Source organism: Castor canadensis, chromosome 12 (genome assembly GCF_047511655.1).
Source record: "Castor canadensis chromosome 12, mCasCan1.hap1v2, whole genome shotgun sequence".
NCBI classification, from domain to species: Eukaryota; Metazoa; Chordata; class Mammalia; order Rodentia; family Castoridae; genus Castor; species Castor canadensis.
Window position 1 is genome coordinate 41,491,325 of NC_133397.1, and position 128,015 is coordinate 41,619,339.

General features: G+C 37.6%; 1 protein-coding gene and 1 long non-coding RNA gene across 12 annotated transcripts; both read left to right on the forward strand.

Annotated features, from left to right (window-relative positions):
• The first annotated feature begins 7,326 nt into the window (after positions 1-7,326).
• On the forward strand, positions 7,327-11,995 carry LOC141414808 (uncharacterized). Its single transcript, XR_012439677.1, has 3 exons — positions 7,327-7,434; positions 10,245-10,520; positions 11,730-11,995. It is a non-coding gene; the product is annotated as an uncharacterized lncRNA (long non-coding RNA).
• A 2,225-nt stretch (positions 11,996-14,220) lies between these two features.
• Positions 14,221-78,546, forward strand: Foxn2 (forkhead box N2). 11 transcript variants are annotated; one of them, XM_020184820.2, is made up of 7 exons: positions 14,242-14,309; positions 50,684-50,773; positions 50,943-51,493; positions 62,621-62,715; positions 64,793-64,857; positions 72,698-72,766; positions 74,076-78,546. In XM_020184820.2, the coding sequence occupies exons 3-7, from the start codon at positions 50,957-50,959 to the stop codon at positions 74,576-74,578; spliced, it is 1,269 nt and encodes a 422-aa protein (XP_020040409.1). In that variant the 5' UTR covers positions 14,242-14,309; positions 50,684-50,773; positions 50,943-50,956; the 3' UTR covers positions 74,579-78,546. The 11 variants fall into 11 exon arrangements, with proteins under 11 accessions (XP_073905744.1, XP_020040409.1, XP_073905742.1 ...); XM_074049641.1 differs by having other exon boundaries at positions 14,297-14,316; XM_020184821.2 differs by lacking the exon at positions 14,242-14,309 and adding an exon at positions 14,444-14,630.
• The last annotated feature ends 49,469 nt before the right edge of the window (positions 78,547-128,015 follow it).

Genomic DNA, 128,015 nt, shown 5'->3' on the forward strand with positions numbered 1-128,015 from the left:
TCTATACATAAGCAGCATTTATATCATCTTTGCTAGATATCAAGAACATGCAAAAAAGAAATTACCACAACTTTAAATGGAATTTTACTGACAACTACTAAATTTTCTTCCCTGCTTATCAATTTTAAATCATATAATAAAGTGAATTTAATGATACAGCAAGTCTTATGGGTATGGGAAAAATTGCTTCCCTTTTGCTAAACCCATCAAATGTAATTGAAGATTAATAATATTCTGGGTTGTAAAAATTGCTTTATTTTCCCTAATGGAAGACATATCACCACTTTTGATGCTATAGTCTGTTACTTAGAAAGGAAAAAGAAGTAAAACGTCTACAGACAGAATGGGTACATAATTTGTAGGGTTCATTGAAAAATAAAAGTGTGGGTATCTTGTTTAAAAAGCAGGGAGGGGGAGGACCATTAAAAAGACTAAAATATGAAACATTTTTTCTTTAGATATCTCTTTCTCTCAACTGATCACTATAGCTTTTATTTGCTAGTTAGTGTCATGCTCCCTCCCACAGGAATCCTTGCAGATGAGCAAAGACTTTTGCAGGTGCTCTGCTCTGGAGCCTCATTCCAGGATTGACTGCACGCTCACTCTTCAACTGGCTGCCAGCAGCAGAACCAAGACACTGGCCCTGCAAGGAACAGGAAGTCAACTTCTCTGTCCCATGTCCCATGGCCTGCCTCCCAAGTGCATGAGAGACAATTACCCCTCATCCTCTCCTCAAGATTGCAACCTCCATGCTGGGCCTGGGATTGCAGATGGGTGAGAGGCTCAACTCTACCAAGACACCCATCAAATCCCCAGTGGCACTGTCAGCCCAGGGTAGGGATGGCCGCCATTATACCCTGACCCAAGATACTGAAAGATACATGTGCTGGACCTGGGCCTTCTCCACACCATACCCAGGTCCCTGCTAGAAGAGGAGGGGACAGGCAGAAATACCCACCATGATCCAATGGCCACTCTGGGCAGAAGTGGTCCCTGGGCAGGGTAAAAATGGAGAGGCCAGGCAGGGTTTGGAGTGCTAGGGCATGGAAGAGCCAGCAGCTGAGAATTAGTCCCAGAAAGCAGAGATGGCAAGTAGTAGAACCACGTGTGAGTCAAGGTTCCAAGTCTCCATCATATCTGCATTGTCCCATCAAACTTCACTTACAGAATAAGAATTCAAAGATAAAGCCACTTAAGTTACTAATGTTTTTAGGGTTCAATACAGACGTTGAACCCTAAAAGCATAACCTGTGAGCACAAGGCCCATGGAAGTGTACTGGTCACACCCAGAAAGCCAGCCCTACCTGTAAGTACATCCGGAGCACGCTAAAAATGATTTTGCTTGGCTGGGCCGCTAACCTTGATTCTCATACCTCCATCTCCTGAATAGCTGGGATTATAGGTAGGCACTACATGCTCCACAGAATGCAATTGCTTTATCACTTCATTTAGTAATACCCATATTCAATGCACAAATTCTACTTCTTCCTTAAAGCCTTCCCAACTATCCTGATATTATCCATAGTTTCCTTGTCTCTCTTTTTGCCATTGTTTATTGTTCATTATCTTCTAACAATGTGTTGTATTTCCAAACCAGAATTTACTTTCTTTAAGAATACTCAGACCCGCTAGGAGCCGGTGGTTCAAAGCCAGCCTGGGCAAATAGTTTGCAAGACCCTATCTCAAAAAAAATGTTCACAGAAAAGGGGTGGTGGAGTGGCTCACGGTGTAGGCCCTGAGTTCAAACCCTAGTACCGAAAAAAAAAAAAATGCACAAACCTTTAGTATTTTCTGTGCTCTTGTTTGTTTACCTCTCTACTTAGAACTTAACATTCTGACTTTTGTTTGTGTGTACACAATTACACTGAAGAAAAACAATAGGTCTCCAAATTATCTTTGTTGGACTGGGAATGTAGCTCAGTGGTAGAGTGCTTGCCTGGTATGCACAAGTCCCAGGGTTTGATTCCCAGCACCACAATAAATAAATAAGTAAACAAACAAATAACTGTCTTTGTTGTTAGAACTTGCATAAGCTGAGACATGGTGGCACAAGACTGTAATCCCGGCACTCAGGAGGCAGAGACAGGAGAATTATGAACTCAAAGCAACCTGGTGAGGACTAGGTGCATAGTTAGACTGTGTCTCAAAAAAAACCAAATGCTGGAGATCTAGCACAGTGGCAGAGCCGTTGCCTAGCATGCTCAAAGTCCTGAGTTGATCCCCAGCTCCACAAAAACAAACAAACAGCAACATGCTTGCTTAAATGAGAACAAAATCTCTACTGGAAATAAGAGGCAATGGGAAATGAGAGTATCTATGAATGTAAAAGCTTAGGCCAGAAATGATCTAAGGCAGAAAGTATGACGCAACTGAATAGACCATGATTCAACCTCTCACGCAGATCAGCACCTTCCACTATGTCCTCTGCCCATCACCCAGGGCACAAACGACTATGCTGATGCCTCTTCAACCCTGTTGGCAGCATATTCTGCCTCCAAATATTTCTCAAATTCTTTTCCACTCCTTGAATACTTTCCTTTTGCCTCCCCCCACATACTCACCTTTGCTTTTTTTCCTCAAGGCTTTGCTCATTGTTTATTAAAAGAAACGAATTAACCTCAAGAAGTGTGTTAGTAAGAGATGGAATGAATCCTGCCAATTTCTCCCTTCTTGGATATCATTTGCACATTTAAAAAAGATGTTTTGTGGAGTCTGATTCCTAACCCCAAAAGAGGACTCTGTGATCTTTTTGGTCACTTTTATGGTCCTGTTCTTCCTTTGTTTATTTGAATAGGTACTTATTAATTGTGCTAATCCTACATCTAAAACTTTCTTTCATAACCCTGCCATGGGAAACCTCCCTTTTTGCCCCATGCCAACCTTGATATAAGAATCAGAACATAGGCAAGTCCCTTCAAAAAAAAATCCAACCACCAACTGGACGCTGGTGGCTCAAGCCTATAATCCTAGCTACTCAGCAGGCAGAGATCAGGAAGATAGAGGTTCAGAGCCAGCCTGGGCAAATAGTTCACAAGACCCTATCTCGAAAAATAAACCCATCATCAAAAAGGGCTGGTGGAGTGACTCAAGGTGTAGGCCCTGAGTTCAAGCCCTAGTACTGCGAAAAAAAAAAAAGAAAGAAAAGAAAAAGAAAATCCACCCTTTAAATATTTACAAGCAATGTCAACTTTACTGAAGAGTTTGCACAGGAGCCAAGGGAAGATTTTATAAACTACACCCTCTAGTACATTTTATTAATGCTCCCTTCAGTGTTTCTTCTTTCCCAGTCCCAGCAGTGGGATGGGGGGGGGGCAGTGTCAACATTTTCCCAGAGAGGTAAACTATAGGAGTATCTGTGCAAGGATACTACTAGTCTTTCCTCTTTGCTGCACTACAGTTGTCCCAATTGAGGTTACTGGCCTAAGGATGAGTGCCTCTCCACCAATATAGCAGACCGGGCAGTCCTAAAAATAATACACATTTGGACATAAAAGTCTGGTTCTGTGTACATGCTGTCTGAGGATGGTGAAGGGAGGGGAATTGGTGTAAATATATGAGACATGCTGAACATGGACTCTTAGGTGAGGAAATGTGACATCAGCTTAAACCAGAGTTGTGTTTAGGACAGATGGGTGTTTTTTATTGCAGCATGAAGAAGAAATTGAAAACAAAGAGAAGCAGAAAGAAAATGGAAAACTCCCAACACATGCAATCATTTGTGTTGTTGAATGATTGTCAGTTTTTAGGCTTTGTTCAAAAAAGGTACTGGAACAAACACACACAAAACTGTAACCACAAAACTAATTAATTTCAGCAAATATTTGCTGAGTACGTATTATGTGTTAACAGTATTCTCAATGCTTAAAATACATGAATGAACAAAACAAAGACTGTGCCTCTCTGAGACTTTTATTTCAGTGGACGAGACAGACTTAACCAAAATGTAATAAATAAGCCATCTAGTGTATCTGAAGACAATTGCTATGGGAAAAATAAAGTATAACAAGGGAGGATTGGGATTCCTAGGATATGGTTGGGGTATTTGTTTGTTTGTTTGGTTTTGTTTGAGACAGAGACTCTTTATGAAGCCTAGGCTTGCCTAGAACTCTCCATCCTCTTGCCTCCACCTCCCAGGAGCTGGGATTACAGATATGTACTACCATACTCGGCTTGGTTAAGGGAATTTGCAGTTTTAATTAAGAAGTCCAAGGCTAGACTTGCTCAGACAAAGTAACATTTGAGCAAAAACTTAAAGGAGATGACAGCATTAGCTAAGCAGTTATCTGAAGGAAGGGCAGTCTAGGCAGAGAACAAAGGTTATTAGGCAGGGTGTGCCTGATATTGTTAAGAAAGAGTAATGAGGTCAATGTAGGGGGTGGCCGTGGTGAGAGTCTGTAAGACTTTGTGGCAATTGTAAGGACTTTGGCATTTTCCTGAGTAACATGGGGGAAGCCACTGAGCAATTTAAAGTGAGAAGTGGCATGAACTGACAAATTTTAAGAGGCTCTTTGTCTGCTATGCTAAGAAAATCCTGCCTACAGCAAGACTAGAAGCAGGGAGAGAAATTAATAAAGTCATTCGGTGAGAGATGACTGTGGCTTTGACCAGGGTGGTGACAGAAAAGGTAGAAAGAAAGGTCAAATTCTAGATATATTTTGAAGGTGTGAGAAAAAGAGGAGCCAAAGATGACTTCAAGTATAGGGCTTGCACAGCCAAGGAGACAGAGTGAAGCAAATGACATAATTACTAGAAATGCCTCACTTTAAACCCCATGTGACAAACACGACAGTGGAACAAATAGGGTGTACTAGTAATCATATATAATATAATTTGAAATCTCTTTACTACTGTCTTCCCTTAACATTTACTTCATTTATCAAAACCATTTTCACAACTGTAGGATTTAATTTTGAGTAAACTACTTAATAGCTGATTACTATAGATATGCTTTACTTTCTAACAATGGAAAACAGAACTGGGTATGGTTGATGCACATCTGTAATCCCAGCACTGGGGAGGCAGAAGCAGGAGTTTCGTGAGTTCAAGGACAGACTGGACTATATAGCAAGACTGTGTTTCAACCCCTCATAGATATGTGACCTACCTAATTTCTTTTCTTCTGTTTTTTAATCTTTTGAGGCAGGTTATCATCTCACTATGTAGTTCAGGGTGGCCTCAAACTTGAGATCCTCCTGCCAGAGCTTCCAGAATGCTGGGATTACAGGTGTGTACCACCACACCCATTCTGTATAGTTTTAAATTTGGGTGTGTTTTAGTGAAGTTTCACTGGTCACATTCTGAGCCCTACTTTCCCTATTTTTAAGTTAAGAGAAGAATTTCAATAGTGATTCCCAAGTTTTCAAAAATTTCAACATTTTCAAAACAGGACATATTCCATTGTTAACAGGAATTCATTGCAGTAAAAGTTCCCAGTGAGGTAGAAATGCCAAGAAGGCTTAGGAATCTGACAACCTGGACCTGAAGATTTTTTTTATCCATGCTGGAGATTGAACCCAGGGCCTCTGGAATGCTAAGCAAGTCCTCTACCCCCAGCTCTAAGACCTGAAGAGTGATATTTCTTTTGCTCCTTCTGTTACATCTGTGGTTTCCAAGCTTTGTTCCTAGAAGATCATTGGAGGGAAATGCCTGGGCTTTTCCACCCATTCCTGCCTCTCAGAATCCTCCTATCTTCATTTTATCACAGCAGCTCCACTTCCATCTGTTTTCTAGAGTTGGGAAGATTTCATTCAAAGAAAATGAAACAAAACAACAACTGTTCCACTCACAGTCTGAAAACAACTGTCCAATCCGGTGCTGCTCCTACTTCAGTGTTTCTGTGAGTTCACAAAGATGCTCTGTTTGATCAAACTCTTGTCAGGTTCCTAAACTTCTTCCTAGGTTCATTCATCTGTGAACTTTCTCATAAAATCAAGTTTTAGCCAAGAACCTTACTAGATCAGTTTAAGCAAGAACCCTCTACCCTCAATATCTGATCATCCTCGTATCTGATTAGCTTCCTTATTCCCCAACTCTACCCCCCCCCCCAATCACCACCACCAGGAGATGTCTGAGGCCTTGATTGGTCTTCAGGAAGAATCCTGTTGGGTCAGTATAGCCAGAATCCTCTCATCCCAGATGTTTCCTTCTAGTAATTTTCCATCCTTTGACCTCCGCCCTGCTCCTTTGCTACAAACTCCCACTTGCCAAAGCTGTGTTTGGAGTTGAGCCCAACCCTACTGCAAAATCCCATTGTAGTGGACCTTATACAGATTGTGATGGCTCCAAATAAAAGTCTGCTTCACTATGCTCTAACAAGTATCACTGATTTTTTTTTTCTTTAACAGAATTACTTGTGGGATATTTTTTAATGCAGGTTCTTATTGGGTAGATCTGGGGTGGCACCTGAGATTTTGCATTTCCAGTAAATCCTGAGTGGGGCCAATGCTACTGAGTGTGCTTGACCAACTTTGAGTTAGCAAGGAGGTATAGAATGACCACTAAGGTTTTAAAAACTCTAATACTTTTTCTATTCACCTAAAGAACCATGCTTATGAAAAATTTCCCCCAGCTAAAATGGTAGATTCTAGATTTCCTTGTGTTCCCTCCCCCCAAGGCTCAGCCTCTGTCTTTCCATCTATTCATCTCATTCTCTATCTCTCTTCTCTCTCTCTCTCTCATTCTCCTTTCCTCTCCATCTCTCTTCTTCCCTCCCTAAGTAATATTTAAACTTCTGAGCATTAAAAACTTTATGTACAATGAACATGGTGCCTCTGCCAATTAATCTCAGCAAGAGCTAACTATGGAGGGGTTGGGAAATTTGCCACAAGTAAGTTATTTAAAGTTGGTTAAGGTGACACTCTCCCCTAAATTTAGCATCTTAATGAACTTCTCCAGATTAAGGAGTTACTGTCTTGCATCCTTCCACCCTTTGTGTAAAAAAATGTAGCACATACTTAAGATTATTTTCTTTCCTGTGTTAGAACTTTGAAACAGTTCCTTTCTCAAAATACTTCCTCAGCCATTCTTTCCCCTAGTTTAGCCTTTTTTTCTGAAGAGAGGGGAAGGGGCTATCACCATCAGAGCTGTGGTCACAGATCTGACTTCCCCCTAAGTGTCTATAGAGGCTCACATCTTCGCATCCAATTGTCTAATGCAGACCTCAGCAAACTTTTTCTGTAGAGGGCTAGGTAAGTAAATATTTTCAGCTTTTTGGCCCATGTTTCTCTTGCAATTACTCAACTCTGTCCTTCTAAAGTGAAAGCAAACACAGACAACATATAAATAAATGTGGGTAGCTATGCTTATTAAAATTTTATTTTGCTGACCCTTCATCTATAAGCATGTGGAAGCTGCATCAGTTTGATTACAACTCCTGGGGATTTGAAATTGTGAACTTCAGACAGAGTCAAATAATGGCTGCAAGTTGCTAAGTGGGTGAGTTGGGCAAACTGAATGGGGGACAGAAGTGGAGCGCCAACACTGCTATTTGGGACAGTCATACTAGGCTCCATGTAAGCAGATAAGTGAGCAGAGGTACCAAGACTGGAGACCAGAGAAAAGAGGGAGAAGATTTCTTGTAATGTTCTGAACTTCCCACAGTTGGGTTTCACATAATCCCTGCCTATTTTTATCTTCAAGTCTCCCTGACATTAGCTAGTTGGCTTGCATTTCTATTTCTTGCCTAATGCAAGTGACTTTTTATATCCTGACTTCCCAAATGACTGGCAGTTCTCTGACGTAAACAGCCATGCGTCCACACCATCAGGCTTTGCTAGGTGTGGTTCCTCCCTGACCTCAGCTTTCTCACTTCTCCTCCATATTCTTGTTTCTTCAACCTTTGCTCAGGCATTATCTCCCATGGTTGAGTTAGAACTCCGTTCCTGTATTAGTCAAATTTTCATTACTATATTGAATACCTGAGGCAGGCTACTTCTCAAAGAAAAGAGGTTTACTTTGGCACACAGTTCTGGAGGTGCAAGTGTGAGGGGATGAATTTGGTGATGGCCGTCTTGTAGACAGGGCCTGAGGCAGCCCAGGGCAGCACATGGCAAGGAACAGAGAGCATGTCTGTCCATGAGCTGTTTGAGCTCTCTCCTTTTAAAGCTACCAGGATTGCATCATGGAGATTTCACCCTAATGGCCTTAGCTAACCCTATCACTTCTCAAAGGTTTCACCTCCAAACATCCTATGTGAGTACACAGCTCTTATCACTGCATTTATAATACCATGTATATTTTCCAATTTTCTTGTTTGTCTTTTTTTTTTTTTTTTTGGTTTGTGTTTTGGCAGTACTGGGATTTGAAATCAGGGCCTTATGCTTGATAGGCATGTGCTCTACCATTTGAACCTCTCTGCCAACCCTTTTTGCATTGGATATTTTATGCTCAGGCCACCCTGGACCTCTGTCTTCCTGATCTCAGCCTCCCTTGGAGTTGGGATGACAGATGTGAGCCACTGTGCCCAGCCATTGCCTGTAGTTTTTTTTTTTTTTTTAATTTTTGGGTGGTACTGGGGTTTGAACTCAGGGCTTGCTAAGCAGGTGCTCTAACACTTGAGCCACTCTGTCAGCCCTTGCCTGTAGTTTTAACTACAGCTTTCATCTCTGCACAGGGTCTGGAACATAGTAGAAACGTGGTATGTTTATTTAATGAACAAGGTAGACATACACAATGGTAGATGTATCTGCAAAATAAAGATGGGTTCTAACCAGCCTAAAGGCTCAGAACCCTCTGATGTTTTTTCCAGCTTCATGAGCCCAAACAGAAACAATGCTCACCTTTGTTGATAGTATTGTTCAGACCTATATTCCTACTGAATTTTTTGTCTACCTGTTTTATCAATAACTGAATATGCTAATATCTCCTAGTAAAAATGTGGATTTTTAAAATTCCTCCTTGTGGTTCTACAATTTTTGCTTTATATACTTTGAGGTTAGGTTCTTAGGGGAATACAAACTTAGAATTTTGCCTCATTGGGAAATTAAATCTTTATCATTGTGAAGAGTCTCCCTTTATCTCTCGCTTCTGGTGCTTTTTTATCTCAGAGTCTACTTGACCTGATCTCAACATTCCTTATTGATTATAGCTTATTACAGGGTTTTTTTGATGGTTTGCCTAAGTTGGGTTTTTTTTCAGTCTTTTAGTTTCAAACTTTCTGCATTTGTGTGTTCTAGTTATGAACAGCACATAGTTTTTTGAAATTTTGTGTCTTGCCTGATGATTCATGGTAGTTGGTTATGTCAACTTATGGACTCAGGCTTATCCCACCTCTTAGTATTTATGCCCTATGTATTTCCCTCCCCTTTACTCAGGGATGGGACTACAATGTATTCTCACTGATAAAACTGGAAAAGTGACAATGTGTTAGCTCCTCTTGAGAATCCCGAGCTTGTATGTACAAAACTGCCTGGCTCTCTATATGGATAGGCTATCTGGAAAGGAACTACTTGTACAAAAGTTAAAGAACCCAATCAAAACTGGGCCTGTAATTTTAGCTACTTAGGAGGCAGAGATCAGGAGGATCATGGTTGGAAGCCAGCCTGGGAAAGTAGTCTGCAAGACCCTATCTCAAAAAAAATCCATCACAAAAGAAACCTTGGAGTGGCTCAAGGTGTAGGCCCTGAGTTCAAGCCCCAGTATTGAAAAAAAAAAAAAGAACCCAATTAAAAGGGAGTATTAGGGATTGAACTCAGGGATTCTGGCTTTAAATTGGTAGTCTTTGAGTAAAGCAGATTATCTCCCACAAAGTGAGTGAGTCTTATTTAATCAGTTGAATGCCTTAATGGAACAGACTGACCTCCCATGAGCAAGAAGAAATTCTTCCAGAAGACTGTTTTGGACTTGAATTGCAACTCTCCCTTGGGTCTCCAGCATGCTGGTCTATCCTACAGACTTTGGGCTTACCAGATCTTCACTTCTGTTTCTCTGAAGAACTCTAACACATATTGTATTTTACAATTCCCTTAGTGATTATCCTAGAATAGTAGCCATTTGGATTCCTAGTCCAAAGCAAGAGGGCTTCAACAGAGTTCTCCTCCTCTTTCTTTAGCAAACCCTAAACTCTAATCTCCATCCCTTATCCTTGCTCATCCTCTCAGAGACTCTCAATGGCATGGACAAATAGACTTCCCTGGGCCTCCATCATCCTGGTAATTTCTCATTAACTTGTTAGCTTTCCCATGCTTTTAAGCTGATATTTTAAAACACTTTTTGTTGTGCTTTTCTCGTTTTCTGTTTCTCAATAGGAAGATTATTCAAATTACTGCCAATGCCAAGGTTTCAGACATGTAGATATTATGAGACATGTTTGCTTTAAAGAAGTGCATTGACACCCATGTTTATTGCGGCACTATTCACAATAGCCAAGTTATGGAAACAGCCAAGATGCCCCACCACTGACGAATGGATTAAGAAAATGTGGTATCTGTACACAATGGGATTTTATGCAGCCATGAAGAAGAACGAAATGTTATACATTCGCTGGTAAATGGATGGAATTGGAGAACATCATTCTGAGTGAGGTTAGCCTGGCCCAAAAGACCAAAAATCGTATGTTCTCCCTCATATGTGGACATTAGATCAAGGGCAAACACAACAAGGGGATTGGACTTTGAGCACATGATAAAAGCAAGAGCACACAAGGGAGGGGTGAGGATAGGTAAGACACCTAAAAAATTAGCTAGCATTTATTGCCCTTAACACAGAGAAACTAAAGCAGATACCTTAAAAGCAACTGAGGCCAATAGGAGAAGGGGACCAGGAACTAGAGAAAAGGTGAGATCAAAAAGAATTAACCTAGAAGGTAACACACACACACACACAGGAAATCAATGGGAGTCAACTCCCTGTATAGCTATCCTTATCTCAAGCAGCAAAAACCCTTGTTCCTTCCTATTATGGCTTATACTCTCTCTTCAAAAAAATTAGAGATAAGGGCAAAATAGTTTCTGCTGGTATTGAGGGGGTGGGGGGAGAGGAAGGGGGCAGAGTGGGTGTAAGGGAGGGGGTGGGGGCAGGGGGGAGAAATGACCCAAGCCTTGTATGCACATATGAATAATAAAATAAAAAAAATAAAGAAGTGCATTGAAAAAAATTCCTAATGGAAAAAATGAGACTTCCATTCATAATTGTAACTTCTTAGTCTAAGTGGCAGGTTAGTACTAAAGAATGTTGTATCTAGTCTTGGTATCACATAATTTGAGGGAAGTTTCTTCTTTTATTGACAAGTATATATCACCTCTGTACCAGAAGCAGTTTTAAAAAGTAGACTATAACTGGGTGCCAGTGGCTCATGCCTGTTATCCTAGTTACTTTGGAGGCTGTGATCTGAAAGATCACGATTTGAGGCCAGCCTGGGCAAATAGTTCTCAAGACCCCCATCTCCAAAATAGCCAGAGCAAAATGGACTGGAGGTGTGGCTCAAAGGGTAGACACCTACTTTGCAAGGATGAAGCCCTGAGTTCAAACCCCAGTATCACCAGAAAGAAAGAAAATTAGACTATAAAGATGAAAAAATACATGGTCCTTGTCCTTAAGGGCTCAAGATCCTTATTACTAACTAGTTATTTTTAGAGTCATCATTCATGATCACAAAGACTTGTTAAAAAAAATCTTTTGTTAAATATTATTGTAGCATTACACAATGATAAATGTACTTAAGAAATAAAACATAAATTTGAGTTCCTATGATTTTTCATTCTAAATGAATGCTTTTCTTTTTTTTTTTTTAGTGCTGAGGATCAAACCTTGGACCTCATGAATGTCAAGCAAGCATTCTACTACTGAACCACATATCCAGCCCAATATAAGTGTATGTAAAACAATATATTTTCAAACATATTGGTCTTCTAGAAAAGTTTATCACAAAGTATGCATTTTTAAAGTATTTTGAAGAAAGAAGAACAAAGCTCCACAAGAAATTTTGATCATGATCCTTTTTCCATTGTTTTTTTTTTTTTTTTTTGGCAGAGCTGGGGATTGAACCCAGGGCCTTGCACATGCTAGGTAAGTGCTCTACTACTGAACTATATCCCCAGCCCCCCCACCCCCAGGATCCTTTTTTCTTAGAGTTAAGTTCTGGTCTCTTAGCCTTTTTATTTTTATAAACTCCTGGGATAAGCTACTTACTCTGAATTGTCATTATTTTTAATCAGAGCTTATCAGTGGTAGATGTTCAAAGTCCTCTAAAACAGGTTCCAGGTATAAAGTATCCTTGGACTTTAAACTAAATGCAACAGAGTTGCTAAAACACATTAGCCTAACCCACAGAGATTATTTTTAATGTGCCCAGCCTCTCTGGACAGGATCAGTTAGTGGAGAGGACCAGCAAAGAGAAGTTAGTGAATGAGGGTGCAATAGACTCATTATTTGACCTTGGATAAGTTGTATAACTTTTTTGAATTCATTTTCTTATCCATGATAGATTGATCTCCTGGATGATATATCTCTGAAGTAACTTCCAACTTTCAAATTCTGTGATTCTTCTAGTCAAGAAAGACTATTTAGTCACTGAAGTTTAAAATAGATTAGTAAGAGTAATGAAGGAAAAAGAGAATTCAGTATATCAAGTATGATGTTCATACATGATGAAAACCTATGTGATAGCAGTGGCTACCATGGCAATAACAACAGAAAACAGACTGAGGTTCCAGGAGGCTTGGCTCTCTCAACTTTTCCTTCCTTCTTTGTTCCCTCTCTTCTACATTCTTCTTCCAGAAACTTCTTTCAATTTGTCCACATGAGGGGGCAACAGTGATGGCTCTGAAGAGAGAGCTGCAGCAATTCATTCTCCAATGGAAGCACACTGTGCATTTGCATTGCGTCCTCTTACTATGAATGCAGCTGTGAGGTTCTCCGGGACAGGCTAAGGAAAAACACACCAACTAGTAGACAACCTTGGACAAATCACCCCAGTATGATGTTTGCCTCTGTGGAATGAGGGGATCAAATACTCCCATTTTTGTTTTTACATACCTGGATGCCTATAATTCTTCTGGCTCTGTTGTCCCCATAGCTTGACCTGTTTTATTGTCAGCAGGCATCTGTTTCATATTTCGCTCACTTTATACGAAAAGCCTGGCAGAGTGAATGTTTAGTTAACATTCATTGTTCAGGAAGGAAACACGGACTTCTACTGGGCTTCACATACCTTATAATTTAGCCAACACCTTGTGAGAAGATATCACTAGCCTAGGTTTTGAGATGTCCACGTAGAAATTCAGAGATTTAACTATTAAGATCATAATGACTGATGCAAACTGGATTCTTAGTTCTGCCTCTTACCATGTATTTAATTATTTTCTAAGCCTTAGTTTCCTTATCTGTAAAACGGGAATTCACGAGTTATATAAGGCTAGCAGATTTAGGAAAAACAAACAAACCTCCCAAACATCCAGGAACTATATCCCAAATGGAACGTTTTTTATGTTTTTGGGTTCCCCCCCCCCCCCCCGTACTGGGGTTTGAACTCAAGGGCCTACACCTTGAGCCACTCCACCAGCCCTTTTTTGTGACTTTTTTTTTTTGAGATGGGGTCTTGAGAACTATTTGATTTGCCGGGCTGGTTGGGAACCGCGATCCTCCAGATCTCAGCTCCTGAGTAGCTAGGATTACAGGCGCCCACCTCGGAGTGTTCTTATATCAAAAATTAGTCCACGTTTGTCTGAGATTCAGATTTAACTGAGCATGTCAATGTTTTAGCTCGCAACGATGTTCCTATTAAGTTATGACCATGCATGAAAAGTCCTACTCACTGTCCTTAGCACATGGCGAGAACTCATTATTACTCTTACTAAATTTTGGATCCTCATTCCCAAATCCGTTGTTTTCCCCCCCCCAACAAAAACAAAAAAAGCTTAGTTTCCACAAAACTTCAGTCAAGTAAGGCAACGCTGTTTTAAGTTTCTACGGTCCCTACGAGCACTCTCAAAACCCAGTCAACAGCCGAAAGGTCTTGGGACCTAAGGGCACAAGCCCTGAAGTTCAGGATCAGCACATGCACCGCGGCGGCCCCGCCCCGGCCTCCACCGTGGCCCCGCCCCGCGCCAGCTCGTCCACTCAGCAGCCGCGCCGCGCCTCCGCCTCACTCCTATAGGTCCTTTTCCAGACAGGCGAGGCCTTTCCATTTTCCCGCCTTCCCCTGCCCCTGCCTGGCCCGAAACCTGCACTGGCCCACGGCGTCTCCGCCCTGCTGCCTTCCGTGGGAGCCCCGCCCTTCCGGACGCCGCATTTCACCCCCCACCCGCCCCACTCCCCGTTCCCAACCCGCTGTTCTGGGCAGCCCGCGCAGAGCCGAGCCGGCGGTTGCTTTGGTAGGAGGTGGGAGGGGCGGGCCGAGCCCCTCCAGGGGTCGCGGGAGGCGGGACGGGAAGGAGGGGCGGGGCTAATCTCGGCGCCGCGTTGCCATGGCAGCGGGGCAGGAGAGGAGGGGGAGGAAGCGAGCGGGTGTGGGGGGGGGGGAAATGTGGTGCTGCCGCGGCCGCCACCGCAGCTGCCGCTGCTTGCTCGTTACCGCGTCTTCCCGGAGGCGGCTACTGGTAGCCGCAGGGAGCAGCTGCGGTGCTCTGCCATATTGTATCTCCCCCCCACCCCGGCCCGCTTCTTGCATCCCTGCTGCGGTGGCCGAGCTGACGGTGAGTCCCGGGTCGAACGGCGCGGTTCCCGGGCGCGGAGGCTGCGGGCGCTGGGCGTGGGGCGCGGAGGCGGCTGTCCCGTGACGCGCCCGGACATTTTTGTCCCGTGAAGGATTGGCGCCGGCGCGGGGGTGGGGAGGTGTCCCCAGCGCGCGGCGCGGGCCGTGTGTGGGCTCCCGGGGGTGTCGAACTAAGGGGAGTGTGGCGCCGTGAGGAGTTAGGAGTTTTTCTTGAGGTAATGAGCGTCCGGGAGGGGTGTCGCGCGGCAGAAGCCGCGGGGACGAGGTTCGGCTCGCCGGGTAGGCTTGGGGCAGCCCCGAGGATGACCAGGGCTCGCTCCGGGGAGGGGAGACCTGCGCCCCAAGCCTCCGAGAGTCTTTGCACCGCCGTTGTTGCGGTTCCAAGTGGAGCGAGACGTGCCGGGCTTGGAAGTCCCCGTCCGGCCGGGACGGGCCCCGCTGGGCCCCGCGAAGTAGTGCCCGCACGCGGCCCGCCTCAACTTCGGGCGGCGGGGCGTGGGGGTGGGACGGGCGCGGGTCCCGGATGTGGAGGTGGCCTGTCCCGGCGCCCTGTCGGGGCGGGCAGGGACTTGGTGTTTCGGCATTGCAGTGTGCACACTTCCTGTTCGCCACCTCTGCCCTTCTGTCCTCTCTGTCCTGGCCGGGGAGAGGCCCCTCCGCTGCAGCCGGTCTGGAAGTCGGGCGGGCGGCGGGAGTTAGGGGGAAAGCCGCTCATGTGCGCGGAGCTTGGTCCCCCACTCCGCCTTGGCGCCGCCCCTTTCTTCACCCCCCACCCCGCATGTCACCCCTTTTCCCTCCCCCGGCGAACGCCGGTTCCCACCGCAGCTCATGCACTGGAAAGCCGCAGACGGGATCTTGCACTTCACTCCTGCTTTACAGCCCGTGTATTTCTTTTTTCGCCTGGGGGCGGGGGGAGTCTTAGCGTGCAAAGAAATGACACAGACTTTCTTCCCCCCCAACTCGGAGGGGAGGGGAGGGGAGGGGAGGGGAGGGGAGGGGAGGAGGGCGGGTATTTCTTTCCCGGTTCGTGGGTGCTGTTTCGCCTGTCTTCCTCGGAGTGTGACAGCCACGTGGCCGGCCCGTCAGCGGAGTGCGGTGAAGTGCGGTGGCGGCGCTGGAGGCTGAGGCTTTCCTGGTGGCCCGGGGCTTTGTAAGCGCGCTTGTAGCTTCGTTTACGATTTATCTTGGTGCATTCCCCCTAGGGGAAGTGGGAAAAGCTGAACTGTTCCTATGTATCCCTGTTTCATCCGAACCTTAAGACTTACCTCTTTTTCTTTAGCAGTCCTGATAAAGGTGTATATTGACATTTTTGCCATCCTCTACCGTTTTTGATGATTCATCTTTAAAACCCAGCAGTGTTAGCTATCAAAGAGTGATGGGGAATAAAACAGTGCTTTATGGAATTATCCAACTCTGGAAAAATGTCATTTGAATTTCAAAATCGCTAATGAGAGATTCTAATGTAATCAGAAATAATTACGTTCTGGTGTGTTTCTTTTTGACCGTTTTAGAAAAATCTTGTTTTTTCCCTTTAAAGAAAACGAGGACCTAAAATACATAAATTACTAGGAAGTATACTTTTTTAGGGTTAAGATAAATACGGTTTTTTTGGTATATGTACCCCTTTTAAGTTTTATTTGGGAAAACTTAGTAAATAAGATTCAACAGGAACATATCATAAAAGAATGAAATTTAATTTTTAGAATATATTAAGGCGAAAGGTCAAAGAAGTAAAAATAAAAATTTGGAGCGTTCAGAAATTTTTAGAATGTAAGTATGATAAGTATAATCCGTGGTTACTGTTGCTTCATGTTTCATTTTGTGAATGTTCTGGTGGATTTTAAATTTTTTTTCTATATCTTGTTTTTATTTTTACTTGAATGCTAGATCACAGGAAACATTCAAAATTCGTGAGAATTGTGTAGAGGAGTCATAGCCCTATTTAGTAGAATTTTAATTATTCTGTAACAGTTGTGCCCCGTGAAGCTACTAAAGATATTGAAGAGATACTGTGTCAAGTGCAGAAAAAAATACATTTGAAAACAGTGTGTGCTGACCACTGAGAGCAATGCTTACTTGAGAGAAAAGTAAATGAGGTGATGAAATACTTATATAAAGAAGGAAGCTCTGAAAACACGCTGAAAGATAACTAACTTGTATCATTAGCTATGGGACCTGATAGCAAAATGAAACTTTAAAAAGTACCACCCAAACAGGAAGTAATCTTATTCTTTATGGCAGCTGTTACTTAGAAACTCTTTGTATGTGTGTATTATTTTATGTCTTTTTTTTTGTTACTTTTAAGTTGTTGTCATTTAATAACTGTTATTATTCTATAAATACAAAAAAGTCCTTCAAAAATAGTTTTGAGAACCTAATGCTTCATTGATTTCTTAGGGAAGAAAAAGAGGTCTAGATTTGGTCATTATTCTTAGGTTGAAGGGGATAACACATGGCAAAAAGTTTATAATTGGGAGAATATAAGTAGGAGTTAAACTGAAGCAGGCTGTAGTCGTAAGAGTTAAAAGGAGAGGGAGACCTTAGAAGGTTTAGGTAAATTGGAGGCTTTTTGGAGAAATTAAGTCCTTAATTTTCTAAAGTGGAACCTTTATGTTACCTCCTTTAATGTTCCTGAAATTATATCACAACCTTTATATCAAGCATGAATATTAGATTTCATCTCAAGACCTTTCAAACTTTGGGTTCAGTCCTCCCATGTTAATCTTGTGCCAACCTATAGAAACTGTTTATTGTTCACTACCCCAAAGTGGTAGTTGATACCTATGTTAATAGTAACTGTTTTCTTTTTTATACCTATGTTGATAACTTTTTTCTGTTGGAAATACGTGTATTACTTCTCTTAACTACTGAAGATCTACTCAAGCCTGAGGCCTGGCCAAAATCTTGATTGTTCTGTGAATCTTAGAATCATAGAATTTTGAACTCACCTCCACCTCACCAACTGAAAATTCTTTTACCTCTTTAACAGCATATAATTCTTTTGGGCTGTAGCATTCTACACTGCCTTGTTTTCACTTAATAAATTTTTGAGTACTTATCATGTGCCAAGCCCTGTTACAGGAACTATGTTAAACAGTATTGAAAAAAGACATTTCCATATTCTTTATTAGTTATCTCTAGGTTTTATCACCCCAACTAGGTTAAAGTCTTAGAAGGGTCTTATTTTCTCAGACATACATGATATTGCTTGGTAAGAATTTGATTATTTTCTGAGTAAGGAAAAAGCAAGACTTGTGGTATGAAGATGAGCATTAGATGAAAGGATCTGTCTTTAAAAGTAAAGGGTAAATAAAAAAAAAAAAACCAAACTGATCAAGGATGGCCTTGCAAACATGACTTCTGAATGTAAATATGATTTAGTACCAGAATAAAAAGACATTAGCTGGGGAATGTATCATAATATCCTTATTTGAGGAAGGCTTTCTGACTGCAGTGTGGAAGAGTAGTTGTGTGAATGGAGAGGAATTGAAAAGAGCACTATTGAAGGAAAAATTAGTAACAGAGGGAGGCAAGAAGACAGCGAGTTTAGTTAGCTGAATGTAAGATGAGTGGAAGTTACAAGGTGAACATACTCTTTGATGACTATCCATAGAGATGTGAGAAAACACAAAAGTGGCAGCCAATCCTTATCTCAACCAGCAAAAACCCTTGTTCCTTCCTATTATTGCTTATACTCTCTCTTCAACAAAATTAGAGATAAGGGCAAAATAGTTTCTGCCATATTGGGGGGGGAGGGGATGGGGATAGTAAGGGAGGGGGTGGGGGCAGGGGGGAGAAATGACCCAAGCATTGTATGCACATATGAATAAAAAAAAAAAAAGTTCTATTACCACAAAAAAACAAAAACAAAAAAAAACCAAAAGTGGCAGCCAGTGTTAGTAATTTTTATCAGAGTTAGTAGTTGAATTGTTGAGAACTAAGAATAAAGCTTTGGGAAACTAGAATTTAAGGGACATTTGCTTTGATCACATAATGAACACTATACATTATATAATGCCTATATTTTATTAATACTTTTTTCCTACTATATGAGAATGCTATCATTGTTTTGCCACCAAATATAAAGGGACCAAAAGAATTTGTTTTACTTGCAAGAGATTTTGATTTCTTGTATTACTTAATTCCTTCATACTAAATTTTTTATTTAAGTAAACTTTATTTTATATTTATAGGAAAATTGCAAGATAGTATACAGAGCATACCTCATACAGTATCTCTGTTAATTTCTGACATTACATTTGTCACAACTGAGGAGAAAAGATTACTATATTGCTATTAACTAAACTACACAGCTTACTCAGATTTCGGTAGTTTTTTTGTTCCAGAATTGCAGTTTTTCTTGTTTTTGATGACTATGATAGTTTTAAGAAGTCCTAGGTAGAAGTTTTAAAGAATATCCCTGTAGCCAGGCTCACACCTGTAATCCTAGCTACTCAGGAGGCAGAGATCAGTAGGATCTAGTTTGAGAGACCCCATCTTGAAAGCACCCAACACAATAAAGAGCTGGTGTAGTTGCTCAAGCGATAGAGCACCTGCCTAGCAAGCATGCGACCCTGAGTTCAAACCCCAGTACCCCCCCCCAACACACACACAAAGAATGTCCCTCAATTGAGTGTTGTCTGGTGTTTTTCTCATCATGAGACTGAGTTAATGGTTTTTAGGAAGAAGGTAGCAGAGGTAAAGTGCCTATTTCACCCCATCATGTCAGTGTTACATAGTAACTACATTATAAAACTGAGGTTAGATTTGATCATGTGATCAGGATTTTTGTTTGCTAGGTTTTACCATCCTCCCTGCTCCTTCCATACAACACTCCTTGGAAGCAAGTTACTAGCCATAGCCCAAGCTCAAAGGCCCTGACCTAATTTTGATTCATTTATTTATTTCCCTCAATCTAATTTTCTTTCCACAAAAACATTTAAATTGAGATATTTTTTGAACATCTACTGAATTTGGGTGCTAAAACTAGAGTGTTCAGCAAGAGAAATACCATTTTTACGCTTGTGGAGTCTGCCTGATTTAATCATAAAGTATGATTTGTCTCCTCACCATAGGTCTTACTTTCATTGACCTTTTTATAAACATAAAGTTACTAAAGTCCTCAGTGACTAAATCAAGGACTTTACTTCCTATTTAGAAGATCTGTTACTATCATGAAAGTTTAATGTATGTGCCATTTAAAAATAGCCATCTTTTTGCTACCAACACTGATAATGGAAAAAATTTTTGGTTTATTTTTCACCAGTAGATATATTACAGTTATCAGAGTAGTTTAATTATTGATTATCTTCATATCTTTAAGTGTTTATAGGTGTCATAAGAAAATTCTTGCCTTTTTGGTAGTGTCTTCATATGTATTTGGTGCTTCTACCATTCTACCTCCCCCCCTTTTTTTCCCCCTGAGAACTGGTTTGGAAGGTGTATTGGGGAAAAATATATTGCAGAAAGAATAGGGATCTTGGGTTCTTCATGAGAAGTGATTGCGGAAAAGAATGAGGTTGGGGATATAAAGAACACTAATCAGAGTTTCGACAGTGATGGTAAAGCTTTTTTGGAGGGAAGTCACTTTAAATTTAACAGAAGAGTAGAGGAGTGATGCTGTTCTAATTTTGGGAATGTTACTAATAAAATACTGCCAATCTTACTGAAAAATAAAATTGGATTAAAACTTGTTGAATGAAGATTTTACGTTTTTGTTGTTACCTAACTGGTAACAACAGTTAATTGCAAGACACTCTTTTAACTTACTGAAATTCTTTCTTTCTGTTTACTTTTCTTGAGATAGGGTCTCACTATACACCTAGGTGGGTTTAAACTTGTTATATAGCCCAGGCTGACCTCAAACTCAAGATCCTCCTGCCTCAGCCTTCCAAGTGACAAGCATTCACAACCATGCCCAGCTTTGAAATTCTTTCTAAAATGTATTAAAATGTATTAATATACTTTAAGTTGTACAATCCACTAAACAGAATTTTATATCAGATCTTGCAGTGATAATATGGTTAATAGAGTTATTTTGAGTTTCATATCTAACCTTAGGGGTAGAGAATTGAGGAACTTGATAAACTTATATCTTTGTAGTTTGTTTATTTCTTTTTTTGGTAGTAGGGCTTGAACTCAGGGCTTACACCTTCAGCCACTTCCCAGCCCTTTTTTTCTGATTAATTTTTGGGAGATAGGGTCTTGCGAACTATTTGCCTTGGCTGGCTTTTAACCACGATTCTCCTGATCTCTGCTTCCTGGGTAGTGAGGATTGCAGGCGTGAACCTCAGGCACCTGGCGGTTTCTTTCTTTTCTTTTTTTTTTGATTACTTTATTTTTATTATTGTTATGCTGGGTGTTTATTTCAAGAGAGGAAGTGTAAAAAAAGAGGCGGGAGGAATAAATTTCTGTAAGATTTCGCTGTTCTTTTTGCCTACAATATGACTTTGTCCAACCCCTTTATCCTATAAAGTTCAGTTTGTTTGTTTGCTTGCTTACGCAGGCACTCTACCACTTCAGACCTTTTTGTCTTAGATTATTTATTAGATAGAGTATTTTGTTGTTGTTGTTTTTGCTGCCCAAGGCCAGCCTGGACTGTAATCCTTCAATGTATGGCTTCCCACATAGCTGGAACCATAGGTATGTCCCACCACGCTCTGCTTATTGGTTGAGATTGGGGGGAGGGCTCAGTAAGTTTTTGCCCAGACTAGCCTCAAACCCTGGTCCTCCAGATTTCTGCCTCCTGAGTAGCTGGGATTACAGATGTGAGTTATCTTGCCCTGCTAAAAATTCAGTTTAAATGTTATGTCCTTCTTATGCCAGTTGAACATTTAATTATTATAGCAACAATTGCTACCTTTTAAGTGTGTACTTTGTACTGACATAGTATTGTACTAGACACATGAACATATAATTTGATTCCCAGTAGCAACCCTGAGGAGAGTATTGTATTCTTGTAAATAAACAGATAATGAGAAATTATGTAAATGTAGTGCTGGGTATCAGAACACAAATCTGTCGTAATAAAAAGCCATATTTGTAGTACAATCTGAAGTCTTTTGAGAAAAATGGGTGTTTGCCAGAATGATGCTTACATCTTGATCTGCCCCAGGAAGTAGTGGGGAAGAATACAAGTGAGGGAAAGAGAAAAACTAGTATTTATAGAATGCTTACTCTGGCAGAAATGCTAAATCTTTTCATTGAGTTAAGTAAGGGATGTTATTACCTAGGTTAGAATGAAGTTTAGTTATTTATCAGATTGAGTAAATTGTTGGTGGCTGATGGTCTTGCTTGATTTCAAAGTCTTTTTTCTGTTACTGCATTGCGCTACTTTATTTATTTATTTATTTATCTATTTATTTATTTGGTGGTACCAGTGTTTGAACGCAAGGCCTCTCCTTCGTAAGTGGGCACTCTACCGCTTGAGCCACACCCCCAGCCCAAAAATGTATTTCTTATATTAGCATTTTTACATAGCATGAAAAGTTTGAGAACTACTAGTTTAGTGGTAATAGATGAGAAAGGTAAGCAAATAGTTACGAATAATTTTAATAGTAATTAAGTTCTATAATAGTAAGGTTCTGTGTAAAGTACTAAAAACCGTGATGGAAAAAACAATTCAAGGAAGGTTCCTGGAGAGATGACTTTGAACAGTTTTAAACCATGGAGTAGAGTGCCTTAAGTACCTCTAAAAAGACTAAAAAAATGAAACACGAAGCTTGTGTAGTTGAGACAAACAGAAGTCTGTATTTCTCCTTTTTTTTTTTTTGATGGCTCAGGGCCTTGAGCTTGCTAGGTAAGTGCTCTATCATTTGAGCCATAGCTCCAGCATGGAGTCTCTATTTCTATATCTGTATTTTTGGAAATGTGTAGGCCAGCATACCAAAGATTTTCAATTTTACTAAGCCGATGTTTTTTCGAGAGTCTCATGGTGTAGGTTTTTGCTAACAATCACGTACATATGATGTGTGTGTATATATATAATTTTCATGCTCCAATCAGGAACAATTTTTTTTATTGTTTTATTATTCATATGTGCATACAAGGCTTGGGTCATTTCTCCCCACTGCCCACACCCCCTCCCTTGCCACCCACTCCGCCCCCTCCCTCTCCCCCCACCCCCTCAATACCAGCAGAAACTATTTTGCCCTTATCTCTAATTTTGTTGAAGAGAGAGTATAAGCAATAATAGGAAGGAACAAGGGTTTTTGCTGCTTGAGATAAGGATAGCTATACAGGGAGTTGACTCACATTAATTTCCTGTGTGTGTGTGTTACCTTCTAGGTTAATTCTTTTTGATCTAACCTTTTCTCTAGTTCCTGGTCCCCTTCTCCTATTGGCCTCAGTTGCTTTTAAGGTATCTGCTTTAGTTTCTCTGTGTTAAGGGCAACAAATGCTAGCTAATTTTTTAGGTGTCTTACCTATCCTCACCCCTCCCTTGTGTGCTCTCGCTTTTATCATGTGCTCAAAGTCCAATCCCCTTGTTGTGTTTGCCCTTGATCTAATGTCCACATATGAGGGAGAACATACGATTTTTGGTCTTTTGGGCCAGGCTAACCTCACTCAGAATGATGTTCTCCAATTCCATCCATTTACCAGCGAATGATAACATTTCGTTCTTCTTCATGGCTGCATAAAATTCCATTGTGTATAGATACCACATTTTCTTGATCCATTCGTCAGTGCTGGGGCATCTTGGCTGTTTCCATAACTTGGCTATTGTGAATAGTGCCGCAATAAACATGGGTGTGCAGGTGCCTCTGGAGTAACCTGTGTCACAGTCTTTTGGGTATATCCCCAAGAGTGGTATTGCTGCATCAAATGGTAGATCCATGTTTAGCTTTTTAAGTAGCCTCCAATTTTTTTTCCAGAGTGGTTGTACTAGTTTATATTCCCACCAACAGTGTTGAGGGTTCCTTTTTCCCCACATCCTTGCCAACACCTGTTGTTGGTGGTGTTGCTAATGATGGCTATTCTAACAGGGGTGAGGTGGAATCTCAGTATGGTATTAATTTGCATTTCCTTTATTGCTAGAGATGGTGAGCATTTTTTCATGTGTTTTTTGGCCATTTGAATTTCTTCTTTTGAGAAAGTTCTGTTTAGTTCACTTGCCCATTTCTTTATTGGTTCATTAGTTTTGGGATAATTTAGTTTTTTAAGTTCCCTATATATTCTGGTTATCAGTCCTTTGTCTGCTGTGTAGCTTGCAAATATTTTCTCCCACTCTGTGGGTGTTCTCTTCAGTTTAGAGACCATTTCTTTTGATGAACAGAAGCTTTTTAGTTTTATGAGGTCCCATTTATCTATGCTATCTCTTAGTTGCTGTGCTGCTGGGGTTTCATTGAGAAAGTTCTTACCTATACCTACTAACTCCAGAGTACTTCCTACTCTTTCCTGTATCAACTTTAGAGTTTGTGGTCTGATAGTAAGATCCTTGATCCATTTTGAGTTAATCTTGGTATAGGGTGATATACATGGATCTAGTTTCAGTTTTTTGCAGACTGCTAACCAGTTTTCCCAGCAGTTTTTGTTGAAGAGGCTGCTATTTCTCCATTGTATATTTTTAGCTCCTTTGTCAAAGACAAGTTGGTTATAGTTGTGTGGCTTCATATCTGGGTCCTCTATTCTGTTCTACTGGTTTACATGTCTGTTTTTGTGCCAGTACCATGCTGTTTTTATTGTTACTGCTTTGTAATATAGTTTGAAGTCAGGTATCGTGATACCTCCAGCATTGTTCTTTTGACTGAGTATTGCCTTGGCTATTCATGTCCTCTTGTGTTTCCATATAAATTTAACAGTAGATTTTTCAATCTCTTTTATGAATGTCATTGGAATTTTGATGGGAATTGCATTAAACATGTAGATTACTTTTGGGAGTATCGACATTTTTGCTATGTTGATTCTACCAATCCATGAGAATGGGAGATCTCTCCACTTTCTATAGTCTTCCTCAGTCTCTTTCTTCAGAAGTTTATAGTTTTCCTCGTAGAGGTCATTCACATCTTTTGTTAGGTTTACACCTAGGTATTTGATTTTTTTTTTGAGTCTATTGTAAATGGAATTGTTTTCATACATTCTTTTTCAGTTTGCTCATTGTTAGTGTATAGAAATGCTAATGATTTTTCTATGTTTATTTCATATCCTGCTACCTTGCTGTAGCTATTGATGATGTCTAGAAGCTTCTGAGTAGAGTTTTTTGGGTCTTTAAGGTATAGGATCATGTCCTCTGCAAATAGGGATATTTTGACAGTTTCTTTACCTATTTGTATTCCTTTTATTCCTTCTTCTAGGAACAGTTTTAGTGACAGAAAATTTGACCATTGTATGCCTTATAAAATGGTGACTGTCAGCACAACTATTTATAACAACAATCACATCTGGGCTGGTGGAGTGGCTCAAGTGGTAGAGTACCTGTCTCGTAAGCATGAGGCCATGAGTTCAAACCCAAGTAGTGCTTCCCCCCCCCCCCGAAAAAAGGAAAAATGATGACATCCAAAAATAGTTAAGCTGTTTTGAGTTGACTATAAAATGCTTCTTTCCTACCTTTATAACTTGTCTATTGGCCATTGCTAGCAGGCTAATGATACTAGATCTTAAAGTTTTAATAACACTTTATAAGAAGGAAAAAAATGCTTACTTTTGAATTGGGAACACTCAATTCTGAGAATATCTAGAGAATGGTTATTAGAATATAAATATCAGATCCCTTGCTGTAAGCCAGTTTGGACACTTTATCTACAGTTGTGTTTTGCTTGGCAGGTGATATATTTTCCCCGTTTTGCATTTTTTCCAACATTTGAATATTTGGTACATTTTGCACAAAAATTTAGAGTTCTGTTGCTTGAAAAATTGGATACTGGTTTCATATAATAATTGGGAAAAGCTTATATAAAGGAGCTGCCCTCCTTTTAGGCAAGGGCAGTCTCCATCATTCTCTGTCTTATACCTACCCAAGTTTACACATTTGTTGTTTACCAGGCCGTTGTTGGCATTTGAACTGCCTACTTAGTACTGTATTTTATGATGGGCCTTTTTCTTTTTCTTCTTTTTGGTGATACTGGGATTTGAACTCAGGGCGTTACTCTTGCTAGGCAGGCATTGTTACTTGAGCCATGCCCCCAGCCATATGAAATATTTTGGTCTTTGAAAGATGATTCTGTTGCTATCTGAGAGAATGGATTAGAGAAATATGAGAAGGGCCTAGTTAGAATGTTTATGCAGTAGAGCAGCAGGTGAGATGCCCTTTTCTTCTGAACTCCTTGTATATACTTAGTACCTTTCTCAAAGTACTTTATATGTATATCTTCCTATTACAGTCATATCCGTTCCTTATCCTTTCAACTCAGTTGAATACCTCATATATAATATTCACTGGATTATTTTTGAGACTGCTATGTCTGAATGTCTCAAAGATGAGGTTTTTTTTGACAGTTTTAGAATATCTTTTAACGGAAAAAAATCTTTTGCACATTTTAAGTGTTGCAATTTATTCTAAGAATGAGTAAATGTCAAGTACTTTCAAAACATGTATTACATGTGGGAAACATAACAGGTAGGTTGTGATTTTTAATTCATCATCCTGTTTGTCAAACATTAGGATTAAACATTGTGGGAAATTTTGGTCCCTTGGTTTGCTTTGTGATTTTTTAAATCTATTTGAAAGATTATTCCAAGGGCTGGGGGCATGGCTTAAGTGGTAGTACTCCTCAGTAGCAGGCTCAAGGTCCTGGTTTCAAATCCTAGTTCCACACACACAAAAAGATTACTCCAAAAGGTTTTATTACACTGTTTATTATAAAATCAGATGTAGATACAGAAAACTACATAAAACAAATATATAGCTTAATGAAATTGTAAGGCCAGCACCTATTTAATAGTTCTCCTAAGGAATAGAATTTGCCAGCTACTTTGGAAGCCCTTCCAGGTACCATTTCCCATTCATAATTTTCTTCCCTCTAAAAGTGACCACTGGTTGGGAATGTAGCTTGCCTAGCATGTGCAAGGTCCTGGGTTCAGGCTCTAGCACTACCAAAAACAAAAAACCCAAAACAAAAAGAGGTTAATGGGTGCAGTATGTTGCACAGGCTGTCTTCATATTTGCAATCCTCTTGCCTTGGTCTCCCTAATTGCTAGGATTATAGGTGTTGGACTTTTTTTGAAAATAATTTTAAGTTTTTTGTTTTATTAAGTATATAACCCTAGTTAATACAGTCAGCCTGCTTGCTTGCTGGTGCTCTTGTAACACTCTTGCTCTTTTTCTCTCCCCGATCTTCCATCATACCCCCTTTGTTTATGATTGTTAAATTTTCTTCCTTTTCACCTTGTCTTTTTCTTGAGGCTCTTTCTAAAATGTTTACTTTTTCTTGTGATTCCTTAACATAAGTCTTCATTTCCGGAACCATTTTTTCCCTTTTATCTCAAATTCTCTCTTGAACTCTGCCACCTCATTTCTGATTTTTCTGATCCTTTTCTGATTCTTACTGTTTTTCTTTCATGGCTTATATAATTTTTTTAGTTTATTTTGAAATAGCGCATTTTTGTTTGTGAGCAATTCTTTCAGGTATTCTTTTATTTCTGTAGGGATGTAATTTTATCCTTTTTTAAAAATTGTAACTTCTTATGGGATTCAGCATCACTACTGCAGTGTTTTTTTGTGTGTTTTGTTTTTTGAAATAGAGTCTTGCATATGATTTGCCCTGGCTGGCTCCAAACCATGATCCTCCTGATCTGCTTCCTGAGTTGTGAGGATTATAGTTGTGAGCACCAGCGCCCAGCTCTACTCCAGTCATTTCTAATATGCAATTAGTTTTTCTAAACTTCCAGGAAGAAGCAGTCCAGATAGTTTTTCTAACTTCACAAAGATCTTGCCTCTTGTTTTTTGTGCAGCCTCAAAAAATTAATGGTAGGTAGACTGGAAAAGTATGGCTCAAGCAGTAGAGCACCTGCTTTGGAAGTGAAAAGTCCTGTGTTCAAACCCCAGTCCCACTAAAAAAAGAAAAAGAAAAAAAGATGGTGGATGCCTTTCTGAGATTTCCTGGCTTTGTTCTGGGCACTACTTCTTTCTCTTCTGTTCCTCCTCTCATGTTCCAGTTCCCCCAGACATGGGTCTCCACACCCTGCTTGTTCCTGACATTTCTATCTGGACCATTTCTTTTCTTGTGTGCTTCTTTTGCTCAGTTTTGTTTTCATTCACAACACTTTGTGCTAAGCGTGTGGCTCTGTCTTAGAAAAGAGCCCCAAGGGTCAGTTTCAGTAGTTCAGATGGACTAAGCTTTATATGCCTTACTGTGGACTCCAACTATTGGAGTAGGTTTACCTTCTGTTCACAGATTGTTTCTGTTGGTGCTTTCTGGTGAATACCTGCTGGTTGTTTTGTCACCTCATTGATTTTCTCTGCTTTCTCCCACTTAGACATTGATAGGAAACAAGATAGTGACTGTTGTTTCAGTCCCTTTTATTTTAGGTTTTGTTGTGAGACTTCGTTGTTTTAAATGGTTTATGAGTTTTGAATTTTGCTATTTAGTTGCTCCATTTTTATATGATGATTCATGAGGAATCAAAAGTTTACTGCCACTGTTGCTGCCATCTTCCCATAATCTTCTCTAGGATAGTTTTAATTTTAATTTTTTTTTGGTGGGACTGGGGTTTGAACTCAGGTTCACACTTGCAAAGCAGGCATTCTACTGCTTGAGCCACACCTCCAGTCCATTTTGTTCTGGTTATTTTGGAGATGGGGGTCTCTCAAACTATTTGCCCAGTCTGTCCTGGAACTGCGTTCCTACCAATTCCAGACTCCCAAGTAGCTCAAATTACAGGTGTGAGCCACTGTTGCCCAACTGGATAATTTTAATTTTGGGAGTAGCCATGTAATTTCTTAAAATCTTGTCTAAGCCTTAACTTTTTCATTTACTCTAAAATTATTATCACTTAAATTTGTTCACTATTATTTCAGATCAAAAAATTCTGAATTTGTTTTTCTCTATTTCCAGCACTTAATCTATTAAGGATTCTTGGATAACATGTAAGGGTTATGGGATTACTTTTGCAAATATACAGTATTATTTCCTTGACATCGAATGACCTACCCCTTTCCAGTAAAGTTTTGGAGAAAGAATTGGGTTGATAGATTAATATTGATTAGTTACAGTCTTGGGAGCTTACTGTTGATTTTTATTTGAAGATTATGTGTTAGGCATGCTTGCACATATTCCCAGCTACTTGGGAGGCTGAGGCAGGAGAATCACTTGAGCTCAGGACTTGGAGGCCAGCCAGAGCAATATAATGGGAATCTGTCTTAAAAAAAAAAAAAAAAAAGAAGAAGGATAATAATCTAGAAATCTGAATTAAATGGTCACAGAGCTAATGGGAAATTCTCTTCAGACTTAAAAGAACAAAAAGATTAATTCATTTGTATAAGGTAACACTGTTTAACAAGTCAAATGCTTACTGTTTATTAGTAAGGGAATAGGAACTAACTTTCCTCAAGGGGTAAGAGATTGGGTGAGGTGGATTTATAGTCATAATGAAGATTTATCAGTGCTGTATTAATATTAATAAATTCGTTCTTTTTTAATACATTTTTTCATTAGTAGTACTTGATTCAAGTGAATTTATTGAGAAGTGGTAGTGTACGCTTGTAATCCCAGCTCTTGAAGGCCGAGACAAGAAGATTCTCAAGTTTCAGGCTAACCTGGGCTACAACATAGTGAAACCTTGTCTTTAAAAAAAAAAAAAAAAAGTTTGGTCCAAATACGACTTAGGGGAGACAGAAATTTAGGAAATGAAAAGATCAGAAAAACAAAATGGGAAACAGTACCAAGCACAGTATTCTGTGCTTGAATAGTTAATTGTTCAGTAAATACTTTAGAGAATATCCTATTTCATCCTTCAACTTCCTGCTTCATGGATCTTGATTAAAATGTCTCCTTTGTTTAGTTAAAACAAAACTTAATGTGGTATAATTTGACTGTAGTTTTCCCTTAGCACTCTAGTTTGGCAGCAAGTTAAAGTCAGGTGTACTTGGTTTAAGTACCCTGCTTTAGGGATGTTGAGTCTATTGTTTTCTGTTTTTCTCTGGTTAACAATCTGACTTGGTCTGGATTAGTACCTTATAAGGTATGGAACTTTAGTACTTATAAAATGATCTCATGTCTATTGTTTCTTTTTGAGCTTTGTACACAAATAGCTACTACAGTAAAAAGAGGACATAGTAGGAGAGATATAAAAATCCCTAATAGAAGAATTTGGGGAGCCAGGTGACAGTGTTTCATACCTGTAATTCTAGCTACTTGGGAGGCATAATCAGGATGATTGCTGTTTTGAGGCCAGCCCAGGCAAAAAAGATTTTAGCTAAGCAGGAGGCAGAGATCTGGAGGATTGTGGTTCAAAGTCAGCCTCAGGCAAATAGTTCCAGAGACTGTATCTCGAAAATACCCAACACAAAAAAGGGCTGGAAGAGTGGCTTAAGTGGCAGAGAGCCTGCTTAGCAAGAATGAGACCCTGAGTTCCAACCCCAGTACTGCCAAAAAAAGAAAAGTTGGGGTAGGAATTATTTGGAAAAGCTGTCATTAAATTAGGCTTTAAATAATAGGAGTTTGACTTAAAGATGGTAGGGAAGGTAGACAATCTAGTTGTTAGAAAGCAGGAACTGTGCACAGAGAAATGCACAGGAAGTATTTGAATAGGATTAGTATCATTTGAACTATAATGGCAGAACATTAGCTTGAGGATGTAGATATTGATGACAGTATGTACTTTTTTCGACCTTTTGTACTTAGTGAAGTAATCTAGGCAGGATAGCACTTAGTGCAGTAATGGAGAGTGAGCTCTGGAGTCGTACTTAAAGTTTGGTGCATGCCATTTAATCCCTTTGTATCTGTTTCCAAATATAAAGTAGTTTTAGTAATAGCAATTATCTGGTAGGTTATGAAGATTTAGAGTTAATACTAGTAAAGCTGTTAAAATGATACCTGTTATCAATAAGCATTTATTAAGTGCTTTTTTATTCCTGTGTTCCTGTGTGTACGTGCATGTGTGTAATATATGCACACATCTAGGAATTGTACATGTTGGAAATGTAGGTCTAACTTGTATGTATCCACAGGAAAGTTAGTAATACTTGAATTTTCGGTTTTTTTGCTACAGCATCTTGGTATGTATTCCAGGCTGGCCGAAAACTCTCAATTCTTATGCCTCAGTCTTCTGAGTACTGGGATTACAGGTGTGCATCACCTGAATTGCAATTTTGATTAGTATTTAGATTATTGTACTAAAGGTCAATCATCTGACTTTACAGACATCCAAGTTACATAGTAGCAGAGCTAGAACCAAGATCTATCAGACGATAAAACAATGAGCTTTGCCCTTTCAGAGCTTTTGGCCTCCCAGGAAAGGTATGTATTAAACCATTTTGGGTGTGGTAAATATTATAAAATATATAGGGTACTGTGGGAGAATGGAACTGGAGACTTTCCCTAGTCTGGAATATTAGAGAATTCTTAAGATTTTTAAGCTGAGATGTGAATGATAAATAGCAGTTAGCCAGGGCGAAGTGGAATGAATAGTTATAAAGGCTTTGAGGGAGGAAAGAACATGGCTTATGCAGACATCTCAAGTGTAGAGAACAAGTGAAACGGTGGTAAAAGATGTAGCTGGAGAGGTTAGACAGAGCTAAATCATCAGGGTCTACACCATGTTAGAGATTTTGACCTAAGGGTATCCTTGATGGATTAAGCAGGAAAGGGACATTGCCATATTTGTATACTATAAGATCACATTAGATGTGTTATGAACAAATCAAGGTGTGAATGTAGAAAAACTTCATTTAGAGAAATATTGTGAGAGCACACTGTGTTTGGATTTCCATTTATAAATTTCTATTATAAATAAGTAAACCTGATGCTTCCTTGACTATAGTTGTGACAGAGAAGATAGAGATGGGTAGGTTTCAGAGATAGTTCAGATTTAACTACTCTAAAATTTATCTCCAGACCAGAACTCTTTCCTGACTGATCATGTATATCCTAAATGTCTATTCAACTTGGATATTTACCAAGCATTTGAAATTCAACAAGTCAAAACCCAAAAACAAAAAACCCATGGGGGGAAAAAAAAACAAACGAAGTACTATAACTCACCTATCTCCAAAAATAAACAAAACAAGAAAAAGAAAACCAGCCATTTTCCTTTACAATATTCCTTATATTATCAAATGGAACTAATATCCATTCCATTGCTGACCCTACCTACCACTAGTGACCACTTGCCTGCTTGCTGTATGTAGCTGCAGTTGATATAGCCTCTTAAAATTTAGGTCATAGTAGATGGAAGTTTATTTAGAAACATAAACGTTTAAGGTTTTGCTTTTTAAAATGCTCTGAAGATACTCTGTTTACTAAAATTAATAATTTTTAGCATAAATGCATTTTTTTTTTTGTTTTTTTGGAGGTACTAGGGTTTGAATTCTCGGTCTCAGGCTTGCTAGGCAGGCGCTCTGTCACTTGAGCCACTTGGCCAGCACTTTTTTATGTTGGTTATTTTTGAGGTAGGGTCTTGTGAACTCTTTGCCTGGGCTGTCTTCAAACTGTGATCCTTCTGATCTCTGCCTCCTGAGTAGTTAGGATTATAGATGTGAGCCAGCAGCATCAGGCACATAAATGTGTTGTTAAGAAAGTGTATGTACAAGGTTCAACCCTACTTAAAATAAATGTAATTCTGTGCTAAATTAATTATGCTTTTGTAGTTAGAATTATATAAAATCAGTAAACTGAACCAGTCAGTATCAAGTCCTTAGTTTTATGTTTGCTTAATTTGACCACTATTAATAAGTTTCCACTATTAGTAAGTTGCCACTTTTTTCTTTTGGCAGCACTGAGGTTTGAACTTGGTGTCTGTTGCTTGCTAAGTAGGTGCTTTACCACTTGAAAAAATATCTTATGTGTTTTACATTTATTTATTTGGGTGGTACTGGGGTTTGAACTCAGGACTTCGTGCTATTGCTTGAGCCATGCCTCCACCTCACCATTATTAGTAAGCTTTCATTGTCTACCTTTATTAAATTTATTTCTGATAATATATTTTAAAAGCTGATTTTTTTCAGTGGAGCAGTTTAATTGGTTTCAGGAGATGTATTGCATGACTATGGCTTATTTTCAGGGTATTGAAATTATATTACAGATAAATTTTGATAATAAAGAGTATCACTTGTGTGTGTTCAAGTGACAGCCAGATTTATCCTTGTACTGTCAGACATTAAATCTGTGTAGGTTTCTGTAACTTTGCTTCTTTTATACATCTGCAGTGTAGGGTGTTTCTTATAGTCCAGCCTAGATTTAAATTTGCGGTCCTTTCCCAGCCTTCTAAGTGCTGGGATTACAAGTGCTACCTCATCATGCTAACTTTGCTTTTCTCAAATATAGTAAGCTGTCAAAAACCATTGGATATTATTTCTAAGTCTACATAGTATAGATATTTCCCATTAGTGGTTAATTTTTTACTTTGATATCTGTATTGTCAAGTTACTTTCTTTCTTTTACATATTTTTGTTCTGTCATGACATTGATTGCAATTCCAAAATTTAGGAAGGGGGATATTCTAAGCTAGATTTATCTAGAGTTCTAGTAGTCCTCCCTTTTTGCCTCCCTTCCTTCCTACCTTTCTACCTTTCCCAGAAACCTCAAACTTGCAGTCCTCCTGCCTCAGCCTCCTACATGCTGGGATTATAGGCCTGCACCACCACACCTGGCTTTCTGTTATTATATTTATTATCATGTAGGGTAAATTACTGTGTGTTTAGATAAAAGTTTACAAATTATTTTTGGTGGGATTGGGGTTTGAACTCAGGGCTTCACGTTTGCAAAGTAGTTGCTCCATCACTTGAGCCTCACCTCCAGTCCATTTTGCTGTAGTTATTTTGGAGATGGGGTGGGGGGGGGTCTCATGAACTAGTTGCCCCGACTGGCGAACCATGGTCCTCCAGATTTCACCTTCCTAAGTAGCTAGGATTACAGGCATGAGTCACTGGTGCCCAGCATAGTTTACAAATTATTTTATCAACTTAAAAAAATTTACTAAAAATAATCAGAGAAAATAGATTTTACCTAATATAGATCTTTTGTGGTACTGCTTTTTGAAATCAGTATTTGTATGAAAGGCAGGATTGCTTCTAGGGATTCATTATAAAAAAAACCTGATGAAAAACTGTAACTTTTTTTTTTTTTTAGACAAATGCTGTAACACAATGTACAGGGGAACTCTACATATTGTGTACAAACAAGCACAGAATTATTAAAATACAAGTGGCATAAAAAGTCATGATTTACAAAGTGTGCCTGGGCAAGTTGGGGAGGAGAAAAGTGGTTTCAGTGGAAAGTTGCCACACATAATTTTTTTTTCTCTCTCTCCCTTTTTTTTTTACTTTAGTGATTTCTGGTTTTAGCATGAGTTGATGAAAGGGTTTTTCTTTTCCTCACTCAGTTGTTTTTCCTTTTTTGCACTCATTTGACAAGCATTTTCTCCTTGAGACAAAATCTTTGACCCTTTTGTATTTTGCTCCCTCCACTTGGCTAGAAAATGCAGCTGTACACATTTTTTTGTTTGTTTGTTTAGAGACAGTGGATCATATGCTGTCACCTTAAATCTGTGACCAAGAGGCAGTGTTATCCCAAAGAGACCATAATGCTTCAGTTGTCCTGGATGCATGACATCATGTAGCATTATAATCAAATATACATCTTTCTGCAGTACATTTGGGATTTGGCTATACCCTCTATTCTCAGTACTTTTTTTTATGAAATGGGTACTGTTTATAATGCAGAATCTTAGTGAAAACAAAGAACACACATAAGTCAATAGGAAAAGTTGGGAATTTCTTTTTGTGTGTTTGTTTTTTGAGACAAGTTCTCACTATTTAGTGCAGACTGGTCTTAAACTTTGGATCTCCCTGCCATAGCTGCCCAAGTGCTGGGATTACAGACATACACCACTGTGACTTGCTGGAAGTTCTTTTTTTTTTTTTTGGAAGTTCTTATATATCGTTTTTCCTCCTTATCCAGGGTTTACTAAGATTTTCAGATACTTGAGGTGATAGAGATTTACTTGTTTGTTTATTGTGGTACTAGTGATTGAACTAAAAACATCTTTCAAAGTGCTAATATTTTTTAGGTTTGTTATACCATGCCTTGTTGAAAATAAATATGTGCTTAGTAAATGTTAGACTTTGTTTTGCTACCAACTCTATAAATTAACAAGAAGAAAATTATTTTTTATTTTTTTAAATAAAGAAATCTTTAGATTTAGAAAATAATATTTGTAAACTGCTAAAATGCTCGATCAAGCCAGGCGCCTGTGGCTCACACCTATAATCCTAGCTACTCGGGAGGCAGAGATCAGGAGGATCATAGTTCAAAGCCAGACAGGCAGTCTGAGACTGTTTCTGAGACAGTTCCTGAGACCCCCATCTTGAAAATACCCATCACAAAAAGGGCTGGTGGAGTGGCTTAAGGTGAAGGCCTTGAGTTCAAGCCCCAGTACCACCAAAAAAAAAAAAAAAAAAAAAAAAAGAATACTTGATCAAATCTTAGCAATGTTAGCCAGTGGCAAAGCTTTAAATTACAATGAAGACTTGCCAAGCAGTTCATTAAAATTCACAAATGTTTGGATTTCTGTGCTGTGGTATAGCTCTACAGATTTTGTTTTTTTGTATGAAAAACATTCATAGTGATCTGAGTTACGTGAAGGACTGCTATTTCCCTTTGCTAGGGTTATCTTAGCCTAAGTCAAAATTTTTTTTTATGGGTAGAAAAGACAAAAATTCTTTTCCCCAATGCCTAATTATTTCAAGATACTTTATTTTCAAAACAGGTCACAACACTAAGCTTTTGGCCCATTCTGCCATTGTACAAGCCACAAATGCTTGCTTAGCAGCTGAGAAGCACTAGAAAAAGAGACAAATCTTAGATGGTGCTTACTTTCTGTTGCTCTTTTGACATTTGTGAAATTGCTTGATTTGCTAGTGATATTAAGTTCTGGTGGGTGATAAAATGGCATATCTATACTCTTAATTATGTATAATCAAAAAAATCCTGCTCATCTGTCACATGCTGCAGTTTTCAGATGTTTAAGAATTTAATGGAACTCATTTTTAAGTAGAAAGCCAGAAGAGTATGGTCAAAATAGTGAGAAACAGCTTTCAGTAGGTTAGATGCTGTCATGTAGTTGAAGGCTAATCATCCCCTGCTTTAATCATAGGACTAAATGCGGTCTTCCTCAAGCTTTCCAGAACAGTTGTTCAAGCAGTTTTCATCTTCTTCCCAGTTCTAGTAGAACATAACAGATGGCATGGTTCTTTTTCGCTCTAGTTCAGGTAAAAGCTCATCAGAAACATCAAAATTGATCTTCCTCATTACCCTGAGTAATATTCAATGACTGGCTCAAGGGTACAAGAAAAAATAAATTTGAGTAAGTTTGCTTTGGGGCATCAAGAATTGATTGATTGTTATGTTTTGTTTTGATCTGAGTCTTTTTTCAGTGCTGTATTTTATTTCCTCGTAAGACTTCTTAGACAATACAATAAATTAAATGTAAAATTTTAACAAATTATCTAGAAACAATTACATAGATTTAGGGTTCTAAGCTTTTTTGGGGGGGTGGGGAGGGCAGGACTGGGGATTGAACTCAGGAACTTGTGCTCGCTAGGCAAGTGCTCTATCACTTGAGCCACACCTACAGTGACTTAGGACTCTAAGAACTTTAATATAGGTAGAGATAGAAACTTAATTAAAAATGAAAATGTAGCATATAGAGATCCAATAATACGTTAAAAACATTTAAAAAGAGCCCAATGTGATGGTGCAGATCTGTAATCATAGCACTTGGGAGGCTGAGGTAGGAGGATCATGAGTTCAAGGTTAGCCTAGACTACATAGCAAGACCATGTCTCAGAAAAACAAAACCAAAATGAGGGAGAATGATGGAGGGTTGAATCTAACCAAGCATAAGCATAAATGGAAACATTACAGTAAAACCTACCTATACAACTAATGTGTTAAAAAAACAAAAAAGCATTTAAAATGTTGCACATATAAATTGAACTGAGTTAGTTGCAATTATTCTTTCTTTTCTGTGGATCTATGTAACTTCTAAAGTGTCCACTAGAAAACTTTTATGCTCGTGAGGATTGCTGGGTTTAGAGCCTGATCTTTTGGTCATCAAATAAATTTTGTGTTACTGTAGGGCACCGTGGCACATGTCTGTAATCCTAACTATTCAGGAAGTATAGGTAAGAGAATCACCATCTGAGCCTGGCCTGGGGAAAAATACAAGACCTATCAGAAAAAAAAAGTAAAGCAAAAAGGACTGGAAACATAGCACAAGTGCACAAGGTCCTGAGTTCAAAACCCTGGTACCACCGAAAAAAAAATAGGAAAGAAAGAAAATGAACCCATGCTTTAAAAATTTTATGTGGGGCTGGGAATGTGCTTAGCCATAGAGCATCATGCTTAGCATGTGCAAGGCCATGGTTTCAGGAGAATAAATAGGTCAGGTGCTGTAACTCATGGCGGCCATAATCCTACCTACTCATGAGGTGGAGATTGGGAGGATTGCAGCTTGATGCCAGCCTGGGCAAAAAGTTAGTGAGACCCCTATCTCAACAAAAAAAGATGGGTGTGATGGTGCATACTGATCATCACATCTGCATGGGAAGCATAAGTAGGAGGATCACTGTTTAGGCCAGCTCAGGCAACAATGCAAGACTTTATAAATAAATAAATAAAATAAAATAAACAAAGCCAGCTCAGGCAAAAATGTGAGATCTTTATATGAAGATCTTTATATAAATGAATGAATGAATGAATAAATAAATAAATAACCAAAGCAAAAAGGGCTAGGGATATGGCTCAAGTGGTAGAGCATGTGCCTAGCAAGTGCAAGGCCCCGAGTACAAACTCCAGTGCCAAACGCATGAATGAATGAACTGTAAGAGCTGTGCTAAATCACACTATAAGTACTGTCTTGACAGTAGACCGGAAATTATTATTTTGAGTATTTTAACTTGATAAGACTTCTGAAACAGGATAGTAGATTCTGAATTTGTTGGATACAAATGAATGTAACTCTGCAGTTAGATATTTTATTCCTGCTTTGATTACACCATTATTTTTGTTGTTGTGTTTTTTCTTTTTATTATGGACAATGGCATTAATAAGTGAAAATTCAAACTTTTTCCCCACAGGTAGTATCTTGGGTTCCTCCCCCCCCCCCCCCACTGTGGGACTGGGGTTTGAACTTAGGGCTTCACACTAGCAAAACAGGGGCTCTACCACTTGAGCCACATCTCCAGTCTTTTTTTTTTTTTTTAAGAAAGTAAATTCTTTTGTACCTGAAAATGTTGGCATCAGCACAGCTGTTAATAAAGGAATTTAGACTCTTTTGGACCACTAGTTACAAAAACTAATAGTTCTAAGTTCTTTTAGATTATATAAATGATAGAGCTTTGAAGAAGGGTTCTGTCGGGTAGCATGACTGGCAAAATACAGACGTAAGTAAAATACACGGAAACAAACAGAATAAGGAAGTAGAAGTCGCATCATACAGAAAATTAGGAAACAGCTATTGCAGCCCTCTTCTGAGAAGTTCTGTTTTCGTTAGCTGCCTCATTCACTTGGTGTCATTAGTCATAGGGAGACTCCTCCTTAATAGTAGCCTTTTAAAAAATAATTTCAAAACTTTAAAATGCAAAGTATTGTTATTGATTTTGAACCCTTATTTTTATATTTGAAGAAGATAGCCTGCATGAATCTCCTGCATATGAAGAAAATTAATAATTAAAAAATTGATAGCAGAGATAATAGTAATAACCATCCTTACCATTTCTCCAGCTAGTGTTGTATGTTAGTACTAGTACTTTATTTTTTATTCTCACGTATTTTGTACTAAAATCTTACAAAGATAGGTAGGTATAGTACTGTTATAATTCTAAATTGAGAGGTCTTTTAGCCTGGTGACTGCCAGAGCTGGAATTTGAACCCCAGGCATTATCTCTTCACAGCACATGCTTCTAACCCTCTGCTTCACTGTCTCCAGATGTGATCAATAGCAATATTAATTATTTAGATTTTACTTTTGTGATGTTTTTATTAATGAAATTATTTATCCTTTACAATTTTTACTTCAGTTATACAACTTCCTCAAGTATCTTCTCAACGTTTCCTACTATAATGTATGTTAATTCATTTCTGAAAGATGCTTTTCATTTTGCAGTCACATCATTTTCTATGGAAGCTGACAATGATGATAACAGAGCCATGAGTGTAGAAGCAAGAGATATCTTCTTGAAGTTTTCCTAGAAAAGAGTCAGGACAGCTTCTTCTGAATAGTTTCTCTCTTAGATTTCTCTTTCTCCACTTTTTATCCACATTGGTATGTATAGAGACACTGAAATCACAGTCCAATACAGCTAATATTTTATCCTCAGAATGTGTTTAAAATTTTTATATGTATTTGGCTACTTCTGACATTTTAGTAATTCATGACATGTTCCCTTATCAGGAGGTTACTTAATCTGTATCCTCAACAAATAGACAAAAAGGGATCCCTGTATAGTTGGCCTGGGGGGGTGGGGGAGGTGGGCACAATGTTTATACGTGAAATTCATACGTCTTAAGTTGAGCCATTTATCCTTATTTAGGTCATAATTAGGACTACATGAAAATCTAATGAAATTGATTTGGCTTTTTTAGTCTGTAGCAGGTAATAAAAATGTAAGATAATTTCCCTGGTTTAAATATGGAAAATTCTAGTGTCTGGGAATATGACTTAATGGTAAAGCCGAACATGCACGAAGCCTTGGGTTTCATCCCCAGTGCTACAAAACAAAAATAAAAACAAAAACTTTTTTCTTTTGTTTCTAAGAAAAACTTCAAGTATTGAAAATTCTCCGAAAACCAGAAGCTTTGTTAACTTTTGTAATAGCAAAACATGATCTGAGCTGATATAAGACCTATTGATGGTCTTTATTTACTCCCCCTCTTAGAGTGAAATTCAGAAATATTTATTACGGGGTATTGCCTCAGACCTCACTGGGATGTAACATTATACCTTCCTAAAATCCAAACTATTCTGAATTTTGAAATAGATCTGGCCCTGAGAATTTTAGATAAGGGATCATAGACCCATATTAATCAGGTACAGTGACTACAGTACAAATGAAGTCTAAGACACACAGGCAAGATTATTAATCCAGTAACTCAGATGTAATAGTGTGATGCTTTTTAAAAGTGGAACAGTGTTTCTCAAACTTAAACAATGTATGGAGCCTTTTTTTTTTCTTTTTTGCAGCACTGGGGATAGAACCTAGGGCCTTGTGCATGCTTAGCAAGTGCTCTACAACTTGAGTCAGCCATAGATCACTTTTAAAGAAAAAAACAATTGTAGATTTCATTTTGAGTACAGCCAACTTTAGTTCCTGAAGTAGTTTTGTTAAAAAAGTTGTCACTCATAACTAGGGGTTGGTGGCACATACCTTATCCATCTCAAGAGTCAAGCTGGGCATGACTGTAATCCCAGCTATGCAGGAGGTTTAGATAGAAAGTTTGGGGGCAAAAAGCAGCAGGTCCTATCTGAAAAATAAAGCAAAAAAGGATTGAGTGTGGCTCATGTGCTACCTGCCCAGCAAGCTTGAGGCTCTGAGTTCAAACTGCCAAAACAACAACAGCAACAAACAAAACAAAAAAGTAAAAAACCTTTTCTCCTTGAAAATGGTAAAATGCGTTTTTATACTATTATTAAACTGAAAGCACAAAGTGAAAATTTGCCCACAAAATATTGCCATGGTACAGGTTGATTTGAAAAACACTGATCAAGTGTCAAGTAGTCCTATGTACTTGAGCAATTTCTGTAAGCCTTATGCTTTAGTAAGAAGACTTTGTTTATAGTAATGAGCCTTGATAATAGGTAACAGGTTAAAGTATATTTCTTATATTTAAAGAGTATGACTTTTAAAAGGATGGGAAGAGATCTTATAAAAATGTCCAGAGTTTTTGATACTTAACCTTCTGTCTTCAGGAATATGTCCTCTCTACTTCTGCCTGGGAATCAACATCATAATGAGCAACTGTTATCTACAATACTACTGTATTGTAGATTTATCCAAATTTATATTGAGGGAGAAAACTTTAAAAAGATGAGCTAAAGTAAAGAATAAAGTACTTTACTTACATTCCCATGAGAAACTACAGTGGATCCTTGATGTCCAAGGGCGTATGCTTCCAAGGAGACCCACTGAGGAATCCCACCAATGCTCAGAGTGCACAGAGCTCAGTATGCTAAGATCACACAAATTCACCTATACTGTATGTACAGAAGCTCTCAGCATCCATAACTTGAAATCACATGGAGTAGGCTACACCACTGTCCCAAAAATTACTGTTGTATACACTGATACTGCTCACCATAACCTAGATCTTATTTTAGGCTCTTTGTCTTGAATACTGGAGAGCTTGATTGAATTTTCCCATACCGCCATCCATCTTCCATTACAGATATACCACTTTTCGAGAAATCTCAAATTTCCACTTTATCACTTTCATTAAGCACATATGTGCCCTTTTTGGGTTCGGATGATTACCATAACTTTTATGTTGCTTTTTGGGAGGCATAATTTCACAAAATGAAGGGCAGGGAAGCAGATCATATGATTTAGATGCAACCAACAATAATGCTTGACTGAGAGTGTCTCCACATCAACTGAGCTGTGTAAGTGCATGGGATTTTATTTTTTTATTTTATTTATTTATTATTTGGTCTGCATTTGCTCAAAATTGCATGCTGTGTGCATTCTGCGAATAAGGCAGACTTACTGTAATGTAAACATCTGGTTCCAGCAGCATGGCCATTGAAGTACCTAGATCAGCATTCTACTGAGAACATCCTAAAATGCTGGATAAAAGTAATCTTAAATTTATCAGTGCTCTGACACAAAAGTAAAGAATACTTAGACTGAACAGCAGCTATGGACTCTTTGAGGTAAGCTGAGTTTTGAAGTTGGCCATTGCTTTGAGAGTTATTTGCCAGATCAGGTGAGCAAGCTGCTTCCGTTTTCCTGGCTTTGGGGGGGGCTTGGGTCAGACAGCAAAGCCCAGATTCCTTCAAGGTAGAGCATCTGGCAGGAATAGTATTCCCCATTAATTTGGAACCCCATAAAGCTGACTGAGCCTTCTGTGTGTTTTATGATGCAGAAATTCTTTTCCCTTCATGTCCCCAGAAAATTGTCTTTCTAAAACTAACATCTCACTGAAAATTTGCTACCACAAACCAGCCTTCACACTGGTTTGCAGCAGGAATCCACATTAAAACCTCAAGTTAAGATTTTAAAATGATTCTGTATTGTTACTATTCCCATGGGGATAGAGTCTAACATAGTCATTATCCATGATTGCCCACTAGTTAAGTGATAATGAAAATAAGTAAATTACAATTACTAGCCATCCAAAGAAATAGGACACAATGTAGGACAGTAAGTTGAGTCAGACCTACAAATAGTTCATGTTTTGAAATTATCAGATGTGAAATAGAAAGTTAGTATATATATTATGTCCAGTAAGAGGCTTAACCATTAGAAATAGAAAAAAAAATTTTGCAAAAGAATCAGAAGTTCTAGGAATGAAAAGTCATTGAAGAAGCTAAAATCCAATGAGTATATATAAAAACACATAGACTCTATTGAAGAAAAATTGGTATATAAAAGGTTAATCTGAAGAAGGCCAGAATGTAACACAGACAAGAAAATGGAAAATATAAGAGAAACTAATAAATGAAAATTTTAGAGAAAACATCTTCAAAGGAATATCAAGTTTCAATAAGTTAAAATAGTATAATGTAGAATTTTATAACCAAACATATCTTTTTTTTTTTTTTTTTTTTTTTTTGGTGTGGTGCTGGAGGTTGAACTCTGTGCTTTTTGAATGCTAAGCATGGGCTTTACCACTGCCAGCCCCAAACCACTTTTTAAGTAGAAGGAAACTGATCATAGGCAGAAAGTCTGAGAATGAAGAAGAAATGATTAACAAAGAGAGTGGCAAGTCCATGGGTAAAATAATAAAAATTGACTGTATAAGAACTAATTATAGCATCATATAATGTTATTAAAAAAAAAGCTAGAATTAACATACCAGTTAATATTTTGTAAACCAGGAGGAGATAATTGGAGCTATTCAAAAGATCTTTTTGTTCAGAAGCAGAATAAAAATAACTTTGTATCTTGATAAACATGTATCAAAATTTTTATCTATCAAATGATAGAAATATATATGCAGCTTCCACACTAGTAGGTAATAAGAAGAATGGAATAAGGAAAAAATGTCAAAAAGGCAAGAAAAGAGAGAAAAATTAATATGGACAGACTGTGACACCAAATAAGATAGTAGGAATAAATCCAAATACATGTACATGCCTTATTTTTTAAAATGTTCAGTAATATAGCATTTAGGACAGAGGCTACAAGGAAACACAGGTAAAAGATGCTGAATGTAAAATGATGGAAAAAGATACACCAGGCAAATATGAATGGGAAGACAGCTTGTATATCATTTTAAATAGATATTAAGACAAATGGGATTATTAGATATAAAAAGAATTGGTACATAATGGTAAATGGTTCATTTTGCCAGAAAATACAGATTTAAATATGTAAACAACGAATAACCACATCCATGAAGTAAAGCAATTAACAGCTCTACAAGGGAAAATTGACAGATTTCTCTAATACATTTGGAGATCATATAGCTTCTTCAGTATTTAATAAAGAACCTCCCCATCAGTAGGCATATAGAAATTTTAAACTTCTTAATTTAAACACTGCTCATTGAAATTTAATAAGCTGATCCAGTGAACTTATATTTCATCAGTGATCACAGAAACATCTACCAGACCATCAAGCAAGTATCAGTAAATTTCAGAGTCAATATTCTGTAGACCATTATAATGCCAATTCAGCTAAATTAGAAATCAGTAACAAAAATTTTCAAGAAAAATCACATCTGAATGAGTCATGATTGAGAGAAATGCTAATGAAGACTGGACTGTCTTTGGAGGAGATGCTAGGTCATTCCTCAAGCTTGTTTGTGGCAAACAAAACTCAGACATGGACCAGGGCAAAAATGTGTAAGGTTGCCAAGGACAGCTAGCTCATCCTTGTGAGAAACATCTGGGACAATTGTATATCCACTGGTAAAGAAGAAATTGGGTTAAAAAAAAAAAAGTGCTTTTTTTTTGTGAATTGAAGACTTGAATATGAAAGGCAAAAGCTAAAACTACACCATAAAGAAAAGGATTAGCATATTCTACCATATGAAAGTAAAGAATTTGGGGGGGGGGTTACTGGGATTTGAACTCAGAACCTCATGCTTGCTAGGCAAGTGCTCTAAGACTTGAGCCATGCTTTTGTTATTTTTCTGGTAGAGTCTCTGACCATTATTCTACCTCAGCCTTCCACATAGCTGGGATTACAGACATGCTTCACACCCACCTTGTTTATTGACATGGAGAGAGGTCCTTACTACCTACCTACCCCCCATACCCAAACAAACCTCAAACCAAGATCCTTTGTATCTCTTCTCTGCCTCCTAGTCTCCTCTCCACCCCCTGAGCAGCTGGGATTACAGGGTGAGCCACCACTCCCAGCCCTGAAAGCAAAAAAAGTTTTCAGCAATAAAAGGCAACCAATAGAGAGACTGAAAAGATAAGTCATATATTGGGGAAAGATAATTTGCAGGACAATAATATCAAAATATTTCAGTTTATTATAAAGATAACTAGCAAATGGGCACAAGACTTCAATAGATACTTCATAAAACAGAAAACCTAAATGGCCAACATGTATAAAGCAAATAAATGTCCTATGTATAAGAAATTGTAGGGGCTGAGGTTACATCTCAGTGGTAGAGCACTTGCCTAGCATGCAAGAGGTCCTGGGTTCAGTCCCTGATGCTGCTAAAAAAAAAAAAAAAAAAAAAAAGAAAGGAAATTGTGTATATTCATGAAGTGGAAAACTAGTCTAAAAATGAATTACATTGCAAATAATGTTAGTGAATTTGGTGGAGGAAAAAACAAATTCCAGAATGTGTCATGTGCAATTCAATTTTATGTGGTATTTTTTAAAAGTGGAAGCTAAATAACATTTAGGAATCCTAATATGGGAGAATTATAAAGAAAAAACTTTTTAGTCTTTAATACAATCAACTAAAAATGTGGGAAAATAAAATCAGTCAACAAGTGTGGGGCTACCAGCATTTCTCAAGTTGTAGAGTCCTTGCCTACGAACTGTGAGGTCCAGGTTTCAGTCCCCAGTGCTGCAATGAATATATAAATAAATACATAAAATAAAAACACAAACCTCTGTGGTTAAAGCCTATTTAGTAGGCTACCTTCATTATTTTGGATAAGCCTATCAGTGTAATGCATCTAATTCTCTGTAATCAGCATGTTATCTTTTAGATAACACTGAAGAGTCCGTAGTATACTTTGCTTCTTACTTAGTCTTTGCAAAACATTCCTTTCAGACCAGTGTTAATACCAACTTAATCAAAAGTGATCTCCTGACCTTTTGGGAAATGATCAAAGAATTTCAGTACGCAATTTTGTGTTTCTGGTCCTAGAGAAGAATATTACTGTAATTTTGAACATAATACGCAGATGTTCAAGTCACTGTTAGACACTTTGGGAGATGCATGAGCTTGCACTGCTGTGGGAAAAAAAAAATGGTATCTTTAAATCCCTAGTGGTTGTTTTCTCTCTCTCTCTCTCTCTCTCTCTCTCTCTCTCTCTCTCTCTCTCTCTCTCTTTTTTTTTTTTTTTTTTTTGATGGGATGGTGTTTGAGCTCAGGTCTTCATACTTGTAAACCAGACACTCTATTGCTTGAGCCACACCTCCAGCCATTCGGTTAGTTTGAAGATGGGGGTCTCGTGAACTGTTTGCCTGGGCTGGCCTCAATACAGTCCTCCCAATCTCAGCCTCTCTAGTAGCTAGGATTACAAGTGTGAACCACAAGTACCTGGCATTTTTTTTTTAAAGATTATATTGTATATTTTTTTGGCTGTACTCTGGTTTAAACTCAGGACCTTGCACTTCTAAGCAAGCCCTCCACCATTTGAGTCACACCTCCTGCCTGCCAAACCCTCTTTAAAGATACTGTGAGGGCAGTTGCACATGAATCTCGAGTGATTTTTACTGAGTTTATTTAAATTCTTTGCTTCTAAAATTATTCATGTGAGAACAAAGTGTGTTCCTTCCTGAAATGCTTATTTTGAATGATGTTTACCAATTACACATTGATTGTTGAAGGTTTTTTTTTGTTGTTTTGTTTTTTGTTATTTCTGGGGTTTGAGACACTTGCTAGGCAGGCTCTCTACCACTTGAGTCACTCTGCCAACTTTTTTGTGTTGGGTATTTTCAAAATAGGGTCTTAAACTATTTCCCCAGACTGGCCTCAAACTGATCTCTGCCTCCCTAATAGCTAAGATTACAGGTGGGAGCCATAGGATCCAGCTTTGAAATATCATTCTTAAAACATTAATAAAACAAAGTATTGCATCATTAGCCTAGGTTTCCTTTTTGTTCTTTACACATTTTGCTTTATGAAGCAAACTGATCATGCATGGTATTAAAACTCTGCTTGTGAATATTAAGACATAGTTTCATGTAAAACTAGAATTTTCCAAATAAAAACAAAAGTTTTCTAGAGTTATTTTGTTTTGAAATATGTACACCTTTTTGTAGTAATATTGCATATTATATATTCCTGAAAACACTAAAATTGCACACAGTTGATTGGTTACCTCACCTAAAACATTCTGGCTTTGTAACCAGGATGCTAGCAAAAAGAAATATTAAAGAGAATACTAGAATATTCTAAAACATATTAAACTTGTCACTAATACAGTCAATTTAGGATTTAAAAAAAGATAAAAGTATGAAAGGGTGGTTGAGGCTACAATATTATAGAGGCCAGGATAAAACATGAAGATTTGGAGAGGGGCTCATTAAGTACTTCCAGGAAAGAACATATGGCTACACTGCCAACAGGAAGAACAGTGTATGCAGCACTATACTTTCAGCAGCTTAATGGTTTCCACTATGTTGGCCTATTTTGGGTTCAGCTGTTGTTATTTTGTAGTGCAATAACATAGGCTGAGAAAAATCATGTAAAAAACCAATGGGATTTTTCCATTATACTAAAACCATTGCCCTACTTACTTACTGCTGAGTTAATTTGTGTTACAGAAAAGCTTTATAACAGAATAGGCTGTACTAATCATCTAAGAGGTGTTTTTGTCTTGAGCTTTCTGATAAGTCCATGACCTTTTTGTGATTTGTTTTTGTGAAATGGGAAGACTGTAATGAAAAATAGTCTGACATAGGATTTTCTATCTTGAGCTTCTTAATCTTAAAACTATAAAAATAATAAACACACTTAAGAAAAACTAGACTATATTACAACAAAGAAAAAATGACCATGTCAGTAACGGATAACACTACTCGCTTTTTGTTTTTATATATTTTACTTTCCACCAGTTTTTATAAGTTTTTAAATTTATTTTGGTTGTTTTTTTAAACAGTCATTTTTAGTGGTTGCCAAGTACTAGATTGAATAGATGTGCTCTAGTTACTTTTCATGTCTCTTTTATAGGTTATGTAAGTTGTAATAGATTTCCATTATCTTTAATAATTTTGTGGAAAAAGAAAAACAATTTTGTGGGCATTTGTGGAGGTAGGTAGAGGGAGTGGGTGAGGGGAAAGGGGAAAATCTTTTTCTACATGGGATTATTTTATCAAAGTGACTCAAGTCAAATTTCTGGGCAAAAGGATGTGAAATTTTTACTGATTCTTGGTGCGTATTGCCACTTAGCTTTCCAAAATGACTCTAGGTTCTTGCCCAAAATTGTATATTATATATTTTCTTAACCCATTCTAATTTGGGCAAAGATGGATATCATTTTTATTACTAAAAACTGCTTTCTACATACCAGGAATTGTGCTAAGTACATTATACTTAATACCACTTTTGCTTGTTTTTCATTTCCATAGTGAAGTTGAATATTTTCTAATGTATTTATTTGTTATTTGTATTTACTTAATTTGTAAGAAAAGACCCTTGGCTGTTTATCCATTGTGGTAGACTTAGTGCTAAAAGTGGATAGCGGTCTAAAGTACTCTAAAAGGATAATGTAGAGATAAGTTCTTTGTTTTTTCCTTGAAAATACAATGTAAGTTCAAACCTTACCAAGAGAATGACAGCATTTCAGTGTTCAGATACTTGATTGTTAAACTTTGCTTGGATCCACACTTAGTGTAACTCTTGGGCATATCTGTTGTAATTTCCATCCCATTACAAAGTAAAGAACTTTTATTATAACCTTGTAATTCAGAGCAACACCATATTTGCCACCATCTAAATTAGTTTCTCATAAGAATTGTTAGTCAATAGTTACTAAGAGACTGATTTTTGAGTACCTGTTATATTAATACAACTCACTACTTCTGTTTTAAGTAGTATTACTAAAAATAAAAGTTCCTTCACAGATTGAGTGCAACTAATTGGATATTGAACTCAGTCTGGTTTAAAATTTGGCTCTACTTTTTATTAGCTTTAGAACCTTAGGCAAATGTCTTACTTCACTTCCATTTTCATATTCATAACAATTAATATGATTTTAGATTTTACCATTAAGGATGCTTCTTACCATTAAGAACTGATTTTCAAAATATAATTCTTAAAGGCAGTTAATAGAGCATTTAGTACAGAATAGACATATAATATATAATAGATAAACATGTATTTTAGACTATAGTAATTGTGATTTGAGTACCTGTTCATAACCAGCATTTTCATAAAAAATAGATAAGGAATACAAGAGCAAAAAACTTACCCCTCATGAAATTTACATTCAGAAAGAAAGGACATATATAGAACTAAGTAGTAGGTAAGAATAAAAGTAGAGATGTGATGCATTTTAAAGCTTGTAGTGTCTGTAATATAGTAAAATCTCAGTAAATGTTAGGCACAGTTTGGTATTTTCTAATTTTTATAGGTAATTGAAGATTAATGGAGATTTGGATGAGAAGGAAAAAGGAAAACATTAGAAATTAATCATTTCCCCTATTTGAAAAATCTCTAGTACTGCCAAAAAGAAAAGAAAATGAGGGAAAAAAAATAATTCCCTTTTATTGGACACTGAGTATACTAAAGAGTTTTTTATTGTTTTGTTTTGAGGGGTGGCATGACTTTATTCAGCCAATAAATTCTTACTTGTTACATTTTTAAGTCTATGGATGAGACTTTGGTGATAATATATAATTAGGTCAGTTACAGGAAAGGATGTCAGCTCTGAAATACATTGTGTGCATATATGTGTGAATTTTTTTATGTGTGTGTTTTTTTTTTTCTTTTTGGCGGTACTGGGGCTTGAACTCTGGTCCTCACACTTGCTAGGTAGGTGCTGTATTTGTGGTTTTAATAATTGAAATGGAAACCAAACTTGTTATAGTTTGTTTGTTTCCTTTTATACAGGGTTTTGGTGTTTTAAATTATATGTGTGTGTAAGGAAGATGGGAACTATGAAAGAATGCTTATAAAATTTAAAATCTATAAAATAGAATTCATAAAAGTGCCTGTTTTATAGGGTTTAATTGATAGTTAGTTGAGGTATGGTATGTAAAGTGTTTATCACAATGTCTGGTCCCCAAAATAGTGGCTGATGCTAGTGCTAATTGAGTACTCTGAGACACCCTAGTAATAGCTACCAGAATCCAGATAGATATTTAAAATTGATCAGTTTTTGTAATTTTTGAAGTAACCTTCCAACTGTGTTAAACTTAAACTCTGGATGTATGTTTTTTAAACATAAGTAGATTGAATAGCGTAATACAGAATTTTTCAGTGAATTCAGAAATGAGCCATTGAAAATGAATTAAATGTATTAGTTATATTGATTCCCTCTTTGTTCAGTTATTCTCTCATGATAAATTTTTTTCAATTAGGTATATTTAAAATGCAAACCAAAAAACATTTGAGAAAATAGAAATCTAGCAGGATAGTTCACTAATAGCTTTCCCCCAGTTTTCTTGATAATGTAGTGGTAGCCTGAGAGATGTCAGTACTTGATGAGATGACATAGAATGCAGAGTTTTAAATACTTGAATTTATAAAAGAAATAATAAATTTATAGTAAATTTAATTTAGCTAATAATGAATTTTTTTTAATAAAACATGGTATCTTGTTATACAGATAGAAGTGGAAAGCAAGTGGTTACCAAGTACCTGGGGGAGGCTGGAGAGAGGGTAAATAGGGAAGGGGAAATGTTAGCTAAAGGGTACAAAGTTTCAGCTGACACAAGAAGAAGAAGTTCTAGTCATCTATTGCACACCATAGTGTCTATAGTTAATAATGCATTGTATATTTCAAAATTGCTAAAACAGATTTTAAGTTTTTCAACATAAAGAGAAATAATATGTGGTGGATATATTAATTAGCCTGATTTACTCATTCCACAATGTGTACACATATCACAATATCACAGTGTACCTCATAATTATACAGTTATTCTTTGTCAATTAAAAATAATTTGAAAAGAGATATTATCTCTAGTATGATATGCTGTAGAATATTAGAAGTGGTTTATCTTTTTATAGTAAATACTATTTGAAGAAAGGATTTATCTGGAGTTAATGTTTGAAATTTGATAATTTTTGGAGTTGAGCCATATATGTGATTATTATAGTGAAATAGACCTTGAGATATACATTATAAAGTCTTGAAATAGTCTGTTCATTTTTAATAATAATCACTATTTATGAGATGGTTACTGTGGACGTAGGTAGTTTACTAAGTATTTTAACTACATTATTGAATTTGATATCACCATACAAATGATGCTGTAAGGCTGCATTTGATTTACAGTTGTTTCAAACAATATGAAATAAATTTGGTTCCTTCTATTATAATTTATTATCTTTTTATTGTGCTTAAATATTGTAGAATAATTGCAAATTGAGAAGCAGGCATATTCTCTGGATGACGAATGTAGGAGGAGATCAGGGTGGAAAAGTAGAGTGAATATGAATGGTGGTGAGTATCATGCCAACTTGTTTGGATTTCAGTTTTGAGGTGAATGTTTAAAAACAAAGGTGTGATGAGGTTTTCTCTGATTTTGGGATATTTAAATGAGTATTTCTATTTTCCGTAGTTTAAGAATCCTAAGTATTACATTGATCGGTAATTCTTTCCTTCCTTGCAGACCTATAAAAGTAAATGGGTCCAGTAATTGGAATGACTCCAGATAAGAGAGCTGAAACCCCAGGAGCTGAAAAGGTTGCAGGACTAAGCCAGATTTACAAAATGGGAAGCTTGCCTGAAGCTGTTGATGCTGCCGGGCCAAAGGCCACTCTAGTAGGCAGTGAGTCAGCAGATGATGAACTCACAAACTTGAACTGGCTTCATGAAAGTACTAATCTTCTAACAAACTTCAGCCTCGGAAGTGAAGGTTTTCCAATGGTGAGCCCATTGTATGACATAGAAGGAGATGATGGGGCATCATTTGGACCACCTTGCTACCAGAACTCAGAAAAAAAATCAGCCACTTCAAAGCCCCCGTATTCCTTTAGTCTTCTCATTTATATGGCTATAGAACACTCTCCAAATAAATGTTTGCCTGTCAAAGAAATTTATAGCTGGATTTTGGATCGCTTCCCATACTTTGCTACTGCACCAACAGGCTGGAAGAATTCTGTTCGACATAATCTATCCCTGAACAAGTGTTTTCAAAAAGTGGAAAGGAGCCATGGCAAGGTCAGTGTTTATGAACATCGTTATATTTGGTCAGGGAACCTTTACATTTGGGGAAATCTAGGGAAGCCAAACTTTAGTTTGAGATTAATTTCATCATGCTTTCATTTGAGATGCTTTAAATTTTCCTAAGTATTGGCAGAAATCTAGCAGAATTATGTTCAGTTTACTATAGTAGTAGATTCTTCTTTCTAATGTTCATAGTTTGTAGTGTTTCAAGAACTGTATCAGTGTATTATTCCTGTTTATTCAGTATGAAATCTGCCTTATAATGAAAGTGTAGACCATTTACATTAATGTGAAGGGTATGATTGGGATTAAGTATCACATTTCTACTTGTTTTCTGTTTTTCAGTTCTTTTTTTATAGTTTGTCTATTTTTCAGTTCTTTTTTTATAGTTTGCTTTTGAAATAAAGAATGGGTTTTCTGGAAGTAGAGAAGATATGTAAGGGAGAATAGTATCTGCATGGAGCTTTGGGAGGCAGGCATGTTCTCTATGGGTGAGGAATGTAGGAGAGTAGGATAGAAGAGTAGAGTGAATATGAAGAGCGAAGAATATCATGCTAAGGCAGTGAATGCTTTTGTTTTAACAAAGGTATAATGAGATTTATTTTCTTGAGACAGTGTGTATGACAGAGCAATACTGTCTTAAACAACATCTAAAGGAAAAGTTACAGTTAGTACTATGCATGTGAAGGCAGTTTCAGTGAAGATGTAGGATTTGAAAAGTTGATAATCACCGTCTACCTTATTTCTAAATCTGTTTATTACTTTTGTCTTAGCCAGCCTAAAACTACATCATAGGATCATATTAGCTTTAGAAATTCATCTTTTCCTTGATTTGTATAATGTAAACGACTCCTATTCTTTTGTGTCTTACTTAGCTAAATTCTTTTTCTTCTTCTTTTAAAAGAGTGACCACCTTCTGTGTCTTTTTAGTGTTTTCTTGGGTAATGTCATCCTTTCCCATGGCTTCACTTACTATATGGATGCTAGTGATGCCCAGATCTCTCTCTTAAAGGCCAGACTTAATTTGTAACTAATTACTAGATCTAGTGGTATGTCAGATTCAGTTTATACAAAATTGAACTTTATTCCTCCTCCTTCTAGGGTTTGTCCAGGATTCTAAGCTACAATTCTGAATTATCTTGAGTATCTTGTCCTTCACAATCCTAATTATCTGAATGTTAAATTTGAAAACAATTTAGAGATTATGCTGGTGAGCTTCTTTAGTTTATAACTAGGAAAATGAGACCCAGATGGGTAAAATTAGTTGACCCTGGTCTGCAAAGCTAAGGTTAGAGTCAAGAAAATATAGTATCTGGTATCTAGTAGTACCTGTAAATACCTAAGGATTTTTGATTCTGACCATTTCTTTCAATTCCTAACCTAACGTCAGCCTAATTTAGATCTCCCTCATTTCTCATCAGCTTGAACTATTATATAAGCATATATAATTTGAGGAGCCAGCATGGAGAATTGGAACAAGATGTTCCTGGACCCAAATGTGTGACTTGGTGAAGTTAGCTTCTCTTATCATCATTTTACTTCAGTTTTACTATTCAGTTTTTGTGAATAGTAGACTCTATAATATAGTAAATAATATGACATTAAATAAAAGCCAAACTTCTTACTATGGTTTTCAAGGCTCCTTTCAATTTGACCTTTGTCTTCTCAGCTTTCTTTTCTTCATTACCCATGATCTACCCTCCCCCACCACTAAATTATTAGCTATTCTAGCATACTATAAATAATCCTTGCTTATTTTGTTCCATCAACAATACATTTTCCTGTTCTTTGTGGAGATACCAGTTCCTCAAAGCCTAGCTCAGAAGTTACCTCTCTGTTGATGCATGGATGCTTTTCAGGGTTACTTAATAAAAATTATTATCCAAAACCTTAATTATATTAGCAATAGTCTGTTAGAAACTTTAAATATAGTATTTATGATAGTATTAAGTAGGAATAAATAATAAAAAGTGTACAGATATGTAGGAGACCAAAATAAATGAAGAGAGATACCAAATGAAAAAATGCCATTTCTCCCTTAGTTGATCTGTAGATTCACCGCAGTTCCAATCAATTTTAGTGGGATGTGGTAACAACTAGCCTTATTAACTAATTGCAAGTTTTAATGTAATTGCTTATTAACTAATAGCAAGTTTTAATGTAAAGCTAGGATATTCAAGATAAGGAAGCATTAGCACAAAAATAGAGGAATAGACGAATGGAGTAAAATAGAAAGCATAGAAGTGAATCAGTGTATATATGAACACTTGGTTATCCAGGTAGTAAGTATATTCTGCTTTTCTATTTTCAAAATTTATAATGTAGACAACATAGCTTTCTTTCTAATATAACATATTTTTAATTTTTAAAATCTACATATTTTTAAGAGTTTGTTTTCTGTTGTTTGTTTGCTTGCTTGTTTTGAGACAAGGTCTCACTATGTAGCCCAAGCTGTACTCAAACACCAAATCATATATTACTTTATAGCTATAGCTACTGCTTTAGTTGTATACCACAAGCTGTATTCTATATTTCCTTATCAATCATTCTAAATACTTTCTAATTTTCTTTGAACTATAAGTTGTAAAGAAAAATTTTAAACAGTTTTAAATAATTAGTTTTTTCTATTTTGCTTTTCTTTCTGAACTTAACAGCATTACATTGGTATTTATGATACTGTATTAGTTATCTGTTGGTTTGTAACAAATTATCCCCCAAATTAGTGGCTTAAAGCAATAAACTACTAATTATTATTGGCTGCTTATGACAGATACTGATACTTTAAAATTTATTGAAGCCTCTTTTTGGCCTAGTGCATAGTTGATTTTCATAAGTATTCCATGCATAATAGAGAATGTGCATTCCCCACACATTGAATGTAATGTGCTATGATTATTAATCATGGCCAATTAACTTACCTTAATTACATCCTTAGAGGTCCTGTCTCTAAATACAGTCACATTGGGGAGAAAGTGGACACAATTCAGTCTATAACATCTGCCTGTCCTTCTCTTCAGTTTATTCCCCACTTCATCCCTTTATTTTTCCTCTATTACTTTGATAATGTTACCCTCCTTTTTTAACACTAAAATTACATACCTCATTGTTATTTTACCTAGTAACTATTTACTTAGCTTTACTAGTTAAGTAAATTTACTTAGCTTTACTGTAACTACTCCAAAGTTACTAGCATCATAGATTACCAATTGTTTATGCATTTAGAATTTCCTTATAAGGGTCTTTAGAGAGTAAACACTCAATTTCACTTTGAAAAATTACTTTCATTTCGCCCTTGTTCTTAAAGGATAATTTAATTGTGAATATATATTCCTACATTCACATCGTTTTTGAGAAATCAGCCATCAATATAATTGCCTTACTTTTGGTCAGAGGGCAGTACTAGGGTTTGAAGTCAGAGCCTCTTGCTTGATAGGCAAGTGTTCTACCATTTGAGCCATGCACCTAGCCCTAATTGCCTTACTCTTAATAGTAATCTGTCCCCAGGCACTGGTGTCTCACACCTGTAATCCTAGCTGTTTGGGAGGCTGAAATGGGAGGGTTGTGGTTAGAGGCCAGCCCAGGCAAAAAATTCAGAAGATTCCATCTCATCATTCACTGGGTGCAGTGACATGCACCTGTCATCCCAGTGACAGCAAGGAAGCATAAAATAAAAATCACAGTCCAGGCCAGCCTGGGCAAAAAGTTAGACCTAATCTCAAAAATAACCAGGTTAAAAAAAGGGCTGGAGATACGGCTTAAGCAGTAGTGCACCTGTCTAGCAAGCAAGAAGTCCTGAGTTCAAGCCTTAGTAACCCCTCCCCCCCACCAAAAAAAAAAAAAAAGTATTCTTTCAGTAATGCCTGCAGATTTTCAACCATTGTGCCTTTGAATATTATTTTTGCCATTCTATTATCTGGGACCATGGTTAGTTTATAGTAAATCTTTTCACTGTATCTTCCTTGTGCATATTTTCCTTCTTTTTATATTTCTGGGCTGTATTCCATGTAAGTTTTTTGCTCTGTCTTCTGATTTACTCAATCTTTCCTCAGTAATTTCTAATAACTTTGTTAACCCTATCCACTGAGTTTGTAATATCAATTGTTATTATTTACTATTACTTTGCTACACTGGGGATTGAACCAAGGGCTTTTGCATACTTGGCAAGTACTCTACCACTGAGCTACCACTCCAGACCGATATTTTTTCTTTCTTTTTTTTCTCTTTGGTTCTTTTCCAAATTTGTTGGTTTTTAATGGTGTCTTGCTTCTTGATTATATTCAAATTTCTTCTCTTAATTTTGAAAAATATTTCATATCTGATTATAATTCGAATATTTGAACTTTTCAGGTGTATATCTGTTGCTTCTGTTGATTCTTTATCTCTCAGCTTTTTGTTTTTTTTTGTTTGTTTGTTTGTTTCGTGTCAAAGTAGAAGATTAGTTCCATAATTTTGGCAGATAACCTGCAGAACTAAAGCCATCCTCAAACAGCTTTAAACTCCCTGCATAACTTTGTTTTTGGCATCTCTAAATTATTCACTTTTCTGTAAGCCCAATGATGCAATTAAAGTATTTTAACAGTTACTGTCCATTAGTTTAAGTTTTTTTGGTAGGCAAGTCCGTCTAATTACTTTATCATATAGTCATAAATAGTACAATGTAGTTTCCAGATCATATAACAAGATCTATTATTAGACATTATATGACCTAGGGATATAATCTGATCAGAAGCTATACCAATAGATCAAAAATAAAAAATTAAAAGGAGAAATCATATTGAATATTTGAACAAATGGTAAGTTCAAAAGCAGTCAGAACATTCACTGTGTTTTTGCTTACTTGCTGGATTATAAATGTTTTTTTAAGGGCAAGGGCCATGTCATTTTTTACTTTAATATATAGCATCAGACCTAGTACACAATAGAGCTAAATTAATATATGTGTAATATAGTAAAATGTAGGCATAAGTAAACTATGTGAGATTCCTAGGTAGGGTAGAGGGTGAGGTCTGGTTCGCAAAATTGGGCATAACAAGTCTAGTCTGTCTGCCTTTAATGACTTATAGTCCAAGGACTATCATAATGTTTTCTCTTAAAGTATTAGCTATAGATTTCTAATCAGATTCTAATTATAATATGTAGTTTACCTGTCTAATTCTCTACTATATAAAAATTCCTTTTACAGAATCAATTTTAGAATATGCCACTGGATAAAAATTCTATCCATAAAATATCTGAGAATATATATATTAAAATTTTACACTATATATATAGTAAATTTTTAAAAAATTACCTTGATAATTTTCCAAGTGAAAGGATTCTCTTTTAATGCAAGTAGGGGAGGAAGTTGAGGGTACTGTAAATTTTGTTTATTTTTTACTTTTTATCCCTTTCCCTTGAGACAAGATCTCACTGTTTAACCAAGGCTGGCCTGGAAATCACAATTAGCACAGATTGGCCTCAAACTTACGGGTCTCCTGCCTTAGCCCCCTGAGAACTGGGATTATAGGCATAGATCATAACTCTCAGCAAAATTTTGTTTATGTGTTAAAGATTTTGGATTTATCAGGGCTGGGGATATGATTCAGATGGTAGAGCACCAACCTAGCAAGCATGAGGCCCTGAGTTCAAATCCCATCCTGCTCCATTCCCCTCCAAACCCCCCAAATATTTGAGATAAGTCTTTTCCACTGGGTATCATTAGATTTTATTATTGAATTGTATCACTTAGTTCCTTTCTACTTTTAGAACTACTATATTTACACTTATTGTAGTACATAGAAGGTAATAATTAGTTTACTAATTATTTAGAAATATGGGAATCCAGGTGATGTGGTGAGATTAAAACTCTCAAGTTTTAAAGTCATCAATATCAGGGGACGGGGGCTAAAGGAGAATGATGGAGGTGGTGAATTCAGTACGATATAGTGTAAGAACTTCAGTAAATGCCACAGTGTATCCCCACCCAGCACAACAATAAAAAAAATTTTTTAAAGAAGTCACCAGTATTAAGGAGAGTCTAGGAAAAGGACTGCACTGGTCAATTTCTCGTTGCTGTGACAAATATCTGAGAGAACAACTTAAAAGTAGGAAAGATTCATTTTGGCTCATAATTTTAGTGGTTGCTTTTAGGTTGTGGTAAGGCAGAACATCATGGTGGGGAGTATGTGGTAAATAGAGCTGCTCACCTCATGACGACCAGGAAAGAGACAGAAACAGATAGAAAGGGGCTTGGTACAAAGTATATCTTCTCATGGCATGACCTCAGTGACCTACTTCCTCCAAATAGGCTCCAGCTCCCACTTTGTAACACTTCCCAAAATAACACCACTAACTGGGGACCAAACATTCCACGCATGAGCCTTTAGGGGACATATCATATTCAAACCATAACAAGTACAGTGTAATGGAAGCCAAGAGCAAGACAAGCTTAAGTGTGACTGACCATCAGTGTCAAATGTTGCAGAACACATAAATGATTGGATAAGAAGTTGTTGAGATAAGTAGTAGCCAAAGGATTGGTGGTATGGTAATAAATGTTTGACAGTTGGCTGAGGGTATGCTTTTGAAGATTTCCATAGTATAAATATTTCCGTCATGGACAATTTCAAGCTACCTACATGTCATTAAATGCTGAGTTAGAAAAGGTATGTTTAAATTTGTTTAAATTAGTAGTTTGCCAGTATATATATTATAATTTAGTAAGAAAAAGAAAATCTCATAGAAAAATGAGCAGTAATATGAACAGGCAGGTCACAGGGAAATCTGCAAATGCTTGATAAACATGCAAAGATGTTCACCTTATTAGTAACCAGGGATATACAAATTAAATTAAAAAAACAATACAAAAAAATCTGTTTTTTATCCCTTATATAATAATTTCCAATGTCCAATAATACCAAATTAGGTGAGGATAGAGAACATTGATAGCTTTCCACCATTGGTAGAAGCGTAGGGTTTTTTAAAATCTAGAATTGTTTGTAATAAAAGTTACAGAGCTCCAGTGGCTCACTCCTGTAATCCTAGTTACTCAGGAGGCAGAAATCAGGAGGATCACCGTCCCAAGCCAGCCCAGGCAAATAGTTAGAAAAACCCTTCACAAATATAGGCTGGTGGAGTGGCTGAAGGTGAAGGCCTGAGTTCAAGCCCCAGTACTGCCAAAAAAAAAGTTACACAGCAGTCTATCCACTGTGGTATAATTTGTGGTAGTGCTAAAAAGGAACCTAGTCTTGTCCATAATTTTTAAATGTGTGCATTATTCATGTGATCTGAGCCTTGTTTTTAATATTCTTACAAAGAAAGGAACTAAGGAAGCAAGTTAAAGAATGGGAAAGGATACAGTCCAGAGTAGGGGTAGAATTTGATAAAGAGAGAAATCATCTTACAATAAAAAATGAAGCTAAGTATAGAAATTGTAATACATGAGAAAAAAATTGCAGGCTATCACCACAAGTCAGGGTAGAAGGGAAGGAACTTATAGATGATGATATTCATAAAGATCAAGAGACCACTTTGCTTAAATATCTGAGATTTAGACAAAAATAATATTCAAGTATAATGGGAAATGCTTGTAGGCCTTTTTTTTTTAATGAAACCTTTTTGAGTCAATGCCTTAAAGTGACAGTATTTTTCTTCCAATCTGTCGAAGACAAATATTGGAATTGAATTTGGCCAACTTGACAGCACTTCTGATAATTAGCTGTTATAGAGATGATAATCCCCAAAGAAGGCAAGATGGCAGGGTGTAGATTAGACTATAAAGTAGCAATCATACCCAGCCAGCTGATAAAACTGATGGTTAGTGTTTTTCTGTTATCTCCCATACCAGTTACTTCTCAGAAGACAGCTCTGAAAATCTTAGTTTGTTACTCAGAATTTTAAAATTAAAAAGACATTTAGTGTTTCGATTTCAAATACTAATATTTCAAACATTAATGTCCTATTGGATGTAGTGGCACACACCTGTGATCCCAGCATTATAATCCTATCGCATTTGAGGCCAGTCTGGTTATATAGTGAGGCCCTGTCTCAAAAAATGAACATCTAAATCTCTCTCTGTCTCTCTCTTCCCCCTCCCCCCACACATCCCTCCCTACCTCCCCTTGCAGTGCTTGGGCTGGAACTCAAGGCCTTGTGCGTGCTAGGCAATCACTGTTAACCCTGAATTACATACCTAGGCTTACATCTGCTTTTCTTATTTTTTTTTATTAAGTGGAACTAAAACATTATGACTGAGATTTTAGTTCAGAAATGTGGAATTACAATTTTGCCTAGTTTAGTACAATTTTAATCAGTTAATTCTTTTTTAACTTGGTCGTTCTAAAAATCACTGAAGAATAAGACAAGGCAGGCAACTCTGTTAAAAGGTATAGGCAAATAGACCCAAAAAAATGTGACACAGGTTACTTCAGAGGCACTTGCACACCCATGTTTATTGCAGCACTATCCACAATAGCCAAGTTATGGAAACAGCCAAGATGCCCCACTACAGACGAATGGATTAAGAAAATGTGGTATGTATACACAAAGGAATTCTACTCAGCCATGAAGAAGAATGAAATCTTACCATTCTCAAGTAAATGGATGGAACTGGAGAACATCATCCTGAGCGAGGTTAGCCAGGGTCAGGAGACCACTAATCAAATGTTTTCCCTCATATGTGGACTTTAGATCAAGGGCAAATACAGCAAGGGGATTGGACTTTGGTCACATGATAAGGCGAGAGCACACAGGGAGGTATGAGGATAGGTAAGAAATTCAAAAAAAAACATGATAGTATTTGATGTCCTCAATGCAAAGGAACTAATGCAGAAACTTCAAAGTGACAGAGGCCAAGAGGAGAAGGGGACCAGGAACTAGAGAAAAGGTCAGTTCGAGAAGAATCAACTTAGAATGTAATACATATGTACATGAAAGCAATTTGAGTAATCTTGTATAGCTATCCTTATTTCAACTAGCAAAAACCCTTTGTCCTTCTTATTATTGTTTATACTCTCTCTTCAACAAAATTAGAGGTAAGGGCAAAACAGTTTCTGCCTGGAAGCGAGGGGGTAGGGAGGGGGCGTTGGGAGAGGGTAGGGGAGAGAAATGACCCAAACGTTGTATGCACATATGAATAAACAAAAAAAAATGTATAGGCAAGCACATAATAAGTTTCAGGAATGGCAAACATTGCATCTTCTCTCAAGTTATTGCTAAAAAATGCCGTTAAAATAAATCTTTTTAAAGTTCAGCCCTTAATAATACTATTCCTCATTTCTTCAAAACAGTGGTTTTCTACCAAGTAAGTCCAGCCTTAAAGTTTCAGAATAAAAAAATAGCAAACGAAAGCATGCATATTTCCTGCTTCCATTGCACAAATATTTCTTACAAGGCAAATTTAGTTTAAAAGCAATACTTCTAAAACTCTTTGTTACTTGTGTTCCATCATCTAAGCACAATAATACAGAGACAAAATTTTTAAGTAAGAGTTAAAATAAGTTTTGCATAGACTGTAAACTGTAGATTAGCCAAGTACATGGTTTTGTCTCTTACTACTGATAGTTCATGAACAGATCCAGTGAAAGGAAGTAGTGTCATGATAACATTAACCACTGTTACTTGAGACCATGCTCAGGATACTTAACTCTCTAAAACTGCAACTTTCAATACTATTTAATACAATTTGCTATTTCAAGGAAATAGCGATTCTGTGATCAAAACAATTTGCAGTCCTCTCACAATAGAATTTGAAAAGTAGGCTTGAACTGAACAGTTTCTAGGAGTATAATCTCTGGACTACCAATGTAGAACATTGATAGAATTATTAAAATAACAGTCTTGGTCATTGTATGAGAAACAGTTCGTTCATATCCATATAAAGCTGAATTGGCTTTGGGGCAAAGGATATGGTGGGTGGTAACATTTTTGTTTCCCTGTCATCAAAACATACTTATTATTTGGGTCAAGAGACTGTACATATATCTAATTTAAGTTTCATCACTTAAAAATCCAAAAGTATATTTGCAAAACTTGACTTTTCTTGGGGAAAAAATTGTAGTGTCAAATAATTTTTTTAAAGAATAGTTTATTTGAAATCTTGCCACTGAATGCCAGAGAGAAGTTTCACCTGATTTTCTAGTACTTTTCTTTCTATATGATAGTGTGATAAGACATCCATAGTTTTTCCTTTCCTGTATCCTTAAGTTGCTAGGATGATTAAAAATACCTTAGGCTCAGTTGCTATACTGTTCTACAGATTAGGTTTTCTTCCTTTCTGAATTTATTTCATCACTTGTTCTTTACCACCTAGCTTTTATCTTTTATTTAGAATTAATTGATTTTTGTCCTTATTGTTGGTTTTATAAAATCTCCCTAATCTCTTGGGAGTGAAGGAATAAGAATATACTGCTACTCAGCTAACATTCAGTAAGCCCCTACTAGATGCCAGTTTCAGAAAAACCGCTTAGTATTCACTTATTTTGCAGTTGTGTCACATGCATATAAATTACTTAATTTGAATCTCATTACAATGCAGTGAAGTGGCCTGGGTTGGTGTTTTATTTTGTGGGTAAAATGTGAATTAGAGGTCTGACGCTCAGAGATTAAATGATTCCACTAATATCATATAGCCAGTCAATAAACAGTTTTTAAATTTGTTCTTTCATCATGCCATTCTTCCCTAAAAATTATAACATGATAGATATTCAGAGATAAAAGAGCCTCAATAATAGACTACTGTTACCTTGAAAAACAGTTTAAGAAATGGAAGGTCTCTGGAAATCATCACATTAAATCTTTCAGGATTTTATATGAACAAAAATGAGTGGGGGAATAGAAAACAAGAACATTTTATCATTGCTGAAATAATTGTTAATGTAATAATGTACTTGGAATTTAAAAATTTTTTGCAATACAAAAAAGCATAATATAAAACTAGACAAGAAGTTTGAACCTCTGTAGTTTTACAAATTAGAGGAAGTGTTATATCACTTGGTTACTACAATCATGAATAGCAAGCTCACTTCAACTTTTGTATTGTACTCAGAAGATACTAGAGAATTTCTTCCCCAACATTTTCTGAAAATATGATCCTGTGTATATATGAAATTTCCAGGTAATTAATTGTTAAGTATTTTATTCTAGGTTAATGGGAAAGGTTCCTTATGGTGTGTTGATCCAGAATATAAACCCAATCTTATGCAGGCATTGAAAAAGCAACCTTTTCCTTCTCCACAAAGGTAAGAGTTTGCCTTGTACTGACAACAGTGATTTAGAAGATTCATTGTGTGAAGGTTGTGGGTGTAGCTCAAGTGGCAGAGCGAGGCTAGGAGTACAAACCTCAGTACTGACAAAAAAGAATAGAAGATTTATTGTGTGAGATGGAGAAAATAAAGTTTAGGGGTTCTTTTTTCCTAGTTATATAGAGAAATACTTATGGATAACATTAGCCTAAGGCATTTTAATTTGTGTTTGTAGAAAAGATGTGGATAGTTGAGAATACAAATTTATAAGATACTTTTAAAGGTAGTTTGTGATGCTTAATTTGTTTTTTTTTAAATATAAAGAGGTTAATAAAATGAAGTAGTTTTTTTATAGATAAGTTTTGTTTTGTTTTTGTTTTTGCAGTACTGGGGTTTGAACTCAGCCTACACCTTGACCACTCCATCAGCCCTTTTTTTGTGAAGGGTTTTTTCGAGATAGGGTCTTGTTTACTATTTGCCCAGGCTGGCTTTGAACGGTGATCTCCTTATCTCTGCCTCCTGAGTAGCTAGGATTACAAGTGTGAGCCACTGATACCCCAAAAGGTTAATATAATAAATGAAAAATTTCAGACACATGCATGGGGAGAAAGTTACAAAATCTCACTTGCAACAATTACCAATATTTCATATTGTGGTTCATTTGAATTCTTAAAGCATTATTAAGGAAATATAGAAGGGTGATTGTAGCTGAAATATAGTAAAAGTCTGAGAAGGCTAAAGTTGAAATGGCAGTAATCTGTACACTAATTGAGATTTTATGAAGATTAGAATGATCATCATAAAATGAACTACTGTGATTGATTTATCATTAAGAAATGAAACCTATCAAAAAAGTTTCCAGAATCTGTATCCTCATGTGGGAGTTTATTTCTTCTTTATTAATTACTGTTGGTGTTCTCATTGGGTAATAATTTAGAAACATAGAAAACTTTGTTTATGTTCACTTATGTAAACACTTTAAAGATTAGTGGAAGAATTGGCACTATTTGTTGTGAGCTATCACAAATGCATTTTACTGTGCGTTTGGTGATTTTACTGGTGCATTTTTGTTTTTTTTTAGCCTTATTATAACTTTAGTAGTCAAACAAAGGTGATTTATAGTTAAAAGAGTTTAAATAGCATAGAGGTTATAAATCTTTGACTTTAAAACCTTTTGTTGTTTGGCAAAATAATAGTTCCATCTGACATGCTTTTTGTGTCAGACCTTTTGTTATAATTCATAAGTTTGAGGTAGAAAATGAAATATAGTATAAGTAAAAACTGAATAGGAAATAAACTTTTCATTTTTTTCTTTTTTGGTGATACTGGGGATTGAACTCAGGCCCTTCTCCTTGCTAGGCAAGCATTCTACACTTGAGCCACACCCCAAGTTCTTTTTGCTTTTTGTTTTTTTCAGATACTTTTGCTAGGGCCAGTCCAAGACCACAGTCCTCCTACCTCCACTTCCTGAATAGTGTGGTTACAGGCATGTGGCAACTTGCCTCACCTAAAAAAAAAAAAAAAATTTAATTCCATTAATAAAACAGTTTTTTTGTACTATCACAAATTTCAAAGAACAGAATTAGGTTTTTTTCCAAAAACGCTTTAATCTTATAAATAAAAAACAAAACAAAATCAGGAACTTAACTATTTGGCATAATTACTATACTGTCTTCCTTAAAATACTTGTTTGATAACTGCTTTGATTTCCGTAGTAATAACTGTATTAATAGTATATCAAACTTAAATATCTAATTCAAAACCAAATAATGATGCCTTATTCTTATTAGCATAGCAACCCTATGTGAGAAATTTAATTATTCCTATTTTACAGATGAAGAAACTAAAAGATTAATTATTTTGCCTAAGAATGACCAAATAATTGTGATTTAGTCTTGGCCCTTAGGCACTTTCTACTTTGGTAGACTCTTCCTAAACTGAGTATTATTAGCAAAGAAAACAAGGTAAAAATAGTTTGTGTTTTTAGGTACAAATTAACTGTATTTGTAACTAAGTTCTATAAAAAGTGAAAGATTTTTATAAGCATATTTGTATTTTCTCTTTATTTTTTCAGTGGTTCATTATCACCTCACTACTTAAGCTCTGTTCTCAAGCAGAACCAGGTGCGAACCCTCAAAGGTATGTGTGAAGATCAGTCTTTTAAATCATAAAAAGCACAGATCAAAATCTGGATTAAAAAATTTGTTTTCTGGGCTGGGGGTTTGGCTTAGTAGAATGCCTGCCTAGCAAGCACAGGACCCTGAATTTAAACCCCGGTACTGCCTTTGCAAAAAATTATTTTCTAAGTATAAATTGTGTTAATTGTAGAAGATTTGGGAAATAAAGAGTGAAAGTCAGAGTCACATCCCCCACCTTTTTCTTTTTTTTTTTTTTTTTTTTTGCTTGATAGTACTGGGGTTTAAAATAGGGCCTGCACCTTGAGCCACTCCGCCAGCCATTTTTTGTGATGGGATTTTTCTTTTCTTTTTTTTTTTTTTTAATTATTTTATTATTCATATGTGCATCCCCTGTGATGGGATTTTTTGAGATAGGGTCTCTCGAACTATCTGTCTGGGCTGGCTTCAAACTGCAATCCTCCTGATCTCTGTCTGCCTCCTGAGTAGCTAGGATTATAGATGAGAGCCACTGGTGCCCAACTATTCTATTGTTAACATTTTGGTATAATTCTTTTAATATTTATCACATGGGTGAGTAGATGTTTTTCATGCAGATAAATATATGCACACACACATTTTTTTCCTCCAAATATACATTCACGGTGTGTTATACAGTTAGGTCCTCTTTTCATTATTTTTATGTGCATTGTTTCTTTAAAATGGCACTTAATTTCTTGGTAATATCATCAGTATTGTTTTTACCTGGTTTTGTAGGGCCCATAATCTAAGCACAGCTTTACATTTATAAAAAGCGGAGGCGTGAATTGAAACAGTATTTTGAGGCATAAAAATTTACTACCACAGCACAGTTAGTTGCAACAGAGATCTACAACCAAGGATGTTATATCCTTGGTTTGCCAGCTGGTCTGAAAAGCATTAAATACTTACCTTTTGACCCTTTACTGAAGAAGTTTGCTATCCCTGGATTACAATATAGTTCAGAATATTTCTTCTGTAGGTTCAATGTGAAGGACTTTAGTTTAGGAAGCTAATAAGTTGAATTTTTTTAGAATTTCTAAAAGCAAATCAAAATTCTTCATTAGTGGGTTTTTTCCCTCAGCTTATAGTTAATTGACAAATTAGTGATATATTCAGGTGAATTTTTCTTGCATTGTTGCTTTGATTCCCAGAAACATTTCTATGATCTTTAAAAATAAAAAATCTCACACTAAAGCCTTTCTGTGTGTTAAAAACACTTTGGCTTCTTTGGAACTATAATAAGCTGAGCCTCAGAAGCATTATGTTCATGTCTGTGAGTAAGGGAGGAAAAGAGTATGAAAAGGCTTTAGAGAACTCTGCAAAGAAGTTCAGTGGATAGAGAATTGGTTTCAGATAATGTTCTGCCTTTACATAAGGCAGCTGTCCATTGTCTTGTTGTGTAAATGTGACCACCTTTTTTACATTAGGTATTGCTAAAGCTCTTTTATCTTTTTATTGTCTCAATAATTTCTGACTCTTACATTCTCAAGTTTAGTTCACATACACATTTTGAGAACCTATCCTTTTTGAATTCTGGGGTTTACTTCAAATCTCTTCTTGCTCTTGTTCCATTCCATCCAATTTGGCTTTTCCTTTGGGGAACATACATTTCCATAAGTCTCTCCCACTAGTTTCAGCCATGGTTTTTCCTAAATAGAGCATACTTTATACATCATCTCTCCAATGCTGCCAATGCCTTACTTCCCCCTATTCCTATATTCAGGAGAATTAGGCCTATTCCCCTAATTAAGATGAAGTAGGTGAGAAGGGTATTTGGCATTTTAGGTTAAAACAACTTGCAGGTCTGTTTGGGAATAGAATACAAAATTCTCATAGGACCTCACAAAAACTTACTTTTATTTGAATCTGGTTATTTTGATCTGTATTCATAAATTTCTGAATAGTTTTAAGCTTTTTTGTATTTCTAGAGAGATGTTTGAAAACCACTAACTTGATTAAACATTCATCTCAAGCAATTACTTAGTTCCTGCATCTTAACCAGGTGTTGTAGTGAGTGCTATGGAATATGCAGAGAAGAAAGACCCAGTCCCTGCTCTCAGAAACATACAGTTTAACTAAAGAAGTCTGGCTGAAATTATGCAGAGTACACTGGGGAAAAGGTAGTGAGTAGCAAAGTAAGCTTAGATATAGGTCAGGAAAAGCCTCTTAGAAAACAAAGTGCCTCAGGCATGAACTGGGCCTCAAAAATTGGGAGGACACTAACCTACAGGAGTATATGTGTGGTGGAGGGCAAGGCAGAGTTACTTGACAGAATCACAGCAGTACAGAAAGTTGTCTGGCAGTACCAGGGAGTTTGTTCAGCATGTTGATGAGTGTAACTGAAGCCTAGGCAGATACAACAGGACCAGGTAGGTGTTGTCATTTAGCATGGACAGGGAAAGGAATCAGGCTTAAGGATGGTTTATTTAGTATAATAAGGAGTTCAAAAGTCTTCCTCTTAACTATAACTTTAGTAAGCATTCAGTGGCTTACTGCAATGCATATGTGCATCATTTCATTCAATCCTTACAACAGCCTTTTCAGGTGTTGTTACTCCTATTTTACAAGTAAGAAGCTGAACTTTGGAGAGACCAAGTAACTTTCTTTTTTTTTTTTTTTTTTTTCCCTTTCTTGCCTTTTGATGTTGTCTTTTTTAATGGAAAAATATTACTGATTATAAAATAAATGTTCTTTGTAAAATTACAAACAGTACAGAAATATGTGGGATAGAAGATGAAAGCTTCCCTTCTTATCTTCCAGAAACCACTGTTAATGAGCTATATCCTTCTAGAAATTTTTCTTTTTTTTTTTTTTTTCATTTTTCTTTTATTATTCATATGTGCATACAAGGCTTGGTTTATTTCTCCCCCCTGCCCCCACCCCCACCAAGTAACTTTCTGAAGGACACACAACTAGTAAATGGCTAGAGGGATTCACATCCAGAGTTCTAATTTCAAAGCCTGTGCTCCTAAGTGAGGCACTGGAGCTTTAACTAATGAGGTGACATTATCAGTTTTATGTTCTATAAACATTGCTGAAGTATAATGCTGGGCTCCAGTATTAAAGCTTTTGCATTCATCTGTCATTTTATAGAATCATCTTTTCTAGTCATTAAATTAAGTCTACCTTTAGACACAGATTAATAGCAGAGATTTAGGTTTAGGAATTCCAGAAACCACTATCAGCCCAAACTGGAGCAGCAATTTATTTAACGCATAGCTCTCTTTTATTCAACTTATGCTAATTTTATGTGCCAATATCAGTGTTACAGTATTGTATAACAGGTAGCAGGAGACACAGGATCTTCATACTAAGGTAGCAAAACAAAACTTTTCTTACTGGTTAAGATTTTGGCTTGGTGTGTGTTTGTTTGGAGTAAATTCATGTGTTTAAAACTTTTACTGAGCTATACCAAGACAGTGTTCTAGGCACCACAGTATATTGATAACAGACAAAAATAGAACTCATTCTAGTAAGTTTTAGTTTTTATTATACTAAGACACCTAGTATATTGCAAAGAAATATAAAATTTGCAGTTGGTGGTGAAATTAGAGGCTAAGTGCAAATCTAAATTCAAATTTAAGGTTACAAATTAGCAGAATTTGTTCTGTTATTAAAATGAAAGTATATCAGTGGGCCAGATAAATAAACGTATTGGTACTTTTATTGCAATTGCTGTCCTTCTTAGAAAATTATAAGAGACATCTTCTACATTTGAATGCCTTATAAATGTGTGTTAGTTTTGATAGAGGCAATAAATTTTTTCATAGTGATTACTGAGTTTATAACCATTTAAATTCTGCTTCTACAGTTCTCATATCATTTCTTAAGCACATGAACTGAGGATCAGACAACAAAGACATTTGTCTTATACCTTAACTTTTACAGGGCTAAAACTGATGTATCAACTTTTTTGCTCAGTTATTGCTAATAATTTCCCAGGATCAAAGCTAAGGAATATAAATCAGGAGATAGAAATCAACAGTTTTTTGGTACATCTTTATTTAAATCAGTAAATAATTAGTAGTATGTTTTGAATTATCAGAATTTTGGTTCCCAATGAACTGGTTATGTTAGGTAATATAGTGTTGCTTTAAAAAAAATAGAACCACTTCTAAAATAGCATGAGCACTTTCAGTAGAATTTGGTTATAATAAATTTAGCTGTAATTCACTACAGGAAATACATTGAAGGAGTTTTCCTGTCATTCTATTGTTATAGAAACAGTACTTAGTTTTCTTATCACTTTCCTTTTTTTGGGGAGCGGGGAAGGGATGTGGTACTGGAGTTTAAACTCAGGGGTTCATGCTTGCTAGGCAGGGGCTCTGCTGCCTAAACCATGTCTCCAGCCCTTTTTGCTCTGGTTATATTTTAAGATAGCGTGTCTCTTTTTGCCCAGGCCAGCCTAAACCACTATCTTCTTGTTTTTTAGGCTTCCCACTGTAGCTCAGATGACAGGCGCTGGCCACCACACCCAGCTTTTTCCATTGCATAGAAAAAGATCCCATCTCTGAGATGGGATCTCGTGAACATTTTTTGGCCCTGGCTGGCCTTGAACTGTGATCCTCTCAATCTTAGCCTCCCAAGTGACTAGGATTACAGACTTAACCACCACCAGCTTCTTATCACTTTGAAAAATTCAGAAACTAGGAAATGAAATGGTATTCATGTAGCTTTCTTTGATTGTCAGGATAAATCTCTTACCAGTTTTAGGTATTATGTTTCAGAAGTATGTTCCTTGAGTTGTAATAAAGTTTGTTATTAGAAGTCTCATTTGACATACATTACCTTTTTTTTTTTTTTTTTTTTTTTTTTTATTTGCAGTGCTGGGGCTTGAACTCAGGGCCAACACCTTGAGCCACTCCACCAGCCCTTTTTTGTGAAGGGTTTTTTCACGATAGAGTCTTGTGAACTATTTGCCCAGTTTGGCTTCGAACCTCGATCCTCCTAAGTAGCTAGGATTATAGGTATGAGCCACCAGTGCCCAGCTTCCTTAACTTTTTTAATAAGAAAAATTTTACATGTATTTCATTTATAAGACAAAAGCTAGAGTCTCTTTATCATCACCTCCCTTTTTTATAAAATTGGAAGCAAGGTAGAGTCTCTCTTACAAAAAGAAAAATTATTTCATGGAATAGGAATATTTCTGCTAGGACTAATGCCATGCAATTTGTGCCCTGTGCCAAGACACTTGACTGGACTGTGACTGGGGTCTGAAATCCAGTCCACACACCACTCTTCTAACTATGTGCCTTGAATAGAGAAACATTCACCAGAAGCACAGGTTGTTCTTTTCCTAGTTCACAGAGAGACAATATGACAATATTGGCCCACAGCTGAATACTTTTTTATCAAAGCCATGTAAAAATACTGGACTCTCATGAAATTGTCTCAGGTCTCATTCTAAAAGACAGGAATTGGAGAAGCCTGTTTTGCCAAACCTCTTGGCTATGATGTATGGGGCATCATTGATTTAAATCCCTTTGTACTTGCTTTTCTTTCTATCTAAAATGCTCTTCATTCTGATGCCTCACCTCCCTGAGATCTTGTCCCAACTGTTACCTTCTCCTTGAGGCCTTTCCTGACTTGTATATTTAAAATCTCAGCTACCTCCCCCATTACTTTCTATTTGTCTTCCCTCTTAAATTTTCTTCCCTAGTGCTTATCACTATCATAATGCATTTCAGTTATTTCTTTGTGTTCTCAGAGGTTAGAGATTTTCCTGGGTTTTTTTGTTGCTGTATTTTTACGGCCTGGAATGATGTCGGGCTCTGGTAGGACATTCAGTTTATTGAAAGAATAACAGAATAGAGAATGTCCAGCATATGCTGTTACTTCCTACAAAATTTCCCATTCTAATGATGGATGTTTAGTAAGTATTAAGGGATGCTGATAAGGATATTATTTATTGAAGGCCTGCATTCTAGAGCCAGACTGCTGAGGTTTAAATCCCCTTCCATTTTTAGAGACCCCTCTGTATCTTATTTTCTCATCTTTTTAATTTTTTGAGATAAGTTCTCTCTATGTAGCTCAGGCTGGCTTCAAACATAAAATCCTTCCTCCACCTCCCAAGTGCTGTGATTATAGGCATGTATCACCACCCTGGTTCTGTTTTCTCTTCTCCCTACCTCCCAACTACCTTTGCCAATCCTGGGGATTGAACTCAAAGTCTCACACTTGATAGACAAGCACACTGCCAAAGCACTTTTTGCTTTAGTTTGTTTTTCAGATAGTGTCTCTTGTTAACTTTGTCCAGGCTAGCCTTGGACCACAATCTTCTATCTCCATCTCCAAATTAGCTGGGATTGCAAGTGTAAGCCACCAGGCCTGATCCTGTTTTCTCATCTTTAAAATGGAAATATTCATGGTACCCACATCATAAAGTTAGGAGGTTTGGATGAGCTAATAGGTACTTAGAACCTACTCAGTCCATTGAAGTATTCAATGTTAGTGACTAATTTGGTGTTAATTACTTCAATCTAAAGAAAGGAGGGCTAGGATGTAAAATTATTTACACATTTATCAAGAGCATACTATTATTCCAGTTATAATGGTAACACAAAAGATAAGACATTGGTCCTACACTTAGTAGCTGACCACCTGATTGAGGTAACATTGATAGGCCTTGTGTTTCATGAGGTCACATTTTATTCCAGGGACAAAAACTGTAGTATTGTGTATCTCTCATAGTAGACAGACAGTTTGAGACAGTGTCTCACAATGTAGTCCAGACTGGCCCTCAAACTTGCTGCATAGCTCAGACTGACCTTGAATTAACAAGCCTCTGCAGTGCTAGGATCACAGGCATGAACCGTGATACCCAGCATGAGAGATGTACTTGAGCTTATTAATTTTAAACTCAACATTATCTAACTTAAGAGAATTTGTAGTCTACTTGGGGAAAACAAGTCAGTATTTTCATGGCTTATTATTTATAAAAAACATTTTATATTGCAAGTAAATTGGAAAACTTTGTGGCATGAAATTTTCCAACTTTAAGGTATATATGGATAGAAGACTTCATATCTGGATCTTATTTTAATTCATCTTTTAAACTAAAATTTATAAACATTTTCTGACTTCCCTCTTGTACCCTATACCATTATACTTTTTTCTTAATTATTCACAGAAGTATATCACTAAGATGCAGAAGAACTTATATAAGTAGATAGGGGAGCATAATGACTATCTGTAGTAGATTCTGCTCACTTTACTGGCTTTTTAAGGCTCATTTCCCTTATGGAATATCCATAATTCTGTCTGGTCTCATGAATATGACTTATTTATTTAATCCCTCTGAGGCTAGGATTACACATATCTCCTACCACACCCAGCATTCATTTACCATTTATAGATTCAGGTGGCCTCAGAGGGCCATTACATTTTTAACCCTGCAACTAATGTGTAATTATTGTAGTTATTTCAGAACTGTACATAGAATGTAAGCATAGATAAGGATATTATTCAAGGTAAAAATGCTAAAAATTGCTGATTTAGTTTAGGGGCAAACCTTTTGAAATACAGTTCAAGTGTTTGTTTTCATTTTGAATAAAGAAAACTTTCATTATCTCTAGTATCTCTCCATTCCTTTTTACACCGTACTGTTCACAAAATTGTTCCATAATTTTAAGTGAACAAAAGCAGGTTGCAAAATAAAAATGTATATCATCTGATTTTTGTTTGACATGTTTATGCTTTTTTTTTTTTTAAGTAGGAGAATGTACACCAAAATCTGAATGCATGTTATCTTTTGAGTATGTGCAATACTTACAAAAGCCTATCTTATAAAGAACATTAATGTTACCACTCTTTTCCCTTTTCAGAATCTGATATTGATGCTGCCACTGCAATGATACTTTTAAATACTTCTATAGAACAAGAGATTTTAGAATGTAAGCAATCATGCTTTTCTTTTTAACATACATTTTTGTGAGTGCCTTTTAAAATTTAACTTAGAATATAAAACGTTTAAATGTCATGACAATTACTTTTCTACCACTAAATTGTGTTTTAATCTGAATAACTTAGTTTCTGTTTTACTATATTTTTACTAATTTATATGAGTAATTGACATTGAAGTTAATGCTGTGAGAGATTTTTTTCCGAGTAACCAAGAAATGGAGAAAAAACAGCACACTAAAAAAATAAGCTTGAAGAGTTATAGATGAGGAAATATAAGAAAGTATATTATAACATGGAATAGGAAAAACTTTGTGATACAGAATATAAAATCTGTAAAGGAAAAGATGGGTAAATTTAATAAAACGTCAAAATTTTTAAATTCTGACAAGAGAAGACACGTTTAAGAAAAATAACATAAGTGGTTGTGGATGTAACTTAGTATTTGCCTAGCAAGTTCAATCACCAGCCCCACCACCCCCCCCAAAAAAGTGGAAAAATAGCACAATACTGGGAGAATTTTTCACCTGTATTTAATAGGCAAAAGGTTAATATTGAATCTTTATAAAAGAATCTTACAAGTAAGAAATAAGAAAAAAGTTCACAAAAGTCAGCAAAGTATATGAATAGGCAAGTCTCAGGAAGAAATTGCATGCAGTACATGTGGAAAGATACGCAGCTTCTCTAAAGATTGGGGAAATACAAAATAAAACAATTTTGAAATAGTATTTTTTGACTAGGGAATTGTAAGACATTTTAAATAACTGATAATGTGGAAATAGATTTTGCCATCTGCTGTTGGGTATTAATTGGTAAAGTCATTTTAGAGAACATTGGGGAATATCAATTATAATTTATAATATATAGATTCTTTTCCTTAGCAACTCTTATTTCTTGGTATCCCTCCTAGAAAATTATTTGCATATATATGTGAGGAAAAAAGCATCCAGAAGAATTTTCATTGCAGCATTATTTGTACTGGTGAAAAATTGAGAATAACTTAAGTATCAACAAAGTGATGGTTAGCTAAAACAGTGGTATATTCATACTGAGGCATTCTGTACAAATAGTTCATAATAATTATGTTCCATGGAAAGGTCAAGACTTATTTTTAAATGGTTTAAAAGTGTTTCAGATTAGTGCATACAGAATAATATGATCTGGGTTAAAAAAAAGAAAAACACTACTAAAACATTACTAATGTAAAGCACTTACTGCTCAAGAGTGATACAGTAGTTTTCAGGGTGTTCTACATTTTGTGATCAAAGGCATTTGACCTATTGATAGTTCTGTTTTCCACAGGTGAGAAGCCTCTTCCTCTTAAAACATCATTGCAGAAAAAGAGGAATTATAACAATGCATTCCTCAGTGCTATACGATTACAAGAGGGTGATTCTTTAGCCACCAGCATTGATCCAAAAGAAGATCACAATTATAGTGCAAGTAGCATGACAGCCCAGCGCTGTGCATCCAGGTCTAGTGTGTCCTCCCTGTCTTCTGTGGAGGAGGTGTATGAATTTATCCCAAAGAGTAGCCATGTGGGAAGTGATGGCAGTGAAGGATTTCACAGTGAAGAAGACACAGATGTTGATTATGAAGATGATCCTCTTGGAGACAGTGGCTATGCAGATAACTCTCCAAAAGGGCAGCCAGGCAAAAAGATACGAAAACAGTCACATCAAGAAATTGATGAGGAGCTCAAAGAAGCAGCTGGATCTCTACTCCACCTTGCTGGAATTCGTACATGCCTGGGTTCCCTAATAAGTACTGCAAAGACACAAAGTCAAAAGCAACGGAAAAAATAGAAAAACGTATTAGTGCGAAGTTATTTTAATGTGTGGCAGTACTCTCCTACTTCATTCTTTACAAGGGATATCAAAGCCATAATGCACTTCTTTAGCTTTAGGGTGGGGAAGTGTGTCAATTGTTTCTTTGAAAACATTTTTGATTGCTTTTTTTTCTTTTTGTAATTAAACAGTTGTTAGGATCATGCCTAATCGTAAATAAGTGATATAAAGGCCTAAAAGCATAATTTTTGTGATAAGTGTCTCCAAGATTTAGAAATTTTTATAAGATAAAATCCCCAGTCTCTGTCTTAAACTTGTAGGAAAAGTCTCTATTAATGTGTCACAATGTAAGATTTGGCAGTTCTGTAACTTTTTAAACTTTCCTTTCCAAACTGTAATTAACTGTAGTTACTGATATAGCTGAAAATTTTGCTGATATCGTTTTCTTATATTTGTTTCCTGACACAAAATCTAGTAAGGTAAGATTTGGAATTTTTATTTTGTCTTATTTTTTATTGTGGCATGAGCAAAGTCAAATATAAATTGGAAAAAATCCTAGATGTCTAGAAAGTTCTTTTTGGTTACATAGATAGGGGATACACCAGAGTTCTAATATTTAGAAAAGGCAATTTGAGGATGTGATTTAATTTAAGAAGACTCTTAATTCCTATTACAATACTATCTTTGAAATTTTTTTACTTCATAGATAATGCATAGCATCCATTGGGGCCTTTTATTCTTTCCCAAAGTGCTTTTCAGCCATTGTTTAAGTTTTAGCCATTAACTGTCTTTGTTGAGTAGAAATTATCCAATAAGAGGATATATAGCCATAGGGAGTATTATGGAGTAACAACCATTTTGACATACTTTTGCAATAAGATTCCTTTGTTTCACCCCCATCCCTTCCCAGTATTGGGGATTGAACTCAGGGCCTCTCCACACTTGGTAGGTAAGTGCTCTACCACTTGAGCCATGCCCCCCAACTCTTTTTTCATTTCTAAATAAACTATATTCTGAGAGTCTTGTAATAGGAATAGAGTATAATAAAGCATTTGAATATCTATTGCTGTGTCATCATAAGTAAAGGTAGGTCATTGAGTAAAAACCTTCTTTCCAAGCTTTATATGAATTAAATTGTATGTATCCCAGTACCGCCAAAAAAATTGGAATATATACTGAATTAAATTTTAAAAGATTTAATGAAATGATACAAAATGCCTTCAGGGATTTCAAAACATGTAAAATTAGATCTTATACAAACCTTTTTCAGAAGGCAATGTAATACCTATATGTGCCATTAATCCTTGCTAAAAGATTTTATATTACTATTACAAAAGTGCATTGACTAAGATGTTTTAAGTATTTGAACAAATCTGCTTGCATGAGGCAGTTTTCATATCACTTACATTGTTGAACTATATTACTCAGAAAGAACAAGGGATTAATACCATACTTTACAATGGTGGGAACAACTTTTTAAAAGTTTAATCTTCTCCCATGATACATCCTATATCATAAACAATTTCCCTTTGTCTTCATTTTTTTTCATAATTTATATACATTTATGTATAAATGAACTCACACAGACAGGCTCATGATGTTAATTTTCTGCTTTCAATTATTTTTATGACTATAAAACATTTTCTTTTTCTTTTTTTTTTTAAAGAGACAAGTGTTTAACTTCTAAATTTTGGTGGGGACAAAATTGTCAGATGAAAAGAATGATAACAAAAGCATCTTTTTTAATTGATAAGACTTTAAGCCAGGGATAACAGCATGAATATTCTTTGCCCTGTTTCCATGTTAATTGTAATTGAATCTGGATAGCCACATTAATGGAATTGATTCTGCTAAAATAAATTTTTAAGTTGTTGGTAATGCAAGGTGAGGTATTTGGAATTTTTCTTCCTCATAAATGGAAAGTGGCTAAATATAGTTAGCTTTAAAACACCAAAAAAGTTTTTACCACAGTGTAAATAGTAAAGAGATCACAAAAAATTGGTACAAAAACAGTATTTTTAAGCATTTATTATGGCCTACTGTATAAACCTTAGTAACAGTGGTTTTGGTGGCTGCTGCTCTTTTTTTTTTTTTTTTTTTTTTTTTGCAGTTTTGGGGCTTGAACCCAGAACCTTGTACATGCAGCCCCAGCCCAGAAACAGTAATTCATATATTTTGGTTCCATTTTATTTTGTTTTGCTGAAATTCTGTACCATGAGTGTTCTTTCTGGTTCTTGTCCAGATAATTTCTCTTTGTAAATTAAGATAAATAATCTAAGATAAGGAAGGGGGTACAGTTATTCTCAGCTCTAATAGAATCTGCAAAGATTTTTGTCAAATATATACAACAATAGCTCTTTAAATACTTTGATTTTTCTCACTGTACTCCTCTCACAAATATAAATGTTTAAGTTGCAGTCATTATTAGTAAGAACATTAAATACCGTGCACGAAAAGTTAATGGAGAAGTTACACATCTTATAGTTAATTCTTGCATAGAATTCAGTGCATCACTTTCCATTTGCTAATATACCAAGGCAGTTAATTTCAAGGGGAAGAATCTTTTTAATTGTGGTCCCCTTATTATGACTTCCATAGAGACAATGATCTCATTCCTCAGGTGTGTTAAGATAGAAACATGGCTCATAACCACCCAATTAAGGAAAGTCATTCTAAGTCCTATGGACTGAGATTGTAGTCCTGATAATTAACAAATTTTGCTGTGATGAAAACAACTTGGAAGACATAGAGGTTACATATTTTTTAGCATATTTTAAAACTGATTTAACAATTTGCCTTACATGAAAATAATACAAATTTTGTTGCAACCAATTCCAACTTTTTTGTCTCAGCACGATTAATCTTCATTCTTGCATCCCCAAAAGAATCAGTGTTTCTTTAATACAAATTTGTGAAGTTTATTTGTGCAATATATTACCAAATTAGTTAAGGTTTTACTTTTCAAATTGAAAGAACAAGACATTACCTGTATTAGTGGAAAAGCTAACTGTTGGTGGATCGCCTCCCTGTTTCCACCTTGGAACCTTTCCTGTCCTCAGCCAGCATGACTTCTCTTAACTTAGATTCTCTTGTACATTGGAAGGTTTTGTACATACACATATATATGTGTTTTTTCTTTTGCTACTTTCTGAGGCATTAGGTAAAGGGTTCATTCTAGACAGTCAGTTAAATATACCTTAGTATACATTCAAAGCTAGAGAAAGTGTTAAGAAGGGAATGTATGTGTCTTGATAGATCAGGAGTCCTTTCCCAGCAATTTAGGCAACAGATGTGAATACTTCACTAAGCTGTAAAGACTATTGTCTTAAATACTACAATAACTTACCACCCCTTTGTGGAGACTATAGCATTTAATTAAAATACTTTGAGGCTTTCTGGTTTATATATAGTTTATAGATTTTTGTGGGTTTGAAATGTGTAAGCGTTGATTTAAACAAAGTTTATATCAATGTAAATGATGTAGTGAAAATATTTATTGAAAGGCAAAATAAAAGTATTTTAATGTTATACCTGCCATTTTTCTTAAAGTACATTCTTTGCATCTAACTGCCAGTGCCATTGTCAAAACTTGTTTTTAAAATTGTACATTTTTTAAACAAAGTGCTTAATTTTAAAGTATTATGTTGCCATCATATAGTGTATAAAATGTATAATTGCCAGTTCATTGTAACTGTTATTTATTTTTAAGTGAAAGTATAAGAATGCTTCTGATTCAAGAAATTCGTTATTAAACTGTTTCCTCTTTTCTGATGTAGCATAAAAACTGTCCTGAGTTGAACTGCCAGGAAATGACCAGTGAACCACTTCTCAGATGCCAGTCTTTGCTCAGATTAAAACCAATTTACAAATGTTTAGTTTTTCTATCTAATCTCTGATTATTAAAATGTTTATAAAGTTTATTTTTACCAAAGAGATGCAATTCATTATGATAAAGTATTGCAGAATAAACATTGTTTTATAACACATGCTTTTCTGTTCTTTTGTGGGAGGTATTACAGATGTGTACTTAAGGTACCCATACACTTTCTTTCCATTGTATTACAAAGTTGGAATTGTACGAATGAAAATGTTCCAATTTCAAGTTTTTAAAATCTGTTCTTTCATTTAGCTTTTTTGAGGCAGCTGGTCTCAAACTGGTAATCCCTCAGCCTCCCAAGTGCTAGGATTATAGGTGTGCACCACCACACCAGATTAAAGTACTGTTTTACTCCATTTTTAGACATCATCCTAATTATTGAAAGCTACAGTTGTTAATTAAATAGTTCTCTTCAAGTTTAGCTTTTTCCTATTTTTTTTACATAGCATATATATGAGATATTTTGAAATACAGGAATAGAGTATGAAATTAAGATTATTTCTGTAGAGGAGACCAAGGGAGGAAATAAAGAAGGAAAGGAAGATAGTGAATAATAATGAAGTACATTCATCTGTGTAGGAACAGGACACCAGAAATCACGCTGAAAACTTCACACAGGATGGGGAAAAAGGGCAAGGAAGTGCAGTGGAGAGGGGTTACACTGACTTAAGATTAATGCAGGTACAGGTATAATACCAAGGCAAAAATTCCAGTGAACAACAGACACCTAGATGAAGGACAAGAATGAAAAAAAGGGTTACACTAATGGGAAGGTAAAAGAAAGGTGAATATTGGTGATGTGCTTTCTGCACAAAAATGAATACAGAATTTTTAGACCTGATGTACACACCATAAGAAGAGGACTAAGGTAGAAAGGAGAAAAATGGAGGGAATGAACGAGTTCAGGATATTTTATATATATATATATATATATATATATATAAAATATTTATATATTATATATTATATATTATATATATTATATATTATAATATATATGTATTATATATATAAATATATTTTATATATATATATATATAATACATGGAAATGTCATAGATATCTTAAATTAAAATGTCTCAAAATGGAGGACAGACAGGTGAAACAGGTCCTGTCTGGGGTTTGGCACCAGTGGGAGGGGGGAGGATATAAGGAAAGGGTTAGGAGAGTGAATGTGGTAGAAATATGTACTCATGTATGAAAAATAGAAAAATGAAGCCTGTTGAAACTATTCCAGGGATGGGGGAGAATGAATGATGGAGGGGGTGAATTTGACTAATACATAGTAAGAACTTTTATAAATGCCACAATGTAACCCAGGTAAAACAATAATATAATTTTTAAAAAATAAGTCATGTTCAAAAATAACCAGTAAGACCATGTATTTGAAAATTGGGACATCCATTATAAAATGTAATGATCTAGTCAGTCTCTTGTGGCTCACGCCTGTAATCTCAGAAGGCAGAGATCAGGAGAAATGAGGTTCAGAGCCTCGCCAGGCAAATAGTCCATGAGACCATATCAAAACAAAAAAGGACTGGTGGAGTGGCTCAAGTGGTAGAGCACCTTCCTAGCAAGTTTGAGGCCCTGAGTTCAAATCCCAAGTACACCAAAAAAAGTAATCTATAAGCAACATTTTGATCTTAAGTTTCCAACCTCTTTGATCTCATAATTTAAACGGTGTCTTCTGTATGGAGGTACTTATTTGAAATGAGTCAGATGAGACAGCCATGTTGATTTTAAACTACCACCACTCTACCTACACCTTCTGGTTCATCCCTTTGATGATAATTTGTCTTCTTTTTTTCTTCTTTTTTGGTCGTACTGGGGTTTTGAACTCATGACCTTGTCTTATTCATCCCTTTAAAATATAGTCATTTAAAAATTGTAACTATTTGGGGATTTTGGAGGAGTTTTTTTTGGCAGTACTGGGGTTGGGTGTTTTGGCAGTACTCTTGCTAGACAGGCACTTTTACCACTTGAGCCACTCCTCCAGCCCCAGGGATCATGCACTTGTTTGCTGAAAGTTTTATTCTTACTATTGTACTTTTGTACTATTGTACTTTTCTACCTTACCCTTGTTTGGAAGAGGAAAAATTATGTAATATTTTTAGAAAAATAACCTTTTTAAAACTGGGTTAAAACACATTATAATGGTCAGGTTAGTGAATTTTATGTTCTGTATAATTTTACCACAACTGGAAATGAGTTATCAAGCCATGAAAAGACATGAAGGAAACATGAATGCATATTACGAAGACAAACCAATCTAAAAAGTCTATATACATTGTGATTCCAACAGTATGACATTCTGGGAGAAGCAAAACCTTGGAGATGGCAAAAAAGGTCAGTTGTTGCTAGTAGTTTGAGGGTGGGGAGAGGAAGGGATGAACAGGTGGAGCACAGGATTTTCAGGACAGTGAAACTATCCTATTATACTCTAATGGTGAGTACATGTCATACATTTGTCAAAACCCACAGAGCATGCCAGACAGAGTGAACCCTGATGTAAACTATGGGTTTTAATTAATAATGTATTAATATTGGCTCACTGGTTGTAACAAATGTATCACAAATTAATGCAAGACAATAATAAGAGAAACCCTGGTGAAGTAGGAACAGGAAGAGAATAGACAGGAACTCTGTTCTTTTCACTCAGTTTTTCCATAAACCTAAAAAACAGTCAATACAAAAACCAGTCAACTAATAGAGATCCCAATGGCCAAAGCTGGAACAATTGAGCACCAGAATCAATGAAGTGATATAAAGAGATACAATAATGTGGAAAATAAGTGTCCATAAGCCTATACTAATGCAAATAAATGAGTGAATAAATTACTATGGAAAAGAGACACCTCCCATGAAGAAGAATACCAAATAGGGTGTGGTGCACACCTATAATCCCAGCACTTGGGAGGCTGACACAGGAGGATCTTGAGTTCCAGGCCAGCCTGGGCTACACATTAAGACCCTGTCTCAAAAAACAAGAAGAAAAGAATTCCAAATCAATTCTGTAGCTACTCTACCGTGAAGAAGGGAAAGCATCACTTTTCATCTCTTAAGTAGGAGCTGTGCTTAGTGACTTCCCTGCAAACACTAAAATGCAAAGGAAGGGGGCTGAGACTTGAGCACCTTTACAGGGGAGAAGCCTGAGGAACCTACTACAGCAAGGTGAGCCAGGTCAGTGTTGACAGCTTTAGCTAGCATGTCTTGTTGCTAGCATGTACTGTTGTTAGGATAGAAAAATGGACTTGATCTCTTTAACCTTCCTCCCCAAGTCCTTAACCTAATCACGAAAAAAATTCAGACAAATTCCAGTAGTTTGGTATCCTACAGTATGCTTGACAGATATTCTTCAAAATTGTCAGGGTTGTCAAGAACAAATATGAGAAACTGTCACAGCCAGGGGGACCCTAAGGAGACATCATAACTAAGTGTGATGTGTCCTGGATGGGAACAGAAAAAGGATTCTAGGCATTTTAAAAGCATACAAAATCTGAATAAATTATGGACTTATGTTAATAACATTAATATCAATTCATTAATTGTACCAAATGCACCATCCTCATGTAAGAGATTAATGATGGGGAACTGTAGGGCAGAGGATTATGGGAAGTATATATAATATTTGCTCAATTTTTCTGTAACTATGATTGTATTTGTTCAAAAAAAATCTGCAAAAGGCTACTAGAACAAATAACTAACTTAAGCAATGCCATGGGATACTAGCTTAGTTTTATTTTTAATGAGTTGTATTTCTATATATTAGCAAGAAGCTTTGGAAAATATTTTTTTGTGAGTTCTCTGAGTTCCTCAAATTTTTATGTCTTTATGTGCAAAGGGATTAGAAGCCATTTTTGGCAACCTGATAATTCATCATCTGCACTCAGGTTTTTGTTTGTTTGTTTTTGGTTTTGTTTTTTTGGGTGGCACTGGGGTTTGAACTCAGGGCCTCATGCTTCATGCTTGCTAGGCAGGTGTTCTACCACTTGAGCCACTCCACCAGCCCTAAATGTTTTGCTTTTTGAAATGGTGTTGCTATATTATCCCTAGACCAGTGTTGAACTCACTATGTAGCCCAGGCTAGCCTTGAACTCACAATCTTCCTGCTTCAGTCTCTTAACTGCTGGGATTACAGGTGGCTCTACCATGCCTGGCATTGGAAAAGTAAACCTTAAAATTACTATTTACAGAAGTATGCAGAAATGAATCACAAAGGAACAAATTTAACAAAATATGTATAAGACCTCTACAATGAAAACCATTAGGCATTATTGAGAAAACTTAAGCTCTAAATAAGTGGACAAATATACTGTGTCAGGATTCAAAGATATCAGTGTTCTCCAAACTAGTGTATATATTCAATTTAATCCCAGTCCAAAGAATTGGGGATGTAGATCAGTGGTAGAGCATTTGCCTAGCATGTGCAAGCCCTGAGTTTGATCCTCAGCAAAACAAAAAAGAAAAAATAGGTCTGAGTCGACCAATTCCAGTCAAAATCTTGGCAGGCTTTTTTGAACAAAATAACAAGCTGATTCTAAAATTTATCTAAAAGACTGGAGGAGTGACTCAAGCGGTAGAGCGCCTGCCCAGCAAGTTTGAATCCCTGAGTTCAAACACCAGTACTGCCAAAAAACAAAACAAAAAGGCAGAATAAAATTTGTCTGAAAACACAAATGATTGACAATAGTTAAAATAATGTTGGGAAGAAAAGGGCTGGCAGAGTGGCTCAAGTGGTAAGAGTGCCTGCCTAGCAAGTGCAAGTCTCTGAGTTCAAACCCCAGTGCCACCAAATAATAATAAAATAATGTTGAAAAAAATTAAAAGCAAAATTGGATGGCACTCTACCTGACTTCAAAATTAAGGCTACAATAATTAAACAGTATGATATTGACTTAAGTAAGTATGTCGATCAGTGGAACAGGATAGTCCAGGGGAGAAAAAACACACATACATAAGCAATTTATTTGTACAAGTGCCAAGATAACTCAAAGGCTTAAGATTGTTTTTTTAACAAATGGTGCTGGAACAATTGGACATGCACGTGAAAAATGATAACACTCAATTCTCATCATAAATAAAAATTTGAAATCAAGGGCTGGTGGAGTTGATCAAGTGTTAGAGCACCTGCCTAGCAAGTGGAAGAGCATGAGTTCAAACCCCAATACCACCAAACAGAAAAAAATTGAAATCAATAATACACCTAAATAGACCTAAATACAAAAGCTCAGAATGTAAAACTTTTAGACAAAAACATAGTAGGAAATCTTGCCGATATTAGGGCAAGCAAAGACTTCTTAGGTAGGACACCATTCAGATTTAAAAAAAAAAAGTTATGTAGGGAAACACAAAAGGATCACAGTCCACAGTCCAGGCTGGCCTGGGCATAAGCCAGAACTTATCTCAAAAGTAACCAATGTGGGAGATGCCAAGATGGCAGCTAGGGGGAGGAAGCAGAAAGCGTGCCTCCTAAAGTGAAATCTTGGAGAGATGCTGGAGACACACCTTGCAGGCAAGGCCACCAAGAAGAGGCAAAACTTTGACCCCCTCCACACCTCCAGCCTACACAAAGAATCTCCACTTCAAGTTAAACATAGAAACCAGGAGGGCCCCGGGCCGCCGAAAGATGCCAGGACCCAGACAGCTTGGGAAGATGCGGACAAGGTTAGCTAAGTGGTACATGGTACTCCCACAGACAACCCTGGGCCAGATCAGCATAGCCTCCTGGAAAGACCAACCCCCACCCGGGGAAAAAAAAGAGAAACTGAGTAATAAGCAATAAGAACACTAAAGACACATAGCAAAGAGGGTGGGGCGCACTGAGCACCTAAGGGGGGAGGAGAATCCCTCACAGAACTGTAAATAAACAAGCTGGGCCTGGCTGGAGAGGGTGGGAGCAGGGGCACACGCCCAGCCACCAGGAGCGGGAAAGCTTGTGAAAGTGGCAGAGGGAGGAAAACTCCACAGGAGTGGGGGAAGACCCACTTCCCACATGAACTGTAAATAAACACGCAGGCCTGAGAAAGCAGGTGCAGTGTCACTTCCTTCAGTGTGCTTGGAAAGGGGAAAGCTTGTAGCAGCAGATGGCACACAGGAGAACTCCGAGTAAACAAAGCCTGCAGGGCCAGGTGAGTGCTAAGCTCACCCCAGAGATCTGCATAAATAACGCCTCCAGCAACAGCAGGCTGACAGCAGCAGGCAGGCAAGCCACAGCTGCAGAAACCATTCACAGAACTGTCTCCAGACTTTTTTTTCTCTCTCACTACCTTTGATGAGAAAACAACCGAACTACACCTGCATGCTGAAAAACTTATTGAAACTGTATTGCATTTGAACTTGGGACACTTTGTGGGTTTTTTTGATGTTGTTTTGTTTTGTTTTGTGTGGTTTTGTTTTATTTTATTTTTCCCCTTTGATGAGACAACTACAGAACAACATCTGAGGCACCATCTCCAGGATTGGAGGCTGAGGGACGAACACCAAAATTATTAAGACTGAAAATTCATTGCATTTATTTATTTTATTTTTTATTATATATATATTTTTTCTTTCATTTACTTATTTTTTATTTTGATTCTTATCTTTATTCTTTTTATTTTTTATTTTCAATCCTCTCTCTGTCTCTCCAATGCCTTCTCAGCTTACGGTTGATTAGTACACTGTCTCTCCCTGTTTATGTCTTTGAAACGTTCTTTGTTTGTTTCTTTATTTTGTTTTTTTCTCCTTGTTCATTTCTTTTTCCTTTCTCTTTTAACTTGTTTGCTTTCCATCCCCTCTCACCCTTCCATTCTAAATATCACTAGTGCTATTATTACAAGCCAGAAAATACTTAATTGCACACAGTACAGGGACAATAACAACACCCAGGGCAATGACGGGAAGACAGAAAAAACAGGGGAACCAGTTTCCCCACAGCAAAAAATTAGTACAGGAACCAGAGGGAAATGAAGAAAACAGATACTCAGATCCAGACTCCAACAAAATGAAGATAAACTATGCCAAAGATCCTAATGAAGCCCACAAGAATAATCTAAAAGAAGAAATTCTACAGGTAATCAATGAGAATTTTACAGAGATGATACTGGATATGGTCAACCAAAATGTACAGCAGACACTCAAGAAATTCCAAGACAACAAAAATAGAGAATTTGAAAAAGCAAAAGAAGAAATAAAGGAAACCATAGAAGCACTGTATAAACACCAAAGTGAAACAGAGAACACGATTAATAAAGAGATAAATGAACTCAGGACAAAAATAGACAACATTAAAGACGAAATGACCCAGGATATGGAAAACCTCAGAAAAAAAGAACGAAACAGAATTGCAAAACAAAACGGAAGGCCAATCCAGAAGAATAGAACAAACAGAAGACAGAATCTCAGAACTCGAAGATGAAAAGGTAATTAAAGGAAAAACCAAAGAACTATTAATTAAACAACTCAAGACCTGTGAAAAGAAAATGCAAGAACTCACCGACTCCATCAAAAGACCAAACTTGAGAATCATGGGCATTGAAGAAGGAGAAGAGGTGCAAGCAAAGGGAATGCATAATATATTCAAAAATAATAACAGAAAATTTCCCAAATCGAGAGAAAGATATTCCCATACAGATGCAAGAGGCCTCCAGAACACCAAACAGACCAGATCAAAATAGAACTACCCCATGACATATCATCATTAAAACAACAAGTTCAGAAATAAGGGAAAGAACAGTGAAGGCTGTAAGAGAGAAAAATCAAATTACATACAAAGGTAAACCCAACAAAATCACAGCAGACTTCTCAACAGAAACATTAAAAGCAAGAAGAGCATGGGGTGAGATCTTCCAGGCACTGAATGAAAATAACTTCAATCCCAGGATACTCTACCAAGCAAAACTATCATTCAAAATAGATGGAGCAATAAAAGTCTTCCGTGATAAGCAGAAACTAAAACAATATGTGACCACAAAGCCACCACTACAAAAGATTCTTCAAGGGATTCTGCACACCGAAAGTGAAACCCAACTTAACCATGAAAAGACAGGCAGCACCAAACAACAGGAAAAGAAAAAGCAAGAAAGTAGAGAGTAACCTCAACTTAGGTACACACGATCAAACCTTCAAACAACTAAGACAACTAAATGACAGGAATCACCACATACCTATCAGTACTAACGCTTAATGTTAACGGACTTAATTCCCCCATCAAAAGGCACCGCTTGACAAAATGGATTAAAAAGGAAGATCCAACAATTTGTTGCTTACAGGAGACCCATCTCACTGACAGAAATAAGCATAGGCTTAGGATGAAAGGCTGGAAGAAGATTTACCAAGCCCCCGAAAACAGGCAGGAGTAGCAGTACTTATCTCAGACAAAGTAGACTTCAAACCTATGTTGATCAAATGAGATAAAGACATTCCATACTAACAAAAGGGGAAATAGACCAAAAGGAAATAATAATTATCAACCTATATGCACCCAATGTCAACGCATCCAATTTCATCAAACATACCCTGAAAGATGTAAAAGCATGTATAAACACCAACACAGTGGTTGTGGGAGACTTTAACACCCCATTATCATCAATAGATAGGTCATCCAAACAAAAAATCAATAAAGAAATTCAAGATCTAAAATATACAATAGATCAAATGGACCTACTTGATGTCTACAGAACATTTCATCCAACTTCTACACAATATACATTCTCAGCAGCCCATGGAACCTTCTCTCAAAATAGATCATATCCAAGGGCACAAAGCAAGCGTCAGCAAATATAAGAAAATAGAAATTATACCGTGCATACTATCTGATCACAATCCAATAAAACTAGAACTCAACAACAAAAGTAAAGACAAAAAACATGCAAAAAGCTGGAAACTGAATAACTCATTGCTTAATGAACAATGGGTCATTGATGAAATAAAAGAGGAAATTAAAAAGTTCCTGGAAGTCAATGAAAATGAAAACACAACCTACCGGAACCTATGGGACACAGCAAAGGCAGTCCTGAGAGGAAAGTTTATAGCCATGAGTGCATATATTAAAAAGATGGAAAGATCCTAAATCAATGACCTAATGATACATCTCAAACTCCTAGAAAAACAAGAACAAGCAAATCCCAAAACAAATAGAAGGAGAGAAATAATAAAAATAAGAGCTGAAATCAATGAAATAGAAACCAAAAAAACCATACAAAGAATTAATGAAACAAAAAGTTGGTTCTTTGAAAAACTAAACAAGATCAACAGACCCCTGGCAAATCTGACTAAAATGAGGAGAGAAAAAACGCAAATTAGTAGAATCAGGAATGCAAAAGGGAGATAACAACAAACACCAGGGAAGTCCATGAAATCATCAGAGACTACTTCGAGAACCTATATTCAAATAAATTTGAAAATCTTAAAGAAATGGACAGATTTCTAGATACATATGATCATCCAAAAATGAACCAAGAGGAAATTAATCACCTGAATATATCTATAACACGAAATGAAATTGAAGCAGCAATCAAGAGTCTCCCCAAAAAGAAAAGTCCAGGACTTGATGGATTCTCTACTGAATTGTATCAGACCTTTAAAGAAGAACTGATACCAACCCTCCTTAAACTGTTCCATGAAATAGAAAGGGAAGGAAAACTGCCTAACACTTTTTATGAAGCCAGTATTACACTTATCCCAAAACCAGGCAAAGACACCTCCAAAAAGGAGAACGATAGGCCAATCTCCTTAATGAACATTGATGCAAAAATCCTCAACAAAATAATGGCAAACCGAATTCAACAACACATCAAAAAGATTATTCACCACGACCAAGTAGGCTTCATCCCAGGAATGCAGGGGTGGTTCAACATACAAAAATCAATAAATGTAATAAACCACATTAACAGAAGCAAAGGCAAAAACCACTTGATCATCTCAATAAATGCAGAAAAAGCCTTTGATAAGATCCAACACCATTTCATGATAAAAGCTCTAAGAAAACTAGGAATAGAAGGAAAGTTCCTCAACATTATAAAAGCTATATATGACAAACCTACAGCCAGCATTATACTTAATGGAGAAAAACTGAAACCATTCCCTCTAAAATCAGGAACCAGACAAGGATGCCCACTATCTCCACTCCTATTCGACATAGTACTGGAATTCCTAGCCAGAGCAATTAGGGAAGAAGAAGGAATAAAAGGAATACAAATAGGTAAAGAAACTGTCAAAATATCCCTATTTGCAGATGACATGATCCTATACCTTAAAGACCCAAAAACTCTACTCAGAAGCTCCTAGACACCATCAATAGCTACAGCAAGGTAACAGGATATAAAGTCAACACAGAAAAATCATTAGCATTTCTATACACTAATAATGAACAAACTGAAAAAGAATATATGAAAACAATTCCATTTATAATAGCCTCAAAAAAAATCAAATACCTAGGTGTAAACCTAACAAAAGATGTGAAAGACCTCTACAAGGAAAACTATACACTTCTGAAGAAAGAGATTGAGGAAGACTATAGAAAGTGGAGAGATCTCCCATGCTCATGGATTGGTAGAATCAAAATAGTAAAAATGTCGATACTCCCAAACATAATCTACATGTTTAATGCAATTCCCATCAAAATTCCAATGGCATTCATTAAAGAGATTGAAAAATCTACTGTTAAATTTATATGGAAACACAAGAGGCCACGAATAGCCAAGGCAATACTCAGTCAAAAGAACAATGCTGGAGGTATCACAATACCTGACTTCAAACTATATTACAAAGCAATAACAATAAAAACAGCATGGTACTGGCACAAAAACAGCCATGAAGACCAGTGGAACAGAATAGAGGACCCAGATATGAAGCCACACAACTATAACCAACTTGTCTTTGACAAAGGAGCTAAAAATATACGATGGAGAAAAAGCAGCCTCTTCAACAAAAACTGCTGGGAAAACTGGTTAGTAGTCTGCAAAAAACTGAAACTAGATCCATGTATATCACCCTATACCAAGATTAACTCAAAATGGATCAAGGATCTTAATATCAGACCCCAAACTCTAAAGTTGATATAGGAAAGAGTAGGAAGTACTCTGGAGTTTGTAGATATAGGTAAGAAGTTTCTCAATGAAACCCCAGCAGCACAGCAACTAAGAGATAGCATAGATAAATGGGACCTCATAAAACTAAAAAGCTTCTGCTCATCAAAAGAAATGGTCTCTAAAGTGAAGAGAACACTCACAGAGTGGGAGAAAATATTTGCCAGTTACACATCAGACAAAGGACTGATAACCAGAATATATAGGGAACTTAAAAAACTAAATTCTCCCAAAACTAATGAACCAATAAAGAAATAGGCAAGTGAACTAAACAGAACTTTCTCAAAAGAAGAAATTCTAATGGTCAAAAAACACATGAAAAAATGCTCACCATCTCTAGCAATAAAGGAAATGCAAATTAAAACCACGCTAAGATTCCACCTCACCCCTGTTAGAATAGCCATCATCAGCAACACCACCACCAACAGGTGTTGGCAAGGATGCAGGGAAAAAGGAACCCTCTTACACTGTTGGTGGGAATGTAGACTAGTACAACCACTCTGGAACAAAATTTGGAGGCTACTTAAAAAGCTAGACATCGATCTACCATTTGATCCAGCAATACCACTCTTGGGGATATACCCAAAAGACTGTGACACAGGTTACTCCAGAGGCACCTGCACACCCATGTTTATTGCAGCACTATTCACAATAGCCAAGTTATGGAAACAGCCAAGATGCCCCACCACTGACGAATGGATCAAGAAAATGTGGTATCTATACACAATGGAATTTTATGCAGCCATGAAGAAGAACGAAATGTTATCATTCGCTGGTAAATGGATGGAATTGGAGAACATCATTCTGAGTGACGTTAGCCTGGCCAAAAGACCAAAAATCGTATGTTCTCCCTCATATGTGGACATTAGATCAAGGGCAAACACAACAAGGGGATTGAACTTTGATCACATGATAAAAGTGAGAGCACACAAGGGAGGGGTGAGGATAGGTAAGACACCTAAAAAACTAGCTAGCATTTGTTGCCATTAATGCAGAGAAACTAAAGCAGATACCTTAAAAGCAATTTAGGCCAATAGGAAAAGGGGACCAGGAACTAGAGAAAAGGTTAGATCAAAAGAATTAACCTAGAAGGTAACACCCACACACAGGAAATCAATGTGAGTCAACTCCCTGTATAGCTATCCTTATCTCAACCAGCAAAAACCCTTGTTCCTTCCTATTATTGCTTATACTCTCTCTTCAACAAAATTAGAGATAAGGGCAAAATAGTTTCTGCGGGCTATCAAGGGGGTTGGGGGGAAAGGGAGGATGCAGAGTGGGTGGTAAGGGAGGGGGTGGGGGCAGGGGGGAGAAATGACCCAAGCATTGTATCCACATATAAATAATAAAAATAAAAAAAAAAATAGTAACCAACGCAAAAAGGTGGGGCGGAGAGGCTCAAGTGAGAGAGCTGCCTAGCAATCGTGAGGCCCTGAGTTCAAACCCAAGTACTGCCAAAATAAATAAATAAGTAAAACCTCAAATATTTTGTGTTGGGCAGTAGTAGAGTACTTGCACACCATGCACAAAGCTCTGAAAAGAACTCAGACGTCTGTCTGGTATTTTTCTAGTCAAACAGCAAAAACCACACATTAGCAAAACTTCCCCTTCATGCCACAATAAGGTTTCATTTCAGGCTAGGGGTGTAGCTCAGAGGTAGAGTGGTAGAATATTTGCTTAAGCATGCGTTTTTTTTAATTAAAAATATTCATTTTAAAGAACTCCACTCCCCTTTAGCAATATGAGTTCTTAAAGGAAATTAGGTAGAAAATTTCTTTCTTTAAATGAAATTGCTTGATCATTCGGAGTATGAGTTTGTTCTCATAACTTCATTCTGTGCACAAACTCTTTCCCTTCTTTTATATAAATTTCTCCAAGATACAAATGTGTGGTCAGCTTTGATTCACTTTAAGAACAATGCTGGTTATTCAAATGAGAAATGATGGTGTTCAACTCCTGGCAGCCAGCTTTGAGGAGAGACAGCCCTCTACTCATACATTTCAGCTGACACACTACAGGTTCTTATCGGTGGAGTTAAAAGCAGAGCTATATATAATTTATTAGTTTTCTCTCTCTAATTGCTTTCCCATAGAATTGCAGAAAGGAATTTGCTCTCTTCAGTTTCCCATGGGGGTTTGCCTTTGTTACAGCTCAACTTTAAACTTTATATGGAGTTGCAGCTTTTGAAATAGAGCATTAATTAGAAGCAATTATCCAATTATACCAGCTGTGACTGTGCTGTATACTGAATATTTACCAAGAAAAGAACTCATTTAACAGATGACTTAATTTAGCAGCCAGGCACAATGAATCTGCAAGCTACCCTGCAATCACGTAAAGAATGTCTTCAATGATTGAAATACTCAAGAGTACACGATTTAAGTCAAAAAAACGAAATAAAAAGACGATCAGGCTTGATTTTCAAAGCAGTGCAAATGTGTGATGTCAATTTCAAAAGTGATCAAAGAGCTTCTGTTTATTATCAAAAATGTGTGAGATATCACCAACTGCTTGATTTTAAAAGTAGATAGGCTTTCAACTTTAATCACTATTTTTTTTTTCTTTTTTACTCTTTTGATGCCTCCTCTATATACCCAGAGTCTTATTATAAGGCTCTCCCCTGGAAACCGATGCTTTGGAACCACTGTAGGTACTTCTCAGATAAGCACTAAGAAGAACTTGCCTTGTGCGAAATTCTACCCTGCAACTAATGGTGTGATAATGAACTTCAAGCAGTCATTTGCTGCCTGTGATCTATTCAGCTTCTCAAGTGCTGACCAAGGGCTTGGCGGAGAAAAGCTTTGGCTGGGCTAGCATTGATTAAACTAGTGTGAAGATAATCCATACGCTGTCAAGGAATATTTTTCTGCGCAAAAATCCACTACCAACACCTGCAATATTGTCTCTTCAAGAAAATCAAGAGAATGTTCTTTAAATGTGTTAGTTCTATATTAAAGAAACAAAACAAAGGAATCAAAACACATTGCTCACAACTCTTGAGTCTTCTTATTGGTGCTGTTTTGACAAAGAGATGCCATTCCTCCATGTGCTATGATGTCACCTTTGTCCAATCATAACCTTCCCTATGAGAGTGGAGGATACAAGGTGAGTGACAGCAGGCAGTCACTAGGCAACAAAATCCAGCCTTCAGTGGAAGAGAATTTAACCCTTGCACTGCACTGTCTTGTTACTGAGCAGGAGTTGATCTCTGGACAAAGGCCTAATATGAATAACCCAGCTTGTTTCCAAAGCGCTGCTGCTCCGGGCAGCATGGTAAAACTTCCTACTTAGACCAAAATCATTACTCACTTTGAAAAGGCTGACAAAATTAGAAATCTCTTTTTCACAAGGGCCATAGTTTAAGCTACATGACAATTTCCTTGGAATCTCAGAATTGTTATTTGATTGTTGTCCATAGGCCAGGCTGCCACCCACGCTGCACAAAGTCACAAGACAGAGGGGAATGAAAGAGTTGCACTCGCCTCTTTCTCACACCAAGACACACCTGGCTAGGGCAGTCTGGGGGAGGGTGTACCCCTCTAAGTCTCTGCTCTGCTGGGGCACTTTTTGTATTTTGCCCTGAACAGGTACACAAAGCTGCTGAGTGAGCTCATGGGCGAGGGCTGTGCAAGTAAGTACATCTTTTTTTTCCAACCAGTCAAAAATTCTGCAAGATTGTTCTTTCTCTTTTTCTTTCTTTTCTTTTTTCTTCTTCTTTTTGGCAGTACTGGAATTTGAACTCAGGTGAACTCAGGGCTTCATGCTTCCTAGGCAGGCACACTACCCCTTGAGTCTTTTCACATAGGACTCTGCTGTAGAATTTAGCACAGGCTTGGTCAGACCCAGGTGATAATTGTTTTCAAACTAGATTTTCAGAACCACCTTATTCAAATGATTTTGGTTAGGGGTAGGGTTTCTGGGGGTAGGGGTGGGGGTGATAAATGTCTTTTAGCCTCTCAGAAAACAAAGTTTTTGCTAATTTAAGAGATCTAATAGCTTCACCTTCTCTACCCCCTTCATAGTTACACAGGGTAATGATTTCCTTAGAGAAATCTTTAGTGGTTTTTATAGAGATCATAACCAATTAGCAACACTCAGAGGTGAATTCCTAGAGGACAGTGGTCACCATGTGTGCCTGGCATGCAATGCATGCACATATCTCTTTTCATGAATCAATTAATCAATTTGCTAACTAATTAAGGGTATTACTTGGAGGGAGTTACATAACATGTTCCATTCGTCAGAAACCTTCCACATTATCTAGTGCAACACTCACTTTGCAGCTGAGGAAACTGAGATCCCAAAACTAACCAATTCACACATCTGGTTAACCATTAGTCAGGTTGCCCTACAGTCAGGCCAATGGGGAGACTAATTTATTTATTTTATTGATTTATTTTGGCGCGGCGGGGGGGCAGTACTGGGGTTTGAACAAAGGGCCTCACGCTTGCTAGGCAGGTGCTCTACCACTTCAGCCACTCCACCAGCCCAGGGAGACTAATTTAGATTGTAATCATGTAGAGATCAAAGATCATTTCCATTAACCTTGCTATATGTCTTACTAGTATCATCAACTCTATCCTAATGAGGTCGAAAAAATGAAACTCAGATCCAGTTCAGAAACATACAGGCTGTGTGGTTGGTGCATCAGGTCCCATTTCTTCTGGAAAAAAGAAATCTCCTCTTGGGGTGATTTTTGCTTCATAGCACTTTTTTTTTTTCCTGTCATTGAAGTTTTTCACACTCTTTTACTTAAGGAGATGGGACTAAGATGGGACTAACACAAGAAAAACTAGAGAAATATTTGCTACTTGTGGCATTTTATATATCTTGCTTAATCTTCTCAAGGGGCCAATTTAGGATATGAAACCACAGTTACCTCTCTATAAAAATTTTTCTTATCCTAAAAATTAATATTTCCCAAACATCAGTCATTCATTCTTTTCATACTGTCACCTGTCTATTATTTCCTTAACATATTTCTTATAAATTGACTCACTTTTTATCCTAATGTTACTCTAAATTATATTACCCCCAGTGAGTAAACCAAATACATATTTTTCCTAATGTACATGCAAGTAAATATATAATTATTGATATGTTTTAAAATGCTAACATATTAAATATCTAAACCATGTTTATGTGCCTTCAGTTGCATGCTTGTCACCCTTGGCTAACAGTCAATTATACTATGATTATTCATGTATAATGACATTAATCATAAGCTTGATCTCATTTCATCCTAATGAGACCTTCATAAAATTGTGTTAGGCTTGTGTTCAAGGTTAGCTACTAATTTAAGCTTTGCCACTGAATGGTGTGACTTAACTAACACCAGTCTGTTTCCTCATTTGTCTGAAGGCCAACATTCTATGAACTAAAATCATTTCATTACTTACGTGTCTCCCCAGTTAGATGGAAGATCCCTGCATGCAGTGACATCCCCACACAGGAACACAGTATGCATGGTAACACTACAGTAAATGTGAGTGTATTAAATTCCCTATTTAAGACTTTTGAGTTGGGTGCTGGTGACTCACACCTGTAATCCTAGCTACTTGGGAGGCAGAAATCAGGAGGACCACAGTTCAAAGCCAGCCTGGGCAAATAGTTCACCTGACCCTATTTGGAAAATACCAACACAAAACAGTACTGGCTGAGTGGCTCAAGTGGTAGAGCACCTGCCTAGCAGGTGAGAGGCCCTGAGTTCAAACCCCAGTACAGCCCCCCGCAAAAGAAAAGACTATTGAATGATTTATTTAAAGATGAATAAATAAATAAATAAATAAAGCCAATTAAGATCTCTCAACTAAATTGGTGTAGTTTTGTTCTTTTTGACTTTTGGCACTCCTGGGACTTGAACTGAGGATCTTGTGCTTGCTCAAGCACTCTCCCCCCCAGTCCTCAATGATTTCTTTAAAGAAAAAAGTAGGCATATTTAAATACACTAAATGCCTGGCACAGTGGCTCATGCCTGTAATCTCCACTATTCAAGAGGCAGAGATTGGGAGGATCTCAGTTCCGGGACAGTCAGGGCAAAAAGTTTGTGAGACCCCCATCTCAATCAGTAAAAACTGGATGTGGTACAATCCTGTGATCCCAGCTACCTAAGAAACTTAATTAGGAGGACTGTGTGATCCACACTGTCTTAGACATAAATGGGAGACCCTATTTAAAAAATACCTCAAAAAAAAAGGATAGGGGTGTGGCTCAAGTGGTAGAGTGCCTGCCTGGCAAGTACAAGGTCCTGAGTTCAAACCCCAGTATCACAGTAAATAAATAAATAAACTAAAAATAAACGGGCAAACATATGAAACAAGAAAATAAAGTAGTTGCTGTAATTACTATTAACAAGACAGAATCTGAGGCAATAAGTTAAGGATATTTTATTTTGATGAAAATAAAAACACCAACAGCATAATAGTTATAACTATTAATAGACAAAATAAGGCAAGTTGTTAGTTAGAGATAGAGAACTTGACAAAATTACAATTAGAATGGAACTTTTAATGAATCGCCTTCAGAATTTATAAATCCATAGAACAAAGTAACTCAATAAAGAAAGCTTGAATTGTGTGTCCTGAGTAAGATTGGATTAATAGGCATTTGCAATAATTTGCACCTAACAAAAATATATATCCTTGTTAAACAGGTATTTGAAAAGGTAACAAGTACACCGTCACATTCTCTGGCACAGTAAAATAACAAGAAATTAACAAGAAAAGGCAGCTGTCGCTGGGGTATAGCTCAGTGGTAGTGCGTTTGCCATATGCAAGGCCCTGCGTTTCATCCCAGCAGCACAGAAAAAGGGGGGGAGAGGAATCAAAACTGAAATTTTACATAATTTAGAATCAGTGAATGAAAATTTGCAGAGAAAATATATTCAGGGGAAATTCACAAAGTTGAATGTTTTTATTAATAAACATGGAAGGTTACATAAATGAAAGAAGGTAGAATAACAAAATAGTATGAGGAGAAAGTAAGAATAAGTAGAGAGGGAGGGGGTGGAGTGGGTGGTAAGGGAGGGGGTGGGGGCAGGGGGGAGAAATGAACCAAGCCTTGTATGCACATATGAATAATAAAAGAAAAAAAAAGAAAGACAAAATACTTATACATAGATTAAATAATTCTATTATTAAATTTGAAAGCATCACTTCCTTGTTCAGTGCTAATATTTCTTTAATTAAGTATCTCCCTGTATCTTTTCTTAAATATACTATAATGAGTATTGGATAGGTAGGTCATTTATAGTATTTGATCATATCTCTGTGTCTATAATCCACAAAGCCTCCTATAACCTTGACTTTGTCTCAGAAGTTTCTTTTTACATCATGGCCTTCAAAGAAAGTGGGCAGTCTCCAGAAGGACTGTTTTTGCCAGTATTCACCTCAAGTGGAGCTGTATTTTCTTGTTATCTCACTTACCTTACAGCTCTGAGGTGGAAGATGTGTCTTCTTAGCTCCTCATGGCTATGTCCAAATAATTTTTTCTCTTCTTTTTAGCACTGTTGAGGCTTCTGCCTTCTAGAAGCACTACCCTTCCCACATTCAGTGCTGTCACCTTCAGGCTTTCTAGAGATCCTCTACATCCCTTGAGGTAGCTTAAAGGCTGCTACTCCAGTTCTCTGCTCCTTAATGGGGATAAATTTTCCCAAACACAGTTATCTATACATGTTGCATCTATTTATTACTTTGGCTCACCAACTACTTAAATTTGGCTTCTTCCTCCAAAGTTCCAGTGAAATTGTTAATGTCAGAATAATCATGAAGCTTTATGTTACTAAATCCTGGTATCTGATTCTTTGACTTTTAGCAACATTGGTTTTGGTATACCACTTCACCTTCAATGTTTTTCTTTTTTTAGTTCTGAAACAACATGTTCTCTTATTTTTCTGCTTGTTTACCTGGATACTTTATCTTAGCCATGATTGTTGGTTATGTCTTTTTTCTTTTCATAGCACATCTAAAAATTAGCATTTTCTTATGTATTATTCCAGGTCTTTCATTTTCCACCTAAACTCTATACCTAGATGATGCCATCCAGTTTCCAAAACATCAGTCATACTGATATCCAAAAAAATCCCAATTTGTGCCCAAATCTCTCTTCTGAGCTTAAGACAGATCTTAGTACACCCTCACATTTATGGCTGCTGGGTATTTAAAACTTAACACTGATGTCTTAGCCTTTTGCAGCTACTATAATAAAATAACTTAGAGTGGATAAAAAAAGGATAAAAGCAGAATCTAACTTTTAAAAAATAGATTTACTATATCACACCATGAGTTATTAGTTGAAGGACAATGTAATAGAGAAACTTCACAAGTCTGATTATGAAAACAAGAGAGAAACCATAAATGCAAAATCATACAAGTCGAGAAGGTATAATGATAGGACAATAATTTTTTCCATAAGAACATATATATAAACCAGGTGCTGGTTGCTCACGTCTATAAGTCTAGATACGTGGGAGACTGAAATTGGGAGGATCTCGGTTTGAGGCCAGCTTGGGCAAATAGTGCTCAAGACCCCATCTCCAAAATAATCAGAGTAAAATGGACTGGAGATATGGTTCAGGAAGTGCAGTGCCTGCTTTGCAAGCTCAAAGCCCTGAGTTAAACCCCAGTCCCACCAATATATATATGTAAGTTTATATATATATATATATATATATACACACACACACACACATATATATATGTATATATATGTATATATGTGTGTGTATATATAGTTTTATGCTAGTAAATCTAAACATTTAGATAAAATGAGTAATTTAATAGAAAAGTTGAAAATCCAAATAGATCAATTATCACAGACAAATGGAATAGTTTAGCAAACCTCTTCTTACCTCCATCCCAACAAACAGTCTAGGGTTCAGCAAGTGAATTCTACCAGTCTCTAGGAACAAATAATTTCATGTTTCAATTATTCTAAAGTTGGGTGGGGGAGAAAGAAAGGCGAGTTTATTATAAACCTCTGATTCCAAAATCAACATAACATAAAATTCCCCAGGGTAGTCCTTTTTCATCAATAAAACTGGCAAGTATTTGCAAGGCTGATGTGACTTGACATTGGCTGGATGGTGGTAGATGCACACATGGGTAAACATTCCAGAGTTTGGTACAAACAGTTCAGTGTTTGCATGTTCACATTGGACTTAGAAATTCAATTTTAAGGAGTCTATCCCAAGAAAGTATGCAAAAATGTAAAGGTATTTTAAAAGTTCATTATAGCATAGTTTATAATAAAGAAAATTTGGAAATAACTTTAGTATCTATCAATTGTGAATGTTAAGATAAATTATGTTGATCACAATGAAATACCCTGAACTTACCAATAGGAGTATATAAAAAGTACAGAAAATATTGACATTTCAAAAATCTATGATTGTTAAGTGCAAAAGGAGATTATAGAACAGAATGTACAGTGCTTACCTATTTGTTTGGTATAAACTTAACGAATATGCTTGCTTTTATGTGTTTATTTGTAGGCTAAGCAATACAATGGATTCATTTTAAAAAACTGAGAGGTTTTCTCTGGGGTGTAAGGTTAACTGATGGAAAGTTACTTTATACAATTTGGTATTGTTTGAATTTTTACCTTGAGAATAAGAGGTAAGCACAAGATTATGGTTTGTAAATACATTATGTTGGTAGGTAAACAAGCAGGTAGATAGAATACCAAGATAAATAAATAAAGCTATTAAAGTTTTCTCTCTTGCTCTTACACCTTGATATCAAATATGATTTTAGATTTGATTCACTTCCCTGTTGTCATCATACCAATATTGTTGGCTTTCTCTCTTCCATTTCTTGGTTCCTTCTTGGGGACACAGAAAAGGTGATAATAACTCACTTGATGCCCCATTTCTGAGCTATGGTTCTCAAAATTCTTCACAAAATTTCTTAGTGTTTCTTCAGTTTTCCCAGTGAATTTTAAGCCATTAAATATTCAGAAATAAATTATTTTTGTTTAAGCCAGTTAGAATGGGTTCTATTTCTCATAACAAAACCTTGGGCAATCAAGGAGTTATGAATAAGGACTGGTTCACAAATTTGACTTATTTTGCAGGTTTTTAAAGGGTACACTATTATCAATCAATAATTGAAAAACAAAATTGATTCATTGCATTTTATTTGAAATTTGCTAAAACTAAAAATTAAGTTTAAGAGTTGGATGGAAACGTTGGTTGTTGGGATCATTCATAATGAGAAACCAAGAGGATATGTACCCATCAAATTTAGAAAATAGTGATAAAAAATAATATCAACAATCTTCTTTTGTTGAGTAAATTCTTTGATCAGTTTTTCTTAAACACAGTAAATAGAGCCTGACTGGTGCTTCAGAGACTCTTTAAGTACCTCAAAATGCAGGTGTGTCAGGCAAAATAATAACCCCCAAAGATGGCCCTGTTCTTGTTCCTGGAACTTGTGAACACATTACTGTTGATTATAAAGGGGATTGAAGGTAGTTGATGAGATCAAGTTTGCTAGTCAACAAAAGTTAAGGAGATTCTTAGATTATCTGGATGAGCTGAATGTAATCAGGGAGTACTTAAATGTGGTAGAGGGAAGGAGAGTGAACCATGGAGTGATGCAATCTGAAAAAGGCTCAACTCTCTACTGCTGGCTTAAAGGTGGAAAGATCCAGGAGCCATATGGAAGCCTCTGGAAGCTGAACAGGGTCAGAAAACAGATTCTCCCCCAGCACTTCCAGAAGGAACACAACAGCCCTGCCAACCTCTTGATTTCAGCCCACTGAGAGCCTTTCCAGACTTTTGACCAAATTGAGGGGCATCTCCTACGCAAACTATGAGTTGCAGACTGAAAGACTGAGGAAGTGGTTCTGCAGCGTTGAACAGTCTTCCTTCCAGACTGTGGAAGAGAGGGTTGAGAGCTAGTGCTCCTGGAGAGCCTTATGGGTGGGCTGGGTCTCCCCTCCCTCCCAGAGGGATTACTTTCATACCTTTTCTGTCAAGGAGTGAGACTTCCCGAGACCCTCTCAGACAGCTGCAGTTTGGGGACTGGTGTCTGCTTTTTGCCATAAGAAGCCTACAAATAAGAGACTGGCTCTAAAGGACAGCAAAGAAAAGGAAGTAACAGGCAGACAACTATGTATAAGTTGTTCTGGGGCCAGGTGGACCTGGGGAGGCAATTGGCCTGGGCTGTTTTACAAGAGAACTGTACAAGAGGACTCCTTGAAGGAGAAGGGTAGAGTAAAGGAGACTGCTAGAAACCTTGGGCTACAAGGGAATCCAGAAGCTTCCAGCCAGAGAGATGCGTCCTTGACAAAGGATCTTGGGAGAGACTCAGGGAAAGAACCTACTAGGGCACATCTGTCACACTGCAGGAACCAATGGTGGCTCAGGACTGTACCTGCCAGGGAAGACTGCGCTCTTCCCACAGCCCCATCCCACAGAGACCCAAGGAAGAAGTGGAGCTGGGGGAGGAAAGATGGAAACTACTGACCCTATTACCCTATGTCTTCAAGCTTGCAAGCTTGCAGCTGGTCTTTCTGAGAGAGGAGGCCCTTTTAGCTGATGAAGTTAGAATTGGGCTCCCATTGTTGAAGTAAGGCAGTCCACCTGACTGAAAGGGACCAACAAGCCTTGAGATCTGTCTGAGATTTCATCCAGGAGCAGGAAAAAGGCAAATCCTGAGAGCAGATTTGAAGAAAATGCGGGGAGAAGAAAGTACTTGTTTTATTAATACACTTGTGTCCACCCTTCTTGTTCAATAAAATATAAAAAATATTTTATATTTATATAATAAATATAAAAAATATTTTTAAACAGGTATTAAGTCATACTGGAATCTTATGCAAGTGAAATGACTTAGCATATGTAAAGCTTCTATACATAACAAATGCTGTACAAATGTTAGCTATTATCATTACTACTCCTGTTCTATAGTCTGGCTTTTTTCACTTGACAATATATCTTTAGTATGTTTTCATATCAATAACTATAAGATCCTCATTGTTTTATTTGCTAACATATCTTTCTGCTTACAGCAGTGCTTGGCAAGTAGCAGATAAACAGTCAACAGTTGCTAAATGAGTCCTTTCCAGTGGATGCAATGTGTTGTTCTGTGGGATGTACCACGTTTACTCATTGATCTGTCATTTTTGGTTATAATACATTGACAACAATCACACAAAGGTGAAAGAAGTTAGTATCAATCTTTCATTATGATAAACCCAGCTCTAAAACATTCTTAGTTTTGTATTTTTGTGTGCTGTCTTAACCTTAATTATTTTTGTGGTATTAATTATCAGAAGAGGAATTGCTAGGTCAAAGGATCTGAATGTGTTATTAAAACCTTGAAAATTGTTGTCAAATTACCCTCTCGAGGGATTTTGAGACTAAAGAAAAAAATTAAAATTTCTAAGCATAGAGATTATTTTTATTTTCATTGCATATTTGGATATTTACCAGTTCCAAGAGTTTGGCATGGCTTCAATTCAAGAAAGATTTCTGCAAGGTTGAAAATAAAAACATATTTCATATTTCAAGATCTTTTTCTAGGACACAGTTGACTGGAAGGAATGGGAGGGAAAGTAGAGCATCGGCAGCAGACACAGCTGAGTAACCACTCAGCCCAAGAGACCTCAGCTCAGAAGAGAACAGAATCCTCTCTGAATGTCACAGAGAATTACAAATCACAGTACAAGTGACCAGTGAGCATCCACTAGGGATGGCACTGTGCTGGCTGTCATGGAAGGCAATGCCCAGAACATCCCTCCATACTGCACTAACCTATCCTCCATGCCCAGACTGTCAGCTCTTCAAAGAAGGGACCTTGTTGGCTCCATCTTGTATCCCTGGCACACAGCACAAGAAACACAGTGGATGAACTACATGCTTTGAAACTGAACTGATTTCCTCTTAGGAGAACTCCAGAAGGATTGGCACAAACTCTGGAAATACACAGTCTTATATACATTTGGATGACTAATGTCAAATATGAGAAGCTAAACCACTCCCATCTTGATTTCTTGTCCTAGAAGCTCAGGCAGTATTTTGGGAGTTTGAGCCCCTTATCCTTAGCTGGGGCTGTCATCCCAGATTTGTTTAATCCCAGAATCTAGCCAGAATAGATCATTGTGATGAAGTTTCTCTCTGTTACCTTATATGGAATAACAGTCAAATATTAAAGCCCACAGATGCTGGGGCAAGCCACCTGAAAGACTGCCTCCCTCTCTTAGGACCTGGGTGTTCAACCTGCATTTTGAATGTCAGCAGGTTCCCCTGACATTGTCAGTGGGTGAAACAATGTATAGAGGGTCTGCTGCTGACCCAAAAGCCCTTCACTCTGGTTTTGTCACTACAGAATGTATTATTATAATTATTTCACTGTGATAAGATTTTTTTTAATGAAACCCACTGCTTAACTCTCTAGTTTCCCTTTTTTTAAATTAAATTTTTATTAGCATAAATTAATTATGCATAGGGGTTTCATTGTGATATTTACATACATGCATATAATATACTTTGATTAAGTTCACCCTATCTCTATTATTTCTTATCCCCCTTCCCTTCTCCCCCTCTTTATTTTTTTAAGTTTTTAATGGGTTTCATTATGATATTTTCATATATCTCTATAATGTACTTCTATCACACTCACACATGCCCTCTCCTTTCTCCCTAGAACCTAGAATTATTAAAGACAGCAATGTATTGAACTAAAACAGTACATTTCCAGGCCTACTCTGAGGACAGAGATAGCCAGTGAGATAAAGAATTGTTGTTAGGACTTCCTAAAGGAAGTTTATTCATCTGCTAGATGGCTTTGCTCTTCCCACCTTCCTCCATCTTTCTTACTTCTACTTAGATCAGAAACACAATGGCAGAGTTTGGCAACAATTTTGTGGCCATGAATTTAAGGATGGAAATCAACGCTAGGAATGTTGGGGCAGAAAAGATAGGGTGCTTGGACAAACCAGTCTGAGAGACTGTCTAATCCCAAATTTTGTGTGTGTGTGTGAGAAAAGTAAACCCGTCTTGCTTAAACTATTGTTGCTCAAGGGCTCAGTGGTGGCCAAAGATAATTACTAATTGTTAATGGCTTTCTGCTGGATGAAAGACACAGAACTAAGGGCATTTTGGATATTTGGGAGGTAGGAGGAGGTGGTGTTCAACCTGAGTTTTGAATGTCAGCAGGTTCCCCTGACATTGTCAGTGGGTGAAACAATGTATAGAGGGTCTGCTGCTGACCCAAAAGCCCTTCACTCTGGTATCGTCACTACAGAATGTATTATTATAATTATTTATAATAATTATAAATAATTATTAATTGTTACTGTTGATGTTGCAATGAATGAAAGCATTACTTGTATTTAGTAGACAAGAGCCTAGGATGTCCTGTTGCAGATGTTCACATAGATTTTAGAAAACCAGGACAGCAAAACGTGTAGAACTAACTCTGCCTTAACCGTAACTATATATTTACTTATTTATAGACAAGACATTTTTTGTGTGACGTCAGACATACCTAATTTTCTAAGAATTAAACTTCCATGAAAAGCAAAGAAACGCTTTTGGGAAACTTTATTAGGATTTGCTTATCATTCACAGTTAATCACCATCAGCAATACTAGTTCTGTACAACAGAACACACTTGTACCAATCCATATGTATGGTTGTCCCTTTCATGGTGAATATATAATTAGTGAAACATCTGATTCCTTCATTGTGTCTTCTAGTGTCATTGGACCTTAGAGAAATACATTTTATTTTATTAGAAATTGCCTCCTCCACTATTTTCTGCTTTGCATCTTTCCAGGCAAGGCATTTTAATGATTTCATTTTTGAGAAGGTTTATGTAGGTAGGTGGATGACCTATAAATTTCATCTTTATATTTGCTCTATAAATTTAGGAGGGGGAAAGGGGATTGGTCTTGAGAATGCCTATGGTCATAACTGACACAGACCTTCTTGGCCTTAGTGCCAGGAAGCAGGAAGGACTGACAACAAAGAGCTGAGGGTTGGGGTCTGTACTTAGAGCAAAGCAGGCATGATTTTTACATTCATTTGTGGCAACCCTGGATTTGGGCATAAACACAGAAGTTGCCCCATATGCAATGTCATCTGAGACCTGATTATCTGTGAGAGTTAAGTACCAATGCACGTTCTACCATTACCAACTTCTTACATACCACCTTCCCTCTGTCAGTGGACACAGCCAGGGACAGAGTTCTATGGGACTCTGACAGGGAAGGAGGGGGTGGTGGAAGAGCTGCACTGGCCATCTGGGGGCAGGGAAGGAATGCCAGAGGAAACAGCATGCCAGGACCATAGGAGGACCTACACCCTGCACTGTCAACCTCGCTTTTGCCTTGGTCAACCAGCTGGAGTGACTGAGTTAACTGCACCTCGCTCTCCTTAATTGGAGCAGATAATTGATGAGCTGGCTCTGTGCACAGGAAATGTGTTCAGATGGATTTGGTGAAGTGGAACAAGAAGAATGGGGACCACCTGATTTCATCTTATGCCAAGGACGGCGACACAAAGCGGTAATGTCTCCTGTGGAGCCTGGCTGGGGCAGAGCAGGGGGACAGAGCACACTGTGTGAGCTCAGAAGCCTGCACTCCCTGAAGGGACTTCAGTGGGCAGAACAGGGAAGATGGTTGGGCAGGTGATGGCTGGGAGTCCCAGGACCAGGCTTAGAATGAGGCTGCTTCCTTACTCTGGGCACACAATTTAACCTCTCCCTGTCTGGCCCTTCATCTTTAAAATAATTGAGAAACAACAATATTAAAATCTTGTTACTCCATTCCATCAGTCCACAAATGCTGCTCGAATGCCTGCTCTGTGGTAGAGCCAGGACAGGGTCTTGTCCTCTTGCTGTTGAGCCTGTATAGAAGTTGAACCTGTGTAGGAGGTAAAAGAAGCAAATGTGAACCCTAAGCCATCCTTGCAGGGCTGGGTAAATCTTCCTCTTCTCCCCATATCAACCTCCTCCACTCCCTCTCCAGGTTGGCCAGATCTCCTCCCTGGCCCTTTGCCCAACTTCTTTCAGAGGTGATCTGGAAAGGGACTGTTGCCAGGCAACAGAAACCAAACATGGGCAGAGGTGTCACTGTTTCTGAGGATGTGGTGAGTGAAGCGTTCGCCTGATGACCAGCCCCGTGACTGTCAGAGGCATTTTTCCAGCTCCTTTTTGGAAACTTCATCCTTGGAAAACCCTTTGTTGTGAACTGTGGTCAGGTCCAAAGAGGAAGTGAAGGTCAGTCAACAGGGTCTGTCCGCCAGCATGTGCACACATGCACACACACACGTATGATCTCTGGAATTGCATCTCTTCCTCTTCATTTGCTCCTGGCTTAGAGTTCTTCCTTGCTTTTTTTAAGACAGGGTCTCACTCTATAGTCCAGGCTAGCCTTGAACTCATAATCCTCCTGCCCTTCCTCCCAAGTGCTGAGGTTCCAGGCATGTGCCAACAGGCATGTGCCAGCTAGAGTTTGGTTTTAGGAAATCTTAGAAGAGATTTCCACTAGACTTCCAAGGAGCCTTGTCCCCAGCTCTCACCCACATACAGAGCAGAGACATCTGTACTTTTGCATGCCTTTGTCTGTGTGGTGTGAATATAAAGAGAGTCAAGGCTCTTTAATTCTCTGCATCCACATAGCAACTGAGGCATTTTGCAAATTGTATTTATAAAGGACAGTTTGGGACAACTAACCAGAGCACACGGAGTACAACTGTGAGACTGACATGATTATTGTTTTTATTATCTTGCTTTTAGCTCAAGATTGATTTTTTTATGACCTAGCATTTATTCCGATGATTCTTTGGCTTCGAGCTATCCATCTAGTAATGCCACTATTCATTCCAAATGTTTAAATGCAGAAATGCTTTTGTATTTTTCTTATTAAGCCTGTTCATCATGCATAGCTTTGTGTAAGTTACAGGCACTGTAATCTCATAAAAGCTAAATGGAATAAATTTGTAAAATTTATTTTACAAATAAATAAGCTGTAAAAAAAATCATCAAATTTCTACAAAAAGATAAAGATGAATCGGGGAGTTACATGTCATTGTCATGACTAGTGTGTAACTGATTTATTAATCAGTGATTCCATAATTAGATTTCTTGCTGGCTTGTTGTGGGACTTCAATAAGAATATCAAGTTATTGGAACCCAGTAGGCATCTAAAATAAAAGAGTAGTCGTAATAAGCTCATATCCTCAACAACAAATACACCTACACGTACAAAGACACACACCCATTTGCACACACACGCACACACACTTCTGGCCCTTTCACAGTCTTAGTATGGTGGAGACCGATGAATACTTGCTTCAGAGCCTCACAGCAAAGTTGGACATGGACCTTTTGGTTTTGGATCATGGGTCATCCTAGTACAATAATATCCCCTGAGGGCTCCAGAGTCTAGCCCTTGCTAGGTCAGCCCCTGAACTCAGTCAGCTCAATAGAAAACAAAACTTAGAAGTATGAAAAATAACCCAGGGCTACTACATCTGAGTAAGTCATAACGGCCTACCATTGTGTAGTTGGTTTTCAGATTTCATGATACAACTGGAAGAGTCTATGAGTCAGTGACTGCTGGTGCTCATCAGAAAGTCTGTGGAAGAAATCGTTTGTCCTCCTGAGTTGGAAGCAATTTGAAGGACAGAAAAAGTCAGCTTCCTCCAGGAGAGATGTACCAGGGGACTGATGACAGAGGCTGGAAGGGGCTGAAAGGTGCTGGAGAATGATACCTTAGGTTTGTCCTGCATAGTTTAGAAAAAAGACACATCTGGGCTCAGTTTGTCTTCTGCTGTGCCAGTCACCACATACCAACACCGTCCTTTTTCTTCCCATCATGCACACCTTAACTAAGGGGTTTCTTAGATTGGAAGATTTGGAATTACAGACAACTCCCACTGGAGGAGTTTCCAACAGGGAGCAAGAGGGTCAAGTTCGTTGTTTGTTGTGCTGTCTACTCCCGTCCGCCATCCTGCTCCAACACTTCTGCTCTTGGAAATGAGAGCTTGGTCTCAGGCAGGGCTCTGTGTTCTGCCATTTCTATGGTAGATGGACCATGACCGTGTGTAGGTTGCCTCCCCCAGAAAGTTAAAGCATATGTTTATAAGTTACGCAGATGTGATATGGACAGGATAAGAATCTTCACATATGCACACAAATGCAAACATCCCTTAGATTAGGAGCAAGAACCCTTCCAGCTCCTCACTGGGGATATGTGTTGCAGTCACATTTGTGCACAGTGTATTTATTTGTCCTCTGGAAGGTGGGAGGAGAGATCGTTGTTTTGTTGGTGGTACTGGAGTTTGAACTCAGGGCCCCATGCTTGCTAGGCAAGTGCTGTAGCACTTGACCCCCACCCCTACCCCCAGCCATTTTTTGCTTTAATTTGTTTTTCAGATATGGCCTGAATTGCCATCTTCCTACCTTTGCCTCCTATGTAGCTGGACTCGAGTGTGCCACCATGGCTGGCTTGGGAAGAGGGTTCTAAAAGTAAGGCTTACATCAATTAGCTGATTTGTTAATTTATTGAACAAACCTGGTGCTTGCTAGGCAGGCACTCCACCACTTGAGCCATGCCCCCTGGCCTTTTTGTTATTTTTTGGGTAGGGTCTTGCATTTTTGTCTGAGCAGGCCTCAAACCACAGTCCTCTTACCTCTGCCTCCTGAGTAGTTGGGATAACAGGCATGCACCACAACATTCAGCTTGTTCTTTGATTTTATTTTATTTATTTGTGGTACCGGGGATTTGAACTCAGGGTCTCAGGCTTGCTAGGCAGGTGCTCTACCACTTGAGCCACTCCACCAGCCCCAGCTTGTTCTTTGAGATTGGGTCTTGCTGACTTTTTTTTGCCTAAACTGGTCTCAAATTTCAATCCTCCTGTCTCTGACTCCTAAATAGCTGGGTTTATAGCTGTGAGCCATCACACCTGGCTTGTTTTTGGCTGCCGTGACCTCCTCGCCATATATTCCACCCCCCTCAGCTCTCCTGACCCCCTTGCCCTTTTTGGGTTCCTCACTGCACTCTGACCTACTACAGCAGGTGCTGTGTATTTATTAGGATGCTCTGTGTCCCCCACTAAAATGGCACCTCCACAAGGCAGGGGTTTCACTGCCTCCTGCAAGGCTTTGACTAAGCATTATTTGACTGACACAATTGCCCAATGTCTAACTTCTTGTAAACCTTGCCTAAACTTGGCACTTTCCTCCTCTCCATCCAGTCTCGTTCCTCCATGTTCATACATGCTGCTGAAAATTGCTTCTTTTGTATCGTAACGGGTTATTAATAACTCTCTCTCTGGACCCCCCACCCACCATAGCTGTGAGTCCTTCAGTGGTATCTCCAATGCTCGCCCCAGTGCCTGGTACACACGACACCCCACTGGTGTACTGTTAAACGAGCACATGAATGCATATGTGAGTGGTAACCAGAATTTAATTCTCATGTCAATTCCTCTTCTTGCCTCTCTCATGATGGCTTTGCTAGGATGGCCTAAGGAGGGGAGGGGCTGGTTAATGGAGGGAGCCTGTGGTCTCTGAGCAAGCTGATTATTACTTATCTCCATTGTGCTCTTCCCACTTTTTCTCCTCAGCCACATTCCTGCATTTCATAAACCCACATCTCTCTTCATCCCAGGGTCAGTTTTACACAAACGGGAGAGAAGAACTACCTATGTAGTGTGATATGAGGGGATTCTAGAAAGTTCTTTGCTCTCAAATACTTTCTTCACTCTGGTACAACTTTCCTCTGGGTCTTCCAATGTCTCAGATACCTGGTAGTGATGGGTGTGTGAAGTGTTTTCAATTTTTCAAAAGGCTTTATGGAAATAGTTTCTATGCTGCTTAAAGTTGAGTGCGGGGGTCAGAAGTATGTGATTATAGTTTACAGTGAAGCTTTGAAGAAAGTGCTCAGGATCCAGGAAGAATTCCTGGCAGAAGACCTCCACTGTGGGTTTGGAGCATGTGGGAGAGAGTTTCAGGCACAGTCAATAGCTTCTTGGTGAGCACAAGATGGCCCAGGACTGAGAGGCCATGTTGAGTGGCCTGCAGGGAGCATAGGGATCAGTGGCCAATATGACTGAGGAGGCAGGAAGGGACTGACAGTGCAGCTCTTGTAGGCCATGACAGGCCTGGAGTGGGAATGTCGCTAGGTGCACTAAACACCTAGCCAGAAGGAATGGGAGGGCCCAGGAACCGGTTGGAGAAACAGCTCTGCAGACTGCAGAGGGCATGGCAGTTTCCAGCAGTCCATTACTTCTTTAGGGTCTGTCCCATTGCTGAGGCTTCTGAAGGTCATAGCTGGAGAGATCCCCTCTTGTCTAAGCAGGCCAACTCTGTTCCTGCATAGCTCACTGGGAACAAAAAGGGAACTACACCCTGAAGAGAGGGGTTACTTGCTTCCTTTCCCAGCCATCAGGTGAGGAAGAAGGGTCCACACCCTAACTCAGCCTCAAGGGAGTACAGGATGTCCCAACACATCCTATTTTGGTTAACAATTTGCCTTACCTATTCTGTTCAAAACGGTTAATTGTTTCCTCAAAAAGATTCAGGGTGAGAGGGATGAGGTCACCATAGACATGCCTAAACATTGCAACCATAGGCCATGGGTGTTACCAAAAAACTGGTATCCAGTCACCCCCCCAACACACACACACACACACACACACACACACACACACACACACACACACACACACACACACACACACACACACACACACACACACACACACACACACACACACACACCCCCACTTCACACTTCAGCTCTCGTTTTCCTCCCTTCTCATGGAGCAGGAACAAGTTCGGTGAGGGTGCGCCCCCTGGTGACAGGATGTTATACCAGGTAGAAAGACCCTTCTGGAGATCCACTATGGTAGAGAATTCAACCTAGTGTGGAGTGGTGTAAGTGTGTGTGTGGGGGGGGGGGCGGTACGGGGTGGGGGGGACGACACATATTCATTATTATTCTCAATAAATATCTGTGAATTGAAATACGACATAAAAGTGACTAGTTTCATTCACTCATGATTACAGTCTTGAAATGTGTGAATTTTAATAAGAAATGAACAGCCAGCCAAAGACAGGAAAAACAAAACAAAGAAACACCCAGGGAGAACGAATCATAAACCATTTGATAAGAAAAGAGAGTATAACTTTTGGACTTGCATGTACTTTCTGCTTTGACATTTTAGGTGTAGTATTCTCTCTTTGTGTACCTAAAGCAATTTTTTAATGAAAAATTTCAAATGTGCACAAAAACAGAGCCAAAAGAACTATAAAAGCCTGAGGTGCCCACCACTCAGGTTCAGAGTACCAAGATTTTGTAATATGCTTTATGTATCCCTTTTAATGTTTTTATTCAATTTCCCCGCTTAAGTATTTTATCCAGACATCATGTTGCTTTGCCTTAAGTGGTGTACTATGCACTTCTTAAAACTGTGAGCATTTTGTTACCTGGTATTATCATATCAAAAGATTCATAATTCTTTGGAGTCATCCAACCACCTTTAGTTTGTTTTGTTTTGTTTTAGTTTGTGGATCCCAAAGCCCACACATTGTGTTTGGTTGTCATGTCACTTAAGTCTGTCTGTCTGTCTTTCATTTGACTTACATTAAAATTTAGCATACAGTTGGATCAATTCTTTTTTCCAGTTGTACTGGGGTTTGAACTCAGGCCCTCACACTTGCTAGATAGGGTGTTCTACCCCTTTGAGCCATGCTCCCAGCCCCAGTTAAATGGACTTTGACAAATGCATACACCTGGTAACCCATACCCATACCAAGCTAGAGAACACTTCAGGTCACCTCAGAAAATGACCTCATGCTCCTTTGAGTTAGTACTGCTCTGATTTCTTGCATCATGGATGAGTTTCACCTGTTCTAAAAATTCATATAAAATGGAAACTTACAGTGCATGCTTTTTTGTGTGTATGACTTTTTACACTCAGCATAATGATCTTTGAGTGCATTTGTGTTGTTGCTTGTTCCCTTTCACTGCTGAGTTGTAGTCCACTGTCTGCATATGCACAATTAGCTTGTGCTGACTATCTGGGTTGTTTCCAAGTGGGGCTATTATGGATAAAGGTGCTATGAGAATTTTTAAAAACAACTTTTTGTGGTCATATGTTTTCATTTCTCTTGGTTAAACTCCCCAGAAGAATAACTGGGCATACTGCGTTTGTTTCACTCTAAGAAAACCGGAAGTCTCTTCTCATCTGAAGTATTTCTTGCCCTCCCACTTTTGCAGCTGTCCAGTAGTTAGACATTCTGCAGGTGTCCGTCAGTTTCCTTGTGCTGTCATTTAACCTGTCGCCCTAATCTTTGGGTTTCCTCTAAAGTGGAAGGTGGCTCTAAAACCCAGGGGAGACCAAGACTGATTCAGGAGTGGTGCGGTGTCATTTTTCCTGCATCTCATCAGAAAGCACTTCGGTGGCACAGCTGCCCACCCTCGATTAAGAAAAAGTCATCAGCAAATCAACAGGGAAGGAAAGATGGGTTAGGGGAGAGCTGTTCCCATGTGTACACTCTCCCATTGACCTCTTATCTAATGGTTTCAGTTGACTTTCACCTGACTCAATTATTCTGTTAGGAATTACAAAATGGTGGTTTAAAAATTCTGTTATCCCTCCTGATTCTACATAGACAAGCCTGCTTTTACCAACTTCCCATTGTCATAGGAAAGTCAGGAAGATACTTGACTGTCTTATTGTAAGTGAAAGAATTTTAATTAAGTTCTTTGATTGCTAGAAACTATAAAAAGCTAAGATAAGAAAGATTTCAATAACATATTATTCAAAATGTAAATATAGTGACTGCCTAGTAAGCATGAAAACCCGAGTTCAAACCTAAGTACTGCCAAAAAAAAAAAATGTAAACATAGGAACACTCCTTTATCTTGCTTTAAGAAAAAATGATATCTAAGTTGGGCATGGTAGTAAATATCTGTAATCCCAGCTGCTCAGGAGGCTGAAGCAGGAGGATCACAGGTTTCAGGCCAGCCTGGACTATAGAGAAAGGCCCTGTCACAAAATATTTTAAAAGGGCTGGAAGTATTAGTTTGCCTCGCATGTGTGAGGCCCTGGGCTCAATCTTTAGTACCGCAAAAAGAAAAAATGGAAAAAAAAGATACCTAGGATAGCAGAACATTGATACATCAGTGGACTAGAATTGATTGTGGGTTATAGTAATAATTTTATGTATTAACATTTGGGAAATATTTCCTATTTGAAATTAACTAATTAAATTAAAATAATTTTCTTGACAACAATAATAGAGAAATTAAAAGTGCTAATTGTTGTACATTTCAAGGGACCTTAATAGAGTCAGGCTCAACTCTCTCCCTTGAGAAAACCCTGGAGTCATTGCTTTGTTCAGGTGATATTATAGAGCACTCACTGTTGGGAAAACAAAGATAAATTAGACCAAGACTTGTGAGGCCTTGGGGGCCTAGTGGATGAATTTCCCCTCAGTGATTCCTGAGACTTGCATTGCACAGATGTTCATAGTCTCTGTTGTGGAATATCCAAAGAACCCCAAGCTCATATGACATCTGCCCTATACACAAGTGGCAAATCGAAAGCTGGGGAGAAGACGTGATTTGTACATTCACCTGTTTCCATGGTACAAACACACCCTTCATGGCCCATGCTGCCCTTGTGATGTCACTAAGGCACAGTTACACAGATATGCAAGGCACGCTGTTATGCAGGGTCTCCACCATACAGATGCTCAAAACATACGCATCTTCAAGAGCACGGACAATGGCTAAATATTGCAAATGTAATAAGATAATAAAGTGATGAGTCTGAGGTATTCATTACCTTTGTTTGTAATAAAGTGTATTTAATTGTAAGTTTATATCACTTAATTTTTAATAATGACTGTATTTCACAAGTAGCTTGTACAATCCCTGAAAATTTAAGTTAGCTCTCACTAACCGATATGAGCCTGCGCCAGCACATCACCATTCACACCCATTGTAACATTGCAGTGTAGACTTGCAACACACAGCATGCAGCTGGAGAGTTGGGGTGATATGGCTGGGGTGACACTCGGAGCCAGGAGTGGGAAGAGGCCTCAGGACACAGGAGAAGAAAGGAGCTGGGTGTAGCATTATGAGTTATTTCCTTACCTACACTATGGGGGATAGTGAGTTTCCTATTACTGCTACAGCAAATAACTTCAAACTTACTGGCTTAAAATAACATATATTTATTATCTTACAGTTCTGGGGGGTCAGAGGTTAGAAAGGGTCCTTACTAGGCTAAAATGAACATGTCAGCAGTGCCCTGTTCCTTCTGGAGGCTGTAGGGAGGATCCTTTACCTACTTCTGTTAGTTTCTAGAGGCCACCCACATCCTCTGACTCATGGCCTCCTTCCTCCATCTTCAAAGGCAGCAGTGCCGTGTGAGTCCTTTTCACTCTTTCACTCTTTCTTTGGAGAGCTGATTAGCAATTGTAACTCCATTTGTAACCTTATTTCCCCTTTGCCATGTGACCTGATGTGATCTTGAGCTCCAGAAGCTAGAACATGGACTTTCATGAGCATGATTCTGCTCTGCACAGGTTGCCCTGGGAAGCCTTCCAAGAAGGTGCTTAGAGACATGAAGGTAAGACACAGTGAGGAACACAGGAAAGATGCTAATTTGCCCCTAGTGATCAGTAGGTGGAAATAAATGCTATGAAGGAAAAGAGAGAGAGAGAGAGAGAGAGAGAGAGAGAGAGAGAGAGAGAGAGAGAAGCATGACAAGATCTGGAGAAGGACAAGGACAAGGAGCAGTGGCACCAAGGGAAAGTTGGTGGTTGAGATTGGAGTTGAACTCCCTTAAGTTATCCCAAATAAGTAAAAGCAGTGTGTTTGCTATACAAAGTCCACTTGAAGGTAAATTTCCCATTAGTTTTCTAATCAGAACTATCCTCCTAAGTCCTAACTAGAAATAGAAATCATGGGATGGCACAGGGGAAAACAAGTACAATGTTTCTGAAGAGTGGAGTATTTAAGAAACAAAAGGAAGGGCAGTGACCCGCTGCTGGTGGCTTATGCCTGCAATCCTAGCTGTTCAGGAGGCAGAGATCATGAGGATCGCAGTTTGAAGCTATCCCTCAAGACCCTATCTTGAAAATATCCAATATATAAAAGGGCTAGCAGAGGGGCTCAAGTGGTGTCTGACACCTAGCAAGCATGAGGCCCTGAGTTAAAACCCCAGTGATGCCAAGAAAAAAAAAAAGGGTGAGTTTGATAAAGGTTGGTAGATTTCTGTAATAATGACCCCCAGAGAATGGTTCTTCCCTTTACCCCTGCCCTTTTGCAGTTGACATCGCTGCTCCTTTCCCCATGTGGTATTAGCTGTTTTGTACCCCTTAAAACCAAGCTGGCCTTGTGGCTTGCTCAATAAAAAATGGCAGCAGTGATGTTGTACAATTCTGGAGCCGAGACCTCAAGAGGCACTGGGGCTTTGCTATTATCATGCTTTTGGAAACCCACCATCCTGTAAAGCAGTTCAGTCTAGCCTATTGGAGGACAGGCAACCATAATGAGAAGAACTGAGGAGCCCAGGCAATAGCCAGAACCCACTTGGTGAGCAAGTTAAGGAGGCTCTTTAGACTTTCTAACCACAGTGAGTGATCTCAGGTAAGGCCAGCAGGAAAGCCTACAGATGCATGAGAAGTAATGAAGCATTGCTGTTTGGGAATGGTTGTTATGCAGCAATGGATAACTGTTGCGTGAAGTGGGGGATAGTGTAGTGGCCAGATCATGTATAGGCTTGTCAGCCATGGCAAGGAATTTAGATTTTATTCTGGGTGCTCTGAGGAATCATGAGTGTTTTAAGAGAAAGAATGGTATGTTTTAAAAACATCACTCAGGTGAAATATGGAGAAGGGATTGGAGCTGGACAAGAAAGGGGGTAGGGGGACCAGAGGGGAGGTTTTTTCAGGAATCTGGACAGAAGATGATGGCATGGAGATGGAAAATCCAGTTGTGGACAGATTTGGGTCCTGCTAATGGACGGGTTGGGGAGCAAATTGTGAATAACAATTGTCCTTGAAGTTCAGGGCTATAGAAGACATCCATGTACCATGCGTGTAGCCAGTGAGGGTTTGTTTGCTTGTTTGTTTGTTTGTTTTGTTTTTTTATTTTCTGTCCATTGTCTTTCCTTTCCTTGGTGGAGAGGAGACTCTTTGGTAAATGAAAGTAAGGAGACAGAGATTTGGTAGCCTGACAAGCACTAAAGTTATGTTTAGAGATGCAGTCAACACTAGCAAAAAGAAAAAAATTAAGCTAAAAATCAATTGCCTTGGGCTTTTCTTTGAATGATCTGACAAGTGAAAGATTTCACTGAGCTCATAGAGAGGACTGTTGTTATCTGGGCCTCCACAATGGAACCAAGGCCTGTGAGAAGAAGGTGTTGAGGCATGGGGGGAGGAAGGAGATGAGAGGAAGAGACCAGAGAGAGAAGCAAAACTGGAGCCCATGCATGATGACCTCGACGTGGACAGAAAAGTAAAGGGTACAGGAAAGAAGTGCTCTGTGTTCGTGAGAATGTAACTGACTACTTTCTGGTGATGGACAGCCTTGCCCACTCTCTTCATGCTGCAGGCACACCTGGTGCTCACCTAGAAGAGGCATCACTGGGATAAAAGGTTGAGTGAAACACAACCTTCATACTAAGGATCTTGCTGTTTAGTTGAGGGCACACAACTAAACATGGTACAATAGGCAATTCAAATGAAAGGACGTGAGCTGCAGTAACGGTCCAGGGTGTTTCTTAAAAATACTTATTTATTTATTTTTGGCAGAACTCAGGGCATCACCCTGGCTAGTCAGGCACTCTACCACTTGAGACACTCCACCAGTTCATGGGCCAGGGTTTTAAACTGCTAAAGGGCATCACTGAAAGGATGCCTGGGAGAAAGGTTGAGGAGGTGATGTTTGAGGAGGGTTTGTGAAGGTGTTGGGGAGCAGGGATGAAATTAAAGCAAGGAAGAAGACGTGTATGATGACACAGGGGTGCTTGGGGAGCCAAATTAAAATTAGAAATACTGAAGCAGAGTGTAGCAAAGAAGGGTGGAGTCTAGGAATCAGGATCTTTTCCCATAGGAATCTGTGGCAAGAAGGAGAGTGGCCGGGAGTCAGGACGCTGTTTTGAGGTAGACCAGTGGCCTCACGTGAGGCCTCACAATTGATATTTCTCATGGTGCTGTGAAGGAAGGCAGTACCAGTGTGTCCCCAGATTCGGAGAGACTTGTGCCCTTCCTCTTCCTCTTTATGTGATACTGAAGGGAATAAGATGGTGAAATTCCTAATAGAATAAGAAAATACATGACGGGAATGACAATGCATCTTTAAAAACTGAAGGTGCTAACAAGTCCAGGAAAAGATGCTCTCCACATTACTAGTCATCAGGGAAGCATAAATCAAAGTGACAGTGAGGTCAATACCACTTTACCATCATTAGGATAAATATTGTAAGAAACAGAGACAATAACAAGTGTGGAAAAACGCAGACAAATTGGAACCCTTGTGAATTCCTGGTGAGAAAGTGAAAGAGGGTAGCACTCTGGAACATAGCAGAGGGGCTCCTCAAACAATTTAAACATGAAGTTACCATATGACTCAACCATCACACTTCTGGGTCTATCCTAAGCAGTATTGAAAACAGGGATTTAAACAGATATGTTCATAGCAAGACTATTTACAATATCCAAAAGACGGAAACAATTCAGGTGTTCATTGATGGATGAATGGATAAACAACTTGTAGTACATACATACAATGGAATATTATTCAGCCTTAAAAAGGAACAAAATTCTGACACATGCTACAATATGGCTGAGCCTTAAAGACATTCTCCTAAGAAAAGGAGTGAGATGAAAAGGACAAACATTATATGATTCCATCTATCTGAGATCCCAGAGTGGTCAAATTCATAGAGACAGAGGAGAGTAGGAGAGTGGTTAAACGTTAGGGTGAGGTAGGGGAGAATTGGGAGCTGACATTTAAGGAATATGGAGTTTCAGTTTGAGAAGATGAAAAAGTTCTGGAAGAATGATTGTGATTATACAACAAAGTGAATATACTTAATGCTATTGAACTATGCACTTAAACATGTTTCAGATGGTAATATGTATATTTTAAAACACACACACACCAACGATGCCCAAAGGAGTGGAATTCCAGAAGTGTAAGTTAAATCTTCAATCTCCACCTCCCTTTTCCCCTCCCTCTACCCCTACTCCAAAGGCCAAATTTAGAAGCCCAATGCATTCTATCTTCCCAAATCCAGTCTTATCATCCATTGTTCTTCAGTACAAATCCTTTGTTTCACAGCCAGCAAATAGAAAGGGCAAAGTCAGAATTTAAAGGCAAAAGAATGGAGAAAGAGAAGTCTCCATGCCTAGAAAATGTACTTCTTTAATACTAAATTTTAATAGGTCAACAAGATTAGCATCTAATAGTTATTAATGTTATCAAGATTAATATGTTGCTGATATGTTCCCTCAATATAATACACTGAAAATATATTTGACATCTCTGATATTTTTCCCTAAGCCCATAAAGCCCAAGTCTAATGAGAGGCAGTAGATAAATTCCAATTGAGGGACACTGTGCAAAACATAACTGACCTTCTTCTCAACACTGCCAGGTTATCAAAAACAGGTAAAGTCTGAGAATCTGCCATAGCCAAGAAGAATAGAAAATGAATATTACACAAAACCTAAGGGAATATAAATAATATATGTACTTTAGTTAATAATAATGTAAAGAGTCCTTTCTTTTAGAGATGTACTGAAATGTTTGAGCATAAAATAATAAGATGGCTGGGATTTATTTTAAATTAATCTTAAAACATCTAATAGGTTGGGCGCAGAAGAGTGTGCCACCACTCAGGAGGTGGAGGTAGGAGAATTGTAGTCCAAGCGCCCTCCCCCACCCCTGCTATTTCTCCCCCAGGGAAAAGTATAAAACCTTATATACAAACAAACAAAAATAAAAGGACTGGAGGTTATGGCTCAAGTGGTAAAGTGCTTGCTTAGGAAGCAGAAGGCCCTGAGTTCAATCTCCAGTACTACCAAAACCAAAAAAACCCTCAATAGGTTAATTTACACAGACCTAGGTGCTCCTGTTAAGACAAGAAGGCAGAAAAAACAGTTTTGGAAAAAAATAATGGCTGGATGCTGGTGGCTCATGCCTGTAATCCTAGCTATCCAGGAGGCAGAGATCAGGAGGATCTAGGTTTGAAGCCAGCCCGGGCAAATAGTTCAGGAGCTCTTATCTCAAAAATACCCATCACAAAAAGAGCTGGTGGAGTGGCTCAAGGTGAAGACCCTGAGTTCAAGCCCCAATACCACAAAACAAAACAAACAACAACAATGAAGCAAAGACAGTGGGGAGCAGAAGTGAGAGATGAGCTGTGCAATACTTCTGTTTTGCCTCCTCACTGCTCCCAGAGATCCTACCCTTACATATTGTGATTAATCCCTGGAACCTTAGACCAAACCTCACCCATTCCCCTCCAAGCCACTGCAATGAAGATACAAGTTCAAACACATACCAAGGAGTATAGCACATGCTTTGGCATTCCTTACCCCCAACCTAGGATTCATTCACTTCTGACCTTTAAAGCTAATAGTAAAGTATTTTCCTACACAAGGTCACTGAACCTAACTTAAAGACAAGCAATCTGCAGTAAATGTGGAGGGCGTGGCTTCCAGTTTTGATTCCGCCAGTGTCTGTCATGGACCTTTGGACATAATGCATCAGGTTCTGTGCTTGTTCCATCTGTCTTCTGTCTGGTTGTTTTGTAGGCAAAGCATTGAGGCACAAAGGAAGGAGTCAGAAAATTTCCAAGTTCAGAATTCCTGTTTTTACTAGGGGTTCTTAAAGTTGCAAATCATCAGATTCTGTTCAGTCTTTTGCCTTACCGAGCACTCATTACTAAACCTGAATGTTGGAGCTTGCTGCTCAAGACAGAAAAAAATGTAAAGAAAAGTTCTTTTCTTCTCTGCCCTTTCTACCCCATCTTTTCATCTCATGGTAAAGTGATAAGCAGTTTCTCACTAGATTTAAAATAAAAATAATGACAAGGACAATGTGTTATAATAAAAGAATCCACCAGTTGCCTTCCTTCGTCTTTCCCTGCGATGGTCTGAATGTGCCTCCCAAAAGTCCTTGTGTCGGAAACTTAATCATCAAATGCATGTGTTAATGGAATGTGAGGTAAGGCCTTTGGGAGGAAATTAGGATTAGAGGAAGTCATGAGGTAGATCCCCATATGAGAAGAGGAAGAGAGACCTGAGCTAGCATGCTTGCCGTGTTATGAGGCACCAAGAAGGCCCTCACCAGATGAGGCTGGAGCCAGGCTCCTGGACTTCCCAGACTCCAGCTCTAAGAGCCCAATAAACTTCTTTTCTTTATAAATTATCCAGTTCTTTAATATTAACAAAGAACAGAATGACATCCCCCTATATCTGCCCATATATAAACACTCTTTGTTCTCCATTATTTCTAATCAAGTATGATGATCAGTCATAGAGATTGTGAAGGAGGGCAGAGAAACTCTGCTTCTGTATCTTAGTGACCATGTAGGGAGGTGCACATGGCTAACTGGTCTTCCAAAATCACTGCTCACTGAAGTAGTATGCATGATTTAAAGAGAGTTTTGAAGTAAAAGGAGTTCCTGATTTTCAGATGTGTGCAAACATGAGAAACACATCCCACAGCTAAGATGACAAACCTGGGACTCTACTGTACCATGAAATAACATTCACTCACAGACTTAAAGTATGTCTGATATTATCAGAAACCCAATGACAGAAATGACATTCTCTATATGATCAAAGGAAGATCTATGCTGTTCTCCATCTATATACAATGGATTCTCATTATCTACAATAGATAAGACCTATAAATTGCCACAAACGATGAATTAGCAAATAACATTACTCCTAGGAGAAATACAAAGTTAGGTTCTTGAGAGTCTCTGGTCACAGTAACCGGATCAATACATACCATGTTTTACGTGTGCTTTGATTTAAATACATGTTATTTAATATATATTGTTGATTCACTAACATTGAACCTATGATCAACAGCACTATCAACTTATGCCTGAGCAAAATTTCTCCTATACCTGTATTTTATTTCTAAGGTACAACACAGTCTTCTTACTCTTTTTGTAAAAAAAAGTATTATAATTAGCATATAATAGTTGTATATATGTGACATTTACATATGTGCTTACAATATATCTTAGTCAGATCCACCCTCTCCATTGTTTTCTCTTTTACCCCCCTTCCCCTTCTTAGAAGAATTTCAACAGGTTTCATTGTTCTATTTTCATACATATCTTATTGTTCTTAGGAACACTGGCATATGCCTGTAATCCTAGCTACTAGGGGGACTAAAATCAAGAGGATCAAGGTCAGGCTGGGTAAATAGTTTGGGAGACCTCATCTCCAAAAATAATCAGAGCAAAAATGAACTGGAAGCATGATTCATGCTGCTTTGCAAATGTGAAGCCATAAGTTCAAATCCCACTTCCACCAAAAAGCAGACAACAAAAAAACCACTGTGAATGCTACACTGCACTTCAACACTATGCTTGGGGGCCATTTGAAACAGTAAAATCTTCAACAAAATGCAAAAAATGAGGCACTGAATAGACCAGTCAAACGAGCTCTTTTTTTTTTAATTTTTATTTTATTCATATGTGCATACAATGTTTGGGTCATTTCTCCCCCCTTCCCCCACCCCCTCCCTTACCCCCCACCCCCCTCTCTTCCCCCTACCCCCTTGCTACCCAGCAGAAACTATTTTGCCCTTATCTCTAATTTTGTTGAAGAGAGAATATAAGCAATAATAGGAAGGAACAAGGGTTTTTGCTGGTTGAGATAAGGATAGCTATACAGGGAGTTGACTCACATTAATTTCCTGTGCGTGTGTGCTACCTTCTAGGTTAATTCTTTTTGATCTAACCTTTTCTCTAGTTCCTGGTCCCCTTTTCCTATTGGCCTCAGTTGCTTTTAAGGTATCTGCTTTAGTTTCTCTGCGTTGAGGGCAACAAATACTATCTAGTTTTTTAGGTGTCTTACCTATCCACATACCTCCCTTGTGTGCTCTCGCTTTATCATGTGCTCAAAGTCCAATCCCCGTGTTGTGTTTGCCCTTGATCTAATGTCCACATATGAGGGAGAACATACGATTTTTGGTCTTTTGGGAAAGGCTAACCTCACTCAGAATGATGTTCTCCAATTCCATCCATTTACCAGCGAATGATAACATTTCGTTCTTCTTCATGGCTGCATAAAATTCCATTGTGTATAGATACCACATTTTCTTAATCCATTCATCAGTAGTGGGGCATCTTGGCTGTTTCCATAACTTGGCTATTGTGAATAGTGCTACAATAAACATGGGTGTGCAGGTGCCTCTGGAGTAATCTGAGTCACATTCTTTTGGGTATATCCTCAAGAGTGGTATTGCTGGATCAAATGGTAGATCAATGTTTAGCTTTTTAAGTAGCCTCCAAATTTTTTTCCAGAGTGGTTGTACTAGTTTACATTTCCACCAGCAGTGTAAGAGGGTTCCTTTTTCCCCATATCCTCGCCAACACCTGTTGTTGGTGGTGTTGCTAATGATGGTTATTCTAACAGGTGAGGTGGAATCTTAGTGTGGTTTTAATTTGCATTTCCTTTATTGCTAGACATGGTGAGCATTTTTTCATGTGTTTTTTGACCATTTGAATTTCTTCTTTTGAGAAAGTTCTGTTTAGTTCACTTGCCTATTTCTTTATTGGTTCATTAATTTGGGGAGAATTTAGTTTTTTTTTTTTTTTTTTTTTTTTGGTGCTGGGATCGAACCCAGGGCCTCACACATGCTAGGCAAGTGCTGTACCACTGAGCTACATCCCAGCCCTAGAGAGAATTTAGTTTTTTAAGTTCCCTATATATTCTGGTTATCAGTCCTTTGTCTGCTGTGTAGCTGGCAAATATTTTCTTCCTCTCTGTGGGTGGTCTCTTCAGTTTAGAGACCTTTCTTTTGTTGAGCAAAAGCTTTTTAGTTTTATGAAGTCCCATTTATCTATGCTGTCTCTTAGTTGTTGTGCTGCTGGAGTTCCATTGAGAAAGTTCTTGCCTGTATCTATTAATTCCAGAGTATTTCCTACTCTTTCCTTTACCAACTTTAGAGTTTGTGGTCTGATATTAAGATCCTTGATCCATTTTGAGTTAATATTGGTACAGGGTGATATACATGGATCTAGTTTCAGTTTTTTGCAGACTGCTAACCAGTTTTCCCAGCAGTTTTTGTTGAAGAGGCTGCTATTTCTCCATCGTATATTTTTAGCTCCTTTGTCAAAGACAAGTTGGTTATAGTTGTATGGCTTCATAGTTGGGTCCTCTACTCTGTTCCACTGGTCTTCATGTCTGTTTTTGTACCAGTACCATGCTATTTTTATTGTCAAACAAGCTCTTACACTCATTTGTAGTGTGAGAGCTGAAGAAGATGAGCACATCTTCCTTGATCTCAGCTGGGAACCTGGGCTTTGGGTGACTCAAATCTTTCACTGCTCTGTGCACATTTGCAAATGACCATGGAAGTGTTTTATTGATCTTGGGGTTGCAAATTAATTTTAGGCAAATTTGCAGATACAGAATTCATGAATAATGAGTATTAACTATTAACACTGCATAGCAGAGCCTACTGCAAGTCAGCAAAATCTAACTTTTGCTCCCATTTTGTGAATTTTTAAGAGATGTGAGAGGTCAAATGTGCAATGTATTCAAATATGAGTCACTCACTATTAGGTTTGACAAGCTATTAAGGGAATGGCATTGCATTTTAAATAGTTCTCAAGACAAAAGTTATTCTTTCTTAACAAAGATCTGAGACCTTCCAAAATAATAGGCCCCCAAAGTCCACTCAGAAGCCCATTTTCCTCTTTGTCTCAGCCAATTTCTGAAATAATAAAGTAGGTAGGTACTTGACAACTCAAACTACTAGGTTTTCTATCCACCCACCTGCCCCTGGCTTAAAAGGGTATCTTTGTAATCTGGAACACACTCTCTATAAACAATGAAGTAGGCTTTCAGATAGGACCTGGAGAGTTCCTGCCTCGGTCTCCTGTCTGCCCCAAGGGCAAACTTCATTTTGTGTAGTGTCCAGTGTGGAGCTGACAAGCCCTGTTCTCCATTGTTATCACTTCATGATGCATAACGAAGCTGCCAACTACTGTTTTACATCACATGGACTGTTCAGGGTGGAGTATGAAAAACGCAACAAAACTTTTCTTCCTCATGCTATGTGACTACAATTGACCTGTTATATGCTTAGTATGCTGAGAGATAGAGACTTCCATTTCTCAAAAGTCTCCACTACTCATCACAGGCAAAACTGATCCCATCAATTAATAACATGCAGTCTCTTGAGTAAAAAGAGTTTTCTTTCAGTTTACCACAGGACTTCCTTTTAAAAAATGCTCATTTGTCCTGAGTTTTGTCCCTTTTCAAGATGGCTTCTATGTGTGTGGAGAACACACTGTATTCTTTAGGGCAGGATAGGGGACCTTGGATCGTCATCAAGCAAGTAAGTCCTGGTGCTGATTTCTGACCTCCACTGGCCTCTGTGGCATCTGACGCAGAAGTCTTTTGAGAAAAGAGTAATCGAATCTCTCTTGACTTGGTTAAGGCCTGGATGAGCTACCAGCTGACCTGCCTGTCCTATGTTACTCAGGCCTCTTGCCAGAGTCACTGTCCCAAGGATGGGCATCTGACCCAAGTGGGGCCAATCAGAAGCCTTCCTTGGAATTTTTCAAACTGGAACTAAACAACTTGGTTTCTTTCTGGAGACAATGGAGGCAAAACTGTGAAATGGAAGGCTTGGGACCTCTGGGCTACTACATAGAAGTAGGCCTGCAAGGAGAAGCAGAGACAGAGTGTGAGAGTTGCAGAAATACCTAGATCCCTGGTCTAAGTTGTGCCTTCTCTTCCTATGGTTCTGTGACATATCCACACACCTTCCAGTAAATTCCTGTTTTGGGTCCAAGCTAATTTGAGTTTAGTTTCTGACATTTGCAACTGAAAAAAACAAAGCAAAAGAAAACTCAAAACAAGTATCTTTTTGAAAAACTGACCCATAAAAACTCCAAATATTTAATATTTTTAAATTTCTTTTAAAAATTTTATTAGCATATATTCACTGGATGGGGGGATTTATTGTGATAAATCCAAATAATCTTACACTATATATTGCTTAGATCACCCCACGATTCCCCCCAACCTCTCCCTGGCCCACTTAAAACAGTTGCAAGAGGTTTCATGGTTCTATTTCATATATGTATACTAAGTCCATCAACCATATTCCCTCTTCTTCATCTCCTCTACTCACCCTCTCTCCTCCCACCACTGTTTCTGTCCCCATACCTATTTTACAATCCTATCTTTCATTTTTGTGTCCAAAGTCAGTGTTCAAAGGAGTTTCTAGATGTATCCCAGCTGGGAATATACTTTACTTTGGTTGTTCAGTGCCCTCTGTTCTCCCTTACCCTTCCCTCCCACCCCCTCTTATTCAACAGCTTTCAGTATGTTCTATACCTGCACAGATGCAAGGTATTTCAATATTCAAAACAAAAATTTTTTAATTGCTTTAGTAATCATCACAGCACTTGCATATTTACAACAATTCCAAGAGAACTTCCATTCGTACCATACTGTTTATAGGTTGACAGCTATTGCTGGTAAATATATGAGACAAATGACTTGAAAAAATTTGTTGTTGTGAAATGTTACACCCACACAGTAAAGTGCACAAAACAAAAATATACTTCAAGGAATTACTATAAAGTCAACATCTGTGTAGCTGCCACATAAGACATAGGACACTGCCAATACCCATGAAGGCATCTCATGTCCCTACTGATATTTATCACTTTCTCCCCTTGAGGTTATCATGTCACTTTTTTTTTCTAGTTTTATCACTTAAGTAGCCCTATTTAGTTGAGTTCTGCCAATATTTGAACATTATATAAATGAAGTCTGAAGTCAGATAATTTTGACTTTAGATCTGGCTCCTTTGTTCTATTTTTCTTTAGATTTATCCAAAAGCTACTGTTGCTCAGTCTTTTTCATTGTGATTTTATATTCTATAATTTGAATGTACAACCACTTACCTATCCATTCTGTTGATAGACATTTGGAAGGTTTGTTTTTTTGGTTATTATGGATAATGCTGTATGAATATTCTTTGTGGATATATGCACACATTTTTGGAAGAAATTGAGAATTGAGACAGGGTCTTACTGCCTAGTCCAGGCTGGTCTCAAATTTGAAATCCTCCTGCTTTCACCTCTCAAGTTCTGGGATTACAGTGTATACCAACCACACCTGGAGCATATCTGTAGTGTATGTGTCTTTTCAAGTGAGTAGACAACACCATTTTTTCCCCTTAAATGACTATTCTAGCTTGCATTCCCACCAGCAGTTTATGCAAGTTTCTTTTGTTCTATATACCCACTAATACTTGTCAGTCTTTAATTTTAGTCATTTGTGTGGGGTGCAGTGGTATGTCACTGTGGTTTAATGTCATTTCCTCTGATTACTAATGGAACTGAATGCTCTTTTGCATGTTTTTGACCATTTCCTTTGTGAAATGTCTGGGTTTTTTTTTTTTTTTTTCCATTTTGGTTGCTTGTCTTTTTCTTTATTGATCCTTAAGAGCTTTTTATATATTTGGATAAAAGACCTCTGTTGACTACATATGTTGCAAATATTTTGTACTATTCTGTGGCTTGCCTTTTTACTCACTCAATGGAGTCTTTTTTTTTTTTTTAAGACAGAGTCTCACTATGTAGCTCAGGCTGGCGTGGCACTTGCTATGTAATCTAGGCTAGCCTCAAACTTGCTTTCCTCTTGCCTCTGCCTCCCAAGTGCTGGGATTATAGATGTGTACCACCATGTCTGACTTTAATGGTATTTTTGAGATTTTAAATTTTAATGCATTCAGATGCATCAATTGTGCTTTTAAAACAATGCATCTGACAGAACAGATTAGCCTGTGGAAAATAAATGTCTAAATTCAGTAAAATGAACCTAGACAGTCTCTCTGGCTAAAGTTGAACATTTTTTCTCTGGAATGTTATTTCTGGAATGATATTTAAAAATAATAAGAAATTCCATTCTTTTACAAACCATGGAAAAACACTCATAACATTTAATTCTGCCACTTGGTGGTGCCACAGAAAACTACTAATAGCTTACATTATCATTTTGAAACTCTGGACAGTAGAAACTGGCTATTAGCAATCAAAAATATAAGCATTTTTTAGTTCATAATTCTCTTACAAATTACAATGGCTGAAAATGGATAAAGGCACAGTCCTTCACTGTAAAATTCTTGACCTACTCATAGCTAAATAGGAAACCAGGATAGCACAAATAGGTTTTTGCTTTCTTAAAATCATGTACAATGTTCTAATATAGGTCTAGGGTTGTTGCTCAGTGGTAGGGTACTTGCTTAAATGCAAGCACACAGCAAAAAACTGAGACAATGAAAAAAAGAAACTGAAGGGGGTGTGGAGAATCCAGAATAAGTCATCCTTAAAAAAATAAAAGTGCCAATATAACATCCCTATACTTGCCAAGATAATGTTAACCCTGTCATATTTACTTTAAACATTAAAGGAAAAAAGTTTATGTTCCTTTATTCTCTAGTTTCATTTCCCTCTTTTCTCACTAGAAGTAACCACTATGCAGAGTTTGATATGTATCCTTCCAGTTCTTGTTTCTGTATTTTTAGTAAGTTCCCACGTCCACAAGCAATACAAATGTTATTTTGTATTTTAAAATGTATCCATATTAGACTGTAATTTGCTTTTTACATTTCACGTGGTGTTCGCTATGTTGGTATTTACAGCTATGTACAGATGTAGGTCGTTTAAACTGTCATATTGTAATTTAGGTCAAACATGTACCCTGTATTTAGCCATTCCTCTACCAATGAACATTTCAATGCTGTCGTGAAATGCCATGCCTAGTACAATTTAAAAAAAATCTCTAAATGAATACGAGTGGCGGTAGCTTGTAATTCAAGCAAAAGCATCATTAAGTATTTGAGGCAGACTGAGCTTTTGCTTCATTTCTCCTTACAATTTTTTTGAACTGTTAAAAGTTCACTGTATCTGTATACATGGTAGCAATTACTACCCGAAATTTCCTAACGGCTTTTTTTTTTTTTCTCAATCCAGTGAAAAAGGGTCTGATGTGTGCGAACGACGGGGCAGTTGTGGGCGCATGGCGTGGGAAGAGAAGACACACAAAGCAATCTTAACGTCAAGACACAAAAGACAATGAAGGTTTGTGTGGCATGGAGCAGGGCAGCGTAATGGATTTAGGGGAGGCCTGAGAGTTTTTAGTGCAGACCGGGTCCAGCACTACAATAAGCGAGACAGCGGAATACTGAGGTTCCTTGTGAAAGAGGTAACCATCCAACGCCGGGGGGTTGCCATGGGAACCGCAGGCCGGATTTGCGA

Excerpts from the sequence above, each read along its gene's own strand:
- Foxn2 (XM_074049643.1), top strand. The coding sequence starts at position 50,957 with ATGGGTCCAGTAATTGGAATGACTCCAGATAAGAGAGCTGAAACCCCA. Across the intron at positions 64,858-72,697 it reads CCAGGTGCGAACCCTCAAAG|AATCTGATATTGATGCTGCC; the intron begins GTATGTGTGAAG and ends TTCCCTTTTCAG. Across the intron at positions 72,767-74,075 it reads AGAACAAGAGATTTTAGAAT|GTGAGAAGCCTCTTCCTCTT; the intron begins GTAAGCAATCAT and ends TGTTTTCCACAG.